The sequence below is a fragment of the Schistocerca gregaria genome, chromosome 1 (assembly GCF_023897955.1).
Source record: "Schistocerca gregaria isolate iqSchGreg1 chromosome 1, iqSchGreg1.2, whole genome shotgun sequence".
NCBI lineage: Eukaryota > Metazoa > Arthropoda > Insecta > Orthoptera > Acrididae > Schistocerca > Schistocerca gregaria.
Window position 1 is genome coordinate 554,467,146 of NC_064920.1, and position 137,718 is coordinate 554,604,863.

At 40.9% G+C, this 137,718-nt stretch overlaps 1 protein-coding gene and 1 non-coding gene across 3 annotated transcripts; both read right to left on the reverse strand.

The window, feature by feature from the left end:
• Window positions 1–8,659: 8,659 nt before the first annotated feature.
• LOC126356254 (DNA replication licensing factor mcm5) lies at window positions 8,660–88,627 on the reverse strand. Of its 2 annotated transcripts, none has more exons than XM_050007091.1 (17): window positions 88,327–88,627; window positions 76,157–76,283; window positions 75,947–76,075; window positions 53,361–53,533; window positions 51,931–52,086; window positions 50,426–50,507; window positions 43,606–43,849; window positions 22,607–22,800; window positions 18,847–18,987; window positions 18,574–18,750; window positions 18,360–18,475; window positions 13,011–13,139; window positions 12,491–12,633; window positions 12,287–12,414; window positions 12,068–12,173; window positions 8,900–8,953; window positions 8,660–8,808 (listed from the first exon to the last, which is right to left on the reverse strand). In XM_050007091.1, the coding sequence occupies exons 1-15, from the start codon at window positions 88,479–88,481 to the stop codon at window positions 12,072–12,074; spliced, it is 2,196 nt and encodes a 731-aa protein (XP_049863048.1). In that variant the 5' UTR covers window positions 88,482–88,627; the 3' UTR covers window positions 8,660–8,808; window positions 8,900–8,953; window positions 12,068–12,071. The 2 variants fall into 2 exon arrangements, with proteins under 2 accessions (XP_049863048.1, XP_049863058.1); XM_050007101.1 differs by lacking the exon at window positions 88,327–88,627 and adding an exon at window positions 87,912–88,026.
• A 13,097-nt stretch (window positions 88,628–101,724) lies between these two features.
• Window positions 101,725–101,799, reverse strand: Trnas-cga (transfer RNA serine (anticodon CGA)). The gene has a single exon. It is a non-coding gene; the product is annotated as a tRNA-Ser (tRNA).
• Window positions 101,800–137,718: the final 35,919 nt, after the last annotated feature.

Genomic DNA, 137,718 nt, shown 5'->3' on the forward strand with positions numbered 1-137,718 from the left:
CAAAACGTCAAAAACCAGTGTCCTCGACGATTGAAAGCGGTTGAAAATCGTCTGTTATCATGGCCACTAGTGTTTCACCTACCGTTGTTGCCGTTTACTTCCCTCTATGAAGAGAAACGTAAGATTTAGATCATTGCTCCTGCAAGGGAATATGTTATGCTCGACAACTAGTCCAATAAAATTACATATTGTATCGTGCAAAAGCTAGGTTGCATGTTATCCAAACACGATTAAAAACTCAAATGTTTTTTAAGCGTGGCGGATCGCTTCGGACACTATCCAATGTTTTGCACGGAATTCACCTTTTGTACCATACGTACCTGGATGTTTTGTCTGCCTCGCACTATTGGAAGAATGAGCCTCTGTATTCACGGATGTCACTGTTTTATTGCTCAATAAATTGTTCAGTTTAAGATGTCTAATCATGCGCGTTGTATTTATCAACATTACGGAGATGTGTACAACAAATGTTGCGAGTAGTAACGTTACTCCATCCTCCGTTAAGTATTGCCAGCACCATGATGTTCGTTTTCGAGTGTCCCTATTGATTTGAATAACAACTTTATTTGAATGAAACCTGAAACATACTAGTTACGAGCACAGCGAGCGTGTTTGTCTAGCGGTGGCATTCAATTCATAAAACAGCGGTGTCGCAGCCGACTGGTGCGCAGCGGCGCACGCCGCCCAGCCATTTCTTGTGAGTTTCTCGAGAATTGCTTGAGAAGTAGAGGCCCGAGGAATTCTCGGTGCGCTGAGTCACCGCGCCTCACCATCCCATCACTGCACCAAATGTCTATGCACAGCTTACAAAATTTCCAAAAATTATAGCCAGACACGAATAAGGTGCCTGATAGCATCCGAGATGTATTCCACTGGTTCAGATCAGGCGAATTTGGTAGTCAAGTCGTAAACTCAAGTTCAATATCATGCTCAACAAACCACTGTAGCACAGATAAATCAATCCTTGAGATGGGCAGTTATTCTGCTGGAAGATGCCATCAGAGCACACCAGCTGGCCCGCTGAAATATTATGTTTGGACGATGACATGATCCAGCTGCAAACCCGTGAAGAATATCAGCAGTTACTACGCCAGGAAAGTCTACAAAATCACATTTGCATAGCTGCTTACAGCAACAGTGTACACACCATCAACCAGAATTGTTGGTTCCAAGATGCTCGTTCACAGTTGCCAGGCCATAACAAGCTGTTCTTTGTCACTTATGTTAGTGGACTTCCCATCTGCAGACCATATCACCACTAGAATGCTGCTACACTTATACTCTGTCCTTAATGCATCACCATCTCATTTATTAAAATGGGATCAAATACTAATTTGTTAATATTGAAGCCAAATTAAATAAATGCTAACTAGTGTAATTTGTCATAAATGACACCCCATCACTACGAAATAGAAACCTCGCAAACTAACATTCAAGTCATTCCACCTTGTGCTACAATATGCTAGTATGTTTTCTCGGGTTAATGTTTTTCCCGACTCTCTCTCTCTCCCCCCCCCCCCCCCCCCCCCCCCCAAATCATGTCCGTATCAGTGCCCATAACTGTAGTATTTAACTGCTCACTGATGCACATTCAAACATGTCTGCCATAGAAAACATATTGTGAAAAGGCTGCAATTCTCAGTGGCCTTATCTTGTGTTCATATTACGTTCAGATCTCATTTTCATTTGATAGTTACAACATAATGAAAAAAACTGTTGAAAAGGTATGAAATGGACTCCAAAGTATGAAGCACAACACCTACCATGCAAAAAAATTTTTTACAAACTTCAAATGTATCCTCACAGTGTAACAGGTTTACTGAATATCTATCAACTTAGTGGCAGTAGTTGAGTCATGATGATCTGTCATTTCTTTTGGATCGTGGTACTACTTTTATTTACTTAGAGTTCTTATGACATCCAGTTGTCATTTGCCATGTGTCTGCCCTTATGTTTGGCATTTTCACATGCAATTACAGTACCAATGTTTCAATAACCACAGTACAGCTGAAATTTGAAGGTCAGTAATTAACCGTGAGCACGCGTTCTACAGAAATGTGAACACTTCAACACAATGTATTACTTTGCATTTACAACACTGTCACAGTTTTCAGTACAGATACTGGTTTAAGGCAACTTTCTAAAACAGGAATTTTGTGTAATCTTTACACAGTTGCAACCTACCTGACTACTCTTTTGAAGCAGTCACCGCTCTCTAGAAGTTTTATCCCTATCCATCCCCCTACTTACGTTTCTAACCTTCAGCATTCTCATATAACACCACATATCAAAAGCTCTGATTCTAGTAGTTGCTCCAAAGTGTGGGAAGCTGACAACTCCAGGAGAGCTTGCGATAACCCCACAACCCTCCCTATCACATCTGAATGATGCCACTGACAGAGGATGAAATGGCAGCCAGTCAGTACTGAAAGTTGCCTCAGTGCCAGTCCACGTGGCTAATACTGTTTGTCATTACATTTCACTTCCACATGACTCAACTTAAAATATTTTCAGAAATGTATTCCTAATACTTAAATTTATATTTCACGTTAACACGTTTCTCTTTACCTGAAAGGCTTCTACCACTATTCCTAGTCTGCATTCTCTCTCTCCTTTATGTTTGTTGCCATCAGCTGTACTGAGCCCATCACTCTTTCCTGTTCACTTGTTCATGGACTGCAGGAAATACCACTACTAGTTATCCTCGTTGAGAGCCTGAATGCCAATAATTTTACCTGCATGGTCCTTTTGTGAGATATACGTGAGAGCATGTTATATATTGGTCAAATCTTTAGTCAACATTATTATACTGGTGAAATGAAACAAAGAAAAATCCAGGATGGAATGCAACAATATTATGGAAAGGAAAGTTGCCACACGCCATATAGCGGAGACGCTGAGTTGGATAGGCCAATAAAAAGAGTCACTAATACAGTTTTTTGTTGTGTCTATCTGCAACTCAGTATCTCCAATATATGGTGAGTAGCAACTTTCCTTTTGATATTATTATTATTATTATTATTATTATACTGGTGAGTTTTTTATGAATCTACAATTATGGATATGTCTTTCTTCAACATATTTTCTAATCTAATATAATCTTGTAGTCAAGTGCTGCCTCATGCTTGAATTCATCTCTCTGGAACAAAAACTGATCTTCCTTAGATAATACACATATTTTGCAACCGTAACTTAATACAAGAAATGTATTCGCAACAGCGAATATGATCAGACTCCAGCTGCGCAATGTATTGGTGACGAAAATTAGTACCATATTGAGACTCAAAACCTGGATTTCCTGCTTTACACAAGTGGTCATCTTAACTGCCTCAGCCAACTGAGCATGTCTCCAGGACAAACTCCTGTGTGTCACCGTGTTCTGTGTCTCGTACTCACACAATTGCTATTCGTACAGGGAGAGAGGACAGTGCAGAGTACATTATAAAAACACAGGCACTGCAGTATAGTATTTCATGCCATGACAATAAACGTGTCTTCCTGTGCAGGAATCACAGCAATTTTGCAAAGTAGAGAACATAGACACTGGGGAATCTAGGGAAGCTTGGGTTGGCCATAAAGCTGTGCTCTTATGGTCGAGGCAGTTAAGATTATTGCTTGCGTAAATTGAGACACACATCACTGTCACCAATACATTGTGCAGCTGGAGTCTTATCATATTCACAATTGTGAATGCATTTCTTGTATTTCATGAAACTGTTGATCACAACAGCATCACATGTCTGAAGGATATTGCAGTCATTTTCCTGTTTTGTCATTCATCGTAATACTGTTTCCCTCCTACTTTTTACTTTTTATCCCCTGTCCATTTGTTAAGTACTTTAAGTTACAAATTTACATCATAATACACTATTATAAATAATCTTTTAACTACTTCTGAACATTATTTTATCATTACAGCAGCACACAGTTTCATTTTTCCAGGTTCTTTTTACAGATTTTTCACAGTACTCTGACAAAAAAAGTAAGCTTTGTTACTACACTATTTCAATGATAATAGTTCTGATTAAAAGGTCCACATACAAAAGTGTAAAAACTGGTTCTGTGACAATGATTTCAAGATATAAGGCTCATTTTTATAACCTATTGATACCATCTAATGTACTCTTTGCACAGTTACTGGACATTCATTTAATTTACTCTCCTTCGACCTTGCCATAAAATGTCATAAGATTTTTTGTCATTTCTACCTCTTTCAGTTGTGGAAGAAGAGAATATGATCAGAGGTTACTAACGTTGCACTTTGTTTTTATAAAAGCATCAAACAACAGAGCCACCATATGGCCAAGTGCGTTAATTCGTTGCTCCCGGGAGGCAAGCCTGCCGAAGATCAAATCTGCCTCAAGGACAACAATGAGCGCCGCTGAGCCAACCAGATTGGAGGTGGTTTTTAGGATTTTTTTCACATCCAACTAGTTGAATACCAGTCTGATACCCACATCCCACCCATATACACCCCACACAAACATTCACAAACTGATCTACCACTTGCACATGATGTTTCCTATCGATGAAGTACACAAATTCAGTCCTGGGGGAACTGGTGGGATCACAAAGGGCATCTGTTCACAAACCATCACTAACACTTCTCAGAACCCATGTAACTATGGCAACCCCATTATTACCATCCATTCACAGACTACATGTCCCATCTACCTCCATTTCCTTTGTGAAAACTGTATATTCCACTCCTGTTTGTTCCCCGATCCATTTGTTAATTTCACTGTCCATCCCGCATCTAGCCAATACCCATTGAGCAAACTTTAGTTTGTGAATAATTAGAATAAATCTATCATGTTCCTGTTATTGTTTGCTCTAAAATCACCTTTTCTGATCTTTCTTAAATAATTGCCCTTTTTGACTATGTCTTTGTAATCACTTTCAAAGATAGCAAATGTTTCTTTATATAGTACACCTTCCTGTTCTTAAATAATAATCATAATTGTCATGTTTCTTTGTAACTCTGCATCTATTTTTTTTCTGCTCTTCCTAATCTATGACCTTTTGTTATTCTGAAGTGGCTCGCGACTGCCACATCATGAACAACTGATAAAATATGGCCAAGTCTCATTGGTTCTTGCTAGGCCCATGCACCTCATAGTGTATAGATTTATTTTAAAAATCAGACTGTGTCTACAACTTAAACACAATATTTATGTTTGGTCCCTGATGGGCTGGTACACTCTACATTCTTTTTCTTAGCATGTTATGCAGTAGAAAAATTTTTGTTTGTAGCTCCCCATGAAAGGGATGTCGTATGCTATTTATTATTGAATATGCAAGTCCATAATATACAATTGAAAGGTTTTATTATGTGACTGCTTGGATTTTTAAGCAATTTTTCTTGTGGTGGTGCCATTAAATTGTACTATACATCTAGCTTTTGAGAAATTATTTGTTCAACTTCTTTGCCATCAATACTTATGGGTTCCATGTAGACATGGTGATTTCTGGACCATATAAGCTACTTTGCTCGTGCTGACCAACAATTTATTCTTGTGCAGCCAAATCAGATCCCTGTCACCTGCATCATTAACACTGTACCACAGAAGCAGAGCTGATTTAGATTTGAAGAGCAAATCTGTGTCACCTGCTAATAATGCAGGTACATATTTGGAAAGCCATTGGTAAAAATTAGGGAAAAGGGAGGGCCCAGTACTCAGCCCTGTAAGACCCAACAGCTTATCAGAGCTTTGCCAGAATAATTTTTGTCAGATTCTGGACTTGTGACATCAATTGCTTACAGCTGATAACATATGATTGTAACCAATAATTTGCAGTATCTCTAATTTCAGAATCAACAGTGAGTGATTAACGGGTTTGAAAGCCATATCTAGACCAATGAGAAGCCCATAATAAAAATTTAAAAAAATTAGATTAAGAAATTGGCCAGTGGAACTTAAATTGCGACATTAACTGTTTTGTATGTCCTATATTCAAACAGGTGTTTGGTCAGTGATTACCTTTCATTGAGAAATTCTCTTACTCATTTGTAAAGAACTTTTTCAGTTCTTAACATATATCTGAAAGTATGGAAATGCAACATTAATTATTTACATCAAGAATGTTCCCCTTCTCGGTGTCCAGAAATATCAGTGAGGCCTTAAATACTTCTGGGAAATACCCTCTTCTTATTGAACCAAACAGATGTGACCATATCTACAAAAATATTCTTTTATACCTTGAGCTTCAAGAGTGAATTGATTTTGTGACTATGCAATTTTTAACTCTTATTTGGATATTGAGCCAGGAAAATTGACCTATAATGATGAGAAAGATAATTGTTCTTAAAAATCTGTTACATATTTAATATTGAGCTGCCACCCAGCAGAATGCACCAGGTGGTTGATTACCCACATGAATGGAATAACTAAACAATTGGCCAGACAGAACAGAGTATACAAATGATGCCGTGCTAGATCTGTTGAAACTGTCTTAAACTGCAGAAACTGCATTGTATATATTCTGGACTGACTTAACTCTCTTAGATGTGTTACACCAGAACAGTAGATACTGAATTTTATGTTTAAGTTAAATGAATTTTATTGAAAGAAAAATAGGTCAGAAGGCACATATATGTTTCCACAAGATATTAGTTTCAGCGATTCCCGGTTTTTCTTTGACCTCTTATGAGGATTTGAGGGACTGTGTGAACTTTTATTTCCACTGGAATGCAGTATAAATTTATTTTTAATTAATGAATATTACATGAAGAGGGGGGAGGGAGAGGGAGAATGAATTAGTCAGACTTTGCATTAATTACACATTCAGAATGGCTGAACTTCTATCATAGTCAGTGGTTAAAGTACACAATTTGACTGAGAATTAGGCTACCAATAGAACTGTACTGATTCTGCTATAAAAATCAGATGTTCATGCTAGGCCATTGTTATGGATGTTCACCACGACCACATTATCAGAACTGATGAAATTAAACCCAACCCTTCAAGCTTAAACAACCAGAGCTGCTGCAGTGATTCCTGGCAGCAGATTGTCAGCAACCTTTTCTTAGAACTTCACTCCCTGTTATGCATTTTTTCCCCCCCATTTTCATCAGATGGAGGTATTTAGGTGGGTCCCACTTTATTTTGGTTGCTTACAGAACAAAAGGGCTTTACTCATATTACTCGAGTTTACGTCTCCCCCCACCACCAAAGAATTTCATGACCGCACAATCTATAATACCAATATTTTTAACCATCTGCAGCATTCGTGTTCTTCACTTCTTGATTAACAAAGATTTATTTCACACAGTCTTAAAAATGTGATATGAAAAAATGTTACGTTTTTACCTGTGAATTTACTTAGAAAAAGGACGTACTGTGAATTGAAACCATGTCAGCCATTTAAAGACTTCACTTTGGTCCACTTGACTGTGTTCCCTAGTTCAGGCAGACAGCGCTTTTCACAAAGCCACGTGCTTTCATACCTATTTCCAAGCTCAGGTTTGAAGTGCAGCCATGGTTGTCACCTAGCACAATCACTTTTCTATTAACAGTGTGCCATTCTCAAATAATGTTATAACAACTATTCTAAAACAGTTTTACAATCTTGTGATGTATTAGCTTGTATATTATGCTGATAAGTTGGACATGTATTAAAGCACTCTAAATGGATAATAAAAAATCTGCTTTACAACAACAGATCGCAATCTTCTCCCAGGACATTGTCAATTTTTGAAAATATTGTTCTCTGTATTGTACAATAAATACTCATTCTTTGATTCTTTTTCCCCATTTTTGCATTAAAATATCCACTGTCAACATACAGTGCGATCAACTGTCGTCTTAATTTCTGCATCTCTTTGTGGAGCTCTTTTACCTCTTCATCAGCACACTGGTGCATGGATTTGAATTATTTCAGTGGGTTATCATCGATTTATTTTTGTTACAAGTAATATTGTTTCGTATTCTTTTAATCTACATGTGATATATACTGGATTATTAATGTATTTTGTATGTGGCTAACATTACATGAAACTGATTCATGGCAGTCTAGTGCTTTGCTGCAATCAGAATCAACCCCACATGAAACTTTTACTCTTAAACAATGGAATTTCACTAGCTGATGACAGACATTGTAACCTGCTATTTGTAACTTACTGCAACAATATACATGGAAGGAGACTGACATTTGCATACAGGTAACCAAAAAGTGCAAAGTAAGTTAATGTATCTAAAAACAAAGATGATATGACTTATCCAACGAAAGCGTTGGCAGGTCGATAGACACACAAACACAAAATTCAAGCTTTCGCAACCAACGGTTGCTTTGTCAGGAAAGAGGGAAGGAGAGGGAATTCACTCTCCTTCCCTCTTTCCTAACGAAGCAACTGTTGGTTACAAAAGCTTGAATTTTGTGTGTGTGTTGGTGTGTGTGTCTATCGACCTGCAAGCGCTTTCGTTGGGTAAGTCACATCACCTTTGTTTTTAGATATATTTTTCCAACATGGAATGTTTCCCTCTATTATATTCAAAGTAAGTAAATGGTTAGATATTACCATGGATGTCAAACCTGAGCATGTGACTGTGGCAACAATGCAATAACACTTGTAAAGGCATTTTACAGATATGTTACACCAGGCCATAAAATATTTAGACTTATTAAAACAGTGTAATTAATTTATTTAATAAAACACATCTTTCTTTAAAACTGTTATTTGCAACAATTTATATTTATGTGCAGGGCCAAAAGTGACCTCTTTCCCAGAATTTTTAAAATTGTGTTTCTTGTGATAGAGGAGTTTAATATGTTGCAACATTACTCTTGGATCTACAAAGTCTTTCACACCTGCAACAGAAGAAAAAACAGAATGAGTATTGGGAACCAGGTAGTTACTGCAATTTGATGCTGCTCATTTCTGCTTTACATGTGTTCTTACCTCCAGAGGCATACACCATTAAGTAGGATTAGTCGCAGATGTTAAAACTCTCACCTGTAAAACAGAATATATGTGAAATATTCAATATAACAAAATACATTTAACATGTTGAATCCACTTGCATGGGAGAGAAAACAAGTCAAATGGTATGAAAGGAAGGGAGTAAACCAGGGATAAAGCCTATCCCTGATATAAACTTCTGCACTGAGCTCACGATAACGAAAACCAAAGAGAAACTTGGAAAAGTAATTAAAGTTCATGAAGAAGTGTTTGCCAATGACACTAATTCTATAAGAGACAGTAAAGGGTGTGAAAGACCAGTTTCTAACAAAGAGATAGAGGGGCTGGCCAGTACTTACCTCAGCTCAGTACAGCCGATAGAAACACAAAAAACAACCGAAAATTTAAGCTCCTAGCTTTCGGAATAAATGTTCCTTCATCAGGGAGGAGAGAGGGGAAAGAAAGGGAAGAAGGGAAAGTGGATTTAGTTACTCACAACCCAGGTTATGAAGCAACAGGGAAAGGAAAACAGGGAAGGTAGCAAGGATGGAGGCATGGTTGTCAGAGGGAAGCCAAATAAGAATGTAGTCAAATTAAAAATCAGAAAATAAAACAATGATGTAAATAAAATAGAAAGAAACATTCCACACGGGAAAAATATATTAAAAACAAAGATTCCATGACTTACCAAACGGGAAAGTGCCGGTAGATAGGCACAATAAAAAAAACACAAACACACACACAAAATTTCGAGCTTTCGCAACCGGCGGTTGCTTCGTCAGGAAAGAGGAAAGCCGAGAGAAAAATGAAAGGATGTGGGTTTTAAGGGAGAGGGTAAGGAGTCATTCCAATCCCGGGAGCAGAAAGACTTACCTTAAGGGGAAAAAAGGATAGGTATACACCTGCGCGCGCACAAACACACACACACACACACACACACACACACACACACACACACACACACACCGTGTGCGTGCATGCGCGAGTGTATACCTACCCTTTTCCCCCCCTAAGGTAAGTCTTTCCACTCCCGAGATTGGAATGACTCCTTACCCTCTCCCTTAAAACCCACATCCTTTCATCTTTCCCTCACCTTCCCTCTTTCCTGACGAAGCAACTGCCGGTTGCGAAAGCTCGAAATTTTGTGTGTGTGTCTGTGCTTTTTTTATTGTGACTATCTACAAGCGCTTTCCCGCTTGGTAAGTCATGGAATCTTTGTTTTTAATAGAAAATAAAACAAGTTGTAGATGATAGGTAGCCATATGACTGAGGGGGCTGAAAGAATAGTAGATATAAAAGGCTGGTTAAGCAATTCTCCAAAGGGCAAATTTATTGATGTTGAATGCAAGTTTAAGTGTTAGGAAGTTTGGCAGGTAAAACTTTTGGAGGGAGACCAATATTTTATTACAGAAAACAGGCTTGACTGAAGTACACAGTTTCAAACGCCTGTAATTGCAGTAGCTATGCAGAGATTAAGAGATTTGCAAAGGACAGACTAGTTTGAAGAAATGCATCAAACTAGTCTTGAGACTAAAGAGTACACCTGTACCAATGTGTTGTGTGTACCCAGGGCTTCATTTGTAAAAAAAAGAGAGAGAGAGAGAGAGAGAGAGAGAGAGAGAGAGAGAGAGAGAGAGAGAGAGAGAGAGAGAGACATGTCTAGAACTGTGACCTTTCAGGAAGTGTGTTTCAATTTAGATGTCTTGAAACATTATTTAAACTTGTTTCGTCAGAAGTACTGGCACGGTGTACAGTCACAAATTGAGCACCAAAAGTCTTTGACAATAGAGCTTTTGGGTAACAAAACAATCTGCCAGGGCAATTGCCACACTTTGTAGGCAACTTGGAAAGCTCTTATCCAAAAAATCTTATTTTACTTTAGCACAAAACTGTGTTCTTTAAGCACCCCAATGTGTTATTGTGATCATACTGTCCACACACACACACACACACACACACAGCAGTTAACTCTTTGGGTACTGCCTGCCACTGAGAATGACATACAATGGGAACATGGCAACAAGTCTTGTGCGCATTGTGACTTGCTATAGAACAGAACAGCATGTGCTGTTTTAAAAATATTTTTCTGTATTCCAACTATGACTAACTTGGTGAGTTTGACAGAAGCAAATATATTTAATCATCTAAACTCCTCAGTGTACTAGTACTTCTGGAATATTATTGGTCAAATTCTACATATATGTGTACATGCTATCAGTAAGTTTTGAATAATAAGTAATATTGCTACTGTGTACTACACATTTCGTTTTATTCGGTATAAACTGCACCAATGACAGATTCTTTTTATCAGTTTCATTCTTAGAATGGAGATGTAACACCTGCATCCATTTCTGACAATTTTCCACTTTGGCACCCATGCTGCTTGTAAAAAATAAAATAAAATTGGTATTCATAAATAGTGAATACTGGAACAGAAGGCAGACAAACATAGTAGCAAGGCCATACTTTCTGGACCATTGGCAGTCATGAGGCAGAAGGATGCGAGGGGAAAGACACCCCACCCTCCTCCACTTACAGGGATTCTTCTGGGGTGTCTACTATACCCAACTAGGCATATATTTTTCTTCAGCTGCAGACCCTTGGGAACTTAAGTGCAAACCAGCCTTCACCATATCCACTGCCTATCATCCCAACACATCATCAAAAGTAACTTTTTTCAAAATTACACATGTACTGATGTACTTAGTTGCCCTCCCATTTTGCTCAGTGGTGGGTGTCCAGAATGAATTCAAATATCTTGAGGCATCATAAAACTTCCAATTTCGAAGAAAGGCACTTATCTCCCAAGGCCTGCTGCCACATAGGATCTGACTCAATTGTTGATCTGCATAGTTGTGAAAAACATTTGGTGACAGCAATTTCACGAAGATGCTATCTTCCAAACTTTTACCACGCACTATGAAAGGGGTCTAGTTTGTCATCGACCTTTTGCAAATGGGAGCTTAGAAACAATCCACCATGGGTGCATTTTGCAGCTGCAATCCTTCAACAATCCAATGTAAAGCAAGCACACTGGCCACCAGGAGTGCAGAGAGGTTTCATTACTTTCCATTCAGATCTTTTAGATGACTAGGTCATTATGCAAATTAAAAGTCTCATGGTTCTATATTCAGAGGGATAATCAGTAATTTTGTCAAAAATTAATACCTTTTCACATTAATCTGTAAAGCATTTTCCTTTGCATCCTGTGCTGCAATTCTCCTCTGCGAATCATAGTGTGAATGACCTTGAACACTGCTCTCTCTGGGTACTTCTGTAAATTGAGAACAAGAACCTGTGTAATGGAATTGGAACTGCTGAAGCGGAGAAAGAAACACGCCGTTTTAAATCATTTAGAAACAAATTTGTCTGATGCCTTAAACATACCTGCCTGAGAAAATCCTGAACAATTGTGTGTTCTGAAACTTGTGAACCAATTGCAAATCTCTTCTTCAGTTGCTTCTCAATTCGCCCCAACATCTCATAATCCTCTTCAGTGGTGAAACCTTCAGCACCTGCAAAAAACAACTCTCTTTCTGATGTTGGCATTCAGTACACACAAATGTGAAATTGTATTCAGGTTATACAAACCTGCCAAACTTCCTGACATTGCTGCATCCAGTGTTGATACTTGAAAAAGCCTTAATGCTTCATCAACATGTGCTTCTGTTGCAAATGGCTGTAACTGCATTTTTGCTAGAGACTCAGAAATTCTTATAACTGCCTCAAGCTGCCTGCAACATTATATTATCAAAATTATTCTAATATCTGTGGGCTCAATTCAAATCATTTTCAGACTGAGGATCATACAACACAAACTGTACAGGGACCCTTAAAATGTATGTGATAAATTTAACAAATTACATTTTAAACCACATTTCAAGGACACACAGAGCTAAGCACACCATAAATAATCTCTTAGGAATAGGCAGGCAGAGAGAGAGAGAGAGAGAGAGAGAGAGAGAGAGAGAGATAAATACACTTACATTCACATGTAGACAATTTGGCGAATTAATATTTACCAAGACACTGTCAATGTAGTGAATGATTTCCTGATGATCAAAAGTGAAGCAAGGTGTCTATATTAAATTACAGTACTGATTTATTTTACCTTACAGTAATAGGAATGGACAGTCTCTTCTCTGTTTCAATCTCATGTTCACGAGTTCCACTTCGCATCAGTACGTAACGATTTCTTAATTTCTCACCAGCAGCTTCTGAAAGACGAGGTCCACAGTGCCTGCCAACAGAAAAGCAGGCAGATTTTACACAGAATTCTGCAGGTGTGGACAATATCTTTAGAAATTTGAGTTGTTCAGGACTTGTGCCAAATGACATTTTTCATTTGTCTTGATGTAAACCAGCTAAAAGATCAACTATTTTGACCCAGGCACACACGACCGCCAACTCCAGCATCTCAGCCCAAGATGCTCGAGATGGTGGTTTGTTGTGCCTGTGCGTGTGTGTTTGTAGTGATGAAGACTGTGGCCACAAGCTATATATGACGGCCTTTTGATCATACCTGTCAGCAACTTGATGCATCTTTCTTCAAGTAAGTAGCGATTATCTTTTCCTACATTGTTTATATTCCTACCTGGAGTTTCCATTGTTTGAAACTGTTTCGACCCCTTTTTCAATTTCATAGTTACACACAATTCTGTTTTTAGAACATAATGCAAAGGGAGAATGGCAGTGCATTGAATATATCAAACAAATATACACAACGATGTAGCAATACAGTTTATTGTAGAACCAATGAACTAATCTGCAATATGTAAATTTATAAATACAAAAGAGGGATGTTTTACATTGTTTCTACAAAGACATTACTTAATAACCAAAGTACGACACCATTCAGATCCATTGCTTTCTAAACGGTTTTGTTTTTACAAGTACATACAGAAAAGTTCAATGATTCTGTATCTGAGAAAAACTAATCTGTAACATAGTAAAGGGAAGATAAGCTGCCACTAATGTAAAGGTCATCACAGATATGATATCTCTGGTTTATGTGTTTCACAACTTGAATGCCAGTTTTCTAGGCTCAATTTTACAAACATTTCCTTAGACTGTATCATTAAAACATCATGAACATAGCCAGTTGTCTCCAATTTCTTTATCACTTGCCAAAAGGACTGAAGCACTATCTTTGAGAACTGACAGGCATTGGATACTCTGGTGTAAGCCATGATCTGCAACTCTTTGCACCCTGTAACCCCAACTGCAGCTTATATGATGTCTTTAACATAATATGAATTCTTGAAACTTAGCACTGAGTGCACTTTGCAGCCGTTCTTCATCCATTTCCTTCATTTACCAAATGGATGTGTATTTCACAATATGGTTGAACTTCCACTGATGAAAACACTTTCCTATTCTGTACCTGCTTTCATCTGGTAAAAGATGCTGAAGCAAGAAATGTGTCATGCTTTACAATTTCAAATCTACTTTCACACAGCATTTTGTATTTGTACATAAAGTGTTTGTTCTCCAATAGCCATAGACCTTCCACTAACGTTCAATTTACAGTCAAACGAACAGGTAGTCTGCTTATATTAGTTTGTATTTCAGTATTCCCTTAAAAGTATAAAAATTGATTAATGCAACTGTTCTGAAATACGCTGAACAATTTCAACCAAACTTTGTGCATATATGACTCAGTATCCGAGGGAAAAAAAATTTTGCTTGAAATGTTGACTGTGGCTTTTGGTGAATCTACTATGACTAAGTCAAGAGTTTATGAGTGGTTTAAATGTTTCAAAGAGAGTCAAGAAGATGCTGAAGATGACAACCAACCTGGATGCCTTAGCACATCAATTACTGACGACTATGTGGAAGAAGTAAGGAAAATGGTTCTGGAAAATAACCAGATCATCATCAGAGGAGTTGCTGATGATGTCAACATAACCTTCGGTTCACACTAAGCAATTTTTTTCAGATGGTTTGGGCATGTTAACGAGTAGCAGAAAAGCTTATTCTGAAATTGTCGAATTTCGACCAAAAATGATGTTGCACAGACATCGCTCAGAAATTGGTGGAATGAAGTCAACAACAATCCAGAACTTCTGAAGAAGGTTAAACAGGTGATGAAACATGGTTACACTGGCATAATGTTGAAACCAAGGCCCAACTGTCCCAATGGCAACTGCCTGAAAAGTCAAGACTGAAAAAAATTTGACACTTTCGATCACATGTGAAGGTTGTTCTCAATGTTTTCTTCGATTACAATACAATAGTGCATCATGAGTTCCTGCCTTATGGACATATGGTCAATAAGGAATACTACCTGCGAGTTATGTGCTACTTGCACGAAGCAATCTGAAGAAAAGACCAGAATTGGGGCAAAACCACTCATTGGAAATAGCATCACCAGGATAATGCTCCTCTCACACCTCGGTGATTCTAGGTTATGTTAGGTTAACATCTTTCTATTCCCAAAGCTTGAGAGAGCCAGGTGTCATTTAGCCACTATTGATGAGATAAAAACAGAATCACTGAAGGAATTGTACACCATAAAACAAGCGATTTCCCGAAGTGCTTCTGAGAATGGAAAGGGCACAGCTAAAAGTGTATTATATCTGACGGTGATTGCATTTTAGGGGACAAAGTCCGTGTTAATGAATAAAGATTCTTTAAGAAAAACAAATATTCCCATATCTTTTTGATCACACCTCGTATAGCAAAGTTAGAGAAATCTTTGGAGAAGAGAAAAGCATTAGTGTGAATACCAAGCTTCATACTCTGTGCCAGTATTAAACAAATAAGCCATAGCTGAGAGATGAGAGGAATAAACAGAAGGGCTACACAAGGGAAATGAACTTTTAAAACAGTTCAGTAGGAGCTGATTAAGCAAATGAAGCAAGGATGGGATAAATGACACTGCAAGAAGAATAGGACAGAGAACTGACAGACCTAAATCAAAACATGACCCCTCGAGTAGATGACAATCCCTCGGAATTGAGTTTCTTGGGTAAGCCAAAAATTAAAAGTATTTCACTTGATATGCAAGATACATGCCACAGGGGAGATATCCTCAGACTTCAAGAAGACTGTAAAAAAAAGTATAATTGTTATTTGATTCTGATTTTCTTTAAAATGTATATTTAGTGTAGGCACAAATCAATCCAATTATTGTTCAAACCCGACTAAATTCCATTTTGTTGCTGCAACTGTAGTCTTAGATCAGCTGACTGCAAATATTTAAACAGTTTTGTTTAAAACCATGTGTACATAAGTCATGCCTAACTGAAAATTCTACTATAGTAAGTAATGAGAAAACATTTAGGGCTAATAGATTTGATAACAATGTCACCACTCACCTGAAAGACAAACTTACAAACATTATAATAACGTATTTTGATTTCACTTGAATTAGGTTAACAGATAATTACCGCTGAAGTTCAAACATACCCAGATTTTCCATTTCAAATTTAGCCACTGTGCTTGTTATATTCCAACTTTAATCACCATACTTTTACTGTTCTATGTAGGCCAAATGCGCCCTTCACTAAGAAATTAAACTATTAATTAAGAATTTGCTAATATCTGCACAATGGTTATAAACAAGTGTGTAACATGTAAAAGTATGCAGTAACCTATAATTATGCCCACAGTTCCGTGATAGTCTGGTATCAGATTTCAACCATGTAAAACGTGCTTGAGATAGTCCGTATTTTAACACTGTATAGAAATAGAGTTCTGTGTGTGAATCAACATGTTAACTTTGATAAAGTAGATGATTTTGTACAAACTTCTTTTAATGATTCTATTTGGGGCTATGAGATACTATGAACGAGTATTGTAACTTTTACTACAGAGATACTTATTCATTTCTGTGCCTTTACCAAATACTAGAGCATGTGCACCTTTTCTATACAACATTGCCGCAGTGTTCAAAAGGGGCTGACTTCATGGTGAGAGTAGCATGTTAATGGAACATCCACATATAGTAAGTGATGGTACCTTCTTGCATGAAATGTTTGATGTTAAACTTTATCTGCTCACTGTAATGTTATTAGTGATAAGAAATGTGGAAGAAATCCACATTACTTGAAATCTTGAGTAGTGTATTTCATTGGCCCAATTCATGGAATTCTATTTGCAGCTGTTCTACAAGACATTGTACATTGGTGGTAAGCACTGTTGGAAGCTGACATGTGTGAATGTTACAGAACTACCAGTTTTACTGGCCATGGCTGCAAAATACCTTATTCTTCACAGCAGAATGGAAGCATTGGTAGAGGCCTACCTCAGGGCAAATCATCTGTGTTCTGGAGATACTGATCCTATAATTAATCTTAGAACATAGGTTGAAGAAACTTATATCTATGTTTATAGCATTAATAGATTTAGAACTTCTGACAATACCAATTGACTAGACTCTTAAAAATTCTGAAGATAGCAGGGGAAAAATATAGGTGCAGATGTTTATTTACAACTTATATACAAAACAAACTGCTGTTTTATGAGTACAAGAACATGTAAGAGGCGCAGTAGTTGAGTTGACGAGTGATAGATAGGTTTGTATTCATTCCAAAATTTTATCAATCTGTACACTGAAAAAGCAGCAAAACTTTTGAAGTAATCTGATGACACGGAAATTCTCTCATAGACAGTAAAGCACTTGGAAGCTGGGTCAGTTTAAATCTCTCAAGTGACACAGGCCTCAGTTTGGGGCACCAAGCTGATAAGCGCACCAGAGATATCGCAATTTTAATATTTTTATAAAAGACATATCACACTTATTGAGGGGGGGGGGGGGGGGGCACTTTGAGCACCAAATTCAGGAGTTGTCAGGGGGCTCCCAAATGAACAATTTGTTTATAGTGAGTATCACTATCAGTAGTGAAAACTGTCACGGGTAAAAATAGTACTAGGAAAAAGTGAAAAAGGAGCAGAGGGCCAAATAAAAAGTCATTTCTGTGAAAAAACGTTATTGTGCCAGTCATGCTCAAAAGAGAAGATGAATGGATTGGACAAGGTCTTAATAATAAAAATATCAACAAAGTGAAGCAAGAGTAATGGAATTAAATCGAACGAGATCAAGCGATGCTGTGTGAATTAAGAGTAAGAAATGATACACAAAAAGATGCCACTATAGAAAGCTAGTTATTTTCTAAGGATGATGTACATCACTCAATGACCACATTTATGCTGACATGAGGTTAACAACTGGCAACAGAGGGCAGCAAGCAGATTAGAGGATTTAGCAGCCCTAATTGTGGATAGGGTGGGAGTGAGTAGGATAGTAATAATGGCAATTGCCAGATAGGTGACTCCACATTTTGCTGTTGAATAATCTGTACAGGTGCATGATCAGTTAGTGAATGATGAAACTGAAGTATTTTTGACAACAATGATGAGAAAAAAGTCTTTTTAGTTAACTTATCTGTGAAGCCATTGCCATAATTTATGTCAGTAAGCAGATATTACTTTGTGAATGGTGAATATCAATACTTACAGGCGACAGTAATTGATAAATTTCTTCATAAGTGCCAAAGGTATTTCTCCATCTGTGTTGTCCTCAGATGTTTGACCTGCGTTCATGTGCACATTCATTATGTGCTTAGCAACAGTCTGCAAATAAAATGTGTTATAATCACTAATATTAGAGAAATATTCCTAAAAAATTGTTTTAATCTGCAATAAAAACATATAGCCGTCTAACTACAGACCTGATCTCTTGCTTCATTGTGCTCATCTTTCACAATGAAGATCATATCGAATCTTGACAGAATAGTAGGCATGAAATCTATATTTTCTTCCCCTTTGGTTTCATCCCATCTCCCAAAAATGGAGTTCGCAGCTGCAAGTACCGAACACCTAGAATTTAATGTGGTGGTAATTCCAGCCTGAAACAATTCCATTAAACCTTTCAAATGAAATAAACTTCTAATGTGTATGAACATTACACATGTTCTCAGTTATAATTGCTCATCAGCAGCTACCTTTGCAATAGAGATGGTTTGCTGTTCCATGGCCTCGTGAATTGCCACACGATCATCTTCTCTCATTTTGTCAAATTCATCGATACAAACAACACCACCATCAGCGAGGACCATAGCACCTCCTTCCATGACAAAGTTTCTCTAGAAATTGTAAAGAAAATACAGATATACTGAATGGCAACAAGATCACTCCAACCTACAATTTAAGTTTTTCTACTCACCTATTCAATACGACTTATGTTTTAAGAACAGAAACATGATAAATAGATTATAGACAAATTGTAGACAGCATTAGTTCATTGCTTAGTTGGGTTCAGAGACCACATCCCGAGAGAATGAAAGGTATTTGATTGGGGGGGGGGGGGGGGGGGCAGGAAGGGGGGTGACAGAGAGGAAGCAGAAGTATCTACATGTATACTCTGCAACACACTTAGTAGCCTGTGGTGAAGGGTGCTTCTTGATCCACCGTTTCCACTCTTTCCTGTTCACAAATGATGCACAGGAAAAACAGTTATCATTAAACCACTAAATGAGCTCTCATATCTTTGGTTTTTACTGTTGTTATAACGTTGTGAGTTGCATGCATGAGACAGTACACTAAAAACCCTGTATTAAAGAACCTGCTTTTTAAGAAATTCCTGCCTGAAATGGATTTCCATCGGCCACGGTGAAATTGCCAGTGTTACTGGAATTTGGTTTTAAAGAACCTCACTTCAAGAAAAAAGTCAGCTTTTAAGAAAGAAATGTTAAACAGTTTGTAGACTAATGTAGGTTATAGTTGTTCGTCAATAATTTCAAGTACAGATTTTTGCATGTAGATCACATATTATGACATCACAGAAAACGTCACTATTAAGTCCTATCAAACAAACTGACTGCATCGTGTTGTTTATCAAAGTGCTGATTTCTAGGGAAGGTGGAGTGGAGGTGGATGGAGATTATAAAATTTGTTGCTATTTTGTTTGTATTTGTACACTGAAAAATAAGTGGACATTCCTGAATCACATGGCCATCTGTATAACACAGAAATTGCTTCTGAAGGTGAGCAAGTTCTTTCACATAATCTATAATGAATAGTACAGGTATTTCATCAGTTGCTTTCCCTCTGTTGCCGAATTACAGTTGATTTTCTACTGTGTGATCAATTATTTCAATAACTGCCATTTCAACATGTCTCAAGTGTCACATCCTATTTATTTCTACCTGTACACCGTGGTAGCTGGAACATGCCACTAAAATCAAATGAATTTGTGGTCTTAAAAGGGAATGTTCCAATAAGTCATATCAAAACTTACACTGATATTTTTTTACATAGGAAGAAGACAACGAACAAAATGCACTGTCAAAATTTTAACTGCTAAGAGGCACTTAAAGTATTTTTAAAAAGGCTGAAAACTGCCAAATTCATAGTGTGCCAGGCAGAAATGTACACCCTTACTGGCACTGTAGTAACTGCACATGCATAACTAGGCACACATACAGCCAAGGTTGGTGGTACATTTTTAAATAGGAAACGTGACACAACCAGATAGTAATTTGTAAAGGTTGTTTCAGGTTATCTTTCATTGATAGTTTCTCTGACACTACAGTATGTAGTTACTATTATCTCGAATTAGCCATTCAAGTAACATCTATTTCCAATTATCGGTTGCTTTTTACAGTACTGGTTAAGTACTGACATTACAGATAAAGTTGAATTAATATTGATTGTGCTTTCGTAAGGAATGCCTGCTAATAGTACCGTTTTTCTTCTTCTAGTTTTACAGTAGTGTGGAATCCAATTAACGCTCTCAATTAAGCAATGATGAAATATGAAGAATGTGGTTTACAGTCGAAATCACCTACTACTCCAGCAGACGTACAAATGAGTCATTTCTTGACATTCATTTGAATGATATAGACATTTTGTTTGAAACTGTGGATACGTTAGAAGAAATAGGTAATAACTGTGATGATTCGAAGAATTGTGGTTTGGATGATATCAGTTCTGAAGAAGAATACCTATCAAGCTTTTTTTAAAAAAAAATTACTTCCACAGCTTTCAGCGACAAAGAAAAGGCAGTGAAATATTGGTTAAACATTGGAGGGAAAACTTAAGTTACACAGTGTGCAAAGGAGTTTTTGTTTCATAAAATCGGAGCGTGAACTGACCTGTACAAATGGAAAATGAATTACATGAAGAAAGAAATATGCGCCAAATGGAAAACCAAAACCATCTGAACGAAAAACTGTCCGCAAGATTTACAACCGCTCGTGAGAGGCTATACACTGTTACCAATGGAAATCTACAAGACTGGGCCCTCCGAATTTTATCTGACATGAACACTGCTATTTCCAGGCTTCGTTGACCTGGCTAAGCAGGTTCAAGAAATTGTGCAGAATAGGACGTCACAAATTACCAAGTTTATGTCACGTAAACGTGTGGAGCAGCTGCCAGTGATAGATAATGGCATAGAGAAATTCATAGGTGACGTAAAAATGAAACTTGCTGTTATCTCCGCAACTACTCTTTATAACACTGATCAGTCCAGTTTCATGATAGAACTGTGTGCACACCGCACATTATCATTTTGGGGTGCAAAAAAGTTGAAGTCAGCTCCCCATCAGTGAATACAGTAACACATCCATATATGAAAATTCCAGTAAAAAGTACGATTGGTTTACTGTTTCCACAACTGTATATCTAAGAACCACAAGGCAAATTAGGACCAAAATTAACTTACAGTGTGTGTTCAAAAACCAACAGGGATGAGCATCAAAATCATATCAGTAATTAATAGACCAACGTGCGCTGGAAGCTAGGCGCTTTGTGAAACAATGTTTATTCTCCTCAAGAATATAAATTTGCCCCCCCCCCCCCTTTTCCCTCGTAGATTCGGGCCCCATGGAAATGTGTGAATCTGGCAGCTTGGGTTGCATCCAGCTGCTTGCTGTGGCTGCCTACACAGCCAACAGCCACATTTCTGTAGTCAGAAACGCGAAAAAGTACTACTCATATGCCATTCAACTGCGCATGCGCATGAGCCCGCTTGTAACTGCTAAAATGAATCTAATGTAAACAGTTGTGACGTCACGCTCATCAGAGGCAATTTGTTGTTATGAAGCATCTTCCTAAAGCCTTTGACAGATTTTGCTGTTGGCAAACACTTCTACGAGCACTGTGTTTTGTTGTAGTATATGGCACATTTCCTTGCAATTTATGTTTTTTTTCTTGTTTTTTTTTTTTATTTTTTTTCTTCTCTCATTCACACTTTATTGTTGCAGTATTATTCTGCAGTAGAGGAATACAGTAATATCCTTTGTTAGAGTATTGAGTCTTACCAGTCAAAATTACAAAAATTTAACTGAAAACTAAAACAACGAAAAATTCCTCGGAATTTTAAAAAATTCCCATGTTTTTCCCGGATCTCCCAGTTGTCCTGGGTCGTGTACACCCTGCCAGCTCAAAGTCGACACTAATTTGCACTTGCTCTGTGCAGGCGCATGTAGCGTCAAATAAGTGACTGTATCTCAGTCTGTAAAGTGAGTGAGTGTATCTCAGTCTGTAAAGTGAGTGAGTGTATCTCAGCCAGTATTGCTTCAATGAACATTACCCTTTATCAATGTTCACCGGAGAATGTGCAAATGTTCACATTAAAGGTCTTCAAAATCCATGATTGTCAAGCAGGAAAATGTTCTGAAATTGAACAATTTGATATGGTATCTTCAGTGTTCAATATTTAACTATCAGAACTGAAACAAAATATTTGACTGCACTCACTGAGGAAGGATCCCTGATTACAGATGCTGTGAGCCCAGCAGCAGAGGACCCTTTTCCTGATGTGTAAACAGCAATAGGAGAGACACGTTCCACAAACTTCAGCAACTGAGATTTAGCAGTACCAGGATCACCCAACAATAGTATATTGATATCTCCACGCCGGGTCAAACCATCAGGCATCCGCTTTCTTGAACCTGTTGAGAAGAAAGGTAATTTTTTGCAAGAATACGAAAAATCAGTTGAAACTATATTTTCAAAAATCAAAGAGGAAGAGAAGTTACATAAATAGGCCAACTTGAGATGCATGAAATGTTATTTAATCCTTCACTGCTAACCACTAAACATTTACATCTGTATCTATCACGTGAAGCTTCTGTACACCCTTCACTAACTGGTTTGAAGCTTTTGCCTATAATTACTTCTTACTTTCCAAATTATTTTTGGAACTATCACATATGGGAAACATGATCTGATGAAAAATTTCTTAGTCACTGTCTATTACACGTTTCACAAAAACAAAGTACCACAGTATAATCTGAAATGAATGTTTCCAACAATTTATAATTATCTTCATCCATCAAAATGCTATACACCAGAACTGTAACTTTCTTTGAAACTTTGCAGAGTGCACAGATTTTGCTGTTATTTATGCTCATCAGCATACTTTAAAAGGCACAGGCACGCACGCACACAAAAGGTCTGCAACTTTGCTTCCGCCGTTTTTTTCTCGAAGTCTGGGGCTTTATTGCGCCAAACATACAAAAAAAAAAATTATGATTCACAGTATTGCCCATCGCTGGCCACTATGTTCTCCCATCTTTTGGATAGCATACGAATCCCGTGGCGGAAGAACTGGGAGTCTTTTGTGGAGATCCATGGATCGAATCAATTTTGCACTTGTTCATATGATTGGAAGTGCTGGCCAGGCAGACTGTACGCCACTTATCGAAGAAGTTGGTAGTCAGAGAAAGCAATGTATGGAGAACATGGGGGGGGGGGGGGGGGGGGTTGGGCCTCCCCTTTCAATGTATTTTGAGGGGTTTTGCAACATAGAGTCGAGCACTGACCTGCTGCAAAATTACCTTCTACATCTACATCCATGCTCCGCAAAGCCACCTGATGGTGTGTGGCAGAGGGTACCTTAAGTACCTCTATCTGTTCTCCCTTCTATTCCAGTCTCGTATTGTTCGTGGAAAGAAGGATTTTCGGTATGCCTCTGTGTGGGCTCTAACCTCTCTGATTTTATCCTCATGATCTCTTTGCGAGACATACGTAGGAGGGAGCAAATTACTGCTTGACTCCTCGGTGAAGGTATGTTCACGAAACTTCAACAAAAACCTGTACCAAGCTACTGAGCGTCTCTCCTGCAGAGTCTTACACTGGAGTTTATCTATCATCTCTGTAACACTTTTGCGATTACTAAATGATCCTGTAACGAAGCACGCTGCACTCCGTTGGATCTTCTTTATCTCTTCTACCAACCCCATCTGGCACGGATCCCACACTGCTGAGCAGTATTCAAGCAGTGGGCGAACAAGCATACTGTAACCTACTTCCTTTGTTTTCAGATTTTTTTTCCTTAGAACTCTTCCAATGAATCTCAGTCTGGTATCTGCTTTACCGACAATCAACTTTATATGATCATTCCATTTTAAATCACTCCTAATGCGTACTCCCAGATAATTTATGGAATTAACTGCTTCCAGTTGCTGCCCTGCTATATTGTAGCTAAATGATATGGGATCTTTCTTTCTATGTATTCGCAGCACATTATACTTCTCTACATTGAGATTCAATTGCCATTTCCTGCACCATGCGTCAATTCGCTGCAGATCCTCCTGCATTTCAGTACAATTTTCCATTGTTACAACCCCTCGATATACCACAGTATCATCCGCAAAAAGCCTCAGTGTACTTCCAATGTCATCCACAAGGTCATTTATGTATATTGTGAATAGCAAAGGTCCTACGACACACCTGAAATCACACTTACTTCGAAAGACTTCTCTCCATTGAGAATGACATGCTGCGTTCTGTTATCTAGGAACTCTTCAATCCAATCACACAATTAGTCCGATAGTCGATTTGCTCTTACTTTGTTCATTAAACGACTGTGGGGAACTGTATCAATGCCTTGCGTAAGTCAAGAAACAGGGCATCTACCTGGGAACCCGTGTCTATGGCCCTCTGAGTCTCGTGGATGAATAGCGCGAGTTCGGTTTCACACGATCGCCTTTTTCGAAACCCATGCTGATTCCTACTGAGTAGTCTCCAGAAAAGTCATTATACGCGAACATAATACGTGTTCCAAAATTCTACAACTGATCGACTTTAGAGATATAGGTCTATAGTTCTGCACATCTGTTTGACATCCCTTCTTGAAAACGGGGATGACCTGTGCCCTTTTCCAATCCTTTGGAACGCTTCGCTCTTCTAGACCTACGGTACACCGCTGCAAGAAGGGGGCAAGTTCCTTCGCATACTCTGTGTAAAACTGAACTGGTATCCCAGCAAGTCCAGCGGCCCTTCCTCTTTTGAGTAATTTTAATTGTTTCTCTATACCTCTGTCGTATTTTCGATATCTACCATTTTGTCACCTGTGCAACAATCTAGGGAAGGAACTACAGTGCAGTCTTCCCCTGTGAAACAGCTTTGGAAAAAGACATTTAGTATTTCGGCCTTTAGTCTGTCATCCTCTTTTCAGTACCATTTTGGTCACAGACTGTCTGGACATTTTGTTTTGATCCACCTACTGCTTTGACATAGGACCAAAATTTCTTAGGATTTTCTGCCAAGTCAGTACATAGAACTTTACTTTCGAATTCATTGAAAGCCTCTTGCATAGCCCTCCTCACACTACATTTCGCTTCGCGTAATTTTTGTTTGTCTGCAAGGCTTTGGCTATGTTTATGTTTACTGTGAAGTTCCCTTTGCTTCCGCAGCAGTTTTCTAACTCTGTTGTACCACGGTGGCTCTTTTCCATCTCTTACGATCCTGCTTGGCACATACTCATCTAACGCATATTGTACGGTCGTTTTTAACTTTATCCACTGATCCTCAACACTATCTGTACTTGAGACAAAACTTTTGTGTTGACCCATCAAGTACTCTGAAATTTGCTTTTTGTCACTTTTGCTAAACAGAAAAATCTTCCTACCTTTTTTAACATTTCGATTTACGGCTGAAATCATTGATCCAATAACCGCTTTATGATCGCTGATTCCCTGTTCTGCGTTAACTGTTTTAAATAGTTCAGGTCTGTTTGTCACCAGAAGGTCTAATATGTTATCGCCACGATTCGGTTCTCTGTTTAACTGCTCAAAATACACTCCTGGAAATTGAAATAAGAACACCGTGAATTCATTGTCCCAGGAAGGGGAAACTATTGACACATTCCTGGGGTCAGATACATCACATGATCACACTGACAGAACCACAGGCACATAGACACAGGCAACAGAGCATGCACAATGTCGGCACTAGCACAGTGTATATCCACCTTTTGCAGCAATGCAGGCTACTATTCTCCCATGGAAACGATCGTAGAGATGCTGGATGTAGTCCTGTGGAACGGCATGCCATGCCATTTCCACCTGGCACCTCAGTTGGACCAGCGTTCGTGCTGGACGTGCAGACCGCGTGAGACGACGCTTCATCCAGTCCCAAACATGCTCAATGGGGGACAGATCCGGAGATCTTGTTGGCCAGGGTAGTTGACTTACACCTTCTAGAGCACGTTGGGTGGCACGGGATACATGCGGACGTGCCTTGTCCTGTTGGAACAGCAAGTTCCCTTGCTGGTCTAGGAATGGTAGAACGATGGGTTCGATGACGGTTTGGATGTACCGTGCACTATTCAGTGTCCCCTCGACGATCACCAGAGGTGTACGGCCAGTGTAGGAGATCTCTCCCCACACCATGATGCCGGGTGTTGGCCCTGTGTGCCTCTGTCGTATGCAGTCCTGATTGTGGCGCTCACCTGCACGGCGCCAAACACGCATACGACCATCATTGGCACCAAGGCAGAAGCGACTCTCATCGCTGAAGACGACACGTCTCCATTCGTCCCTCCATTCACGCCTGTCGCGACACCACTGGAGGCGGGCTGCACGATGTTGGGGCGTGAGTGGAAGACGGCCTAACGGTGTGCGGGACCGTAGCCCAGCTTCATGGAGACGGTTGCGAATGGTCCTCGCTGATACCCCAGGAGCAACAATGTCCCTAATTTGCTGGGAAGTGGCGGTGCGGTCCCCTACGGCACTGCGTAGGATCCTACGGTCTTGGCGTGCATCCGTGAGTCGCTGCGGTCCGGTTCCAGGTCGACGGGCACGTGCACCTTCCGCCGACCACTGGCGACAACATCTATGTACTGTTGAGACCTCACGCCCCACATGTTGAGCAATTCGAGGGTACGTCCACCCGGCCTCCCGCATGTCCACTATATGCCCTCGCTCAAAGTCCGTCAACTGCACATATGGTTCACGTCCACGCTGTCGCGGCATGCTACCAGTGTTAAAGACTGCGATGGAGCTCCGTATGCCACGGCAAACTGGCTGACACTGACGGCGGCGGTGCAGAAATGCTGCGCAGCTAGAGCCATTCGACGGCCAACACCACGGTTCCTGGTGTGTCCGCTGTGCCGTGCGTGTGATCATTGCTTGTACAGCCCTCTCGCAGTGTCCGGAGCAAGTATGGTGGGTCTGACACACCGGTGTCAATGTGTTCTTTTTTCCATTTCTAGGAGTGTAGTTTCAGATAAAGCACTTTAAAAAATTTCACTAGATTCTTTGTACCTGCCACCCATTATGAATGTTTGAGTCTCCCAGTCTATATCCGGCAAATTAAAATCTCCACCCAGAACTATAACATGGTAGGGAAATCTACTCTAAATATTTTCCAAATTATCCTTCAGGTGGTCAGCCACAACAGCTGCTGAGCCAGGGGGCCTATAGAGGCATCCAATTACCATGTCTAAGCCTGCTTTAACCATGACCTTCACCCAAATTATTTCACAAAATTCGAATCTCCGTCAATTTCCTTCGATACTATTGCACTTCTTATCGCTATAAACACAGCTCCCCCTTCACTGTCCAGCCTCTCTCTGCGGTATACATCCCCATCTGAGTTTAGAATTTCATTACTGTTTACATCTGGTTTCAGTCAACATTCTGTCCCTTGTACTATGTGGGCATTGTGACCGTTTATTAATGAGAGCAGTACTGGGACCTTTCTATAGACACTCCTGCAGTTTACTATTAGCACATTAATATTGTTATTCCCTGTTGCATTTTGCCTCCTCCTACCTTGCTGCGTCTCAGGAGGCGTCTCGTCGGGCCTAGGGAGAGAATTCTCTAACCTAAAAAACCCACATGTGCACTCCACACGTACTCCGCTACCCTTGCAGCCGCTTCCTGTGTGTAGTGCACGCCTGACCTATTCAAGGGGACCCTACATTTCTCCACCCGATAGCTGATGTCGAGAAATATACACCCCAGATCTCCGCAGAATCATGTGAGCCTCTGGTTTAAGCCTTCTACTCGGCTCCAAACCAGAGGACCGCGATCGGTTCTGGGAACGATACTACAAATAGTTAGCTCAGATTCCACCCCGCAAGCGAGGCTTTCTGCCTTCAACTCCGCCAAGCACCTGTACGAACTGAGGATGAGCTCTGTACCCAGACGGCAGGAGTCATTGGTGCCGACATGAGCAACAATTTGCACCTTTACGTGTGTATCACTGTATTGTGGCCGTTTGTATTTTCTTCCACTAATACTTCCCTCAGAATGGTCTTACCCAGCATTTTAAGAGGCACAGCCACAGATTGCTTCATGTTAAAGCTGAAACATAAATCTTTCCGCAAATGGTGAGAAATGGGTACGTAAGTTGACATACTTAATCGAGAATAATCTTATGATGCAATCACAAATCGACTAATATTTTTATGGCATTATGTTTACAGATGCCTAAGCTTGTATTACACCTATGACCAACCACCCGATCCCCACTTGCCACTACTGCCGTCTATTGCAGAATGACAGAAGCGAAGTTGTAAACCTAATATATAATTCACCAAAATGTAAAGATACTGAGGGAATAAAGAATGTATGACCAATCTGATATAAATGATGCACTTCTTTTCCGGGTTTCCCCATAGTCCCGACGTAATTTCTTGGAAATTTCATTCTCAAATTAAGATCCATTTTGAGACTAAGCAACTACTTTTGGTGAGGAAATGCTCTCTTTGCTTGTGCTAGTCTGCACCTTGTATTTTCCCTTTGTCATGTTATTTTGCTTCCATGTAGCAGAATTCATTCACTTAGCCTACAAATGTGATACCAGTTTTCATGGCAAGTTTGTTGCTCATCACATTTCTACTACTTCTCTATATTTTTGTGCTTCTTTGCTTCATTCTCAATATGTATTCTGCACTCAGTAGATTGTTCACTCCATTCAACAGGTCCTGCAGTCTATTCTCACTTTCACGTTCACAATATCACCAGCAAGTATTATTGTTGATACCCTTTCACACTAAATTTTTATATCACTACTGAATCTTTCTTTCATTTTCTTCACTGCTTCTTCAGTATAAGGAGAATGTCAGCATCCCTACCTTACACCCTTTGTTGTTGTTGTTGTTGTTGTTGTTGTTGTTGTTTTCAGTCCTGAGACTGGTTTGATGCAGCTCTCCATGCTACTCTATCCTGTGCAAGCTTCTTCATCTCCCAGTACCTACTGCAACCTACATCCTTCTGAATCTGCTTAGTGTAGTTATCTCTAGGTCTCCCTCTACGATTTTTACCCTCCACGCTGCCCTCCAATACTAAATTGGTGATCCCTTGATGCCTCAGAACATGTCCTACCAACCGATCCCTTCTTCTGGTCAAGTTGTGCCACAAACTTCTCTTGCCCCCAATCCTGTCGAATACTTCCTCATTAGTTATGTGATCTACCCATCTAATCTTCAGCATTCTTCTGTAGCACCACATTTCGAAAGCTTCTATTCTCTTCTTGTCCAAACTATTTATCATCCATGTTTCACTTCCATACATGGCTACACTCCATACAAATACTTTCATAAATGACTTCCTGACACTTAAATCTATACTCGATGTTAACAAATTTCTCTTCTTCAGAAACGCTTTCCTCGCCATTGCCAGTCTACATTTTATATCCTCTCTACTTCAACCATCATCAGTTATTTTTCTCCCCAAGTAGCAAAACTCCTTTACTACTTTAAGTGTCTCATTTCCTAATCTAATCCCCTCAGCTTCACCCAACTTAATTCGACTACATTCCATTATCCTTGTTTTGCTTTTGTTGATGTTCATCTTATATCCTCCTTTCAAGACACTGTCCATTCCGTTCAATTGCTCTTCCAAGTCCTTTGCTGTCTCTGACAGAATTACAGTGTCATCGGCGAACCTCAACGTTTTTACTTCTTCTCCATGAATTTTAATACCTACTTCGAATTTTTCTTTTGTTTGCTTTATTGCTTGCTCAATATACAGATTGAATAACATCGGGGAGAGGCTACAACCCTGTCTCACTCCTTCCCCAACTACTGCTTCCCTTTCATGCCCCTCGACTCTTATGACTGCCATCTGGTTTCTGTACAAATTGTAAATAGCCTTTCGCTCCCTGTATTTTACCCCTGCCACCTCCAGAATTTGAAAGAGAGTATTCCAGTCAACATTGTCAAAAGCTTTCTCCAAGTCTACAAATGCTAGAAACGTAGGTTTGCCCTTCCTTAATCTAGCTTCTAAGGTAAGTCGTAGGGACAGTATTGCCTCACGTGTTCCAACATTTCTACGGAATCCAAACTGATCTTCCCCGAGGTCAACTTCTACTAGTTTTTCCATTTGTCTGTAAAGAATTCGTATTAGTATTTTGCAGCTGTGACTTATTAAACTGATAGTTCGGTAATTTTCACATCTGTCAACACCTGCTTTCTTTGGGATTGGAATTATTATATTCTTCTTGAAGTCTGAGGGTATTTCGCCTGTTTTATACATTTTGCTCACCAGATGGTTGAGTTTAGGCAGGACTGGCTCTCCCAAGGCCGTCAGTAGTTCCAATGGAATGTTGTCTACTCCTGGGGCCTTGTTTCGGCTCAAGTCTTTCAGTGCTCTGTCAAACTCTTCACGCAGTATCGTATCTCACATTTCATCTTCATCTACACCCTCTTCCACTTCCATAATATTGCCCTCAAGTACATCAGCCTTGTAATAGACCCTCTATATGCTCCCTCCACCTTTCTGCTTTCCCTTCTTTGCTTAGAACTGGGTTTCCATCTGAGCTCTTTATGTTCATACAAGTGGTTCTCTCATCTCCAAAGGTCTCTAATTTTCCTGTAGCCAGTATGTATCTTACCCCTAGTGAGATAAGCCTCTACATCCTTACATTTGTCCTCTAGCCATATCTGCTTAGCCACTTTGTACTTCCTGTCGATTTCATTTTTGAGATGTCTGTGTTCCTTTTTGCCTGCTTCATTTACTGCATTTTTATATTTTCTCCTTTCATCAATTAAATTCAATATTTGTTCTGTTACCCAAGGACTTCTACTAGCCCTCATCTTTTTACCTACTTGACCCTCTGCTGCCTTCATTACTTCATCCCTCAAAGCTACCCATTCTTCTTCTACTGTATTTGTTTCCCCCATTCCTGTCAATTGCTCCCTTATGCTCTCCCTGAAACTCTGTACAACCTCTGGTTCTTTCAGTTTATCCAGGTCCCATCTCCTTAAATTCCCACCTTTTTGCAGTTTCTTCAGTTTTAATCTACAGGTCATAACCAATAGATTGTGGTCAGAGTCCACATCTGCCCCTGGAAATGTCTTACAATTTAAAACCTGGTTCCTAAATCTCTGTCTTACCATTATATAATCTATCTGAAACCTGTCAGTATCTCCAGGCTTCTTCCATGTATACAGCCTTCATTTACGATTCTTGAACGAAGTGTTAGCTATGATTAAGTTGTGCTCTGTGCAAAATTCTACCAGACGGCTTCCTCTTTCATTTCTTACCCCCAATCCATATTCACCTACTACATTTCCTTCTCTCCTTTGTCCTACTACTGAATTCCAGTCACCCATGACTATTAAATTTTCGTCACCCTTTGTAATTCGAGTAAATCCTTTGTCTTCCATTTGTATTGTTCCTTCCTAGTTTTTGTGTGTATTGTATATTTCGTATCTTCCTCTATGATGTTCAATTAATATACTGAGAATTTCAAATGTCTTGCCCATTTACGATGCTGAAAGCTTTTTGTGGGTTGACAATGTGTCTTCACAAGTCGTGCACAACTGTCTTTTTGTGGTGCTTTACTTTCCCTAAAGCCAAACTGATCATCATCATCATCATCATCATCATCATCATCATCATCGTATGTTCTGCCCTAGAGCAAGTCTTCACATGTAGCTCTCCAAGCAGTCTTGTCATTTGCAACCCTCTTTGTTTTCTTATCATTGTTTTCTATCCTTAAGCTATCCACCATCTAGTATCTTACTCCTCCTCCTCCATTCACCATTCCTTCCATAGCATCTATCAGTAAACAATCACTTATCAAATGTTCAAGCCAATCCTATTTCCTCCTCCCGACTACCTTTAAAATTTCTCTCTCTTCCTCCACTCTTCTTGACACCTCATTTATCACTCTGTCGCATCATCTTATCCCTTCCATCCTCCTCCAAATCAAATGCTTCCATTCTCCTTTCTTTCTTTTTCTTCACTGTGCAAACCTGTGATACATATAATACCATGCTCCATGTAAAGCACTTTGCCAGTCTCTTCCTCAAGTCCCTGTTCATGCACCCACATAGAAGCCACAGGCAGTGAAGTGTGGCGGAACTAACATCAGATTGTAGTGTTGGGCAGAGTAACGGTGTGTCTGGACACAAAGTGCACAACACTCCTGACAATGGGCCTCCGCAACTGTTCACACATGCGTGTTCCAATGTTAGTACCATGAAATGGGCAAGTGATCAATGGCTTTGGACATTTCAGTGCAGTGGCAGTGTGTTGCATTATCTGACGAATCTCCTCATATTAAATGCCTCCTTGGCAGTTTCTGTACATGTTTGCACTTCCTTATTGCATCTTATGCCTTCCATAATTATGCTTCCCAGAAATTTGAAAGCATTAATTGTTTTCTATATCTTTTTAGTTGTTCTTACTTTTGTTTAACTTTTTCCCACATTTTATTGAACAGAGAGCGGTCTTACCTCACTCCCCTCTCAACTGTGCTTTCCTCTATCATCTCATCCTCAATTTGTGCTCTTATGTTCTGTTGTGGGTATTGACTCTTAATGAGCCTTTTATCTCCATAGTCAACTCCATTCTTCCTTAGAATGTCTATTAATTTACTCCACTGTTCTGTATCAAAGACTTACGTACCCCACAGCATAATGGAGCAGCCAACAGTACCGGTGTACTGGAAGATGACAGATTCACACCTTCCCATTGGCATGATGAAGAAGGTATCGTGATTCGTCAGATAATGCAACACACTGCCACTGCACTGAAATGTCCAAAGCCATTGATCACTTGCCCATTTCATGGTACTAACATTGGAACACGCATGTGTGAACAGTTGCGGAGGCCCATTGTCAGGAGTGTTGTGCACTTTGTGTCCAGACACACCGTTACTCTGCCCAACACTACAATCTGATGTTAGTTCCGCCACACTTCACTGCCTGTTTTCTGTATGTCCAGCTTACGACGCCAGACATCTGCAATGAGGGGTGGCCGCACTACCCCACCATGTCTGGACATGGTTTCTGTTTCTCCAAGTGTTGAAGAGGCTCTCCATAGCACTGCTCAAACACCCTACAAGTCGCCCAATTGTCTAAATAATTGTGCCAAGCCTCTAGGCCATCACAATCTGTCCTCGGTCAAAATCTCATAAATCACTCACCTTTTCCATTCTACACTCAGACAGCACACTCACTGATACTAAATGCACTGTGCATGCATCTGACTAGCAGTTGTTCCTTGTCAGGTGTCGTTGCTAGTACCTGATAGGGTTTATATCGATAGTAGGTTGAGAGTCATAATATTCTGGCTGATTAGTGTATAAACACTGGAATAATGTTATATATCCATTCTGCTTTATTTCACTGGTAGTCTATGAACATTTTGTCAGTCTACGACTTAAGCACTTACTTCCTTCCTTCCTTCTGTACTCCAAATCGACTCCTGTTCTTCTATTGTGTTAGCAGCCAGGTCCTCCCTATCAGAAAAAGTTGTCAATTCTCTTGCCACCTACCTGCTCCCCTTCTTTTTGGTTGCCTCTGCAGTCCTTGAAGAAACTTGGCCTCATGTATTACCTGCCTCCATTCTTCTCTGTCCATCACCTTCCTTCTCCAATTTCTTATTCCCATCGCCTTTAGATCCTCTTCCACATCGACCAGCCACCTTTTCCTGGGTCTACCTCTTCGCCTTCTCCCGTCAGGTTTTCCATGAAAACTTTCTTGACACTCCAAGATTCTGGCATTCTCTGTACATGCCCTGCCCATCTTATTCTTCCCTGCTTAATTTTAACAATATCCAACTGTCCAACAAGTGTTTGTAGTTCTACATTTGTCATTCTCCAGCCATCTTCCTCTCTCACTTCTCAAAAATCTTTCTCAGTATCTTTCTTTCTCCTCCTTTAATGTCAATACCCAGCCTTCTGATCCATATATTACTATAGGTCTTAATATGGTCATGTTTATTTTGATTTTTGTATTCCTACTAACATCATTGGAATTAAATACATTCTACTAGGCAAAATATTAACGATTTCAACTCACTATCCTTTCTTGAATTCCTACTGCTACTTTATTGTCCTCCGTTATAACAGAACCAAAATACTTAAATGTTTTCACTCTTTCATATTCTTTCCCTTTCATTACTATTGAATTCTTTTGCCCTTTTATATTGGGCTCCCCATCACCATATACTTTGCTTTGTTTATGTTTACTTCTAAACCTACTTCTCTTGCTGCTTCCTCAAACGCATCGTGCTTCTCCTTTAATTCCCTTACATTCCTTGCCATTAATGCTATGTCATGCTCATATGCTAGCACTTGAACTTGTAGATGAAGTATTGCTCCTCTTGGGTTTATCGGCATTTTCCGCATCACCTTTTCAAAAACTAAATTAAATAGCATTGTAAAGATCACATCTCCCTGTTGTAGCCCCCTCTGTACTTGGAATTCACCAGACAGTTCTTGCTCTGTTCTTACTTTACACAGTGTTGCTTTCATTGTCATTTCTCTTAAATTGACCAATTTTAATAGGATTCTAAATTCTTTCATGATCTGTATACTTTTCTTCCTGTGTAGGCTGTCGTACACTTGCTTAAAATCAATGTACAACTGACGACGTTGCTTGTCATACTCACAAAACTTCTCTAGGACTTGTCTCAATAAAAATATCTGATCCATCGTGGATCTGTTCCTCCTAAATCCAGCCTGATGGTCCCCCATTTGACACTGTAATTCTGTCTGAGACAGCAAAGGACTTGGAAGAGCAGTTGAATGGAATGGACAGTGTCTTGAAAGGAGGATATAAGATGAACATCAACAAAAGCAAAACAAGGATAATGGAATACTGAAGATAAGGTGGATAGATCACGTAACTAATGAGGAGGTATTGAATAGGATTGGGGAGAAGAGGAGTTTGTGGCACAACTTGACCAGAAGAAGTGATCGGCTGGTAGGACATGTCCTGAGGCATCAAGGGATCACAAATTTAGCATTGGAGGGCAGAGTGGAGGGTCAAAATCGTAGAGGGAGACCAAGAGATGAATATACTTTGCAGATTCAGAAGGATGTAGGTTGTAGTAGGTACTGGGAGATGAAGCAGCTAGCAAAGCATTGAGTAGCATGGAGAGCTACATCAAACCAGCCTCAGGACTGAAGAGCACAACAATAACAGTGACTATGTCATGAAAAGCATAGATTGCTACTTACCATATAGTGCTGATGTTGCATCACAGACAGGCATAACGGAAAGGCCAAACAAATAAGCTTTTGGCCAAACGGCCGTCTGATCATAAGCACACATTCATGCAAACACAACTCGCACTCACAGTAACTATCCCTAGTCTCAGCAGCCAGAGACATTGGTCATGTGTGCGAGTAGTGTGTGTGTGTGTGTGTATGTGAATGAATGCATGTGTTGTCTACTTCAGGAGGAGGCCTTTTAACCGAAAGCTTACTTGTTTAGCAGTCTTTTTGATGTTCTTGTCTGTGACTCAACATACACACTATATGGTTTGTAGCAATCTATGCTTTGAATAGTATCATAATATTGTCATTATTACATCCTAGATCTTCTATTGTTTGATATCAAGCATTGGTATCGCAGGGCAAGATTCAGAAGGATGTAGGCTGCAGTAGGTACTGGGAGATGAAGAGGCTTGCACAGGATAGAGTAGCATGGAGAGCTGCATCAAACCAGTCTCATGACTGAAGACAACAACAACAGCAACAACAACAACAACAACAACAACAACAACAAGTCCCCCAATATCCCTTCAAGTCTGGAGGCTAAAATTTTACTAAACATCTTATATGATACTTCCAAGAGAGAGATTCTACAATAACTGCTACATTCTGACTTGTCACCTTTTTTATGTAACAGGCAGATAATTCTCATGTTGCAATCCTTAGGCATTACCTACTTTATCCATATTTCCTTTATCAATTCATGGACTGCCTCCTCCATTTTCTTTCCCCCATATTTTAATAATTTGGCCTCTATGTCTCCTCCTGCTGCTGCTTTATTGTTTTTCGGGCTCTTGATAGCATTCTTCACTTCCTCTAGCTCTGGTACTACTTCCTCTTCCCGATCCTCTACATCTAACTCTGATTCCAATTCTGAGTCCTGTTCCCTTTCATTCTCAATCATGGTTCCTTCTCCTTTATCCCCTTGTTTACCATCAAGCAGTTCAGTAAAACACTTGCCGTATTTCTAGGACTTTGCTTTTATCTACAATTAGATTTCTGTCCTTATCCTTATAGAAAACTGCTCGAGGTTGGAAACCTTTCTTCAAATATCTTTTTCTTTCATACAACCTTCTGATCTCTGTTGTCCCCTATTTCATCCACTTGCTCTATCTTTCTCCTTTCATGCTGCCTTTTCTTTACCCTACTAAGCTAATCCACTCTTTTCCTCTTTCTCTGTATTATTCTGCCGCTAACCTCATGTTTCTTTGCAACATTCCCCGTCTCGCTTCATTTCTCTAGTGTATTACCATTAAGCATTCCTCATCAAATCACTTAACCACCCTTTTGCGTTGTTCTCTCCCCAGTATCTTTTCTGCAGCTACGCTAATGACATTTTTCAACAACTCCCATTAAGTTTCTACATTATCTCCATTCCCAGTGTTTCTCTCTGCTTCCAATATCTCTTCAGGTTTCTACCTATATTCTACCTGTGTTTCCTTTGTTTGGGCCTTTGTATATTATGTTTCATTCTTATCTTATTCCTTTGGTTTCTTACCAAATCTATCTTAAGCCTATATCTAATTCATACTAAGTAGTGGTCTGTGTCTCCATTTGCCCCTCTGCATCTTCTAACTTCCATAATATTTGGTGCATGCCTTTTGTCCGAGTACGTGTTCTATTTGGTTTCTTGTGTTTCCATCTGGTGATACCCATGTACATTTCTTAATATCTTTTCTTGGGTGCTTTTTATTATCATTTTCTTCCCACTGGCGAAGTCTATCAATCTGAGCCCCATTATGTCATTGTGTTGGCCTTCCTTTTCTATTATGGTTCTACATACCCCTTCTTTCCCTATTTTTGCACTTAGGTCTCCAAGTATTATTTTCACATCGTTCCTTTGAATTTTACCTATTTCTTCTTCCAATTTGTCATAAAATATATCATTTGCATTTTCATTTGCCTCCTTCGTATGAGCATAGACATTCACTATTGTGACATTAAAACATTTTGCCCTTATCCTCAGAGAACACATTCTGTCACTTATTGCCATAAACCAATTACATTAGCCTTCATAGACCTATGTAGAAGGAAACTAGTGCCATAAAGACCTGTATCTCCACCGCTGTACCTCATTAAATGTTCCCCTGATGCTATCATTTCTTGCCCTTTCCATCTAGTTTCTTGTGTTGCTGCTATTTTCACTTTATACTTATATAATCCATTCCCAATTTCTTGTAGCTTGCCAGGCCTCTTCAGTGTCCTCACATTCCAGTTCGCTATCTGAATATCAATCTCTTAAACTGTTTTTCTCGCTGGGTCGTCAACAGGCAATCCTTGCCATTCCGAGGCATGTGTATAGTATCCGCAACAGCACTTTTTTCCGGCGTGGGGTTGTTAGCCTCACGCCCAACCCTCGACTTGGAGGACCTGGATTTTTTTTAGAGTTTACTCCCCTAGGATGGTTGGCTTCCCTATGCCTAAAAAACCCCCCTTCCCTGTTTTGGGACAAACTTGGTCTGACTCCTCCATCGATACCAATCCAGCTTACCTGCTCCCCATTGTGTTCAATAGTAGAATCCCTTCTGCATTTACAATGACGACAACTTTGCTTTTGTATTCTCAGAAAGTTAATTTGACTTTTCAGGGTGCTGAAACCTGCCTTTCAATGATCATTTCCTTTTTTTATTTTTTCATATTACACCTGCGCAAATTTTCACTTCAGCTTCTTCTCATTTTCTAAGCGACATACATTGCTGTTTTTCCTCCTTTCCTTGAACAGTTTCATATTTCCTTCTTTCACCATTTACCTGAAGTGTTCCTTCTGTCACAAGTAATTTCTTCACAATTACCTTTCTTATAAATATAGGTCCACCCAGTATCTATGACCAGTGCTTTTAAAAACGTCTGTTCCTTAACATAGTATCCTAAGCCTTCAAATGTGCACCACAATTGCTCAATAATTCACTATGCCACTTCCTTGTACCTTGGTTCTTTCTGGTGAGTTTTTTAAACTTCTATTCTTGTTCAACACTAAATTACAACCAGCATCACCATATCTGCTCCTCGTTATATCAACCAATCCAACAACAGATTTCAGAATTTCTGTCTCACCATGATGTAATCCAGTTGGTATTTTCCTATGTGCCCTGGACTTTGTGAAGTATACCATCTCCTCTGATTTTTTTGAACCGTGTATTTGTTATTGACTGAAGTTTTTGTAGAACTAAGATCTCTTCCCTCTAATTTCTACTGTCAGATCTGTATTCTCCTGTAACTGTGTCATCTATTCCTTCAACCACAATACTGCCCCCCCCCCCCCCCCATTAATTGTTGGTCATCTTCCTTTAAAATCTGAATTATCTACTCAGGTGTCTCATATAATAATCAGTCTCATTATCTGTATACCTGAACTATAGTCTCTGGCACTGGTTTGGTGTTGATTATGATAAGAATAATCTTATCACTGAAATGTTCACAGTAAACTCACTCTTTGCTCTACTTTCCTATTCATAACCATTTTCTGCTGCTGTTGGTTATCACCATACATTTGCCTTAACAGAAATCTTTATCTTCTTGCCATTTTCCCTAACTGATTCCTACTACATCAAGATTGAGCCTTTGATTTACCTTTACAGATTTTCTAGCTTTCCTAATACATTCAGATTTCTGACAATCCAGGTTCTGACTCCTACAGCGTTATCCTTTAATTTGTTTCTCCATATTTTGCTCAAGGTCACCTCTACACCAGCAGTTCCCATCCAGAGGTCACTATGGTGGTAATCTGGAATCTTTCAGCAATGTAGAGATAATAATGATGTTAATCAGATAAGAACAAATCTACATGTTCTGAAAGATTAGGTGGGTCCAGTTAAAAACTGACCTGTCAACGGAAGGAATTGTGACTCAAGATACAATACAGCCAACAACATTTAATTTCACCAGTAACGCCATCAAGTCATTTAGGACAGTAAAATACTGTGTATTGGGATATACAAATACTTCATGTCATTCCTTTTGGGCAGAATGGAAATGTGACATTTCCGAAGCTTATAACAAAATCAGTCAGAAGACTGAACTGCAAGTCCAGAAAGAATAAACTTAAAAATTCAGCAAAAAAGCGAACCTTTGTGTTTCTTTTAAAGGTAAAGACATTGATAAAATTTTAAGTTTAGCATGTGAACGAAAGGCATTAACAAAGCTTAAAGAATTATTCTATGCATTACACAAATAAAAAGGCCAAAAGGAAAAACCATAAACGAGTAGTGACGATAGTCTGAGGTGGGTCAATATGCAGAAAAAAAATCAGAAGATAGTAAAACATGGTGGATGTTTGCAGGGCATGATGTGTCACCTTGGTTACAGTTTCATAATGAACAACTGCCATGGCACATTACGCAAATCCAATTAAAATGAAAATTGGTTTTTGGAGAAAAAGACCTAAGTTCATTAATAATTAGAAGGGGCTGATTATGATTACAGAAGACAACAGGTGTGAGGCAACCCACCCCTCCCACACTGACACACATTTCCAATCTTAAATGTTAACTTCTGGTTGGTTTAAAAGAGGTCATCAGTCCCTCATTCCCAATTAAAATAATGCCAGAAGGGTGGGGGTAAAGTAATCGAGACATACAAAACACAGCTGGAAGAAAGGAGAAAACGACAACAATGACAGAAGGGCAACAAACACTAAAAATGGACAAAATCGGACAACAAAACCACAGAGACATGCAAGAAACATTCAGAAGAGATCAAAACAAGAGAGCACATTACCATGGCTGACTGACCATGAGAATAAAATGGAGAAGCCAGCCACTCTGTAACACATTAAAACCTCCACCCTAAGAGCACTAGGGTGGAGGACACAGAGGGACAAAGGACATGCACTAAAACTTACATCAAATGATAAAACCCACCCTCATGAATAAAACGTAAAACTAAAGCTCCTGTTGAGGAACTCTGTCGCCAAACATCGAAGGTAGGGTGCTGGGAAAGTTAAAATTCTACCGCAAGAGCGGTTAAAAGTGGACAGTCCAGCAAAAGGTGGACAACCGTCATTTGTGAGCCACAGCAACACTAAGGTGGGTCCTTGTGACAAAGGAAGTAATCTTGCGTTAGCCACATATGGCCAATGCGGAGCCAGCAGAGGACAACTGATTCCCTGCAAGAGGACCACAAAGAAGACTTCTACACAATCATACTCTTCTTAATGACACGCAGTTTGTTGTGCGTACTGTTATGTCATTCCGTCTCCCACAGCCGAAAACCCTGCAGCGTAAGACAGAACGTAGATCAGTTTCAGAAATGCCACTCCAGAAGCAGTTTCTGCGTAGCCTATCTGACCAGCCTGTTGGCGAGTTCGTTACCTAGTATTCCGATGCGTCCTGGAGTCCACACAAACATCACTGAACGACGGGACCATCCCAGGTCATAGATGGACTCGTGAATAGACGCTACCAAAGGATGAAAAGTGTAGCACTGGTCAATAACTTGTAGGCAGCTCAAGGAGTCAGTACACAGGAGAAATGACTTACCAGGGCATGAGCAGATGTGCTAAAGAGCAAAGGATGTGGCCGCCAGCTCTGCAGTGAAAACACTGCAGCCATCTGGCAAGGAGTGCTGTTCAATATGTCCTCCATGAACATATGCAAAGCCTACGTGAACATCAGCCATCGACCAGTCGGTGTAAACCACTTCCTGGCTCCGGCACATGCCAAGAATTGGGAGAAGGTGATAGAGGGCTGCATCATAACCGGAATCCAGAAGGCAATGTGAAAGGTCCAGAAGACTCTGCAGCCTAGGTGTACACCATTGAAGTATACGTGAATGGATCTCGAGGAGAGGTGGTAACGGAAAGGACTCCAGTTCAGACAGAAGGGACCATACGTTTACCGCAATTGTAAACCCTGACCTGGGCCACTGATGCAGTTAACTTCTGCACATTGTTTCTGGTAAGCTAAAATATGTCATATAAACCATCCTTAGGGAAGTTTCACAGGTTATCGTTATGAATGAAGCCCTACCCGTCTATTTGGTTTACAACAGGCAGTTGATCAAGCAGCACTTGTATTTTGTCTTATACAATTCTGGGCAATAAGATCATAGACACGTGGCAGAATTTCAGAGGGAAAAATTAAATATTTGGAATGTCTTTTATACTGAGTTTTACAATATCTGTAAACATTTATGACACTTTCATAAATGTATGCTATTTGGATCTGCTAACTATATTTCATTTCTTCACACTTACTTGAAACTTAAAATCATCATCACACGACTACCACATTAACGCTAAACTATACTGTGCTTATAACCTGAATTACAAGCTTTTAATAATATTTGGCATTCCACAAGCTGATGTTTACTACATACCACCACCTAAAACCTGCAGGAAGTCACAGTACTGGGTTCTTGAAAATGTTAGTTTAAGCATAGTATTAGCATATACTCATTCTGAATGATTATCTGACATTGTTAAAAATGTGCAGTAACTAACTGAACATTACAATAAAAAAGCAAACAGTGTATATTTAAACCTTGCTTCACAGTTGGTGCCAGCAATATAAAAGAAACATTTGCTATTATACCACTATGGACTATCAATTGACAGGCTAACAGATTTATTTATGAATAACTAGAAGTAATGTAGGTTGATTCTTACAAAGAAGGAGACAACAACCAGCCACTATTAATAATGCTATTTAAGTAAATAGCATTGTAACTGTTTTCGGACTTATAAGTTGATCATCAAACAGCTGCCACAAGATTCACAAGATGCACTTTACATAATGGTCAGTTTCCTACTTTTATACTCCCACTGTAGCAAAATATTCTTGGTGTACTGGTGCCCTACAGTAGAAAACAATGTTAGAAGCGCCATATGTGAACATAACCAACCTCCAAACGATGTAATACAGAGTAAACAAATATGTGAGGTTAAGTGGTTATAGTACTTACACCGAAAATTCCATGAAACTTTGTTGCAGAGTTGCAGGATTGTAGTTTTGAAATATTGCTAAGTATATGCAGCACTTATATGATTTGCATATCACCATATTATGCAAAGCACCACGCACACATGCACGTGGACGTACAATTGCGCGCGCGCGCTCGTACACACACACACACACACACACACACACACACACACACACACACACACACACACACACACACACACACCAAGAAGTGTGTCACATGTGAAGTTGACAACGATGGCAGTTTCACAATATTGTTCTATATCCAGGCACAGTGTTATAGTATACCTAGTAAGTAGCATTGACACAAACTGATTACTGCATCGGTCAACTTCGTCTGCAATATTATATGCTCATAATGTAAGGTTTATCTGTGTGTTGCAATTGTTCATGATGTTACATTTATTCTTTATAAACATTCATACTGTGAAATCAAAGTAATCTATATATTGTAATATCCGAGAGAGAAAATCTCTGGCACTGTTGAGTTTGTGAAACTGCCACCTTTGTGTCAACTTCACGTGTGGCAAATACTTTGTGTGTGTGTGTGTGTGTGTGTGTGTGTGTGTGTGTGTGTGTGTGGTGGTATGCAAATCATATAAGTGCTGCATATACTTTGCAATATTTCAAAAATACAATCCTGCAACTCTGTAACAAAATTTTGCAGAATTTTTTATGCAAGTACTATAACCACTTAACCCCACACATTTGTTTACTCTGTATTACATCATTTAAAGGTTAGTGGGAGGAAAAATTAATTAAAAAAATAAAAATCGAAAAGTGATGACTAGTGCCTCTTGTGAATAGCCATCTGATGATCAATTTGTCAATTCGAAACCTGTTATGGAGCTATTTACTTGAATAAATAGCATTATTAATAGTGACTAGTTGCTGTCTTCTTCTTTGTAAGAATCAACCTACATTAATTTTACACAACCATGGTCTCACCATGTCAGTTTAGACAAAATAGCAACTAGAAGCTTCTTAATACAGGAAATTCAACTACTGTGGAACTAAAAGCAAGCACAAATATACAGTAAACATGAAAATAAATCTTGAAGTTTTACAACATTACATAGTTTTTACACTCACCTCCAAACAGTAAACAAGCTATTGCCTTCTTGATGTCTGCAAACCCAAAGATACTGGGAGCAACACTTCTGGCAATACGCTCATATATATTTGGACTAGCTGCTAAACGGCGGAAGGAGTCTTCTTCCTCTGCTGTCACTGGTTGTGGACTGCTAAAACCAGAACCAGCAGCATCAATCCTGATGCCTACAACACGCAAGTATGGTGTTCTAACACCAACAAGCGCACGTTCCCTTCCACGACTCTGTCAAAATAAACATACCTACATTTGCACATCATTCATTATCACTTCATTATTGACATAACATCATTGGAAGATTCAATTATTCTGTATAAGCAAAAATCAAAAATACTGTTGTCAATGAAATAGTTTTTACTACTAATAAATCTCTCTCTCTCGTGCGTGCACATGTACACACAGAGAGAGAGAGAGAGAGAGAGAGAGAGAGAGAGAGAGAGAGAGAGAGAGAGAGAGAGAGAGAGAGTGAATCTAAATTAAACTATAAACAAACGTCTATTATGAGACAGTAACAAACTGATGTACCAACTTCATCAACACAAAGTTGCCTTAATTAAGAGGAGAAAGGAAGGAACTTTACATGGACCAGGGCAGTGAATATAGAATTAAGAACACACAAAGCAGATTTGCGTTGTTTTACTCCTCATCCTACACATACTGCACAACTGTGTTTCATTAACACCATCAATTATTAAAATTAGAAACAAGTATCAACTAAGTGGCTAGGACAACCTGGGAAACAAAAATTGATAATAATGGAAACTCCAGGTAGCAATATCAACAATGTAGGAAAAGACAGATTGCTACTTACCGCAAAGAAGACACGTTAAATTGCACACAGGGATAACTAAAAAACTTTCGGCCACAGCCTTCATCAGTAAAAGAGACACTGGGGCTGGGCCTGTTGGCAGTCTAGTTCCTCCATATTCCACCAGACAGCATTCATGTCTCTTCTTACCCATACACTACTATCCCTTTCCCTTCCCCACCTCCTCCAGACTGCTGCTTGCCTCACAAGTGATACTTGCATTCTAGCTCGAGATGCTGGAGTTTGCAGTCATATGTGCATGAGGTGTGTTTACTTGTTGGCCGAAAGCTTTACATAAGTCTCTTAATTGTGCCTGTCTGCAACTTGACGTGTCTTCTTTATAGTAAGTAGACATCTGTATTTTCCTACATTGTTAAAAATAGATAATACTGATTTTTGTCAGTCTTACAGTCACTAAAGCACACATAAAACGTATTAAGACAGTGGTGTGTTGTAGAACAAAAAGAAAGTGTCATCATTAAGTGCAAATTAAGAATTATGAAACTGATACAGTTCAGTACAAACAATGCAAGCTCAGAAGTCACCTTCAACATATAATTTCTTTGAGTACAACAATCCAAGAGTATTTTCCCAAATACATGACCATTTGTCATGAGTAAAACCCTCAAGAAATAGTCTGCAACACGCCACGGTGGAACAAAAGTAAGTTATTAAAATGGTATGCACCTAGGCCAGACAGCATCCTCTTGGGTGACTGGACATGTAAGTGTCACTCAATGCTCAGGCAGAGCAGCCATATGAATTGGAAATGTATAACAAAATGCCACACTGCACTGCTGACATCGCAGGATGTGATGGCGTAGAACTCTTTGAAGTTGCCAAAGTTTTAAAATGGATCTTATACAACTACATTTTTAATGAAAAAAGACTTCAAGCAGAGAAAAGACCTAGCTATGGTCTGTAGCTTGATGCTAAAAACTAACATTCTTCTTTATTATTTTGAAAAAGTTTCTTCCAGAAAATAAAGTTCTGACTAGTCATGAAGTAAAGTATCACACTTCACAGATGATTACTTGATGCTACGTATTCAGTATCCAACTTGATGGAGTTAAGTGATGGGCACTTACCACAGTATTGCATAAGAAATGTGAAGTATTTCAAAATGTGGCCACACTGAAGGATATTAATGATATCACAGGCAGCTAAAGTGATAAATGTGGCATTGTTTCACTGTATGAACAAAGACTTACAAATTCTCAAAACCATTGCGAGAAGAAAACTCTACTTTGGGCATATAACACACGACAAAAACCACTTATCATAACCAGTACTTTAAATACTACTGGGAAACATGGTCCCGGACATAGAAGATTATCCTGACTAAAAGACTCACACTGGTGGTATGGACTGAGTGCAAAAGTGCTGTCCAGAGAAGGCATGGAAAAAGAGCAGATCACAGTACTTGTCACCAGTGCTCTTGGAGGACCAAGTACTTCAAGAAAAATATGGAAAATAAGCTTTTTATACGGCAATCAATTCTTGTTGACAAGACAGTTATTACTGGTGTTATGTAGATGACATGATTATTTTGTTTAATGTAACCAAAGAGGAGACGTATGCCCTTCATGGGAAACTCACTGAACAGCATAAAAACATGTAATTCACTACTGAATATGAAAAAGAGTGCGAACTTTATCTGAAATGACAATATGACTCATTCATTTAATGTTTTCCAAAAACGACGGCAGTCGATTTTAAGCTTGTTTTGCGCGTCTACCTCACGCATTCTCCGACAGGCAATGAGCATTCAGAATTGTTCTGAGCACTCTGCTGTGAATGCCATAGATATGTGAGCATTAAACATGATCGTAGCAAGTTGTTTAGTGAATTTCTCTTCCATTTGTTGTGAGCTGTCACCACTGATTGTGGTGGTAAGTGATAAATTCTGCATAAGCAAGCGAGGAACACAATTTGCAGGATACGCATTTTCTTCAAGCGGAAAGAACACACATGCACATACTGCAAATGTCGCTTGGAATTGCCAACAATTGCAACTCCTGTCTGTGCCTCGATGTGTGTGAACCGCCATCATTCATTCACAGATTGGACTACAGTGTAGTGTTGACAGGCTTGGGGGGGACTCCACCAGATATTATGTGTTAATGGTCTAAGACCACTGTACTCTGCAGCAGAGTGAAAATCTCATTCTACGCAGAGTATAGTTGAGTGGTCGAAAGACACTACCAGGATGGACACCTTCAGATGAGCTTGTTAACTTCAGTCACTTTCCGCAAAGGATTTTCCATTTCCACGCCATCAGCCATTAGCATTTTTACCCCGTTTATTTTTAAAATTGCTCCAACAGGATATCAGAATATGAAGAAAACTTATTATTTCCCAGATATCTTACTCAGATAGAGTTAAAGACTTACTACATACTCCACATTCATGAAAATGCATTTACAAAAGCCAAACAACTGCCCTTTGTAGTGTAACATTGGATACTTTGGCATAACACGTACCACTCTTACTCTCTTAGGCTGATGAAAGGTACTTGTTTACGTAGTTGGTAAGGATAAGATGTCCCACTCTGGATGTTCTCGTTTTACCTCTGTGCAGATAAAACGTAAATCACATAAGCTCTGGAAATCAACAAGGCATGACAGCAAATAAGCCTCCACCTGCTGTATCAGAGTGCTTGTTCTTTGGATGCCAAAGCTTGGTGGTGCCTTGGAGGTCACAGAACAATGACAGATACTCAAGAATGTAAACCAGCAGAAACAATGAATCATCTTTTTCAAAACTGTCACTCTATCACTAATGTCATGGTAAGACAAGTGTCTGTCCTCAGCTGCAAGATCTGTTCATCCATTATTGTAACTGAAGCTGTGTATAAAAACCAATGGGCGCAAAATACAGAAGAACTGCTGCTAAGCTGTTTACATCATTTAGTAGAGCTCTCTTCCATCAACAATACATCACAAGAGAGAGAAGACATCCAAGTAAACTGTCATGTGGCAGTGCACAGCACAACCATACAGGTAATTAACTTCGAGAATGGTGACCAGAAATTACTTACTAAACTGACATACACATATGTTGGGTGACAGATCGTGCTTGAAGAGTATGACAACATGAGATAACACCACGAAACACCTCCCGAAGTACTGTAAGTGTGAATGTTTGCTCTACTAACAATATTTCCTAACTTACCAACAAGCAACCATGAAATTCAGATAAAATAAGTTACAAATGAATCACACAAATTTTCTTGGGTTTTTCAAATCATGTCTCATGATGCAGATGGACATTTACATTGAAACATAAAACTATTCTCTGAATACTAAAATGAAAAGTGTTTACGTTAGCAGTAAATTACAGCATAACCCCACTTTTACATTCCCAGAATTAATGTTCTCCCACTATTTACAACATTTATCATGGCTTCCATCAAATTTCCTGTGTTCACATTGTTAATTTGCTCCTGATTTTGCATTAATGTATTGATAATTTTCCTGTCCTTTACACTTTATGAAACGATTTTTGTCAGAAAAAACTGATTTATTAAACAAGAATACTGCTGGCTTGGTTTTAGCCTTCAACAGTGTTTACAAATGTTATGCAGTTAACTTTCTTGACACAATGGCAGCCACTCAACAGATCTGAATGGTAAAAACTAGAACAACTAGGTTCATTCAAATAACGAGCGATCACAAGTTTTGAAACTGTCTCTACTGCCATTGTACAACTTCGTAATTGTCACGGCACCCTGAACGCGTATTTCGTGTGTTTTGTTGTTTGCCCACTTTACACAGAGAATACACATGCACATATGAAAACCATCACTCATGTAGTACGTGTAGAAAACTTCATAAAAAATGTTTAACATCAATATTTGCACTTGACAACAAGATAAATTCTCAAAACACTTTTGCTAAGCTTTGAGTTTTTGCATTGCTAAAATGCTTCTGGTTTAAATAATGAAACACACAACAAGTCATATATTTTGTTTAAATAATAAAACACAGCACCAGTTACGTAGTTTTTCACGCGTAAAAATACACGTTTTGAGAATTTAACTTGTTGTCAAGTGCAAAAATATTTGCATTAGGCATTTTTTGAGAAATTTCCCTCACAAACTATGCGAATGATGGTTTGCGTGTGTGCATATACATTTTTGTTTTATGAATAATGGAGGTGGTGACATACCTTATAACCCCAAAAACACTATTACAGAGTGAGAGAGACAGAACAGCACATATGCACACATCTCACAAAATACGTGAATATTTGCACTTGACAATGAGAATAAATTCTCAAAAAGCATTGTGCTAAGCATCAAAAAATAAGTAATTCTTGCAGCGTTTCATTCTTAAATAATGAATAACAACTCCATGCTTCCCAAAAACATCGATGACGACGAATGAAATTAGATCAAACATTTCTACTTCCCACACAATTACCAGTTCCAGTTTTTTTTTTTCAGCAGCAAAGGATTGTGTACAAAATTCAGATACCCTATATTGCCTAATAAACAAGTCCCTAGTGGGTATTTTGATATCTGTTATCTACATATACTACACATACACTATAAAAATGCAAGGAGGGACCATAAATAACTTTTACCACTTAAAAAGTTATTTCTCATATTTTACACCATTTTGAAGTATCTTGAAAAATGTAAAAGTGGTGTTTCCAAGCACTTTTAAAATAATATCCGAAGATTATTTTTGTCTATGTTAGATATTATCATACTCAACTTCTTATCAGTAACTTACACCTGAATTTTACATTCCAATTTCTTCCATAACTCAGCAAAGAAGCAAGGAATTTAGTACAGACAAAACAAAACATCAACTTTATATAAAATAAGGGAAAGACAACCATTCACCTCTATACCAGACTGAAACGTGGTGCCCAAACACATGTAACAAACAATATTCACACTAGCTTCCGAGGTCTCCTCTTCTATCAAAAGTAAACACATCTAGGCAGACACCAAAATGCAAACTCCTGGGGTGACATGAGTGTGTGTTTGGGTGTCTGCGACCTTGAGTATATGAATATGTGTACTTTTGCTAGAAAAAGAGTAAAAGCTAAAAAGCTAAAGTATCATTTACTTTTACACCTATCAATGCGCCACACATCAGTCTGCTGTAGACGAGTGGCTGTTTTTCCCAAGAATTTACATTATGTTAAAACATCAACTTTCAAACTTAAACTTACACCAGCTTTTGTACATGTACTTGCAACTGTGCAGACACAAATGCAAATATTGCAGCTTTCTAATTGAGATAATTTCAATTTTTTAAATGTTAATGTATACATTTTCAATGAGAAGAAAGCATGTGGAGTTCAAAGCTGGATGTGATCTTCCACAAATCAATAAATGTGTGTCCTTTTTGTGACATGATAATTGATAGTCCATTATGTGTATATCTGAACAACAGTTCTAAAAGGCAAGCATTAATAAACATTAGTTAAACAATAACAAAAAGTTTTTCACAGCAGCCTCAAATCACACTCAGTAGTTTTTACTGACAAACTTTGCTCTGTAATATTGAAAAGCATCACCAGAAACTCTCAAATTTATAGTCTGAACTACGAAGGTTGGCTAATTACATTGCCAACAATGCAATCAGTCAACCACTGCACTTGAAACTGTAAATCCCAAAGACTATGATGATGCTCTTGTAATATTATAAAGCGAAACCAATCAAACCTACTGAGTAAAACTTGAGCCTGTCCTGAAAAAAATTATTTCAACTGTTGCTGTTTCCCATGCATGCAATGCCTGCTCTCAATAAATAATAATGAACATCTCCTGTATTTTCAACAGCAGAGCTAAGAAGGACAGCGGATGCACTTTGTTATCTATGTTATACTGATACATTTAAAAAGCTTGTGGATGTTCCACTACCACAACAGTGATTTGTGCCCTATCAACAAAGCATTTGACAACATTATTTTGTTCAACAGCAATTTAATTTTCTTCTATGGTATTGTAATGATTATACTTAAAGTAATTTTACCTTGGGTTTTGAAACTTTTTTGATTGAGAAGATTCCCAGTACTACAACTCTATTGCCGGGCACAACTCGCTCACAGAGGTACCTGTATGTGAATTTAGGACAGATTCATTAGTTACAAATACTAACATTGTGTATATTCTATCATTTTAAATTCCCTACACTGCAACATCAGGAAATTAACATCAAATTGTAAAAGCAAACACAACCTTCCTCTGCAAACAACTGAAGTGAATGGCAGGGGGTACTTGCCACTGTATCAAATGGAGTCATTAAATATGCATCCTGTTTTCTATTATTTCCTATGCCCTTCTGTGACTCAGCAAGGCTGTGTCACTAATGTGCACAATATTATTTGGATAGCAAAGTTTTGTTCTGTTCTCTTGTAATAAAATGAGAAGCAAAAACTGCAAATGGCTCTGAGCACTATGGGACTTAACATTTGTGGTCATCAGTCCCCTGGAACTTAGAACTACTTAAACCTAACTAACCTAAGGACATCACACACATCCATGCCCGAGGCAGGATTCGAACCTGCGACCGTAGCAGTCGCGCGGTTCCGGACTGAGCGCCTTAACCGCGAGACCACTGCGGCTGGCCAAAAACTGCAAAATAAAAATCTATTCACTCGGAGTTGCGCATGAAGAGAGAATGATGGAATGGCTGTTTATGCAACATAAATTTGTAAATTCATGCTTTGTTTACATTCTCATGGTAAGTATGAACAAAAGGTAAATGGCTGAAAACACATACCACACTAGAACCTACAATCTGAAGTAAATGTTCACGTCTCATGGTGCTTGTCACTGTAAAACTTTTGAAAACTATAAAGAGACATTGCATGCATCACTTTGTATATGAATGGTGTGTGTATGCATTGTATCAATCTGCTTCCTATCCCGGACCCAATAACAGACATTACCATGAAGTTCTTAAATCAAAATTCCAATAATTTCCAGGACTATTATGCTGGTCCTCACTTTGGCTTTCACTTCTTCCACGATATCCACATGAAGTATGTGTTAATGGTGTTATGATTCCAAACTTATATAAAAATGAGTCATCACATTCACACTATGATTACTTCTAGTTAACTATTATGATATTCAAAACAAGTTCAAAGTTGATGGCTAATCTGCTGTGTGTTCCATACTGAGGCAAGCAAAAGTTGACAAATTCAGCTTCCTAACTTAGTGAAACATGTGCATGTCAAAAAATAAGAAACAATGCAAATATTCATCTCTGTAGTACACACTAACACCAGAAATATAAACAAAGTTAATAAATGGAAGCAGCTATGTCCTAAGGTAATAATTCCTCCTTGCGGTCAATCAGATGGCCCCTCGCTCAATTGTCATCAAGATGACAGAATAACAATGGCGATCATCATTTGACCAGGGCAATAATGACATTTCTTTATTGCGGTCAATGCTGTCTTCATGAATTAACTCATCAGCTTGAGAGAAAAGACTGCTATGCATTTAAACTAACATAGCTGCAATGCATACCTGTCACAGTAAAGTTCAAGGTGACGTGGCATCTCTCCTTGTGGAATATAATCAGGCAACTCTTGTAATTTCAGAACTTGAAAGTCTACACAGGTGCACTTGTCAGGGACAATGAAGAAAGGGTCCAAAGGACACTTTGGACGACCTGCCTGCTCCCTGAAAAAAATAATTAGCAACAGATAAGACATATGGCTTAACCCCATAAATGTACAACTTCGGTAGTATTCAACATAAAAGCCTGTCAACAGCAGAAATTTAAAAGGTGTATGAATGAACGCAACAAGAAGAGCACTGAAAAGCTTAAAATCACGTTGAACAAGCAAATGACATTCTAGAAAACCACACATTAACAGCTAACTTGGTCCCAATATCCCCGAGTTTCACAGAGTAAAATCGCACCAAATTAATTGAAAAAGCTAATTTATCAAAAATTAGAAGGATACTCTCCAGAAGGGTTGACATATATTCACAGAATACGGACAATAACATAACATTCTTGGGCCGAAACTGAATGGATGCAATGGGATTTTCTCACCTCATCTTCCGGCCAATTACAACATACATCTTACATCAATGCACAATGCAAATAGTCAGTCTATGCCTGCTGGTGTCACTCAGATTTACTGAAACTATCCACACAAATTTTGCAAAGAAAATTGTGGCATCTGTGCTTAAAAAATATATGAAAAATGTCTCTTTCACGTGTGTAAATTTACATCCACATTGTTCAGTAAGTTGGAATTGCATTCTATGCAGAGAATTCTAAAAATGCTAGCCCATGGTACATAGGTAATTGGTTGGACAATAATGGCGAGAATGTAGAAAAACTGGCAAAACATATACGTGTATATCTACTGATAATGTTCTGATATGCATCTAATGTCATCTTTTCTAGCTAATTTGCCTTTACATGTGACACAATGTCTCCAGTATCACACACAATACAAATGCTTCATGATTTGCAAAGGGCAACTAACAATAATAATGAATTATAGTGCCAACAGCAAAATTTTAAGACACTCTTAAGCTTTTACCCTACCTATGGTCAGAAGTTTTTAAGCATTCACCGTCAATAGTTTTAGACAGTTCAAATCTGGGGAGAAAATCACCAGGGGCCTGACTGACCTGCCCCTCCTTCCCAAGGCTATCAATCTTCCATGCTATCAATCTTCCATCTTCCAAACCCCTGCCCTTTCCAACTACCAGGAAGAAGTAAAACTTTTAATGTGTCTACATAACATCAAAATTTTCAACTCCTGAAGCTAACTACTGGCCAGTCGTTCTGGTTGTTTGCAATTTTACAGGTATATACAAACCAGCAAGTCAGCCAAACAACTACATATGTACAAATATATTAAACTTCAAGACCTAAATATTATCACATAAATCAAAATGTCATTTGTGAAAATAAAATAGTTGCATAAACTCACGTATTGCACCGCCGAGGCAATGCATAACCCTCAAGACCTGGCTTAACAGCCAAATGAGTTGTAATACTCTTGCAGGAACGGCACTGTATAGCTATTTGTGTTGCTTTTGCACGAACACCAGATGCCGACACAACAATTCCTGGAATTTTCACCAGCCGTGACACTGTTTCAGACTACAAAAAACAGAAAACATAACATAAAAAGTTATTCACAGCATAACATAAGCTTAAAGTTCTCTTCTCAATCACAACAATCAAAAAGTGCTGGAAAAGGAAACTGTAGATTACAGCAAATAATAAGGATAGCGTGTGTACCGCATATCGATCATTTTTTATGGCAGAACCCATGGACTACAATGTTTATTGTTTTTATCTTGGAAGTGATAGATACATTCAAGAAAGATTGTTGCGAGTATTAAATAACTCAATACTTTAGTTATTTACATATTTATTTATTTATTTGTAATGATAATGGGTACTATAAGCACTCTTAAACAGTTAGTGACAAATGTTCAGTGCGGTATTCAAACAACAACAACAACAGGCATAAATATACAAAGAACAAAGTCCTACACTATAATCCGTAAGACGTGATTGGTACTGACGGTTCACGGAGGCAGACTGCAATGTTGCTGAATGTGGCTTACAGGACTCGCACCCAGTTAGTTACAACTTACACACTTTCTCTAGCACAAGAAACGAAAGCACTAACAACATGCAGGTCATATTTGTAAACACGAATGTATTCACAATTGCTACCTGTAATATATGATCTCAAAAAATGTATAACTACTTAGCATATAATATGCTGAAATATCAAAAGTTATTTTTAAATTTATCCCTGTTATATGGATGTTCTTTGAGGTCTGAGACTATATTTAAAAGATTATGTGGAATAATTTGAACATAACCTGAACATAACAGCTGATGTATAAATAGCTGTATAATGCACCTGATGATGGCAGCATGCTGCCGAAATACGTCATACTAATAAAATAAGAGTAAAAAGTTACTGCAGCACATAGTTAATTGTCAAACTATACAATTGAAATGAAAACCAATTTTGCAAATCATTTAATATTTGCAGTTGTTTCTGTTGTTAAATATTAGCCATATTAATCTGATCTACAACACCTGACAGAATAATTTACCAATATATTAACAGTTATAATCTGAAGATGGTACTCTCAATATGATAATAGGTTGATGGCATGCTCCCTCCTAAAATTCTTGTGTGGTGTTGTTATGCTAATAAAAAAACACAATCCACATTACTGTCAGAATAGCATTCAAAATTGTCTTCTTCAGTACAGCTCAGACTATCACTGCACCCTCCCATATGTATGATTCAATTTTCTAAGCATTCTTCCACTATGCCTTCATTTTTGGCTGTCTCTCAGAATAGTTGCAGTACTGTTTATAATTTTTGTCCAGGTCTCGCTTACTTGACTGACTACTGCTAAATGATTTTAAACTTTGAAGACCATGAATTTATTGTTTGCACCAATGTAATTTTTTATTCGCACCCATAACCCTTTAATGGCACTTAAGTGACAACAGTATGGAGGAAGCTCAACAACTTCATGCCTGTGCCTTTTACCAATTTCACCAATTACTAACATTGGAAATTATGGTTTCTTTTGTGCCACAATTTCGGGAAATTTTGCCTTTTTCAAACCTTTGAAATCCACTTTTCATCATTTTAGCCACTGAATACTATCGCCTTTTTTCATTGCCAAAGTTGATGTCATCATGAACAATGGAATGATAAGGTAATCTGTCCATGATTATCACTGATGGACTTGTCAGATTCATCATAAGCGGCAACTCAATCCGCTTCTGAAAACCACACTGTTCATCTCTCTGTCGTAATCACCTGAAATTTTTAGAATGAAACCTTAATGGGCACTTCGGCACAAAATTGCCCACTATATCTGCATGTAAAACAATTATTTGGCTCTTTTCCAACAGGCACTTCCATGGTCCCCACAGGTGTTTCATCACTCCAGCCTCCAAGTAATGAATGCTAGAGGTTTATCTCTCCACAGTATATTTTTGAATCTCACATCATGATACTGCACAGAAATCTGAACCACACAACTAAATCTATCCTTTACATCAATATTTTACGTCTGTTAAACACAGAATAGCTAAAGCTTATGTCTTTCGGCACTGTACATCATGAAAATTTGTTTCCTTTAGAAAGACCATCTTTCTGAAGTGACACGAGCAATTTCGGTAGAGTAGCATGTTCCCTTCTCTTACAATAGTTATGTATATGACACTGAATAGTGTCACTCTCATAACTGGCCAAAGCTGCCAGTTGCTTCTTTCTCTGCCGCTTCTTTCCTGGCATGCTGAACCTTGTTGTGCCACTCTCACTGCTATCTATAATGTATTGTTCTTTCCCTATTTTTACGAAATGGATTTTTCTTATTTTCAATGTCACTGCAATCATCTTAACAACTCGAGTAACAAGAAATAAGGGCTAACCTTTTTCCCTTTTCTTCTTTAAAGTAGTCCCTTAGTGAACACATGAATTCAGGGGCCTAGCTGTGTAGCACACTTTTCCTCATCATTTCACTTCACATGTCGGACTGGCACTACTCATTGCAGTGGAAATCGTTTAAAATGAAACAGAAGCATAGAAACACTTATAAAAATGAAGTACTACAAACTGAATGATTAACACAAACTACAGCACCAGTTTCGTACGAGACACTCACTGGTACGTTTCAGAATGCGCATGTCAGGCTTGCAGAACATGTGGCTCCTGCTACAATGGAATGACGCTAATGAGCTGTAAGTACCAGTAACTCATCTCCAAGACTATAGCAACACGGGGGGAAATCAAACTTTTTGGACTAGTACTTTTGAACTGTCAGCAAAAGCTGTTTTAAAAAAAAGGAGAGCAAGTAAAAGATACAAGGAAAGTTCACTGAAAAAGAACTTTAAATCCAATATTATCACTACTACCGATATAGTTATCATCATTCAACCACTATCACTACTTTGTAAAAAGAGAGGGTGGCAGTGGGTGGGGGCAAATAGGAGAGGGAGGGGGAAAAGATAGGGGCGGTGGGAGGGGGGGAAAAGAGAGGGTGGCGGTGGGAGGGGACAAATAGGAGAGGGAGGGGGAAAAGAGAGGGGCGGTGGGAGGGGGGAAAAGAGAGGGGCGGTGGGAGGGGGGAAAAGAGAGGGGCGGTGGGAGGGGGAAAAGAGAGGGGCGGTGGGAGGGGGAAAAGAGAGGGGCGGTGGGAGGGGGAAAAGAGAGGGGCGGTGGGAGGGGGAAAAGAGAGGGGCGGTGGGAGGGGGAAAAGAGAGGGGCGGTGGGAGGGGGAAAAGAGAGGGGCGGTGGGAGGGGGAAAAGAGAGGGGCGGTGGGAGGGGGGAAAAGAGAGGGGCGGTGGGAGGGGGGAAAAGAGAGGGGCGGTGGGAGGGGGGAAAAGAGAGGGGCGGTGGGAGGGGGGAAAAGAGAGGGGCGGTGGGAGGGGGGAAAAGAGAGGGGCGGTGGGAGGGGGGAAAAGAGAGGGGCGGTGGGAGGGGGGAAAAGAGAGGGGCGGTGGGAGGGGGGAAAAGAGAGGGGCGGTGGGAGAAGGACATGCATGATGTGGATGGGGGACGAGTGGTGTGGACAGAAGAGGGGAGATGGGAAAAGGCAAGGTGATTCAGTGGGAAAAGGTTAGTAAGTCAGAATGTGTTGAAAGAATTTCCATCTGTGTAGTTCTTAAGTTCAAAGATACTTGTGCTGGGAGGGAGTATCCAAATGGCTCACACAGTGAAGCACCTGTTGAACTCATTTGTGTTATGGTGAGCATCATGTTTGGCAAATGGATGTCAAATTTTAGTTTGCCACAGTTTGGCAGTGGCCACTCATGCAGACGGTTGATTAGATGTCTTGCCCAGTAGAATGGTGTACATTAAATGCAGTGTAGTTGGTATTCATTAAGGTTGCATACACACTTGGTCCTGCCTGTGATTGGACTGCAGAAAGTGGTGGCTATGGGTGTATGGGTTTTGCACCTGGGATGACAACAAGGATATGACGTATTAGATGCAGGATTGGGAGTAGGATTGGAATATGGATGGCCAAAGGCAACGGAACTCTACTTTGGGGGATGTGGATAGGATATCCCTCATCTTCTCAGGGCACAAGAGGTAATCGAAGCCCTTGTAAACGATGTAGTTGAGCTTTTAGTGCAGAAGCATTTTACTGCACGAGCTACACAGCCTCCAGCATATTCCATTAAATTCATTGTTGGCTTTTACCACTTGTTTAAAAGAAACAGCAGCGTCCAGTTAACACAAGACAGAGAAACTGACTCTGACCTGCACGCCATTTCATAAAAGAAGTGCATTCCTTAGCAATATATAGAGCACATGAGAATTCTACAGCAGATTGTTTGTCCATGCCACTGAGTCAGAGTTAATTCAACTCAGCATAACATGGTTGAAAAACAAGCACTATGGAGCTCCACCTACATTCGGCTTAATGATGACTTTACCTTTCTAAATAACATTTTATTCATAAATACCTGAAGTTCATTTAACTCCAATTGTCAGACATGTCAAACTGAAAGGAATGCAGGATAGAATGTTCTTGAGTTTGGAGACAGGATTGTGTCCTGAGTCAGCCGATTCACAGGTTTTCTATAGTTTCGCTGTTCCTACATAGTATTTTGTTAAGAGTTTTCTTCTCACATGCTTCTGTTAAGAAGTGAATAGTATCTGTGTATAACAGTGTGACAAGAGCCTATTAAGTCATTGAAAGTGTGTGTTATTTATGGAGCATTAGTGACAATGTGGGAAACAGATAGGTTAAAGTTAGTTAGAGAGGGAATTAGTGAAGTTCGGTGGCAGGAGGAACAAGACTTTGGTCAGGTGAATACAGGGTTATAAATACAAAATCAAACAGGTGTAATGCAGGAGTAGGTTTAACAATGAATAAAAAAATAGGAATTTGGGTGAGCTACTACAAACAGCATAGCGAATGCATTACTGTGGCCAAGATAGACACGAAGCTCACGCCTACTACAGTAGTACAAGTTTATATGCCAACTAGCTCAGCAGATGAAGAAAAAATGTATGATGAGATAAAAAAAAAATTATTCTGATAGTGAAGGGAAAATTTCATAGTCATGGGTGACTGGAATTCGACAGTAGGAAAAGGAAGAGAAGGAAACATAGTAGGTGTATATGAATTCGGGGTAAGAAATTAAAGAGGAAGCCGCCTGGTAGAATTTTACACAGAGCATAAATTAATCATAGCTAACACTTCGTTCAAGAATCATGAAAGGAGGTTGTATACATTGAAGAACCCTGGAGATACTGACAGGTTTCAGATAGATTATACAATGGTAAGACAGAGATTTAGGAACCAAGTTTTAAATTTTAAGACATTTCCAGGGCCAGATGTGGACTGACCACATCTATTGGTTATGAACTGCAGATTAAAACTGAAAAAACTGCAAAAAGGTGGGAATTAAAGGAGATGGGACCTTGATAATCTTTCTAAACCAGAGGTTGTACAGAGTTTCAGGAAGAGCATAAGGGAACAATTGACAGGAATGGGGGAAAGAAATAGAGTAGAAGAAGAATGGGGAGCTTTGAGGGATGAAGTAGTGAAGGCAGCAGAGGATAAAGTAGGTAAAAAGACGAGGGCTGCTAGAAATCCTTGGGTAACAGAAGAAATACTGAATTTAATTGATGAAAGGAGAAAATATAAAAATGCAGTAAATGAAGCAGGCAAAAAGGAATACTAACGTCTCAAAAATGAGATCGACAGGAAGTGCATAATGGCTAAGCAAGCATGGCTGGAGGACAAATTTAAGGATGTAGAGGCTTATCTCACTAGGGGTAAGGTAGGTACTGCCTACAGGAAAGAAAGATACCTTTGGAGAAAAGAGAACCGCTTGTATGAATATCAAAAGCTCAGATGGAAACCCAGTTCTAAGCAAAGAAGGGAAAGCAGAAAGGTGGAAGGAGTATATACAGGGTCTATACAAGGGCGATGTACTTTAGGACAATATTATGGAAACAGAAGAGGATGTAGATGAAGATGAAATGGGAGATATGATACTGCGTGAAGAGTTTGACATAACACTGAAAGACCTGAGTCGAAACAAGGCCCCAGGAGTAGACAACATTCCATTAGAACTACTGACGGCCTTGGGAGAGCCAGTCATGACAAAACTCTACCATCCGGTGAGCAAGATGTATGAGACAGGCGAAATACCCTCAGACTTCAAGAAGAATCTAATAACTACAATCCCAAATAAAGCAAGTGTTGACAGATGTGAAAATTACCGAACTATCAGTTTAATAACTCACAACTGCAAAATACTAACGCGAATTCTTTAGAGCTGAATGGAAAAACTGGTAGAAGCTGACCTCAGGCAAGATCAGTTTGGATTTCGTAGAAATGTTGGAACACATGAGGAAATACTGACCGTACGCCTTATATGAGAAGAAAGATTAAGGAAAGGCAAACCTACGTTTCCAGCATTTGTATACTTGGAAAAAGCTTTTGACAATGTTGACTGGAATACTCTCTTTCAAACTCTGATGGTGGCAGGGCTAAAATACAGGAAGTCAAGGGCTATTTACAATTTCTACAGAAACCAGATGGCAGTTATAAGAGTCGAGGGACATGAAAGGGAAGCAGTGGTCGGGAAGGGAGTGAGACAGGGTTGTAGCCTCTCCCCCATGTTATTCAATCTGTATATTGAGCAAGCAGTGAAAGAAACAAAAGATAAATTTGGAGTAGGTATTAAAATCCATTGAGAAGAAATAAAAACTTTGAGGTTCGCCAATAACATTGTATTCTGTCAGAGACAGCAAAGGACTTTGAAGAGCAGTTGAATGCAATGGACAGTGTCTTGAAAGGAGGATATAAGATGAAAATCAACAAAAGCAAAACGAGGATCATAGAATGTAGTCGAATTAAATCAGGTGATGCTGAGGGAATTAGATTAGGAAATGAGACACTTAAAGCAGTAAAAGAGTTTTGCTACTTGGGGAGCAAAGTAACTGATGATGGTCGAAGTAGAGAGGATATAAAATGTAGACTGGCAATGGCAAGGAAAGTGTTTCCGAAGAAGAAAAATTTGTTAACATCGAATATAGATTTATGTATCAGGAAGTCGTTTCTGAAAGTATTTGTATGGAGTGTAGCCATGTATGGAAGTGAAACATGGATGATAAATAGTTTCGACAAGAAGAGAATAGAAGCTTTCGAAATGTGGTGCTACAGAAGAATGCTGAAGATAAGATGGGTAGATCACGCAACTAATGAGGAGGTATTGAATAGAATTGGGGAGAAGAATGAACAAAGTGAGAGCATACGGACTATCAGATCAATTGTGTGACTGGATTGAGGAGTTCCTAGATAACAGAACACAGCATGTCATTCTCAATGGAGAAGTCTTCCGAAGTAAGAGTGATTTCAGGTGTGCCGCAGGGGAGTGTCATAGGACCGTTGCTATTCACAATATACATAAATGACTTGGTGGATGACATCGGAAGTTCACTGAGGCTTTTTGCAGATGATGCTGTGGTGTATCGAGAGGTCGCAACAATGGAAAATTGTACTGAAATGCAGGAGGATCTGCAGCGAATTGACGCATGGTGCACGGAATGGCAATTGAATCTCAATGTAGACAAGTGTAATGTGATGTGAATACATAGAAAGATAGGTCCCTTATCATTTAGCTACAAAATAGCAGGTCAGTAACTGGAAGCAGTTAATTCCATAAATTATCTGGGAGTACGCATTAGGAGTGATTTAAAATGGAATGATCATATAAAGTTGATCGGTAAAGCAGATGCCAGACAGAGATTCATTGGAAGAATGCTAAGGAAATGCAATCCGACAACGAAGGAAGTAGGTTACAGTACGTTTGTGCGCCCAATGCTTGAATACTGCTCAGCAGTGTGGGATCCGCACCAGGTAGGGTTGACAGAAGAGATAGAGAAGATCAAACGGAGAGCAGCGCGCTTCGTTACAGGATCATTTAGTAATTGCGAAAGCGTTACGGAGATGATAGATAAACTCCAGTGGAAGACTCTGCAGGAGAGACGCTCAGTAGCTCGGTACGGGCTTTTGTTAAAGTTTCGAGAACATACCTTCACCGAAGAGTCAAGCAGTATATTGCTCCCTCCTACGTATATCTCGCGAAGAGACCATGAGGATAAAATCAGAGAGATTAGAGCCCACACAGAAGCATACCGACAATCCTTCTTTCCACGTACAATACGAGACTGGAATAGAAGGGAGAACCGATAGAGGTACTCAGCGTACCCTCTGCCACACACCGTCAGATGGCTTGCGGAGTATGGATGTAGATGTAGATGTAGAAGAGGAGTTTGTGGCACAACTTGACTAGAAGAAGGGATCGGCTGGTAGGACATGTCCTGAGGCATCAAGGGATCACAAATTTAGCATTGGAGGGCAGCGTGGAGGGTCAAAATCGTAGAGGGAGACCAAGAGATGAATATACTTTGCAGATTCAGAAGGATGTAGGTTGTAGTGGGTACTGGGAGATGAAGCAGCTAGCAAAGCATTGAGTAGCATGGAGAGCTGCATCAAACCAGCCTCAGGACTGAAGAGCACAACAATAACAGTGACTATGTCATGAAAAGCATAGATTGCTACTTACCATATTGTGCTGATGTTGCATCACAGACAGGCATAACGGAAAGGCCAAACAAATAAGCTTTTGGCCAAACAGCCGTCTGATCATAAGCACACATTCATGCAAACACAACTCGCACTCACAGTAACTATCCCTAGTCTCAGCAGCCAGAGACATTGGTCATGTGTGCGAGTAGTGTGTGTGTGAATGAATGCATGTGTTGTCTACTTCAGGAGGAGGCCTTTTAACCGAAAGCTTACTTGTTTAGCAGTCTTTTTGATGTGCTTGTCTGTGACTCAACATATGCACTATATGGTTTGTAGCAATCTATGCTTTGAATAATGTAATATTGTCATTATTACATCCCAGATCTTCTATTGTTTGATATCAAGCATTGGTATCGCAGGGCCTGAGTTTGTACTGTAGTGATAACCAGAGGCAGTGTAGCAGGAATACTCAATGTTTCATCTAACAATTCCTTGACTGACAGTTATATTATTACAAAATTATTTTAAAACAGATTAAAGACTGGTAGGTACTGTGCATTTGTGTATGGATGCAGGGAGAATTAGCCACTGTCTGAAATCAGATGGAAGCTATGTTGGCCATGGGTTGTCAGACTTCAGGCTGCTGCCCTTGGCTGCAGTGGCCTTAGGTGCCCAAGACAGATGCTTTCACACTTTTGATGCCTTTAGCATTGTCTTGGATCCGTGATTTTGCAGAGACTTTGGATACCAATTTGGTCACCTCACACTGACAGACAATGGTGAACAGAAGCCAGGCAACAAATCTCCGGGCTGAAGGCTGAACTGAGTACTGGCCGCACAGTTGTCACCTCAGACCTTAAATTCTTTTTAAGGTATTGCCCACTGCTGAAAGAACATATGAGCCAGTACAGAATGCCTTGTCTATTGGGATTGGGTCACACCTTCCCATAAGCTCTGGACAAGCACAGAGGGTGGATTTACTGGCCATTAGGAGTTCCAATGTTAGGCAGGAAAATAGTGTGCAGTTTGTGTTACAAGGCCTGTGTCCACTCTGCTTGCTCAGAGTCTTGTCTGAGATGTGGAAGAGGCTCCGCTGGTGGCAAATGAAGGCACTGGTTGCGTCCAGCTGCAAATAGTGGCTCATGTCATCATGAATGATGCCTGCATCCTTGGTTCAGAGATAATCCTTGGTTCCAACTGGCAGTGAACTACCTTGGAGAAGACAGCTAGCCTCATGTATTGGCAACAGAGCTAGTGTTTTACAGCATAATTCACAGAATCAATCACAATTCTCTGCTTTGAATTCAAGTGGAAGGTATAAATGAAAGGCTTAGTTGATTCTGTGACAGGTGTAGGAGTGGACTTCTCAACCTTTGTTACTGAGTGGAATTGTTGGATCCTCCTCAATATGTCACATGCCACTACACAGGAAGTGGCTACTTCGGTAGCAGAGTACGTATGATGTGCATATGTGTGGTTTTTAGGATAGGGAAATCTATTCAAAGGCCCAATAAGATAAGTTCTGATTTCAGACAGGGAAGCATATCTGCCCCATTCATGAAAAAAGCAGCATTCAACATGACAGATCGCAGAAAGAAATGTTAATACATTATTAGTTAACTGCAGGCATATCCACTAAAAGGTTCCACAAATAGTCTCACGTAACGGTAATAACGTCCAAACAGTACAAGGGACAGAAATCTGGCTGAAACAGGATGTTATCAGCACTGAAATTCATAATTCCAACTGGAATACATATCACAAAGACAAGACTGAAAGCCACCCATGGAAACGTGTTTATAGCTATTAATAATATGATAATATTTAGTGAGTTTGGTACAGTACCAAAATGCACAATAGTATGGTTTCAGATAAGTATTAAAGATGGGGAAAACATGGTGACTGGATGCTTTTGTGTAATTCAGGGCTTGGGAGTAATAGTAGCAGAACACTTGAGGTAAAACTTGGAGAAGGTCGCATATATACTTCCAGGTCACATTATTGTACTAAGTGATGCATCATTTTGCTTGCTACAGAATGGGAGACAAAGTGATTACACTGGGTGGTAGGGACAGGGAATTATATGAAATTATTCTAAACACCTTATTCAAAATGTATCTTGAGCTGTTAATCAGAGAACCAATTCATAAAAGGTCACACCTTACAACTTTTGGTTACAAACAGGCATGTGTGTTTTGAGTCAATTAGTATAAAGCAGGGAACGTGTGTTCATAAATTCATTACAGCATCACTGAACAAGGCTATAAATAGGAATGTAAAAAAGGTAAGACGATATTTTGCTTATTAAGTGCAGCAAGAATCAGTTTACCTGAGCTGACAATATGAAACAGTCAACTCTGATGAAAAAGTTGTGTAATTCAGGAAGATTCAAGGGTATCATTCAATGTGCCTTAAAAAGCTCTGCCAAGCAAATTGCGTGGAAAGGGAAAGACCATTGTGGTTCGAAAGCAGTGTTAGAAAACTGCTCCAAGAGCAAAGATGCTTCTGTCCAGATTTAAAAGTAGCCAAAACCTCATGGACAAATAAATTGAACAAATAAAAAATTAGTATGAGGAGCACCGTTCATACAGCGTTCCATGAATTCAATAGTAAAATTATATCCACCAATCAGACAGAAAATCCTAAGAAGTTTTTGTCTTATTGTTAGTGGTGTAATGTTAGCCCTGTTTTAAGGTGACACCAACACTTGTTTTGGTTTATGTTAATGTCCGTTTTCAGACCCTTTTTAAGCTCTGCGATTTGTCATTGTCATCCAAGTTGAGTTTTATGAAACAAAGTGTTTAAATAAAATCTGTACACAGACTTATTATCAAGCTTCATTTACTGTCCCTGATTATAAGTTGCATACTGTATTTTATGGACTGTAAGATGCACTTTTTTCTTTGAAAAATTGCTTCCAAAATTCAGGTGCATTTAAATGTCTTATACTTGAAATTAATAAAAAAAATCAAGTGTCAAATTTAAAATTCTTGCCAGTCTTAGAAATAGGCTTCCCGCAGCATCGAATATATGTCCATTTTTATCTGGCAGCACTGGATTCAACTGGCAGCAGTAGTGCACCGATGTAATTAACATTAGTTGCAGAGATTCACAAGCTTACTATCACTATCTCCCTTCTACTCCGCCATCACAAACCCAGAACACTGTGTATCCTATGATGCGTCTTTGCAGTCTATGTTGCCACTGAACTTAAAAGACTAAACATGCAAATAGAGGACTGAATGTAAAATGGACAAAACTAGAAGATTACAATTTTCAGGAATTTTATAGGTCAGTCTGGTTTTATATACTAAGAATTTCATGTTAGTCTGGCTTTGCAATCTAATAATAAAACAGGTAAAATTGTTTTTTTTAAAAAAATGGATTAAAATTAAGGTGCACATTGTAGTCCATAGTGTCTTACAGTCTGTAGCGTCTGTTTTTCAGATAGTGGCAGAGTTCTTTTATGGTATCGCGAGCAGCAGCAAATCTGACATTACTTCACAATTGCTTTTCGAGGAAGAGAGAAACCATCAATGCTTTTCGAGGAAGAGAGGAAACTATCGGCCCGATCAGCTGGAGGTAGCTTTGGCCAGTGTAAGTAGGCAGCAAAAAATTACCTGTTACACATGTGGAAAGAGGGCCATTTTGCAAAGATTGTAAAAATAAAGCAAAGGGAGAAATGAATGCTTAAAAAAAAAAGGTGTAATTTGAAGTCAGGCTGCACATTATTGAAGTCCAAAGAGGCAAAAAAGCTCTGGATGTAAATGCCTTTATGAATATGAGTCTACGAGTTGACCTAAAAGATTCTTGGTTCATGAGTACAGGTGATAATGAGTGTTTATGCAATTAGAATTGTTTGAGAAACTGGACAGCATGCGAAGCTGAATGAAAGCTTCTGTGGGTGATATTCATACGAGCAGTTCTCTTTTCTCCAAAGGTCTCTTTAACTTTCCTGTAGGCAGTATCTATCTTACCCCTACTGAGATCAGCCTCTACATCCTTACATTTGTCCTCTAGCCATTCCTGCTTAGCAGTTTTGCACTTCCTGTCAATCTCATTTTTGAGATGTTAGTATTCCTTTTTGCCTGTTTCATTTACTGCATTTTTATATTTTCACCTTTCATCAATTAAATTCAATATATCTTCTGTTACCCATGGATTTCTACTAGACCTCATCTTTTTACCTACTTTATCGTCTGCTGCTTTCACTACTTCATCCCTCAGAGCTACCCATTCTTTTTCTATTTTATTTCTTTGCCCCATTCCTGTCAAATGTTCCCTTATGCTCTCCCTGCAACTCTCTACAACCTCTTGCTTAGTCAGTTTATCAACGTCCCATCTCCTTAAATTCCCACCTTTTTGCAGTTTCTTCAGTTTTAAACTACAGTTCATAACCAATAGATTGTGGTCAAGAGTCCATATCTGCCCCTGGAAATGTGTTACAATTTCAAACCTGGTTCGTCTGTCTTACCATTATATAATCTATCTAATACCTTTTAGTATCGCCAGGGTTCTTCCATGTATATAACCTTCTTTCATGATTCTTGAACCAAGTTTTAGCTGTGATTAATTTATGCTCTGTGCAAAATTCTACCAGACGGCTTCCTCTTTCAATTCTTATCCCCAATCTATATTCACCTACTATGTTTCCTTCTCTCCCTTTTCTACTCTCGAATTCCAGTCACCCATGACATTTTCGTCTCCCTTCACTATCTTAATAATTTCTTTTATCTCATCATACATTACTGCAATTTCTTCGTCATCTGCAGAGCTAGTTGGCATATAAACTTGTACTACTATAGTAGGTGTGGGCTTCATGTCTATCTTGGCCATAATAATGCGTTCACTATGCTGTTTGTAGTAGCTTACCCGCACTCCTATTTTTTTTTTTATTCATTATTAAACCTACTCCTGCATTACCCCTATTTGATTTTGTATTTATAACCCTGTATTCACCTGACCAAAAGTCTTGTTCCTCCTGCCACCGAACTTCACTAATTCCCACTATATCTAACTTTAACCTATCCATTTCCCTTTTTAAATATTCTAGCCTGCCTGCCCGATTAAGGGATCTGACATTCCATGCTCAGATCCGTAGAACACCAGTTTTCTTTCACCTGATAATGTCGTCCTCCTGAGAAGTCCATGCCCTGAGATCCGTATGGGGGACTATTTTACCTCCAGAATATTTTACCCAAGAGGACGCCATCATCACTTAACCATACAGTAAAGCAGTGGTTTCCCCTTGCTTTCAGCCGTTCGCAGTACTAGCATAGCAAGGCCGTTTTGGTTTGTGTTACAAGGCCAGATCAGTCGGTCATCCAGACTGTTGCCCCTGAACTACTGAAAAGACTGCTACCCATCTTCAGTAACCACACATTTGTCTGGCCTCTCAACAGATACCCCTCTGTTGTGGGTGTATCTACAGTACAGCCGTTCTGTATCGCTGAGGCACACAAGCCTCCCCACCAATGGCAAGGTCCATGGTTCATGGGGGGACTTTGCTACTAGGATGTGTAAATGCTCTGAGACTGCTATTGATAGTATCTTTGTAGACAAATCTAGGTAAAAAAGTCATATCACAAAACCAATAGTAAATGGGCTATCTGATCATGTTTGCAACACTGCGCCAACGTGGACTCTTCGAGTATTTGCTGCAATAAATAATTACAAAAAACGTTGTCATTAAGCTGTTTTTAAACATTTACACTTGTTATAAATATAATCTAAATGATGTTAAATTAGTGGAAGTGTTAGTGAAGTATAAAATAAGATTAAACAGGGAAGAAGCGTATTTTTCTTCTTGCGCCTGTGGCACGAATCCTAGGCCAAATTTCACGCACACGAATCTTAAGTAAGCAGTGAATTAAACTTGTAGGTAAACATTTCCAGTTGGTATAAATATAAGTGTTGTTAAATTAGTGGAAGTGTTAGTGACGTGTTGAAGATTAATCGGGTAAGAAGTTTATTTTTTTTCTCGTGCCTATAGCACGGATTTTAGGCTTAATTTCACGCGCGCGTATCATAAGTAAACAGTGACTTAAACTTATATGTAATCACCAGTTCTTTTATTCAGTACTCTTTCAATTTATTTATCTGCCTGAAAAGTTTCTAGGATCCTTTGTTTACGTTTTTGTCAGTACTTAAATCAGTTTATATGATTTCTGTTTTTACCATGAGTGAGAAGTGTGTGACATGCCATAGGATCATCAGTTCCAGGGTGTGGTGTGATGGGTGCTGTAGTTTCTTTCCTTGGGGCGAATTTAGTGGCATGGGAAATGGGGACATAACAGAGGCTCACCAGTGGTATTGTAGGATCTGCAGTAGAGATAGGAAAATACTGGAACAGGAAGGGAAAATTGCAGCTTTTCAAGCTGACTTAGACAAGGTAAGGGAGGAACTGGACACAAAGAGGGAGAAGGGTGAACAGAGGTGGGAAGTGGCAACAGGTAATAGGGGGAACAGTGTCAAGAGTCCATAAAATACACTAAATCATCAACTGGATAATGTCTTAAGTTCCATGAGGTTTCTGGAAATGATTATGTATTCACAGAAGTCTCAACACTAGAAAGTTTCAGTGAAATTCAGAACAACCTGCGGAGGATTGATGCTTTGTTTGGGGATTGGCAGCTGATCCTAAACACAAATAAGTGTAACATGTTGGACATAAATGGGTAGAAACACCCATTATTGCATATTATGTGATTGCAGAACAGTCAATGGAAGCAGTCACACTCAATATCAGGAAGTGTGCATATAGAGTGATTGAAAATGAAACAACCACCATAAAGGCCAGGCAGTCTCATTGGAAGAATTGTAGTCGACTCCACTTAGGTGACTTGTTAACTGATGAGAATGAAACCCTTGTTCATGAAATCTTTCATATTGCTCGGCAGTATGAGATCCGTAATACATAGTATTGACAGAGGAAACAGGAGAGCAGTGTGTTTCATTACACGTTAATATTGTGTAAGTGCAAATGCATCAGAGATGTTCATTAAATTCAAGTAGTAGAGACTACAAGACAGGCATTGTGCATCATAGTGTAATTTACTGTTGAAAAATGTACATATCCAGAAGATTCCAGCAATATACTGTTTCATCCTACGTATGTCTTGCATCACAACTATGAAGATGAAAAAGCTCATACAGAGGCTTACCAACAATTGTTCTCATGGACCATTTACATGTGGCACAGGCAAATGGAGAAGTGACAGCGGTACATAGAATACCTTCTGCTACACACCAACAAGTAGCCTGCAGAGCATGTACACTGATGAGCCTGAACATTATAACCACCTGCTTAACAGCTTGTTTGCCCGTCTTTAGAACGAAATACATCGCTGATTCTGCATATCAGGGATCCGACTGTTTGTTGCTAGGTTTGTGGAGGTACGTGTCATTAGATGTCTATGCACAAGTCATGTAATTGGTGTAAATAACAGGCCACTGATTTGTGTATGCGGTGATGGTGTTCAATAATGACCCATAGGATTTACATCAGGCAAATTTGGTCACCGAGACATCAAAATGAGTTCATTATAATGCTCCTCAAACCACTTTAGCATGACTGTGTGTCTGAGACATGGACAATTATACTGTTGAAAGATGACATCACTGTTGGGGAAGATATCAAGCATGAAGGTATGCAAGTCATTCGCAGCTGTCAGCATGTCTTCGATTACTACCACCCCTATGCAAACACAGGAATGTCTCCCGTATCTTAATACTGCACCCACCAGCCTGCTCCCGTGGTGAGCTGCATGTTTTGAGAAGCCATTTGCCTCAATAATGGCATTTGTGCAGATGGCCAATGACCTAGTGAGGGAAAATGAGATCCGCACGAAAAGCCAACAAGTTTTCATTGCTCAGTCGGTAGAGCACTTGCCCACAAAAGGCAAAGGTCCCGGGTTCAAGTTTCGGTCGAGATAACCCATGCAGCATCGTGCACAAGAGGGTCTAAAAGCGCAACAAGGTGGGGAGGGGGAGGTGGGGGCTGGGGGGGGGGGGAGTAAGGAATGTAAGGAATTCATATGAGGCATGAGGCTCAGTCAGCGTTCAGATGAAGGTAGTCAGTTTTGAGAGCTGCAGTGGTCAACCAGTAGGTCATGGATGTTGGTGACCAAACGATTTTTGGGGTAACACATGGATATGCCTTTCAAGCAGCTCAGGGAATTGCTACAGGTTAGAAAGTTCATTACGACCAGGGATTTGACATACCACAGAGCCTGAGATATGGCAACCAACACACTGTAGACATTTGGCAGAGAGTGCTTCTAATGCCCCCTTGCATGTGCAAAAGCGTAATCAACCCTGTCATTGACTTTTGACCCACCCGTGTACATGTATAGTGAATTAGATTAATTGTGGAGGATTTAACGATACAGGAGTCAAAAGTGTAGGATCAGTGTCATCCTTGTGGCCACAAAAGGGGCCCATCCATATCACAGGACATGCACAGATCATGGGAGGTGTGATGAGGGAGCCCCAGGAAAACAGACTAAAGGAGGCTGCAGGTGGTCCTTCAGTAGAGTATTGAGTCGGATCCCTGTAATCTACCCAGTTTTGGGCAATGCACAAACTGTCTGAACTGTTGGTTATGGAATAGAATTGAGTAATATGGATGAGTAGACATCTGACAGATTGTGCCTGCATAATTAGCCAGAAGGATGTAGGTTGCAGTAGCTACTGGGAGATGAAGGAGCTTGCACAGGACAGATTAACATGGAGAGCTGCATCAAACCAGTCTCAGGACTGAAGACCACCACCACCACCACCACCACCACCACCACCACCACCACCACCACCACCACAACAACAACAACAACAACAACAACAACAACAAAAACTAGCCAGAAACTGCTGTGGTTAATCCACTGCGGTGGGATACCAGCTTCTGCCAGAAGGATGTCAACAGGGCTTGTACGGAAGGCCCTCTTTGCCACTCACAAGCCAGTGTAGTGAACAGGATCCAGCAAGGTCATTATGGACAGTGGTGCCAACTCATATGGAACACATCCATAGTCCAAGTGGGATAAAATAAGCTTTCAGATTTTACAAAAATCTAAGAACAATGCAGTGTGTGCCCCATGAGACATTAATAAAGAAAACTGTGTGCACTTAGCTTCTTCATGCAAGCTGCCTTGAGCCGACAGACATGTGGTAGCTAAGTTAGCTTGTTGTCAAATAAAATAATTACGACTGAAAAGTTTCAACGACTTCAAGTAACTGATCACCAAGATAAATTTCTGGGGGAAGATTCACAGTCCACAATCGGCAAAAATAGCATGACTCGTGATTTTGCAGGAGAAAACCGATAATCTTGATTCATGGCCTAATCATGTATTCTCCAGACAGCGCCCCCCCTCCCCTCTCGAAGTTGGCAGTAAGCGGTGCAGTGACGCAGAGCCATGGTAGAAAGGTAATCCACATACAGTGACGCAGAGACTGCAGAGCCCACTGTATTTCTGAAGAAATTGAGGGTGACAGCAAACAGTGTAATGCTCAGAATCCATCCCTGAGGAGCTCCAATTTTCTGTATATGTTCGTTGCTGACAGTCTAACCTATCCGGGCACAAAGAAGTTAGAGAGATACGAAATTCTGGATAAAAATGGGTAAACTGCCCCAAAAACCCCACTCATGCGTTTAGACAGTATCTGATGTCACCAAGTGCTATTGTATGACTTCTGTATGCCAAAGAACACAGCAATCAGATGTTAGCAATGCATAAAAGTATTGCACACTGGATACCAGACAAACCAAATGATATGTGGTGAACCAGAAAACCCGAAACCACTTTGGAGTCATGATATATGTATGCCCTCTGTCTTCAAGGCACCAGCAAATATGGTGGCTGACCATACGGTCGAACAGCTTACACAGCCCATATGTCAGGGAGATTGGCCAGTAGATAATTAACGTATGTGGATCCTTTTCCCAGTTTCAGGGCACAAATAATACCATCCCACCATTGAGAGGGAAATTCTCCTTCCCACGAAATATCATTAGAAAGCCTGAGGATAAATTTCATGCTGTCAGTATGAAGATGTTTCAGCATTTGGTTGTGAATTTTGTTGGATCCAGGGGGCATATGTCGATACTCTGCCAAAGTGCTTGGAAATTTCCGTTCACTAGAATGGATGTTGTACGACAGAATCGTGTCCATGGATGGAGTGATGTGAGATGTTTCTGGATCCGGCATTGAGGATGGTAATTACTGCAAATGGACATTTCGGTGAAGTGTGCTGTAAAACATTCGGCAAGTGTCATTGGATCACTGACAATGATGCCAGGAACCACCATGGGTGGAGGATAGCCACAAATACGACGAAGTTCAGTCCATACTTGCGATGATGGGGAGTAGGGTCACAAAGATAATACATATTGCTTCCAAAACTCCTGCTTCCTTTTCTTCATTAAAAAAAGGCACTTTCGTCCAAAGTCTCTTGAATGCCATTACAATTATATGTTCCACTGAAGTGCCCAAGCACTGAAGCTTTCCGAAGCGACCAATGTGGACCACATTCCAAATGTCCAAGTGGAGAGTGAGAGAATAACAGGAAAATGGTCACTGTCATACAGATTACCTTGAACGTGCCACTAAATCAAGGTAAGATACTTGGGCTGCAAACTGTGAGATCAATAGTTCAGTATGTTCCATGGGACACTCCGAAATGTGCTGCAGCACCAGTGTTGAGCAGGCAGATGTCCAATACTCCTAACGGAGATGTTCTAGCACCCAGCCTGGGGGGAGGTAGCTGTACCACTAGCAGCTCATGATAATGGAAGGATCCATCTGGGGTAGATAAACATTACAGATCATCATCTGAACTGAGAGGTAGACACCAACGGCCATGGTCCCTAGTTCAGTGGTAAGAGATACCTGTTCAGTGAAAATATCAGAGCATACAAGGGTACAAACACCATCGGATACTCTCTCAACATTAACACAACTGATACAGTACAGTTTGTAGTTTTTATGAGCAGGGAGATGTGTTGCGGTCAACAGTTTCCTGAAGTGCTATGCCAATTACAGCCCGTAAATGAATGAGTTCGGGCAGATGGCAATAGTAGCCATTACAATTCCACTGAAGGAGCACTGGATTAAAGTCTGAGAATAAAGTGGTGAATAAAAAAGCTAGATGTGACTGCTTTGTTACCAGGTTGCAGTGCGCCTGATTGTGTAACACATTGTCAAGGTGCACAGGTTCAACCTCTTCAGCAATGAAGCGGAAGATCTGAAGCCTCAAGATATAGTTTATCTTTCTGTTCACCCTTCTTAGCCTTGTAAGACTTTGATTTCTGTGAAGATTTCCCCATTTTATATTCCGGGAGTGAAGAGGACTGTCTTTCTTGGGCCCATGGCCTGTGGCTGCTGGTCCTTCTCTTTAGAGGGGGTCATCTTGACAGGCCCTGACAATGCTAGATGATGACTAGGACCTCTGGCTACACCGATGGTGTGAGAACCACAGGTGCTACAGGAGCAGGGGGTGTGAGAGCTGACATTCCCTCCCCCAACTGTGGTGCCCTGGAACACAACAAGGGCCAGGAGGTGTCGTGTGGTACCTTGTTACTGCATGAGGTATGGACTGTGACACAACAGTCTCATGATTTGAGACTGTATTATTTGGATGAAGTCTTTCAAACTTTTTCTTTGCATCTCGATAAGACAGGTGGTCAAGTGTTTGATACTCTTGAATTTTCTTCTCCCTCTTAAACAATGAGTATTACAGTTAATAATGAGTGGGCAGTTCTGGACAGTTGACACAATGAAGGGCTGGTCACAAGGGCTACGTTCGCAGAATGCCTGTCCCCATGCCGAACAGCTATCTAGACAGCACGAGGACATATGTCTGTACCTCTGGCACCTAAAACATATCATCGGAGAAAGAAAATAAGGGCTGACATTATACCTATAAACCATACCTCAACCTTCTCAGCCAAAATGTTGCCATCAAAGGCCAAGATAAAAGCTCCAATGTCCAAGCCATTATCTTTTGGTCCCTTCTGGATGAGGCGAAAAAAATGTACCCGACTCTGCACCAAATTAATATGAAGCTCTTCATCAGTTTGTAGTGTAGATCCTGATGGAAGACAAAAATCTTGAATTCTACTGAGCTTGTTAAGAAAAGAAATGGCGACAGGTCTATCTCCTTTCTTTACAAAGGTCTAAAGTGCCCAAGATTGGTAGACATGCAACATGTAGATCAACAAACATCTATTTCTCATCTTTTCTATTGCTCCCCAAACTGATCTTCAATATGTAAAAAAAAAAACAGTGGCTTCCTTGTAGTGAAAGATCCACTGTCAGTTTGAGTACAAACCAAAAACTCGACAAACTGTCCACTTCCATTTCTCCTTACCAGGCACTTGTCTAAAAGCATGGTCAAAGATTGAAATTATATAGGATTGTAGATCCCTGCATTAAAAGCACCATTCCTGATTGCTGAGAGAGACATGTTTGTTGGCTACCGTCACGTCTGATCCATATAATTGTGGATCAACCACCCTGATATCACTCACTCCAACTGGAATCTCTCCCTGTGGGTGCCACCTCGCCAAGGCAAAGACTACCTCACACACTACCCAATGCCCAGTCTCACATACACTGAAGTTGATAGACGCCTACTCCTCAATTGACATGGGGAGTTTACAACCCAGGCACTGGCACTATAGTGATCCCTGCACTGTCAGGAGGCTGCCAACAAGAGGGTACACAATAACCCCACTGTGCTGGATTTCAGGTGCAAAAATAGATCTACTCCATTGGTATGGTCAAAATACCAGGTAAAAATGTGACCAATTAAAGAGACTCCTATTGGTCTCCTCTTAAGACAGGCAAGGAAGGACCACTGGTGTATTCCAGCCCCAGACACTGCAGGAGGAAATGTCTTTGAAGCTGCCAGATAATTCATAAAGGTAGTTCCCTTCTTTTACAGTCCTAACTCTGCCCAGGACATACTCACCTTTTTGTGCTGTGACAGGAGCATCTTTCATTCTGGTTACCAACTGTCACTCTACCATAATTCTGACAAGATTGCCATAGCTTGGCAGCCAACGTAGATTTTTGTTGACTTGGGCATGACTGGTCCAGTGTAGGTTTTATATTGTCTTTCGAACCATGTTACTTACACCGTGGCAATGGATAAAGCTTTCACAAAACTACACGATGAGCTTTAATTATACGTATTTGTCTGCCTTCTTACAAAATTTGAATCACCCAATTTCGAAACATATAGTGGTGCACATAAAAAGTGTTTTTTAGTATTTAAAATGTAAAAGATGGTAGATTTTTGAAAAAGTTTTCAGTTTTAAAATGCAAATAATACTAGATTTTTTAAAGCAAGTTTTTTATTTTATCATAAGTATGCAATTTTTATTTATTTCAATCACTTAACTGTTTCTGCATATTCAGTTCACGTAAGAATGAATTTTACGTGTTACATTTACCTAGAATTTCAGCTATCACATCTGAACAATAGATAGAGATTCTTAGATAAAAAAATAAAAACATTTCTGATAATCCTACCTCACTGCAAAGTTTACACCGATTCATACATGTTTTAATTATAGAAGTGGCAAACTTCAGAAACCTTCCAGAAAAAAGGTTTTTCACATAAAAACCAAACAGTGCACATCAGACTTTGCCATTAGAGGAGCATTAATTTCAGACTAATTAACATATTTTGCAGAGGAATTTGCACAATTTGCCTGGGCACCAGTTCTGGTCCACTGCTCAAATCTTGCTTAATATACTGTAACAAGGCTACAGCAATCCGGAGCTATGATAATTATTACTATCATTTTTTTTTTTTTAGCAGTAGCAGCAGCAGTAGTAGTAGTAGTAGTAGTAGTAGTAGTAGTAGCAGCAGCAGCCACCAATATGTCTAAGTAATCTATGGAACAAAAAATTCATATTCAATAACCAACAGTCTACTAAGATCAGAACATTTATTTCCTAGTACCTTCATGTCACGCATGCTAGCAGGATTTGCATCAGAGGACAGTAGTATCTGAATATCTTGCACTGCTTCTTCTCCAAGGGGTCTTGGAGCCGTTACTTCATCTGCAATTTCTTTCGCCGCTTCCTCGAACTAAAAATCAAAATACATCTAATACACAGTTTTATGAAGAAAAGAATCACATAAATGAAAGGTAATCAACAGTGTACATACAATGGGAAGATGTTCTGTTGGCTGCTTGTACATTTTCTCCGCCAGGGTTTCATCGAAACTTGCTAGATCTTCCAAATTAACCTGGAGCCAGTACTGCCCCAAGTTGTATTGTCTTTTCAAGGTGTCTCTGTAGGAAACAAATTTTACTGTACAGCAGGATACAAACAATTATTTTTATTTGAGTAAAAACAACTTTTAAATTAATATTTGGTTTCTTCTCTTTGATCCGAATGAACCCAACTGGTTTTATGGGAGGGAGTGAAGGAAGAGTGTGTGTGTGTGTGTGTGTGTGTGTGTGTGTGTGTGTGAGAGAGAGAGAGAGAGAGAGAGAGAGAGAGAGAGAGAGAGAGAGAGAGAGAGAGAGAGAGAAGGTGTGCCATATTTAGCAAACTTAAGTTATTCTTCTACATACTGATAGTCTCACAAGGGGTCTCTAACATAAACTGACATCACCGACAGTAGTTGCTCAAAAACAAGTTGTCCATAGCTGTTGCACAACAGCCTTCAATCCTTGTTGGAAATTTTACTGTACCTAATAAACCAAACTCGAACAATTCTGCAATTATGGTTGTCCCTGGTCACAACTATCTGAGACAGAAGTATCAACAATGATTCTCAGTCGAGCCTGCATGAATGTATTCAAACTATTTCAAACCGCTTTATGAAACTTAGGATATTTACTGCCAGTGGCAAGTCAGTGGGGTTAACTGTTATCTTCTGTGTTTCCTCTGGAACACTATTATTGTGAATGAGTAAAACAGCTATTCAATATAATATTAACTACATGAAAAGGCCAAAACTTTATTATTTGTGTAAACAGCAAGCCTGTCTTTCCTCTAACTGGTTTTGCATTAGACTCATATTAGGCGATGTTCATTAAGGCCACTGCAGGCTACTTCTGCAAAGTGTCCTTACAACAAATTATGACCAATGTTAATCTACTCACACTGAAGATAAATTATAAGCATTATGTCTACATTATTTTCTAATGAATTAAAAACAAAGATTCCAAGACTTACCAAGCGGGAAAGTGCCGGCAGACAGGCACATGAACAAAACACACACACAGAATTACTAGCTTTCGCAACCGATGGTTGCTTCTTCAGGAAGGAGAGGGAAAGACTAAAGGATGTGGGTTTTAAGGGAGAGGGTAAGGAGTCATTCCAATTCGCGCGCGCGCGCCCACACACACACACACACACACACACACACACACACACACACACACACACACACAGACACAAGCAGACATATTTAAAGGCAAAGAGTAAGGGCAGAGATGTCAGTCGAGGCGGAAGTACAGAGGCAAAGAAGTTGTTGAAGACAGGTGAGGTATGAGCGGCGGCAACTTGCAATTAGCGGAGGTTGAGGCCTGGCGGATATCGAGAATAAAGGATATACTGAAGGGCGAGTTCCCATCTCCGGAGTTCGGATAGGTTGGTGTTGGTGGGAAGTACCCAGATAACTCGGACGGTGTAACACTGTGCCAAGATGTGCTGGCCGTGCATCAAGGCATGTTTAGCCACAGGGTGATCCTCATTACCAACAAACACTGTCTGCCTGTGTCCATTCATGCGAATGGACAGTTTGTTGCTGGTCATTCCCACATAGAAAGCGTCACAGTGCAGGCAGGTCAGTTGGTAAATCACGTGGATGCTTTCACATGTGGCTCTCCCTTTGATTGTGTACACCTTCCGGGTTACAGGAGTGGAGTAGGTGGTGCATAGGACAGGTTTTACACCGGGGGCGGTTACAAGGGTACGAGCCAGAGGGTAGGGAAGGTGGTTTGGGGATTTCATAGGGATGAACCAAAAGGTTACGAAGGTTAGATGGACGGCGGAAAGACACTCTTGGTGGAGTGGGGAGGATTTCATGAAGGATGGATCTCATTTCGGGGCAGGATTTTAGGAAGTCGTATCCCTGCTGGAGAGCCACATTCAAGGTCTGATCCAGTCCCGGGAAGAATTCTGTCACAAATGGGGCACTTTTGGGGTTCTTCTGTGAGAGGTTCTGGGTTTGAGGGGATGAGGAAGTGGCTCTGGTTATCTGCTTTTGTACCAGGTTGGGAGGGTAGTTGCGGGATGCGAAAGCTGTTTTCAGGTTGTAGGTGTAATGGTCGAGGGATTCAGGACTGGAGCAGATTCATTTGCCACGAAGGCCTAGGCTGTAGGGAAGGGACCGTTTGATATGGAATGGGTGGCAGCTGTCATAATGGAGGTATTGTTGCTTGTTGGTGGGTTTGATGTGGACGGATGTGTGAAGCTGGCCATTGGACAGATGGAGGTCAACGTCTAGGAAAGTGGCATGGGATTTGGAGTAGGACCAGGTGAATCTGATGGAACCAAAGGAGTTGAGGTTGGAGAGGAAATTCTGGAGTTGTTCTTCACTGTGAGTCCAGATCATGAAGATGTCATCAATAAGTCTGTACCAAACTTTGGGTTGGCAGGCTTGGGTAACCAAGAAGCGACCCATAAATAGGTTGGCATACGAGGGGCCATCCTGGTACCCATGGCTGTTCCCTTTAATTGTTGGTATGTCTGGCCTTCAAAAGTGAAGAAGTTGTGGGTCAGGATGAAGCTGGCTAAGGTGACTAGGAAAGAGGTTTTAAGTAGGGTGGCAGGTGATCGGCGTGAAAGGAAGTGCTCCATTGCAGCAAGGCCCTGGACGTGCGGGATATTCGTGTACAGGGAAGTGGCATCAATGGTTACAAGGATGATTTCCGGGGGTAACAGACTGGGTACGGATTCCAAGCGTTCGAGAAAGTGGTTGGTGTCTTTGATGAAGGATGGGAGACTGCATGTAATGGGTTGAAGGTGTTGATCTACGTAGGCAGAGATACGTTCTGTGGGGGCTTGGTAACCAGCTACAATGGGGCGGCCAGGATGTTTGGGTTTGTGAATTTTAGGAAGTAGGTAGAAGGTAGGAGTGCGAGGTGTCGGTGGGGTCAGGAGTTTGATGGAGTCAGGTGAAAGGTTTTGTAGGGGGCCTAAGATTCTGAGGATTCCTTGAAGCTCCGCCTGGACATCAGGAATGGGATTACCTTGGCAAACTTTGTATGTAGAGTTGTTTGAAAGCTGACGCAGTCCCTCAGCCACATACTCCCGACGATCAAGTACCACGGTCGCGGAACCCTTGTCAGCCGGAAGAATGATGATGGATCGGTCAGCTTTCATATCAGAAAGATTGAGAGGCAAGGCTGGAAGTGAGAAATTCCTGGAAGGTTTGGAGAGGGTGATTTTGAGGAAGAGGAGGTGGGTCCCGCTGTGATGGAGGACGGAACTGTTGCAGGCAGGGTTCAATTTGGATAGTGTCTTGGGGAGTTGGATCATTAGGAGTGGGATCAGGATTATTTTTCTTCGTGGCAAAGTGATATTTACAGCAGAGACTACGAGTGTAGGACAGTAAATCTTTGACAAGGGCAGTTTGGTTGAACCTGGGTATTTTCTAATGAGTATGTTTTAGTGCTTACAGGCTCTCAACAGTGAGGTTATCAGAGGGTCCTCTTCCCAGAACAAAAAACTATGCATCATACGACAGTGGCCTATGTGAAGGCGAGTGAGGAGGATCTCATCCCGTCAACGTGGTTGGAAGGAGGTATGCCATGGCCAAGTTGTGGGCTTTACGACATGGAGCTTATTGTCAGTTACTTCCAGTCATTCATCCTCCCACTGATGCAAGACAATGGAGCTCAACAGCAACATCATAGCACACAGGGGGATGGCACCCTGAATGACCTGAGGATCCAGACACGCCTCCTTGGCAGCTAGATCCACCCTTTCATTTCCCACAATTCCCTGGTACCCAGCAGAAAGACATCTCCCTCCCCAGTCATTGCGCGTGTGCACACTCACTTATCCACAGAAAACTGAAAATCTGTCTGCAGCCCACTACTCTAACCACTGCACTATTAGTTGCAACTGACGGAATAAGGATCACTGAACAGGACTCCTTATTGTAGATGTGACACTGTTTATGACTATGACTAAGAGGGTAACACTTAACAACACTGCCCTGAGGAACACCATTCTCCTGTTCAAATCAATCTGACAGCAAAGCACCAATGCGGGTCCTAAAAACTCAGTGAGACAGGAATGATCCTTTGCACACATAGCGAATGCCATCCTACAACACCAAAACTTTCCTGACTTTTGGAAGGTGGCCAAGGTCCTGATGTTCAGAAAGCCAGTGAAAGACAAATACCTCCCACAAAATTACTGACCAATCAGTCTGCTGTACTCATTCAGCAAGTTTGTTGCGTAGGTAATATTAAAATGCATCACTAGGCACTGCATCGCCAATGACACCCTAAGACTGGAGCAATTTGGCTTTAGGAATCACCACTAAACACTGCTACAACACGAACAAAGCCACAGGGGCTATGTTCCTGGACATTGAAAAAGTTTTCCCCGTCTTTGGCACACCGGCCTTATACACAAACTAAGCATAGCTTGTTTCTGGGACGGACTCGTACATCTCATATCTCAAGAACAGATGTTTCAACACTGACATGCAGGGCAAACATGGTATCCAAGGTGGAGTACCCCAGGGAAGCAGCCTAGGGCCCATCTGGTTCAACCTGTACATTAACGAATTCCCAACAACATAAACCACAACGTTAGCCATCTACGCAGATGACACAGCCATCCTTGCGCAAGATTGGAAACCGTCGAACATTAATTCACAAATACAGACAGCACTCAGAACTGCCGAGCCTTGGGTGGAATGACGGCATATTAAAGTAAACGTCAAAAATTGCGAAGCAGTACTGTTTACACGCAGACCGAAACTACTGTGCAAACGTCAACAAAGGTGGAGGACCCGCTGCCAGAAAGGCAGATCAGACTAAGAGTATCCCATAACGTCCCATCTTCACTAACCACTCCTAGTCCTACACAACTCCCTGACCCAACCCAAGGTGTGATGCAATCCGTGCCAAGGGGTGGGTGGCACATGGGAAGATGTGTCACAAACAGAGCCTCAGGGATATCAGGCGACCTCCTTGAGTAAGTAGCCTTACACCGCGCGGGGTATTCGTGGTGTGGACCTTGCAGTTCCCCAAATCATGTGGGACCAATATGGACATAAGAAAAACAAACTGAAGGGCAAATTGAGACTTCAAATATTCAAGGGCAAATTGAGACTACAGATATCCAAACAACGGGGTCAGTACTGATGGAAGGCATTCCCACAACTGAACAGGGTCTAGACCTGAGCCAGAAGTGGGAACTGTAACTGCAAAGCTACACCAGATTAAGATCAAAGGCTTGTCTGGGGCCCTGAGGAGGAAACTACTCAGGGGAAAGAGGAAGGGACAGAATGGTTTCCTAAAGACAAGTGGAGGGAATTAAAGGGACTTGAACTTAAGACCCGAGGAAGAAACTGTCTCAGGTTGAAGGGGATATGCAGCAAGGATAGCACTAGAGGTGAGTATCTTCTTTAATTTCTTTTAACAGACACCCTCTACTTCAAAGACAGGTAGCAAGCGAATAAGGGAGGAATCAAAGAGTCCCTCCTCCCTGGATAAGCGAGTCCAGAAGAAACCAAGGCAAGAAATAGGGAAACAGACCTACAATACTGCAGTCTTGATTTTTAGGATGGCAGTTATCCAGGAAGGCTGTCCACTGATGACCATCAACTCTTAGCAAGAACAACATGTGGCCCCCTTTGAAAAAAATTGGCAGGGGTAGAGGGGGGGGGGGGGGGGGTTCTGGCCCAGGACCCAACTTCAGGAGGGTCTATCTAGATCATGGTGCCTCATTTTTGTCTGTGAGGGGGTGCACATGGGGGAATGGTTCAAGGACAAGGTGCCCATAATATCCCCGTGGGAAGTTGTGAAGCTGCTGGTTAAGACGGCAGCAGAGCTTCTTCAGAGAGCAAAGATATCAATATGGGTACCAAAGATCCTTAAAGAAGTCTCTCCTACGACTCTGTTCAGGAAAATAGGGGCCCCGAACCCAAAAGTCTCGACAGAAGATTGGAGAGTGATCAACCAGAAGGTTGCAGCGGGAGGATGAACCCTGGTACTGGAGGTCGGAGAATCCCTGAAGGTGATACGGGAGCAGGATCTGAAATTGTTTTTAGGGTTCTTGCAGGTCACCATCACGGTTCTTACAGACCTCAAAGACGGCAGCCACACAGACTGGGGATGCTGCAGATTAATCTGCAGCATAGTAAAGGGATCTCTGCTGCCCCGAGTCACTGCCTGGGCAGGCAGTAAGTGGACGTGGCCCTGATACAAGAACCTTATTTACATAAAGTGGGTGTATCAGGCTTCGGTGGCACTGGAGGTAAGCTGCTTTATGCTAGAAATATAACTGAAAACTAAAACAATGAAAAATGCCCGGAATTCTTAACAATTCCCGGGTTTTTCCCGGATGGAAAAATTCCCGGGTTTTTCCCAGATCTCCCGGTTGCCTGGGGTCGTATACACCCTGAATATACAAAGACAGCACATGAAACACTGGAACTGCTCCTCAAGACTCACTTTCCTCAATATGCTCTGCCGGGCAACACAGACCAGAATGTGATCCCGGAGAGACAACGGTTCTCAGGCACTAAAAGAGAGGATTGGGAATCGGCCAAGGAGTGTGTGAACTTTAATAAAATCCAATGGGTGGTGGGAACATTCCAACCATTCAAGTCACCTGGCTCAAATGGAATTTTTCCAGGTCTCCTCCAACAGGCAGGAGAGAAGCTCATAAGAGTCCTATTCAGGCTGTTCAGGGTTAGCCTAGCAGTAGGAATCATTCCCAATGCTTGGAGGGCAGTGAAGGTTGCTTTCATTGCAAAGTCAGGGAGAAATGATCATACCAAGGCTAAGGCTATGAGACCAATCAGTCTGTCCTCAACCATTCTCAAAACATTGGAAAAACTGTTTAATGTATATGCTGGGGAGAGGAGGCTAAGTAGCGCCCCTCTACATTCAAACGAACAAGCATATCAACCAGGTAAATCATGTGAGACAGCTCTCCACCAACTCGGGAAGGTGGAGAAAGCAATTCACTTCCAAGAAATAGACCTCTGCATCTTCCTGGATATCGAGGGAGTCTTCAGTAACACGACCTTCGATTCCATGGTAAGAGCAGCAGAGTTGCATGACCTGGAGACCACTATATGCAGGTGGACCAGGGCCATGCTTAGTGGAAGGAAGGTAGAGGCTACCATGATGAATGAAAATACGGTAATTAACACCACTAGAGGCTGCCCACAAGGAGGAGTTTTGTCCCCTCTATTGTGTATTGTGGAATCCAGTGGTGAACGAACTCACTGAGAAATTAAATTCCACACAATGCTTCTGCCAAGGATACGCAGATGCCCTTGTCATAGTTATACTTGGCAAATTTATTGATACAGTTAGAAATATAGCACAAAGAGGTTTGGACAATGTGCAAAATTGGTGCATTAAACAGGATCTGAGGGTTAATGGTAAGAAGACTGTTGTGGTGCTATTTACGAAGAGAGATATTCAACACTCAAGTTGGAATCTAAAGCTTTTCGATGAAACTACCTGTGAAGGGGATAGTTAAATATCTAGGGGTAACCTTAAATGAGAAGTTAACGTGGACCCCTCACATTAAGAGTAGCTACTCCAAGGCAAAAGTACTCTAGTGAGTACTAGAAGGGCTTGTGGCAAAAACTAGGGCCTAATCCCCTGGGGTATGCACTGGATGTACTCCACAGTGGTCAGACCTAGGATTTCCTACTGGGCCGTAGTGTGGTGGAAGAAGGTAGAACAGCGAGTTGCAGCTAAGGAGCTTGCTAAGGTGCAGAGATTGGCCTGCTTAGCCATAACAAGCAGAATTAGCAGCACACCAACTGCTAGAATGGAAGCCATGCTGAACTTGCCTCCACTACACCTTTGGGTCAAGGTGGGGGCAGCAGCTGGGGCACACAGACTTAAAACAGGCAAAAACTGGGTTTCATTCGGATATCCAGAATCTCTCACTAAGATAGTGAGTGAGGTAAATACAGGAATGGCTGGGGAAATGCCTGCTAACTATATAGTAACTTCCAACTGCTTTGACAAGCCTTACAATATAATAACTGGAAGCAGGGAGCAATGGGAAAAACAGTTCGACACCATACGGGGGACATCATTTGGTTCAGTGACGGGTCGAAAATAGACCAAGGCGTTGGGGTAGGGGTGTACAGGGTTCAGCCAAGACCAGAGGGCATTGTGTGTGTGTGTGTGTGTGTGTGTGTGTGTGTGTGTTCTGTTGATGGAAGTCCTTAATGGTCGAAAGCTTTATTTGTGATAAGCTTTTTGTTGTGCCTACCTGCGACTAAACATTTCCACTATATGGTAGGAACCAACTTTCCTTTTCATAATGTGGTTCGGTTACATCTCATGTATTATGCAGAAACACCTACCAGCAGTGACAGTACTAGACAGCAGCAGGGTTGTGGCCTATCAAGACCCTGTTTATCATTCTGTAACATTTTGATCATGTTGAATGGGATTCCATGAACACCATGTGAATACAAAATGTGTCAGTTAAAGAGGACCACATTCACTGCTGTGCAGCACCTTTACAACCCAATGCAACCATCATCCGAGGAAAAATTATATTGTTCCCTCAGTTGTGCACTCCCATGCAGCCACATCATTTATCTTTAGTCAAACAATGACACTGTTCAAGTATCCACACAGACAGCATGATGATGCCTCGATTACTATATACTTGGTACAAGTATTGTTGTGACTCCCTTTTTTGTAGTGGCTAGAAGAGGAGAGCCAATTCTCCCACACCCAACAATAACATTGGGCTTAAGCTTGGAGTTACATCTTTTCCAACATGTACCAGCTCTATGTACAGCGTCACAATAGATGTGTGAGGAGGATCTGAGAATGAACATTCCCAGTTTGCATTTGTCACTGTCATATGGAATAGCAACTTGTGTGGCAGCATGATGTGCCATCAGGCACCCATTACATTTCTGAGATATTAAGGCTGGCACCCATATTTTATCTTTAAAGTCTTTCAACAAGATAACATCTACACCTACGTTCTGCAAACCACCATGAGGTGCATAGCAGAGGGGTACGTCCCACTGTATCAGTTTCTTACAGTTGCATTCATGTATGGAGCGCAGGAAGAACGACTGATTGAATGTCTCTATGCATGCAATAATTATTCTAAACTTATCCTCAAGATCCCTATGCGAGTAATACATAGGAAGCTGTAGCATATGCCTAGAGTAATCATTTAAAGCCGATTCTTGAAACTTTGTTCAATAGACTTAACAAGGGATAGTTTACATCTATATTCACAAGTCTTCCAGTTCAGTTCGTTCAGTATCGCTGTGAAACTCTCCAATGGATTAAATAAATCTGTGACCATTCGTGCTGCCCTTCTCTGTAAACGTTCAATATCCCGCTACTCCTATCTGGTACGCGTCCCACCCAATTAAGCAATATTCTAGAACTGGTTGAACGACTGATTTGTAAGCAATCTCCTTAGTTAACTGATTGCACTTCCCCAATATTCTACCAACAAACCAAAGTCTACCACCTGCTTTACCCACAACTGAACCTACGTTATCATTCCATTTCATTAAAGTGTTACATAAAAAGTATTTGTACGAGTTGGTGATTCCAATAGTGACTCACTGATGTTATAGTCATAGGACACTACATTTTTTTCATTTTGTGACATGTACAATTTTACATTTCTGAACATTTGGAGCAAGCTGCCAATCTCTGCACCACATTAAAATCTGATCAAGACCTGACTGAATTATTATGCAGCTTCTTTCACATAGTACTTTGTTATAGATAACTGCAGCATCTGCAAAAAGCCTGAGGTTACTTATAATATTGCCTCCAAGATCATTAATATAAAATATGAGCAGCAAGGGTTCCAACACACTTCCCTGGGGCACACCTGAAGTTACTGCTACATCTGATGACTTTCCACCCAAGATAACATTCTGTGTTCTTCCTACCAAAAAGTCCTCAATCTAGACACAAATTTCACTTGATACCCCATATAATCATACTTTTGACAATAAGTGTAGGCTTGGTATTGAGTCAAATGCTTTTCGGAAATCAAGAAATACAGCATCTACCTGATCCAAGGGTTTCAGTATATCATGTGACAAAAGTGAAAGTTGGGTTTCACATGATTGATGTATTCAAAATCAATGCTGGCTGGCACAGAGGAGGTTGTTCTGTTCAAGATACTTCACATTATGTTTGATCTCATAATATGTTCTAAGATTCTGCAACAAATCAATATCAAGGATATTTAACATTAGTTTTTTGGATCACATCTACTACTATTCTTGTAGACGGGTGTAACCTGTGCCTTTATCCACAAATTGTGCATGGTTGTTTGTTCAAGGGATCTATGATAAGTTATAGTTAGAAGAGGGGCTGTGTCAGCCACAAATTCAGTATAGAATCTGCCAGGGTTTCCACTGGGGCATGGAGCTTTGTTCAGTTTTAACGATTTCAGCTATTTCTCAACACCACTGACACTATTACTTATTTCCTTCACATTTTCAGTGGTACGAGGATTAAAACTGGGCAATTCTCCTCAGTTTTCCAATGTAAGGACCATTTCAAAGCAGAGTCAAGCATTTCAGCTTTTGATTTCCTACCCTAAATTTCAGTTCCTGCCTCATTTGCTAGGGACTGGACACTAACTTTGCTGCCACTAACAGTCTTTCTATATGCCATAATTCCTCTGAGTACTTTGGACGATTACTTGACAGTGATCTGCTGCTAATAAGCCCAATTTGTCCAAGACATCCTAAATTATCTCAATAGTGTGTTCAAGGTTTAACAGTATTAATTGGAAGCCTAATCCATTACTCTCCTGCTGTGTCTAGTATGGATTAATTGGGGCATTTTACACAAGAATCAAGAAACAGTTTTGGGCAAGAGTCCTGCAATGTAACAGATAAATCATTTCTCATGGATTTCATAAAATTTCCACTGACAATCTATAAGAATAAAACATCTGCTGACATTCTATATACTCTTCCTTTAATTTCCTGTGGCAACAGTAGTTCATTCCAATTTACTAATGAGGCTTAAAGTAAAAAAAAAGCTACAGATTTGCGACCAAAGGCCAATTCCCTACTATACGAGGTTAACAAGTCCTAGACATGGGGGGGGGGGGGGCAGTGACCTAAATCAGCATACTATGAGAGAGAGGTGAGCTGGTAATATTAATTTCATAGATACAATCATGAAGCAGAACAGTATCAGATGTACAGTAAGTCAAGTCTTATATTTTAAAAAAAAATTGTGTTCGTACAGAAGAACGGAGCAAAATCTTATATGCCCAACAAATACTATTCAGAGTGTGAAAGACAAGATAAGGATTTCAACAATGGCTTCACATATCTGACATTCCATTTCTCACCAAAGATTTTGCAATTACCACAAGGTTAAATTTATATACTGGTTTCCCCTTAATCCTCTTTAATTTTCAGAGTAGCAAAACGTTAAAAATACGTAATATGCACAAAAATCATGGCGCCTCGTGCACGAGACATGCACATAAAGTGCAGCCTAGAAATTGGTAACATCAATCACAAGCTACTTCACGTTGCACTTAGGAGAAGAAAACAAAACGAAAAGTGTAGCTAGCTAGTACTCAAATTTTACCATATTCACAACAAATCAGTCAACTTTTTATGGTATTCATAATTCCTACGCATTTTCTGTTAGTTTACAGTACAACAAAGTTCTTTTTGAAACGTTTGTATTTTTATATACATATGTTACGATCAAACCGCACAGTACCTGCCGTCTAATGGTTTTCGTTATACAGTCGTCTGTTAGCATAATTTGATAAACGAAATTCTCCTTCGACACTTAAAATATTATAGTTTCTATGAGGTATGGTAACTTCCTTTGTACATCTACGCCATTCACTCTACAACGAAGAACTATCGCTCTCGCGTCAATGATAATAAAACCGCGAATTTCGAGGAACAAACTGCGAACACGAATATATAACTAAGATCCAAACAATATTTTTTATTGCACGCAAATTATCAAAATGATTCCGTTCACAACGTATACCATGCTGTCTTTGGTTTCAATCCCAATAGCAGTATATGAGTAAAAACGTCGGCACAAAATTTATCTTATTTCATCAACACGTATTTATAACATTCATCATCAATTACAAAAGCACACGAAACTGAAAACATACCTGTATTTATAATTAAAATTTCCTTCATGAAACTGCTTCAAAAATTGTTTAAATTTCTTCTTAGTACTTTGCAGCGTGAGACGCGATTCACTAGCCTGATCATCACCGCCAAAATTATCCGAAAAAAATATACCGGGATCATCAAATCCTTCCATTTTCCAGTTTTCACACAACTCACGCTGTTCTGACTACGACTCTCACACTACGGCAGCTTTGGCGGCAAAGTTTTCCCGCCCAATCTACGCTCAAAGGTACATATCTTTGGCAACCAACATTTATTCCCGTACAAAAATAAAGATCTGTCTGCGCGGGAATGCATACAAAACGTCTGCGCAGACAGACCGTTGCGTGCTACAGGAGATTTGTTGAGATATTACATATGTGTAAACCTGGAAGTTGGAGTTTGACGTAGAGTACTTATCAGATCTATGGCTTCAAATCACATCAACCATTGTCCTTGGCTAAGCATTGGGCAGACAAGGTGGAGCGAATGGACAGGTGTCTGCCGCACATCTGGCACTAAAACGTGTTTTAGTCAGCTGTTTGTTCAATAAGGTGTCTCTCGTCTGTGTGCGCACTGTGAATTTATAAATGGCAGATACATGCCAGTGTTCTAGATAGTTCATTCCCGAATTTTCAAAATTTATAAGAGTCATACATTTTTGTGGAAAATTAAAAGCACCGAATACGGCGATATGGACAAGAAGGCACCTGCTTACAATTCTTTAACAAAGAAAGTAAGAGCGGGTGACCCTACAGCGAACACGGAAACAGTACATAATAATAAAAATATTCGTTATGGACTGTTTACTGAAAAAAGCAAAGCAGCGAAATCTATTCGATCTGGTGCCAGGGGATTCACTCAGTACTGCCCTATACCATAATCTAACATCAGTTGTGACAGGATAGCAACAAAAAGTAGGCTTAATTTGTTCTAAACAACAGCAAACTCAAAGTATTACGTTACTGGTAAGCTAATAATAGAAGACTTTGGAACAAGTACATACTTGTTATTACACTTCCACTTATTATTATACATCGCTTACTTCCTAATATAATTTTCGGTTCACAACAAGAGCGACGTAGCAGTAACTGTAGGATTCACTACCACAAGTAAAAATTTCCAGATGTACAATGATCCCTGACTAAAGTTCAAGAATGGAATTTTCTATTCGTGTGCAAAAGTTCCTGGTAGACTTTAGGCAGGGAATCGAAAATCTCGACTTAGAAACAAACTGAACTATACCTCATTGTCCACATATACAACTTCTAAGAATATACTGTGTCTGAAACACATACAAAACTGTAAAAATATGATCTATAACTTGCAGAACTGAAGCAAAGTACTTTAATTGTCTTCATCGAATCATCCTTCAGAATACCATAAATAGCTCATATGTGTCAGGTATGATTTCAGTCAATGCTTGTTTCGAATTTTCAGTAGCTAATTCTAGATCCTTGTAGCTCCTGTTGCCAGGAATCTTAACATCACCTCAACCATTCATGTGAAGAAATTGCTCTCCTCATACAAGGTTCCTGTCGTATCATACTAGGAGTTATGGGCACCAAAAGATAATTATGTGTTTCTAAATCCATCCTCAAATAATTAAGCCACTCTTCGAATCCACCCTGCCATTCCCGAAGTAAATGTATGTGCGAAAACTTCATTTGCTTAATCAACCAATATGTACATCATTTTGATCTGTCTTTCTGTTTCTAGAATTTTGTTTTTTCCTTTTTTTAACACAAGTTGAGAATTTTCTCCATTTTTAAACAAATGAAGTAAACTTTGATGTTTCAGTGTGAGGAGAGGTCGCTTGCCATTGAAATTTCTTTTCTACACCGACAGAAGGAGGGCGAGCACTAGATTCGAACATGCATCATGTGAACATACCACATTTGCAGTGATCTGCATGCATAGATATCTGCACACACAGATCTTTGAGTGAGGACATGCCATACAAACTTCCAGCGGGAACACGAAAACTACAAATCCATAGAAAATAGAAATCATGTGGGAATCATAGGGTATTTACAAACATAAGACAAAAATCATCATAATGGGCATTGATCCAGTTTGTAATTAATCATTGTGCAGGAATAGCTCACTAATGACTATGTTGCAGTCAATTAGCTCTTTATCCTCGTTCTGTGTTTGTTGGATATAAAAAAAGGACGAATAAATACCTTTTTTGTCTTAAGAATAAATACTAATTTTTATGAAAGTCATTGTGTCACCAAGTTGTCACTGATAAAACGTGTACCAGCAGGCCATTTTTTAAAATTTATATATACATTCCATACCATTGCGAATTTCCAAAAATATTAACTACCAGATGTGAAAAACACCTAAATTAAACTATTAATATGTAAACCAAATCACCTTTTTGGAGTATGCAAAGATTAATGTTGTGTACTGCTGTTGTTCTCGAATTTTATTAATTGTGGCTCAAAGGTAACACCAAACACATGAAGAAGAATCTCAATTCTTCATAAGACTCACTGCAATGACTTTTCATTTGTTTGCACTTAATATTGAATGTACTTGATATTTTACCCACCGTATTATTTGTCTGAATTTTTGCAAGTAGAGTACAAATACTCGCTATCATGTCAAAATCCCTGTTTACATGAACTGAGTGAGTTAGGCTTATCTTGGTGATTGTGGCACCTAATAGGAAAAATAACATTTACCTTTTCTGAATACCAGTTCACACTGGCTGTCATGGCACGATCACTCACATAACAGTACCGTCATGACATCACTTTGAGCCAGAAGTATCAGTGTAAGACCCAAAGAAATGCCCTCCAGAGATGAGAGTATAACAACTCAAGTGTTTGAGTGCTGAAGCATTCGTAACAAAATGCCAGAGTTTTAAGCACTCCTAAGGCCCACTGTAGCTGACATAATATTAGGCTAAGAACACTGGCTATGACCTGATTTTGACAGAAATGCAAGCTTTGAACAAGATTAGGCATACACCAACAGAATAGGGAAATGTATATGCCATAGTAGACAAGAAACTTAGGTCCACCAGAATGCACATTGAAGCTGCATGTGAGATGAAATGATTGAATGGCATTGATGGCTGTAAGTCCTCTCCTGGGGTAGTTCAGTTGCCGAGTGCAAGTCGCTTTAGGTGATGCCACACTGGACGAGTTGCATGTAGATGATGATGAAGACAAGACAACAAAGCACCTAGGCCCTGAGTGGAGAAAATCTCCAACTCCTCTGGGAATAAAAGCCGGGCCTGTTGTATGATAGTCAGATGCGCTGCCCAGTCAGCCAAGGGGGTGGAGTGTTTGGACATGACGAAGTACAAAGGATGAGCGTAAAATTATAGTAGCATCCTTCTATCAGCCATGAGATGCACCTTCTGCTGTAACTGAAAACTTTAAATTTCCCTAATCATACTGTAATCATTGGAGGAGACTTTAATGACCCAACAGTCAAGTGGAATAATTATAGTTTTGTTAGTGTGGGTGTGACAAGGCATCTTGTAAAACATTATGAAATGCCTTCTCTGCAAAATACCTAGAACAGATATTTTAGAACCTCACCCACAACAGAAATAAATTAGGTGTAATGGTAACAAACAGACCTGACCAATTTGAGGAAGTCCACATTTTGACCATTTGTATTGCCCTTCACTGTATATGTTCACTTGTTGAGCTAAGTTCTTCCGGATGTTTCTGCCCACAGGTAAATATTTCCAGTCCCTCCCCACCCCTTGCAAGATATGTTCTGACCGTCTGTTTATCTATATTTCTGAACACAGAAGAATTTTTGAAATCATTTTTACTTTAATTGTATTAACTTTATAACCTTTTCAAAATGTATTAGTTTTTTTTACAAATGAAACATAGTTTAGAGAAATAAATACTCACTTATTTTCACTTTTATATCCTGGTTTAACATAGTATGGTACAGAAACAAGCATAAATATGCACATAATTATACAGCAATGTCAGGTAATGAAGAGCAGTTACTTTGTATATGCCACATACAAAAACACAGTCTGAACTGAAATTCATACCATAGGCTTCCTTTCAAAAGTGTATAAGCTCTTCAAGTGCATGCCAGGCATTTTCAAAAAATTCATGTACATATGGGCACTATTCGCCATGGTCATACACTGCACTCTAGATGGCCGAACTAGTGCACATCAAGTTTCTGAATTTTGGACCCCCGCAGTGAATGCATTGTGTGGTATTCTCGTTGTATATTTTCAGTGTTCTTGGATAGTCCCCCTCACATATTGTATGACAAACCAGTAACACCGTAGTTTTTGAACGTTGAACATAGCTGCTATTTGCCTTGAAATCTGACATAATTCATACCTTGCATAGTCTGAAAGCACTATTTTCATGTCAGTAAGCCGTGGATTTCCAAAAATTACCATTAAGTTTAATGGTAATGATCTGAGAAGGTGCCTACAAGTGTGTGTTTATTGTCACTCTCATTCAACTTGTATGTTGCAGCTAATAGTATCACTTCCATAGCTGCATTAAACCGTGATAGTGGATTGAGAAATGGTTCATGTGATACTGTAAACTGGAAGTCTGGAAGCTATTTATTTTTTCATGCTGACTTAACTTCCAGTCCAGCATGACAGGAGCTGTCCGTTCCCAGTAGCTGAGTGGTCAGTGCGACAGAATGTCAATCCTAAGGGCTCGGGTTCGACTCCAATCTGGGTCGGAGATTTTCTCTGCTCAGGGACTGTGTGTTGTGTTGCCCTAATCATCATCATTTCATCCCCATCGGCGTGTAAGTTGCTGAAGTGGCATCAAATCGAAAGACTTGCACCCAGCGAATGGTCTACCTGACGGGAGGCCCTAGTCACATGACACTTACACTTTTTATGCCAGGAGCTATATCAGAGAGCTTGTGTCCAGGCTGACTTCTTTCTACTTCTGTGTCTGCTTAAACATATTGATTTCCACCCCAATGTGTTGGGAGCTGCAAGCTGGCTTGATATCTCCTGTTGCTGCTGCTCCTCACATGTAGTAGGCACTGCATCCTCCCTCCCTCCACCCTCTCTCTTACTCTCTCTCTCTCTCTCTCTATCTCTCTCTCTCTCTCTCTCTCTCTCTCTCTCTCTCTCTCTGTGTGTGTGTGTGTGTGTGTGTGTGTGTGTGTGTGTGTGTCACTCTCTGGAGGTGGTAGATCTATGATGACATTTCATCATGATGATGACTAGCCTTTCACTGTGGGGTGTATAGCACAAGTGGTGGGTTCGCTTGATGACAAGTAACCCTGTACTGAGGATGAGTGGTGGGGGTAGACAACAACAGTGCCACCAGAATTGGAACAACTATTTGGTATTTGGGACTGCATTCATACCCCATGTCAGCCATCTTGGGGATACTGAAATCATCATAGACATAATGGTTTCTAAACTTAGAACCATGCAGGGTGATGTCACAGAGATAATGTTACCCTGCTCAGCGGTTTACAGCACTGCAATGTCAGATGTGCACAACATGCTAGAAATTCATACACAAGACTTTATTCTTGATGGATAGTAAGCCTGGATACTACATATGAGTAGTGCATAAAAAATCTGCTGGAAATCTTAGATGTCCTATGTACCATGCAAAACACTCATATTTTATGTGAGGAATAACTTAAAAATTAAGTGCCAAGGTGGGCATTCACAATGTAAAACACTCATATTTTTTTGTGAGAAATCACGTAAAATGCAATGCCAGTCAGGGCATTAGATCACATTCTTACTGTAGGAAGGAGGGTTGGAGTTTAACGTTTTGCTTCCATCTACATCAAATTTCCATCTCATCAAGCCATGTCTACAACGAAAATCGGCGTTAGTTTAAAAGTTATAGTGCTGCCACCTGTAAAAAAGATGTGGAGTTATAGCATAGCCTCCGGAAAAAAAGTAATGTAAATTAATTTATCAATAGTCATCTACAATGGAAGCGCTCTCTGCACCCTTGAATGTGCAATAATTACGGTCTGTAAATCATTAATATAAATATCTGTAGCGTTATTAGCAATTTTGTCAAATATATATACAGTAATCTATGGTGAATGTGTTTTTTGTTTGTGGGAAAAAGTACCTCCTCTGGCCCATGATTCATTTACATAATAATTAAATGTTGCCCTGGCTATTTTGTATAAGTTAATAGTTGTAGCGACGCCATTAATAATAAAATAATAAAAATGCTTTTAATAGTCATTTATTGCAAGAAATATTAAAGATAATACTCTTAATAAATACAGAACGTCGTCTTGTAATATTTTCCATTTCATTTTTTAGACCAGAGGTACAGTTTTAAGAATAATAATTTTTATTAGTGTATACGCTGCCATTGCACATAGGCAGGTATACTGGAGCATAGGGCCTCACAGAAAAAAATAATTAAGCAGTTTATTTAACTGGTTTAGCGTGTAACATAAAAGAATTTTTTTTTCTAAATCCATCGTGTGTAAGACTGATGTCTTCACGCTGGAAAACATATTATACACTCCTGGAAATTGAAATAAGAACAAAGTGAATTCATTGTCCCAGGAAGGGGAAACTTTATTGACACATTCCTGGGGTCAGATACATCACATGATCACACTGACAGAACCACAGGCACATAGACACAGGCAACAGAGCATGCACAATGTCGGCACTAGTACAGTGTATATCCACCTTTCGCAGCAATGCAGGCTGCTATTCTCCCATGGAGACGATCGTAGAGATGCTGGATGTAGTCCTGTGGAACGGCTTGCCATGCCATTTCCACCTGGCGCCTCAGTTGGACCAGCGTTCGTGCTGGACGTCCAAACCGCGTGAGACGACGCTTCATCCAGTCCCAAATATGCTCAATGGGGGACAGATCCGGAGATCTTGCTGGCCAGGGTAGTTGACGTACACCTTCTAGAGCACGTTGGGTGGCACAGGATACATGTGGACGTGCATTGTCCTGTTGGAACAGCAAGTTCCCTTGCCGGTCTAGTAATGGTAGAACGATGGGTTCAATGACGGTTCGGATGTACCGTGCACTATTCAGTGTCCCCTCGACGATCACCAGAGGTATACGGCCAGTGTAGGAGATCGCTCCCCGCACCATGATGCCGGGTGTTGGCCCTGTGTGCCTCGGTCGTATGCAGTCCTGATTGTGGCGCTCACCTGCTCGGCGCCAAACACGCATACGACCATCATTGGCACCAAGGCAGAAGCGACTCTCATCGCTGAAGACGATACGTCTCCATTCGTCCCTCCATTCACGCCTGTCGCGACACCACTGGAGGCGGGCTGGACGATGTTGGGGCGTGAGCGGAAGACGGCCTAACGGTGTGCGGGACCGTAGCCCAGGTTCATGGAGACGGTTGCGAATGGTCCTCGCCGATACCCCAGGAGCAACAGTGTCCCTAATTTGCTGGGAAGTGGCGGTGCGGTCCCCTATGGCACTGCGTAGGATCCTACGGTCTTGGCGTGCATCCGTGCGTCGCTGCGGTCCGGTCCCAGGTCGACGGGCACGTGCACCTTCCGCCGACCACTGGCGACAACATCGATGTACTGTGGAGACCTCACGCCCCACATGTTGAGCAATTCGGCGGTACGTCCACCCGGCCTCCCGCATGCCCACTATACGCCCTCGCTCAAAGTCCGTCAACTGCACATACGGTTCACGTCCACGCTGTCGCGGCATGCTACCAGTGTTAAAGACTGCGATGGAGCTCCGTATGCCACGGCAAACTGGCTGACACTGACGGCGGCAGTGCAGAAATGCTGCGCAGCTAGCGCCATTTGACGGCCAACACCGAGGTTCCTGGTGTGTCCGCTGTGCCGTGCGTGTGATCATTGCTTGTACAGCCCTCTCGCAGTGTCCAGAGCAAGTATGGTGGGTCTGACACACCGGTGTCAATGTGTTCTTTTTCCATTTCCAGGAGTGTACATCTGGCGATAGCGCCCTGAGAAAAATTAGCTGTGGCTTTTAATCAACATAAAAGAGAATTTTTAACAAAACATTTTCATTTCCAATTATCAGAATAATTTATTTTATTCACTTTTGAAAAAAGGTTATGCGATAACTGACGCCCGACGTGGAGCTCAATGTTCCAGAAAATTTATGTATATGTAAAGAATGTATTTTTAAGATAAGAAAATAAATGCTGGTACATGTAATCTTTTTCATGTGTATGAGGATTATTAATTTCGATGTAATGAGAAAACCGAAGACCTGGAACCTAGCTACATACCAGAGCTGAATAATAAGAATAAAGCCGACAGTAAGAAGGCTTCTGAAAATATCTCTAGCTTTCGTGTGTCGTGTTGTATGCCAGTATACATGGTTCGTACCGAGTTGTAGTGTTTGGCCAATAGTAATTCCAGTAAGCAAGGAAATTTATATTTGTTGTAGATTTTGTGTATTAGAAATTGTAGATTGTATTATTATTATTTTTGTGGTGATTACCGTGCGAAGAAAGTTGTCCCGTTGAGAATCCATGAGATTACGTAGCAAGACTAGGAGAGAGATCGATATAGTAGCAGATTCACGAAAGAATAGTGATAACAAATTAGAGGAAATTCCCATGGGATCTACTTCGCATAGAAATATGCAATACAGTATTACTAATTATGAAACCGAGACTGCACATCAGCGCGCAGAGATCGAGCGTAGCTCTGATGACAGTGTGTTGTCAACTGTTGCAGGTGAAACTGCCGCGCCGACGACTAAACAAAAAGTTACGTGCGCCGCACAGGGTAACGACGCCGTAACTGCTATTTTGATGAAATTAGATCAGTTCCAAAATCAACCGGAGGAGAGAGAAAGAGAGAGAGAAGAAAGGGAAAACAGAATATGCAAAAAACTGAAAAGTTTCGAAGTCATGAAAGCAGACATAGCCAGCTTAAAACAAGCGTACCAAGAATTACCAGATTTGGTAGCCAGTCTAACGACAGATGTACAAAATCTGCAGATAGAACAAAACAGCATTAAGGAAGATACATGACCGAAAAGGTAGAAAACATAGAATTAGGAAAGGAAGAGAAGATACAGAATTGCTTAGCGGAACGCACAAAAAAAGGTCGTACAAAAAGTAGAACAATGGATAGATGACAAAGAGAAACAAATAGACGAAAAAATACATACAGAAGTGGCACGCACTATTCCCGCAGTTCACTCAACTGTTCCAATTAATCAGACGCAACAGGAAATGGTAAACAACATGAGAATGGAGAGCAATTATATACCTACTTCTCATGTTTCATACGATAATCAGCTGTTCGCTGCCACCTATAATAACCCACTTTATGGGGTACAGGCAGGAATGTATAGTCCTAGCAGTGAATTATTGAATCGTGCAGAGGCTACGCCGACTGTATCTTCGATAATGATGGAGGACAGTTTAATCAAACACCGCCAGTTTCAAACCTTCGCCACCGATAAAAAAACATTCACCCTCTAGTATTCATAATGAGTTTTCGAAATATACTGTCCAGAGCATTGATTGTGAAACAAAAGATACAGTTTATTGTTTCGCACATAGTAGGAGATGCTGCACTATGGGCAACAGATGCAGCTGTAACTGGCTACTCTTGTGAACAGTTTGAGAAAACATTTCTAAACAAATACTGGTCACCCTGTACTCAGGAAAGATTTAGAAAACACAGTCTAGAGGCATATAAACAAGGAAGCTTAAGGAAGAATTTCAAAAAAATATATTAGCAAAACGCGATATTGGTACGAACCGATCTCAAATTGTGCTGTGATCATAGTATGAAAATCCAGACTTCCACCCAATATTAGAGAAAAACTAATCCATGTACCAGACAACGATATGGATAACTTCTTGCCTGTCTCGGATTCAATAGATCTAATCCAGGTAGACTTAAAGTTGCAAAGTAGCAAGTTACGAGTATGAAGAAAAAACAACAATAGGCAAAATAGTTGGAATAATTGTGGCAATTGTTCTAATGGTCGAAACCGCAATGGTAAACCTATGAATGGAAATCAGTCATTTAAAAGCCACACGAATGATGACAAAGCTAATAACAATAGACAGGCTTGGGGAAACAGTTCACCTCAATATAGACGAAAACGATGATATAAGGAAAGATTTGGCCCAGGAGGTGGCAATCAACAGCAAATGCGAGACGCAGGGCCACAGGGAAAGAATAGGTTTGGAATGCCATGGTATCCAAGACAGGATAATCAGAATAACAACGAATCAGAATAACAACGAAAGATACTCAAACTATAGTAACAATAGGAACGAACATAGTCAAGCAGATACTTCAAAAAACTTTGCTTGGCAGAACCAGAATCAAAGTGTGAGAATCGTTGATGTGATGAATGACAATCGTCCTACATCAACTAATTCGACAAACTAAAGACGGCCCCAAATAGCTCTCAATTGTTGGCCATGGGACAGGGGGGAGAGCTCACAAAAGAGTAAGGAGAAACAGGATATAGCCAATATGTTAAAATATAACGAATATAACGATGGTGTTGCAATGAAGGAGGAACTTTTAGCTGAGAATAAGAGATGTAACCAAGTAGATAGTGAGTTGATACAGTCTGTGGTTCAAGCTAAAGTTTTTAGTATACCTGTCAATATCATAATACACTCCTGGAAATTGAAATAAGAACACCGTGAATTCATTGTCCCAGGAAGGGGAAACTTTATTGACACATTCCTGGGGTCAGATACATCACACGATCACACTGACAGAACCACAGGCACATAGACACAGGCAACAGAGCATGCACAATGTCGGCACTAGTACAGTGTATATCCACCTTTCGCAGCAATGCAGGCTGCTATTCTCCCAAGGAGACGATCGTAGAGATGCTGGATGTAGTCCTGTGGAACGGCTTGCCATGCCATTTCCACCTGGCGCCTCAGTTGGACCAGCGTTCGTGCTGGACGTGCAGACCGCGTGAGACGACGCTTCATCCAGTCCCAAACATGCTCAATGGGGGACAGATCCGGAGATCTTGCTGGCCAGGGTAGTTGACTTACACCTTCTAGAGCACATTGGGTGGCACGGGATACATCGGACGTGCATTGTCTTGTTGGAACAGCAAGTTCCCTTGCCGGTCTAGGAATGGTAGAACGATGGGTTCGATGACGGTTTGGATGTACCGTGCACTATTCAGTGTCCCCTTGACAATAACCAGAGGTGTAGGGCCAGTATAGGAGATCGCTCCCCACACCATGATGCCGGGTGTTGTCCCTGTGTGCCTCGGTCGTATGCAGTCCTGATTGTGGCGCTCACCTGCACGGCGCCAAACACGCATACGACCGTCACTGGCACCAAGGCAGAAGAGACTCTCATCGCTGAAGACGACACGTCTCCATTCGTCCCTCCATTCACGCCTGTCGTGACACCACTGGAGGCGGGTTGCACGATGTTGGGGCGTGAGCGGAAGACGGCCTAACGGTGTGCGGGACCGTAGCCCATGGAGACGGTTGCGAATGGTCCTCGCCGATACCCCAGGAGCAACAGTGTCCCTAATTTGCTGGGAAGTGGCGGTGCGGTCCCCTACGGCACTGCGTAGGATCCTACGGTCTTGGCGTGCATCCGTGCGTCGCTGCGATCCGGTCCCAGGTCGACGGGCACGTGCACCTTCCGCCGACCACTGGCGACAACATCGATGTACTGTGGAGACCTCAAGCCCCACATGTTGAGCAATTCGGCGGTACGTCCACCCGGCCTCCCACATGCCACTATACGCCCTCGCTCAAAGTCCGTCAACTGCACATACGGTTCACGTCCACGCTGTAGCGGCATGCTACCAGTGTTAAAGACTGCGATGGAGCTCCGTATGCTACGGCAAACTGGCTGACACTGACGGCGGCGGTGCACAAATGCTGCGCAGCTAGCGCCATTTGACGGCCAACACCGTGGTTCCTGGTGTGTCCGCTGTGCCGTGCGTATGATCATTGCTTGTACAGCCCCGCCGCAGTTTCCGGAGCAAGTATGGTGGGTCTGACACACCAGTGTCAATGTGTTCTTTTTTCCGTTTCCAGGAGTGTAGATACAGGAGCCACTGTTAATGTGATGAGTTATGATTTCTACAAGAAGTTGTGCCAATTTCATAAAGTGCCAGAGTTGCCAGCACAGGTAGTTAAGAGCCAGGTACAGGTGGACATATTTATGGGAAATGTAGGGTGACCAGACGTCCGGATTAATCCGGACATGTCCTCCTTTTTAACTCTTTGTCCAGAGTCCGGGCGGATTTTTACTTTTCCCCGCTTTTTCGCAAAGTTGAGCGTAATACAGTTAAATTTACAATTCGTCCCGTTCTACTGCTCTTTTCTTAAATACTTTAACTATTGGTACAGCCTTCGTCATAAACACGCGCGAAGGCGGTGTTAGTAGGTGGCACCAGAATCGTCGATGTTATCGTTGATCGACCTATAAGCGAATGCAAATATCGATTATTTAAAATTATCGTTTCGTATTTTCGCTTTGTATTGGCTTGGCTTCCTGTAGTGCATGTGTGATTTGTGACCGTAATTAAGTAAACCTAAACTCCTACAAAAACTTGGTTCTTCCGAGAAGTATCAATAACTGTTAAGGAACGTATGTATGTTATGTTTATAAATAATAAACTCATTTATTAAAATTGAACTTATGTTTGATGGGGAATACTGCAGATGAGGATACCAACCATCAGCTTTGGACAAGTCACCTGAAAGTTGCCAATCAGGAGTGGCGTTTAGGCAGCTATCTCTGCTAAATCTCAAAACTATGCGTAAATATAAAGACAATTGATGCCACACTCTCACCACTATCAATGTTATTAATTTAAAAAAATATTGCTCTGGGAATCACCACCGGACCACCAGTAACAATTAACTACTAGTTATCTCTGGTAATACCCGGTAGTCACGTGACTTTTCCAAAGCTGATCGCTGGTATCCACATCTGCAATTGACCCATTTGATGTGTCCTCTTTTTTTCCTTTGTCCTCCTTTATGAAGCTGTTTGTCCTCCTTTTTAAACAACTGCATCTGGTCACCCTAGGGAAATGGAGCATTTCATTTCATGTTACTAGTAGTAAAGGGATTGAGAGTCGTCTGTATTCTGGGTTGGGAATTTTTCAGAGAAAGGAATGCCTATGTGGACCTCTCTCAAGGTATTTGCAGTCTAGAGTATGGAGAAGTAAGAGTGCAACTGGAACTGCTACGCACAAAAGCTATACATGGCAAATATTGTCACAATGTCAAAGTAAAGTGTAACTTGCCAAAAATACTGCATATGCAGCAGTGCTTTGGGGGGGGGGGGCGAGATTATAACTATTACAGTGGAGAGAATGTTGGTACCACAGAATCCTGTCAATCAACAAAAAGATAAAGTAGAGGAGTCTACATGAGATTATCACTCTGCACTGGAGTGTGCGCTGATATGAAACATCCTGGCAGATCAAAACTGTGTGCTGGACCGAGGCTCGAACTCGGGACCTTTGCCTTTCGCAGGCAAGTGCTCTACCAACTGAGCTATCCAAGCACGACTCACGCCCCGTCCTCACAGCTTTACTTCTGCCAGTACCTCGTCTCCCACCTTCCAAACTTTCTTTCAGGAGTGCTAGTTCTGAAAGTTTCGCAGGAGAGCTTCTGTAAAATTTGGAAGGTGGAAGACGAGGTACTGGCAGAAGTAAAGCTCTGAGGACGGGGCGTGAGTCGTGCTTGGGTAGACAGTTGGTAGAGTACTTGCCCACGAAAGGCATAGGCCCCGAGTTCGAGTCTCGGTCCAGTACACAGTTTTGATCTGCCAGGAAGTTTCAGGAATCCGCATATCTGACACCAGAGCAACAATTACAGTTATCTCAGATATTAACAGAACAAATAAAAATATTTTCTGAGAGGCCAGGGGTCATCAGAGGTAATATGTACAACACTGATGTGATACCACATAAAACATTTTGTAATGCTACTTACTCTGTTCTGTGGTCGAAAAAGGAGACAGTAAAATTATAAATACATAAGATGCTAGAATGGGGAATAATTGAGCCATCAATGTCATCCTACAACAGCCCGTTACTAGCAGTTACAAAGGATAGTGGAAAAATACGTCTGGTGTTAGATGCTCGTGACATCAATAAAATTAATGAGCCAGTGAGGACTAGGCCAGATAACTTGGAGGAACAATTTCAAAAGTTCTTTGGAGTAATGTATCTTTCCTCCATTGATTTGCGGTTTTCAATACCTTATAGATTTAGTTATTTTCTGATTAATTCTGAGAACAAGAAACTAATATGTTTATACCCATATAAAAAGTTGAAAAAATTTATTAATATGTGTATGAATATCTAATAGATGTAATCTTAAGTTTAATAATGTTTCATTCCATTAATGAATTTTTACTTTATTTGTAGTCAAAATGGAAGTTTTTTCTAGTATGTAGTCAAAGTCTTATGCACTGAATATCATAATAGAATTTCTTGGAAATATATTATGACTAGTGGAACGGCATATCTAGAATTTTTGAAAAGACTAAATAATTTATTAAGTGGCCATGAGCATAGTTCACCTAATGGTACAAGGCATGAGTCAACAAAAAGGATCAAAGGATAAGGAAAAAGAATAAAAGGAGCCTACATAGTTTTACCTACCTAATTTATAAAGATATCACATCACTAAGATCAGTTCACGATTTCAGTCAACTGAAGTGTCAAGTACAATGATTTTAAAGAATAATGCGGGAGCAGAGACATATTCAGAAGTCCTGTATTCAGATAATACATCTATGTATTTGTATATATCCTAGTATGTGACAACCTGAATTACTGTAAAAACCAGACCAGTGTCTTAATGTCCAAAAAATTGTCTAATTGACGCAGAAAATGTAACATGGAGGTACTGTTGCTACCGATACCTAATGTACATTGTAATAAGTTATAATGTGCATCCAAATAAATTTTGTGTTTATTTCTTCATGTAAACAAAATGTTGAAATTTTCATGGACAGTAAATATACCACAAAAGACTGTAAAGATAAGTGACTGTGTGTGCATAGACCTGAATCAACATTGCGTCAATAAACTGTATTCAGTGTGACCAAAAGTAACTTCATCTATAGGAATTATAGTGATGAATAGTGTTCATGAAACACTATGAACACTACACCGCCAGAGACATTGGTTTTATTATAGGGTATAAAGTTTAAATAATGGGAATAGCTTACATTCCGTGGTGAACTAAAAAGTAGGTTTCAGAAAAGGACATTATTTAACACAGTTGAGACACAGCTGATTTAAACGGACATAATCAAATCAGTGAGTGGACTGGAGGAAGTCAACAATGCGAACTTGTCTGCACAAGCACACAGAACAGCTGAACTGTGCAAACATGTCTAAAAAGACCTTTTTGTGACATGAGAAACAGTGTGGTGTATGACGGAAATAGTATAAACTGCCTACTCTGGGGCAGAATAACTGTGTGAATCGAAGGCTAACATGTGACAAACAGATGCATTTGAACAGTGTCATATAGCAATACGAGACTGAAATGTAAACTTCAACAAAAGTGTGATGAACTGTGCATTTAAAAAATGTCTTACAGTGTACTTCGTATGTATAAATAATTAAACGATTAATTCATATGCTCACTGACACAAACGGTTGCTGGATGACATAATAAAACAGGACGAATAATTATGTGTTTTCCTCATCCACAGGAATAAACATCTATTGATCTGTAATGAACTGATGCTGCTGCTGCTGTTCTTGAATTTCATGAAATTTTGCTGTGGAGCGATGGAGGTGAACACCTCCAAGGAGGGTAGAAGACAACGCACGTCCGGTACGCGGTTGGGTGCAGCTCGTCGCTGTTGCGTGTCAGCTGATCTCTCGCCTCAGTGACGTCATGACCTACAGTACGCAGTGATAGCGAGCGCAATCCAGCGCCCACGTCCTCACCACCTCACCAGCTCACCACAGACAGAGATTAACGATGAATATTCTGATTTTGTTAACCCAGTAATGAATATCCTGATTTTTTGTAAAACCAATGATGAACATGATTTTCTAATCCCATTAATGAATGTTCTGATTTTTGTAAAATCATTAATGAATATTTGGATTTTTTGTAAAAACATTAATGAACAGAAATGGACCATATATATAATCATGTCTTTAAATGTTTGATAAGAGCACAGTCTTATAGTTCTGTTCTGGTTTTCCCTCAGTTTCCCAGTGGGGAAATGGGGAGCATAAAACGCATCATTCTGAAGAAAGATAGTAAAAAGACTGCACTCAACTTCAAAGTACAATCTTTTACAAAAAGAATTTCAACTGTAAGAAAGTACTGGTATTACCATAACTATTGAAATCTCATAAACCTATAGTCACCTCTTTGGTTGTAGGCAAACTTCAAAATTATTAATATAATAATAAATCTGTCGTCATCTGTTGGACACAGACGAATTCAATCACTCAATACTAATAAAAAATAAATCATTTAAATCTGCCATCACCTGTTTGGATGTAGACCTTTATAAACGTAATACGCTATCGTGGAATGCAATTTATAAGACTGTATGTAACTATGCAAATAGCATTCCAGGGGGCTTTTATAGCATAGCCTCCAGAAAAAAGTAATGTAAATTAATTTATTGATATTCATCAATAATGGAAGCCCTCCCTGCGCCCTTAGATGTGCAATAATTACTCTCTCTGTATCGTAGAATTTAAGAAAAGTACATTTTGATTCTTGATCTTCTTCTTTGTCTTCCTGGTCTTGTTGGTTTTGATGTCCTACCTGATGGTCGCATAGAGATCACGGTTTGTAAATAATTAATATTATCATTTGACACATTATTATCAATTTTGTCAAATATATATGCAATTATTTATGGTAGAATGTGGTTTTTGTTGGTAGCAAAAAGTACCTTCTCTGACCCATGATTCATTTATATAATAATTAAATGTTGCCCTGGCTATGTTGTATAAGTTAATTGTTGTAGAGACACCATTAATGATACATTGATAAAAACGCTTTTAACAGTCATTTCCTGCGATAAATATTAAAGATAATACTCTCAATAAATACAGAATGGCGTCTTGTAATATTTTCCATTTCATTTTTTAGGTCAGAGGTAATTTTATGAATAATAATTTTTATTAGTGTATACGCTGCCATTGCACATAGGCAGCTATACTGGAGCATCAAGCCTCACAGAAAAAATAATTAAGCAATTTATTTAACTGGTTTATCGTGTAAAATACAAGAAAGAATTTTTAAAATCCATCGTAAGATGGATGTCTTCACATTGAAATATGTATGATATTTCTGGCGATAGCGCCCTGAGAAACAATTAGCCATGACTTTTAACCAACATGAAAGAGAATTTTTAACAAAACATTTTCATTTCCAATTATCAGAATAATCTACTTCATTCTCTTTTGAAAAAAGGTTATGCGATAGGGTCGCTGTGGTTCAGGTGGCTGAGAATCCTACAGTTAGTTGTGAAACCATTGCAATCTGTATTCGTCTTGGGGCCTACTGTTTGAATCTATTGAATCTTCTTCTATAAAGCTAGTATGGTACTATACCAACTGAGCCAAGGCGACACACGTCTCTATAAGCTATCATAGCACATTTTGCTGTCCAAGTATGCTTCCAATTTATCAGAAATGAGAGGTATGTGTTGTGTGTAATACTTCAAAGCCCATGTACAATTAAGTTTCTTCTCTCTGGTGGCGCTACGCCTCAAATTTTAGACTGGCGATGTATTTATACTCTGGGTGCCTGCATACAACACATTTCAGAGAATATGTTATATCACTGCTAGTCGATCCCTTTTACTATACCACGTGCATATGGAGCAATGGAAGAATGAATACACGCCTCTGCCATGTAACTTTTAGTGTTACAGTGTGGTGAATCTGTGTAACTTGTACTCTGCAACACAAATTGCTGTGGAGAGATTACCTACGGCTCTTCAGTTAGATTGTCAAGTCTTTGTTGGAACACAAAGCTAGTGTTATTGACTTCTGGTCAGTGTTAGATACATAAAGCGCTGTGGTCGATTATCTGGTGTTGGTGACCGTTTTTCATGCTGAAATGCCGTGTATACAAAAAGGACGACCATTAGGAGGATAAATGTGCATCTCATAATTTTCTCAACATGGACATGAACGAGGGCAGGTATGGGGGAGTTTTTGGGCACCGTCTGATATTCCAACTGCATATGGAGCAAAGGGAGAACGGATATGTGTAATGCCAAAGTTTTATGATTTCGTAAAATACACCTCTTATTGTAAAATAATACACATTGCAGGATGGGTTCTACATTTTGCATGACATATTAGAAATGTTTCAATGCTATCAATAACACTCTGTTCCTGTGTGACGCTGAATCAACACTATAGTGTTTAACGATGTATAAAGATCAATCTGGTGTGGTCAGGTATGTGACAGAACACATAGTGACGTGGAGTATGCCAGTACATATTCGTTGTAACAAGCATAAAATTACTTATTTTGGTACAAGTTTAATTGATTTCAATACTTTATTCGCTATTTTTGACGTAAAATTCTGTGTTGTTGGTACAATTTTTGTTTCAAAAGCATCCAGAGAAAGGTGGTGTTTTACACTTACTGTAAGTACAAATTTTCATTGATTTCAGTACTACATTTGGTGCTTTCACATAGTTCCGATATCTTCCTGTCTGAGGTGGAGAGCTGTTGTATACTGCAAAGGGAGTTACACAGAAGACGCTGCTGGAGCCTGCTGTGGAGGGCGATGTTATACATTGAAGCGCCAGAGAAACTGGTATAGGAATGCGTATACAAATACAGAGATATGTAAACAGGCAGAATACGGCGCTGCTGTCGGCAACGCCTATTTAAGACAAGTGTCTGGCGCAGTCGTTAGACCAGTTACTGCTCCAACAATGGCTGGTTACCAAGATTTAAGTGAGCTTAAACGTGGTGTTATAGTCGGCTCACGAGCGATGGGACACAGCATCTCCAAGGCAGCGATGAAGTGGGGATTTTCCCATAGGACCATGTCATGAGTGTACTGTGAATATCAGGAATCCTGTAAAACATTAAATCTCCGAAGTCGCTGCAGGCAGAAAGAGATCCTGCAAGAATGAGACCAATGACAACTGAAGAGAATCCTACAGCGTGACAGAAGTCGAACCCTTCCGCAAATTGCTGCAGATTTCAATGCTGAGTCATCAACAAGTGTCAGCGTGCAAAACCGTTCAATGAAACTTAATTGGTATGGTCTTCTAGAGCCGAAGGCCCTCTCATGTACCCTCGATGACTGCACAATACAAAGCTTTACACCTCGCCTGGGCCTGTCAAAACTGGCATCGGACTGGTAACATGTTGCCTGGTCAGACGAGTCTCGCTTCAAATTGTATCGAGCAGATGGATTTGTACAGGTATGCAGGCAACCTCACAAACCATGAACACTGCATGTCAGAAGGGGACTGTTTAAGCTGGTGGAGCATGTACAGTTGGATTGATATGGGACTCCTGATATGTCTAGATATGGCTCTGACAGGTGACACATACATAAGCATCCTGTCTGCTCACCTCCATCCTTTCATGTCCTTTGTTTATTCTGACGGACTTGGGCAATTATAGCACGACCATGCAATACTCTAAATGTTCAGAATTGCTACAGAGTGGCTCCAGGAACACTCTTCTGAGTTTAACCACTTCCTCTGGCCACCAAATTCCGAGACATGAACATTATTGAGAATATCTGGAATGCCTTGCAACGTGCTGTTCAGAAATGATCTCCATCCCTTCTAAAAGCCTGTATCAATGATATTTCGTTGAATGGTTCCCATGCTGACACTTGTTGATATCCCAGAATTGAAATCTGCTGTAGTTTGCGGAAGGGTTCCACTTCTGTCACGTTGAACGATTCTCTTCAGTCGTTGTTGGTCCCATTCTTGCAGGATCTTTTTCTGGCCGCAACGACGACGGAGATTTGATGTTTTACCGGATTCCTGATATTCACAGTACACTCGTGAAATGATCGTATATGAAAATCCCCAATTCATTGCTACCTCGGGGATGCTGTGTTCCATCACTCGTGTGCCGACTATAACAGCATGTTCGAACTCAGTTAAATCTTTATAACCTACCATTGTAGGAGCAGTATACGATCTAACAACTGCGCCAGACACTTGCCTTATATAGGCTTTGCCGACCGCAGTGCTGTATTCTGCCTGTTTACATAGCTCTGTATTTGAGTACACATGCCTATACCAGCTTCGATGGTGCTTCAGTTTACATGTGTTTTGGTTTTGTTCATTCTTTGATGTATGCTTTTTGTGTTTTGTATCTTCCACGCCTAGTTGCTAGTGCATAGTTTCAGGATAACTCGTATGTGCTGTTCTCAGTGGATTAATGTCGAGTTGTGAGTCACAACCTCAGAAGATATTTTTGTTTGCTGTTTGTCCTATGATTGCATTTGATAAAAATTGTCACTGGTTGCATGAACGCGTTTTTTTGTACAGTACAGTTTCATGTATTGATATATACACAGAATCAAATCGACGAACGCCAGCCTACCCATCTTGCACTGACAAACTGGTGACCCCGATGTGATCACCTGTCCAGTATAACTGAAATAACTAGTGCTCACGAAATAGATTTACTAAAAGACTGACATACCGGCTATTACTAATGCCATTATGTGGCGACTGGTTGTACGACTACAACTTTTCTGACTATACAATCTGGTCTTGTGTTTTATAAAGTTGGAGGCGAGATTTTCTATTCCAGAATTTTGGCTGATGCTACTAAGTTTGCGCTGGTAGTAAGCCAACTAGATTTCCAGTACACTGCAGAGGTATTAGATGTAATTAAATCACTGCCAGAGGCTAACTCCTACTACAGGCTTAAAGCAGGACTGATACAGCGAGTGTCAGCTTTGCAAGGGGAGCGAATTTGATAGGTTCTTACCAAAGTTCATATCAGAGACAGAACGAAGCAAAGAAGATGTAGCAACAGTATGAGACAATTTACTGCGCACAGTACGGAGCAGACGTTTACCATTGCCAATCAGAGCAATCGTAGCATCCCAGACTGTTACATCTTTGGACAAGGTAGTAGATTTGACAGATAAAAGCCAGTACACAATTATGGCTGCTCATGTCAGCACAATTACTACGCTGTGCGCTAGCGTGACGCAATTTTTTTGTGAGTAGAATAGATCCATTAACACAGCATATCAGCAAACTTATCTCGTCGCGACTCAATCAATGACAGACATCAGTATCAATATAACTGAATCTCTGGAAGCAGATCATCAATGACCTCTTCTGCACTTGAGCCTGAACAGCAAGGTATCTGTAGGTAGCTCCGAAAATTCGACGAGCAAGTATGGAGATACACAAACCCCTACCCTTACCCAAATGCCAGGGGCAGTTGGAAGTAGGCGCCTCCTTCGATTGCTGGTCAGTGTCTCTGCACATGTTTGTTAGTGATCGGCAATCTCGCTGGAAGAATTTAATAGACACCGGATTCGATTTGTATAGTTATCCACAAACTTCATTGCTCAAATGAAGACTGCCTACATCATTCTGCCTGATTGCCATGAAAAGCCCGATCATAACGATGTACAGCACTCTGCAGCTGGAACTAGATTTGTGTATGCGTCGGGCTTTCACATAGGATTTCATTGTAGTGGACAGCACTGAACCAATTATCAGAGCAGACTTTCTCACCTTTTGTGACCTACTGCTGAACATGTAGAACTTGCACCTGGTTGATAACACCACTGACCTGATGGCGTCTGGGTTTTGGCCAGATACAACCATACATACTATCAAACACCATCAAGTCGTAGACGGAGAGTACGCTGATCTGCTGCATGGATTTCCAGGTTTGACACGAGCAACTGGCACGCCTAAGGAGGTAATGCATGACACTGTTCATTATACCAAGACAGCCTGTGCCGCCCCCCCTCGCCCCCCCCCCCCCCCCCCCCATATTTTGTAGATCACGACGTTTGGCTCCAGACTGGCTGTCGTTTGCAAAGGTATAATTTGACAGTGCGACCTGTGAGGGAATTATGCGCCAGTCCAACAGTCTGGTCCTCATTGTTACATCTAGTTATTCAGAAAAGTGGTGCTTGGGATCCATGTGGGGTCTACAAAGCTCCTAATGCCAGAAAAATACAAGACAGATACCCTGTGCCATTGTTAAGTGGTTACAAATATGAATTGAGCGGTGCTAATGTCTTCAGTGTATTAGACTGAGGTAAAGCATACCTTCAGATACCCATGACAGAGCAGGATATCCCAAAGACAACTATAACTATGCCTTTTGGCCTGTTTCAGAGCACGTTTATGACGTTTGGTGTCAAGGATGCGGCACAAACCTGACCAAGGTTTATTGACTTGGTGCTACAAGATCTATCCCTTTGCTTCGCCTATCTTGACAAAATTCTAATGCTTTGGCTTTGTTCGAGCAGCATCGTCAACACTTAGTAGATAGCCGGAATGACACAACACTATCCTCAGCACAGCCAAATGTATGTTTGCCCATAAACAAGTGGATATCCTTGCACACAAATATCATTATAGGGATCACCACCACTACCTGACAAGGTGGAAGCTGTCTTTTAGATCGCATGGCCAAGCACTGCCAAGGAATTGCGCCGATTTCTGTGTATGTTAAGTTCTATCATCACCATCTGCCACACTTGGCTGAACTACAAGAGCCATCAAGTACAGCGCACTCTGACTCGAAGAGTAAGGGCAGCTCGCCTGTAACGTGGGCTGACATGGTTACCTTGGCATTTAAAGCAGGAATAAAGAGCATTGTGGACATTGGATTGCTCATGTAGCTTCAGCCTACTGTGCCCTTGGCACTGACAGTTGCTACTTCGCTCGACAGTTAGTGCAGTGGTGCAATAGAGGTGCAATGACGTGTGGCAGCCAGCATTATTCTAACAAGCTGTCACTCTCGCAATGGAAATGGTGTACAGACGATCAGAAACTTATAACTGTGTGTGAGGACATTAAATACTTCAGACCTCATTTGGAAGCCAGGGACTTTTTTCACAAAATGTTGACTTACACCTTGGTACCTCAAATATTAATAACGTGGTGGCTGATTCTCTCTCTCAGGTCGGCTGCATCTCCAGCACATTAGATTACACAAAGCTAGCTGGAGCACAACAAAGAGACTAGGAACTACTGACAGTAACATCTTCAGTGTTACTCCTTCTGCTAATCGAGATTCCCGGAACCGACAATGAAGTGAGTTATGATGTGTCCACCTCAAAACTTCGTCTTTTCCTACCAACCACATTCAGAAGAGACGTATTTGCGACTGTACACGAACTGAGCCATCCTGACATACGATCAGTGACGTGTCTGGTGACAAATTGTTGTGTATAATTGGAAATACTAAAAGACTGTAGCAAATTGTTGAGGAGTTGCATTAAATGTCAGCACAACACGATTTCGTCAACATGTGTACACATATGTAGGGAACTTTCTTACATGACTGCCTGCTTCGCCCATGTCCACATCGACGTCGTTGGGCCGTTACCAGGATACAATGGCCAATGCCATTTATTCACGATAATAGACCGTTTCACCCTCTGGTCAGAAGCTGCACTTATAGACAATATTTAAGCAGAAACATTAGAATACAGCTTCTGTTTTGTATTGGTTATCGCTCCTGCTGCCATCATGATGGACCATGGGCGGCAATTTGAATCCGATCTCTTCGCCCACCTCGCTAAATTTTGCAGCACAGAACCATGAGCTACCACCTGGCTAGTATCAGGATAGCTGATCGATGGGATTGCTCACTTAAAGCAGGACGCTACACTGATTGGACTAAGGCCCTCCCTATGGTGCTACAGGGTCTGAGGAACTGTTATAAGCGGGAATAGATGCTTTATTAGCTGAAGTAGTGTACATCGAGACATTGCGTATACCAAATGGATTTGTGGACTCGAACCCTCTGCCGCCACCAGACCAAAATCAGCCTGACTTTGAACTTCGACTCAGAAACAGTGTAACTCGGATCTGTCCTCAGCAGCCTTCCAAGCACATAACAACCTCTACCTTTGAGCAACATGACGTCAGTACCGACACCTATGTTATGTTGTGCACTGAGAGCATCAAACCATCTCTACAGCCACTGTACACCCACCCATATCGTATAATCACAAGGGGGGGTGGAATACTTAACATTTCAGTTAATGTGAAATTGCCCAAGGTTTCCATAACAGGGTTAATCCCGCAAACATATTCCAAGAAGCACTCCCATCAGAAGTTCCAAGGGTCCAGCCCATCCAACAGCCGCCCCTTCAACAACACTAACAGCACCACCATCACCAGAACTGACTCAGGCACCAGCAAACCCACCGGCAGAATGAACCAGAAGACTAGCCTATATATCCATTTGGTCTGCTTTTGGATAGTGCTCTGCTTCCTCTGAGGGGGCTGATGTAGGGACCGTCTGCTGTTACACAGTGTTGTGTCACACGTGTGGTGCCCATGTTCTTACAAACACTGCATTGTCAAACATTTTGCACCAGCCACCCGAGGTACTGTGTGTGTGTGTGTGTGTGTGTGTGTGTGTGTGTGTGTGAAGATTCCAAGACTTACCAAGCGGGAAAACGCCGGCAGACAGGCACAAGAACAAAACACACAAACACACACACAGAATTACTAGCTTTCGCAACCGATGGTTGCTTTTTCAGGAAGGAGAGGGAAAGACGAAAGAATGTGGGTTTTAAGGGAGAGGGTAAGGAGTCATTCCAATCCCGGGAGCGGAAAGACTTCCCTTAGGGGGGAAAAAAAGGACAGGTGTACACTCGCGCGCACACACACACACACACACACACACACACACACATATCCATCCGCACATACACAGGTGTGTACAACAATGAAGAATAATGGTGTCCATCTATGGTTCTGCCTTTTCCCATGCACTCTATGAGTATTATTCCATGGGGAAAAAACAGTGGCCATGACTTCAGCAAATGACAAGATGCTCTTTGCCTTCTTCCCTGCACATTCACCAGCCTTTGTCCATGGTTTTGACTGCCGTTTTGATTATGGTGTGTAATGACTGATCCACATTTCATCACCAGTATCAAATCGGCGCAAATGCAAAAAGTCTATCATACTTCATCTTCAGTGTTTGTCTGACCATGTTTAAATTCATTAATTAAAAAGTAAATGGTCTTCAATAACAGCATGTAACTCGGTACTCTCCATGTTAGCTGCAGTTGACACACTGGTCTATTCAGACAGTTGTTACAAATTAAGTGTACATTGTATTGCACATTTTTTAAACTCTTTAACTGCTTCACGAAATAATGAAACTTACCAACCATTAAGATGTCACAAAAATGATTCAGTCTTTCACAGACATTTACCAGAGGTATCACACAGCCCTCACAAATGTGAGAAATTCACTTAGAGCAGCTAATAAACCAGTTTCTAAAGGATGATACAGAGCCTTTTTCAAGTTCAACGAGAGAGATGAATCACAGTGTTAGACTGTGTGTGAGTAAATTATGAATTGATTACATTTGCCATGCTTGTCGATGTGTGTAACAAAATTAATTCAACTATGGAAATGTGGTAGCAGTGAGCTGAAGTTCACATTAATTATTTTTAGGTTTAATAATGGCAACATGCAAGTACAAAATATGTTGTTGTTGTTGTTGTCTTCAGTCCTGAGACTAGTTTGATGCAGCCCTCCATGCTACTCTATCTTGCACTAGCTGCTTCATTTCCAAGTGACTATTGCAACCTACATCCTACTGAATCTGCTTAGTGTAGTCATCTCTTGGTCTCCCTCTACGGTTTTTACCCTTCACGCTGCCCTCGAATATTAAATTGGTGATCCCTTGATGCCACAGGAAATGTCCTACTAACCGAGCCCTTCGTCAAGTCAAGTTCTGCCAGAAATTTCTATTCTCCCCAATTCTACTCAGTACTTCTCATTAGTTACATGATCTACCCATCTAATCTTCAGCATTCTTCTGTAGCATCACATTTCGAAGACTTCTGTTCTCTTCTTGTCTAAACTAGTTATCATCTATGTTTCGCTTACAGACATGGCTACACTCCATACAAATACTTTCGGAAAAGACTTCTGGACACATAAATTATACTCGATGTTAACAAATTTCTCTTCTTCACAAATGCTTTCCTTGCCATTGCCAGTCTACATTTTATATCCTCTCTACTTCGACCTTCAACAGTTATTTTGCTCCCCAAATAGCAAAATTCATCTGATACTTTAAGTATCTCATTGCCTAATGTAATTCCCTCACCATCACCTGATTTAATTAGACTACATTGCATTATCCTCGTTTTACTTTTGTTGACATTCATCTTATATCCTCCTTCCAAGACACTGTCCATTCCATTCAACTGCTCTTCCAGATTCTCTGCTGTCTCTGACAGAATTACAATGTCATCAGCAAACCTCAAAGTTTTTATTTATTCTATGTGGATTTGAATTCCTACTCCACATTTTTCTCTCGTTTCCTTTAATGCTTGATCAATATATAGATTGACTAACATCGAGGGGAGGCTACAAACCTGTCTCACTCCCTGCCCAACCACTGCTTCCCTTTCATGCCCCTCAACCCTTATAACTGCCATCTGGGTACGATATATAGAGAACAGAATATTATTGCAGTATTGGACAACACTTTCTCAGACTTGATGAACTGTAGTATTTGACGTTTCACGCATGATGCACTATAATTGCAAATCCTTTGCTCTCTGTTTGGTCGATTCTTGTTGAATGGTTCATGAAACTTCTACTTGATGAGAGAGTCTCATATGCAACATATATGTTTGGTGTAGGGTAGTGTATATACATTCACAGCAGATGGAGGAGATAGTCAAAATAAAAAATGCCATTCACATTAGAATCGATTATTCTTCATTGCACTACCATCAGATACACGTCCATTTATGCTGTCATTAGAGTACCAGTAAATGAATTCATAGTCAGCATACGACTGTGAAACTGTTTGTCATTGAAAAAATTAGATTCTACATCAAGTGTAGGAATAATTGTCACATATTTTCCATCAACTGTTCCACACAGGAGAACTCAATCTGTTTTCAAACACTTATGCAATTTATTTCTACTCCTGTTCTGTGGAAGCGACTGCAACAAATACAGTTTAGTGCCATTATTACATGTTCCACGTAATGCAACCATACAGCAAAAAACAACAGAGTTCTCAACTGGATCTGGAACAAGAAGAAATTTGTGAAGTTATTAAAACCCAGGTATGTAGTAGACGATTCAATAGGAAGAGGAAAGCTGCATCAGAGAAAACCCTCCAGGAAAATATGGAATTCTGAGAGAAATAGGAAAAGAAGATTCTGTCAATGTGTTTGATAAAAACGTTGCTTAAAAGCTAAAGGCTATAGGGCCGATTGTACAATCTTGGGAAAAATCCAGAGATAACTAATAGAGAAATAGGCTAATAATGGGTTAACTTGGAGTGTTGTTAGCAGTCCGAGCATACCATGTGGAAAACCAGACGACTTTGTGAATGAGGTAAAACATGGAATATTTAAGCAGCAGTTAAGTAAAAGATCATATGCGAAAGTGCTCACAAAAAATCTTCCACCGTTAAGCTGTTCTACTGAGACAATATCGACATGTGTTTACAAAAAACACATAATAGTTACGACTTGATAGAATGGTCCTGTGTAAATAAAGAAATTGAAACTGCAAATAATGAGATGCAAAATGTTTGCCAGCTGTTTGAAAATGTAACATTTGTGAACATCAGCGATTTAGGAAAAGATTTCACACAACACACGATTCTCATCTAAATGTACTTGGAAACAAATTTTAGAACTAGTAAATAAAATCTCAGATGTGCAGTGTGATGATAGGAAAGTCATACCTCTCATGGACAGGAAGTGTGTGTTACCTGGAGACTCGAATGTGGAATTTGCTGTCAGTGAAGCTACACCTCTCCAAGACAATTGTGAAATTTTATTAATGCAAGTGAATACCCCAAATGTTAACAATTCACAGAAAGGCACGGCAGTTGTGGAACAACCACTCACTTTTGCTCTCTAAACTTGAGTACTATGGGATATTTGATAAAAGTTTAAAACTCATCAAATCATACCTCAATAAAAGGAAACAGGTGGTGAGTACAGGAAGTCATCTGTCAAACACACTTGAGGGTCAACATGGAGTTCCACAGGGATCTAAATTGGGACCATTTCTCTTCCTTGTACACATAAATGACTTACCAGGACAGATAAATGTAAAGACATATACGTGTGCAGATGATACAACTTTTCTATCTGTAAACCATGTATTTGATAACCTTGTAAGTGGTATGAAATCGGCAAAAGAAAATGCAACATCATGGTTTAATACAAATGGTATACTATTAAATGAGGAAAAGAGCAAGAATATGTGGTTGAGTCTATCAACACTACAAAAATGGAAAAACAAAAGGCAAAGTTTTTAGGTATCATACTTGACAACAGTCTAACATGGAATTCTCATGTTGATCACTTAGTGGTTAGGTTGTCAAGAGTTATATATTTGTAGAAAAGACTGATGTGTTGTGTGACATTTGAGTACATAAGGACAGCATACGTTGCCTTTTTTCAATCTGTTTTATGGTGTGGGTTAATACTATGGGAAAACAGTGGAAAAATAAATGAAATTATGGTGATCCAGGAGAAAGCAATCAGAGTAATGTGTAAGGTAGATAATAGGACTCATTGTAAACCAATGTTCATTAAATATAGAAATTTAACAGTTATTAATTTGTATATTCTTGACAGTGTTAACATACTTGCTGAACTACCTAATTTAAGTGTAACAAATCAAAAGCATGTCTACTATACAAGAACCTGTAGTTCTCTGCTGTTGCCACAAAATAGATTAGCTAAAACTAACAAGTCATAAGTATATGGCAATTAAAATATATAACAAGTTGCCTAAGAGTACGTCAGTCAAGCCTGATATATTATTTAAAGAAAATGTACATAACTTCTTGTTAACTAATCCACTCTATTCATGAGAAGAATATGCAACAATTAATTTTATAAAATTAATAGGTTAAGTGAGCTGACGGAGTCTATTGCATGTAATAATGCTGAATGACCAATAAAGAATCTGAATCTGTGCATTCTACGACGCCAGATTGCCAGATTTTCTTATTTCAGGAATACTTCTTATTTCGTACATCATTTGCATTTGCATATTTGAACCCGATGTCTTTCAGTAGTCTTCGCATTGAGGTAAGGCTGCCTTTCAAATTTATAGTCTCATGCATTTTCTATATAGTTTTTTAAAAAGTAGGAAATTCTGTCTTGTATATGTTTAGCACAAGTCGTCTTAGAACATCATTGAAGAAATCGTCTAAATTCCTGACAGACTTTTCACAACTGTGATGTTTCCATGGCGATCTGAAAATTGGGCTTCCACAGGCCTGGACAGATGAATTACCTTAACTGACAACCCACTGAATACTTCTGAAGCTGACACCACTCGCTTCTGTTCATCTGCTGTGCGTTCCTGAAATCTGGCAACATCTGTGATCGGTCCATTTTATGCTTCGCACTTGAAGAAAGCATGTATCGTGTAAATTGTATCTCTCAATTGTCCAGGGAAAATTTGTGGGTGGTCACGTTGTTAGCATTCGAGCTACGTAAACCGAACATGTCACTCACCACCATCACCACCCACGACAAATTGCACCAAACTGAATACAAATTCACCAAATAACTGCTACAACCACGATTAACACTCACACTGCCCAAGACGTTCCCAGCAGAGTGCCGAGAAAACTGCTGAAAGTTAATTGGCTATCGGAGGATGAAGTCACATTAGATGTGCAGTATGAGATCAAACTCGAAGGCCATCATTCATAGTGCGAGTATGAATACTGACGTGAACGGGGCTTCGGTAGCACACGGAGATGACTCAGTCCGTAACTCAGAGTACGTGGTGGGTGTGGGGCTTGCTCCCAAACACCATAGTATGCGCTTTAGATGTACGGGGAGGGGGAGGGGGGGCACTGAAGTACCCTGGCTGTTATCCAGTGGTACCTGCCCTCTGCACTGCCAGTGCGAGTGAAAGCGGCGTCGCGTAGAAGACACCTGTCTCGCACATGAATGGCGCAATTGCTAGCTGCACTATGTCTCTGAGGCTTCTGCGGCCACAGCTGTGGTCAGTGAAAGTCTATCGTTCCTGAAGGGGTTAATCCTGGATGAGGACCAGGCAGAGATGGAGGTGGATGTCACCGTGAGGTGACAACACGAATTGGACGCATCCACGAGGAAGTGCCCAGCGGCGTCTTCTGAGATCTCCGCAAAGAAGCCTGCCGACTCTAAAAGCAAGGCACCTAAAGTCCACACAAAGTAGTAGTATTCTGCAGTGGGCACAAAGGCCACCAAGGACAACCTCCCCACTGAGGACGGTTTCCAAGTACGGAAAAGGAAGCACACTACCAGGGTAGCTGCACTCACACGGGCACAGCAGTTACCGACTGTTCATGGGTATTTCATGTTCACTGATGTGCCAACCGACGACAACAATGAACAATTGTGTAGACGAAAGAGGGACGCACCTCCTCCCATTGTTATGAAATGGTCGAGCGATTTTAAGAGCTTGCAACAGCTCTTAAAGAGTGCGGCCCAGTCTAAGTCGTCTGTCGTGATCAAAACAGTAGGCCGTGACACTTTCAAAGTCATCATAAAATTGCTTGAGGATTATGATGTGGTTATGGGTGTAGCCGAGTCCCAAGTTCTCCACTCGTTTGAGCCATTCAAGCTGCTCAAGGTAGTTTTTCACAAGCTACATTTCCAAATAGACCCAGCTCACCTCAAAGACAAGCTGCAAGAATTATGTTTCGGTGTCAGAGTGGTCTCCGGTGTCAGAGTGGTCTCCTGAATGAAGATGCCATACACAAATAAACAGACCATGCTGTTTACAGTTGTCCTGATTGACAATGTAGAAAATAGGAAAGTACTCCAGGTGAAAAACATCACACATGTCACTGGAAAACAGATTTAAAAGTTTCGCGGCAAGGGTCAGACGCACAATGTTTTTCGTGTCGAGGCCTAAATCATGTAGCTATGTTCTGCAGTATGCTGCCCAAATGCGTAAAATGTGCTGGGCCGCATGAAAGTCGTGAGTGCAATGCACAGCCAGAGCAAATACCTCAGTGCTGCAACTAAACCCAAAAGCAGGTGTGACATCTTTCAAAGGCAGACAGTAGGCAGTGTGCCAATAAACACCCCTACCACACGAGTTACTCCTGGCCTTAGTTTTAGTAAGGTCACAAGGTGAAAGGGTACTGCACTTCCCCCCCTCCCACTGATCACACTAAGGCTATGGCGGCACACCCTCATGTGGAAAAGCATGCAAATGGTCACTGCTTCCGTGCCGACGTAAATTACGCCGCCAGCGGGCTGGAACGATTACTGCAGACTCCTCCACTAACAAAGTCATTAGTGGGTGTGGAACAAATAGGGAACACTCAGCTGGCTGCACCACTACTGTAGTCACTAGCAGGTGCAGATGCCTGGCTGCCCAGCAAGCTGTGGTAGACATTCATGGGAATGAACCAGAGAGGAAACACCCACGAAATGTAAATGCCTCAACAAATGAGGACACTGGTGCAAACTACGACAACTTAAGAGACGAGCTCCACTCTCTCATTAAAACAGTCAGAGTGTTGCTCCAGACTCTTCCCACTGTCACTGTGATGGTAGTGCAGACGGCCCTTGCAGCTGGCCACCAACAGACAACACAGGTACACCATGCGTAATACGGTTTATGGCCTTACCATATGCACATGGAACGTATGCAGCATACGTCCCCAGGTAGGAGAGTTCCAGCAGTTTCTTTGTGACAAGTCAGTTGGCATCTGCCTCATCCAGGAGACCTTACAACCTGGTATTCATGCACGGATGGCAAATTTAATTTGTTGCTGCACTGATGGTTCTACAGTGGGAGTTGGCACTGCCATCTACATTAAGACCTCGCTGAGACACCATGTTGTACAGTTCCCACAACTAGCAACACTTGAGGCCACTGCTGTTGTGGTAGAGAAAATGTCAAGTCAGATTACATATATCTCAGTTTATCGGACACTACAAACCAGAGATGTTGAAGCATTACTGTCTCTCCACAGTAAACTTTTTATTGTGGGGGGACTTTAATGCAAAACACACTGAGCGGCATTCCTGAGTAACAAACAATGACAGTCACCGTCTACTTTGCATAGTTCGGCAGCGCAATGTGGTAGTCTTAGGGCCATATGGCCTGACACTCTACCCAAACAACGCACACGGCCGCCCTGACGAGCTTGACATTGTAGTGAGGGGAGTCTGACACCTCACTACTACTACTACTACTACTACTACTACTACTACTACACACACACACACACACACACACACACACACACACACACACACACACCGAGCGAGGTGGCGCAGTGGTTAGCACACTGGACTCGCATTCAGGAGGACGACGGTTCAGTCCCGTCTCTGGCCATGCTGATTTAGGTTATCCGTGATTTCCCTAAATCGTTTCAGGCAAATGCCGGGATGGTTCCTTTGAAAGGGCACGGCCGATTTCCTTCCCAATCCTTCCTTAACCCGAGCTTGCGCTCCGTCTCTAATGACCTCATTGTCGACGGGACGTTAAACACTAACCACCACCACCACCACTGCTACCACAAGTTGGACAATCTGGCGGTCACTTTTGACAGACACTGACAGCATGGAGCCACGACAACGACTTCGACAGCTAGAGAGGGTAAATTGGGAACAGTTTATAGAGGAGCTACAAGACAATCTGCATCTTGTTTTTGTTACAAAAAAATACCCTTATTCACATCATTACGACTTATTCAAAACTGATCCATTGAACATGAAAACTAACTAACTTATTTATTTGTTTAAAATAATGTCACCTAAAGCTTGCTCCTGTTTCTTCCAGACCACCTTAGCTGTAGTTGCACCTTGTATGTGACCGTAACTGATTGGATCAAATAATAAAATGAACTTTGACTTTTCCTGAACTTCTTTCTTTGGGTTAGTGTTGCCACTATACACACAGGGCCATAGTTTGTCACATTCAACATATTTTTGTATTGAGAACTCCCTAATTGCGCAATTAGTATCAAGAATGTCCAAATTGGATAATTATTACATCTGGTGATTTTCTCAATGTGGAATTGATTTTGTTTGGAACACGACATCATCTAGTGTTAAAATGCAGGAACAAAATGGAGAATAACAGTAAATATACACAATACCTGAAGTTACATTGTTCACACAAACTCAAAATACAACAAATCATACATTTTTAAATGACTTTTTACTCAATTATGCACTGGTAACCTCAAAGACACGAGCAAGCACTCATCTGCAACCATGAAGAAAATTTCATGCAGTTACATGCAACAAAAGAAAAACCTCCTTTAACTGTTAATTATAAAAACAGAAAAATTTAACTTTACTAGCACCAAAGCTCATATATAACACAGGGTGTTACCTCGCAGATACCCTTATTTTGTAAGACTACAACAGAGTATGATTTGCGTTCTAATGCCCGACATAACATTCCAAATATTTTTCACTTGACCTCATGATAAACTTTTAGCACCAGGTCACATTTGCTTTGAAGAGGGTTTGCAGAGATGATGTATAAAGAAATGTAATTTGTGTCAATAAAATCATCACCCATTTCACCTCTGCCTGTCACTTTGTGAAGAACATGTTATGAACAAATATTTCACTTACAACATCTACATAAATGATGGTATTTACAATGTCCTCATTAATCCAAAATTCCTACTAAATCAATATCTGACACAGTAGTTAATGTCAGTCTTACATTTGCCCAATGTTTATTGAAATGCTTCTAGATTCTCAACAAGAATTTCATTCATCAACAGCAGTTTTCTTTCCATACCTATAATATTTGAATCAATCACAAAAACATTTGCTTCTCCCAGTTCCTATGATTTACATTTAAACCAATATCACATGCATGCTCATGACATGATTATCAGATTTTAAAATTAAATCTGGGAGGGGTACCATGTTACCCTGTTGTACTACAAGTTCTTTAAAATTTTTATGTTACATTTATCCCACATTCACATCTTCTTTAGCTTAGTACGTTTAACACAATACGGTATTTCATTGCATGTTCCCTTGCTCCTCACCAACAAGGAGGTAATCAGAGACGTGGTTCTTGGTTGTTTGTGAAGCCATGTTACACCTCATATAAGGGGGATTAACATCTAGCAGCAAGTATTGGATTCAACATGGCAGGCTGGAGACCTATCACGACTGTGGTTCATCATTTCACAATATTGCTGCTCATGATGGTGAGGATACTGCGACTGTCATGTAAATATGAAATTGGCTGATTCTGGCGGGTCATACGAAACATGATGCAGGCTCTCAATGTCCCTACGTGACTAGCACTCGTTGATCAATATACTGCTTGCTCGCGCATGTCCCATACCTGAAGTTCATGAACAGGCTTGTTTGCAGTAAGACAAGTATCTACAGACAGTACTATGATGTTTGTCGTACCATGAAAAAATGTCAGCATGGAAAACATTACTGCATCTTCCCTTGATGCTGCAGCAGAGAAAAGTGTGCCGACAGTGGGCACATGAGTTGTATCATGTCATCTCAGTTTGGTGTTCAGTATCACAATGCACATATCTGTGTTACTAAGCTCCAAGAGGAACAAACATTGTCAGATTTTATTTATCATGGTCATATAGACCTAGCCATAGATAAGGGGATATGACATGCCACTGAGAACACAACACCATCACCTCTGGTTCATATACCCTGTAGTTTGGACAGCACCCATTATATTTCTGACATGTTAAGCCCCACAGATGTGTCACCTCTCAGCCAATTAAAATATATGGACACTGGTTTCTGAGAGACTGGCAAACCACCACTCGCCAACCACTATGACTGATGAACTCTGCCTCACAGCTGAAGCAGCATACGATGAATGTACTCATATCTGTCATCAAATCTCACTTTGACTTGGATCCCAGCCAGGTTAGTGTCCTGGTTGCTGCTAGAGGTGGCAGCCCATGTAATAAATTTTGCATCACATGGAGCCCCAAAGCCCCAATAAATTATATAAGAGTAGAGCTGAAAGTAACACAATATCATTTTATTACCAAAAAATTTAACAGGTAACCCATTTTTCTACGCGGTCTCCAACATTCTCAACACATTTCTCCCATCGTGGTACCAGTTTCAATATGCCCTGTTCATCTAAGCCTGTTTAGTTCGAGTACAGCCATATATAGACTGCTGACTTCACTTCCAAATTTGTTGAACAATGTTAGCCAGCCAGGAATTTGTTCATGGCACCAAACAGATGAAAGTCCAGTAATGCAAGGTCAGGATTGGTTGGATTTAAAGAGGGGGGAAAGGGACCAAACTATGAGGTCATCAGTCCCTTCTTCCGAATAAAACAATGCCACAAGCACGAGAATAAAACAAACGAGACTGACTACTCAGAAAGGAATGAAAGGAAAAATCACAAGTATGATGAAGGGCAACAAACATGTAAATGGACAAAAGGGGACAAGAAAACCACATAAATGCAAGAAACAGTATGAAGAGATTAAAACAACAAATCAGATTAGCATGGCTGGCTGACCATGAGAATAAACAAGGAGAATCCAGCCACTCTGCAACACATTGAAACCTCCACCCTAGAAGCACTAGGGTGGAGAACACAGAGAGACAAAGAACATGCGCTAAAACTTAGATCAAATGATAAAACCCACCCTCACGAATAAAACTAAATCAGCCAATGAGGCGTTGTCAGATAAAATTAGCAGCAACAAGTCCGGTAACCCAAGACTTCATCGCTGGGCAGTCAAAGTGGGACAGTGCACCAGAATATGGGCCACTGTCAACCAGGTACCGCATATGTGTCTTCACGGCACAGGAGGTAACTGAGTCGGCCAAGCATGGCCAATGCGGAGCTGGCAGAGGACAACTGATTCCCTGCGAGAGGCCTGCATGGAAGACTTCCACACATTCATAGCCTCCTTAATGACACGCAGTTTGTTGTGTGTACTGTTATGCCAATCCATCTCCCAAAGCCAAAAAAACCTACGGCGTAAGTCAGAACGCAGGTCTGTTTCAGAGATGCCCATCTCCAGAAGCAGTTTCCACGTAGCCTGTTTGGCCAGCCTGTTGGCAACTTCATTACCTGGGATGCCAATGTGTCCTGGAGTCCACACAAACACCACTGAACGACGGGACCAGTCCAGGGAATAGATGGACTCCTGGATGGACACTACCAAAAGATGGCGAGGGTAGCACTGGTCCATAGCTTTTGGGCTGCTCAAGGAGTCAGTACACAGAAGAAAGGATCCTCTGGGGCATGAACGGATATACTGAAGGGCACGAGAGATGGCCACCAGCTCTGCAGTGAATACACTGCAGCCATCAGGCAAGGAATGCTGTTCAAAATGTGGCCTCTGTGGACGTAGGCGAAGCCAAAATGGTCATCATCCATCAAGCCATGGTGTAAACCACTTCAGAGCCCCGGAACATGTCAAGAATTGAGAGGAAGTGACAACGGAGAGCAACAGAAGTAACTGAGTCCTTAGGGTCATGTGAAAGCTCCAGACAAATATGTAACCTAGCTGTACACCATGAAGGTGTATGCGGATGGACCTGGATGAGGGGTGGTAAAGGGAAGGACTCCAGCTCAGACAGAAGGGATTGCACGCAAACTGCAATCGTTAGCCCTGACCTAGGCCGCTGATGCACGAGATGAACTGCTGTGGGAGGAAAAAGGAGATGGTAATTTGGATGCTCAGGAAAACTACAAATGTGTGCAAATGTAACTGGCGAGCAGTTGTGCACGTCCGATCTGCAATTAAAAGCTCCCGTCACTAGGAAAACTCCACAGTGGTGCACTGGGTCAAGTACACGCAATGCTGAGCACACTGCTGAACCATACATCAGACTCCCATAGTCAAGGCGGGATTGAACAAGGGCTTTGTAGAGCTGCAGGAGAGTAGAGCGATCTGCAACCTGTTGGTGTTGCTCAGGCAGCGGAGAGCATTGAGGTGCTGCCAGCACTGTGGAAGTGCTTAAGCTGACGAAGGTGAGGTAGCCAAGTCAATTGGGCATCAAAAACCAGTCATAAGAATCGATATGTCTCCACTACAATGAATGGATTGTCATGAAGGTAATGTTCTGGTTTCGTATGAATGATACAACGCCAACAGAAGTGCACAACACACGACTTAGCGGTCGAAAACTGGAAGCTGTGGGTGAGAACCCATGACTGCACCTTGTGGATGGCTCCCTGTAGGTGCTCCTCAGCAACACCAGTGCTGGTCAAGCAGTACAAAATGCAGAAGTCATCTGCATACAAAGAGGGTGAGACAGACAGCCCTACAGCTGTTGCTGGACTGTTAATGGCCACTAAAAATGGAGATACACTCAATGTAGAGCCCTGCGGGACCCCATTCTCCTGGATATGGGGGAACTACGGGAGGCACCAACTTGGACACGGAAAGTATGGAGCTTCTGGATAACAAATGGGAGTGGGCCTCAGAGACCCCACCCGTATAATGTGGCAAGGACGTGATGTCGCCAGGTGGGGTCATACGCTTTGCATAGAGCAAAAAAGATGGCAACAACATGTTGGCGTCTGGAAAAGGCTGTTCGGATGGCAGACTCGAGGCACACAAGATCTACTTCTACATGGTTGCTCTGCAGTTCACACTTAAGTGCCTGGCAGAGGGTTCATCAAACCATTTTCATACTACTTCCTCACCATTCCACTCTCAAATGGCACATGGGAAAAAGGAACATCTAAATCTTTCCGTTCAAGCTCTGATTTCTATTATTTTATTATGGTGATCATTTCTCCCTATGTAGGTGGGTGTCAACAAAATATTTATGCATTCGGAAGAGAAACTTGGTGACTGAAATTTTGTAAATAGATCTCGCCTCAAAGAAAACCGCCTTTGTTTCAGTGACTGCCACCCCAACTCACATATCATATCAGTGACACACTAACCCCTATTGCGCGATAACACGAAACAAGCTGCCCTTCTTTGCACTTTTTCAGTGTCCTCCATCAATCATGCATGGTAAGGATCCCTTACCATGCAGCAATATTCCAGCAGAGGACGGACAAGTGTAATGTAGGCTGTCTCTTTAATGGGTTTGTCACATCTTCTAAGTGTTCTGCCAACAAAGCGCAATCTTTGTTCTGCCTTCCCCACAATATTATCTATGTGGTCTTTCCGATTTAAGTAACTCGTAATTGTAATTCCTAGGTATTTAGTTGAATTGACAGCACTTAGATTTGTGCGATTCATCATATACCCAAAATTTATCAGATTTCTTTTAGTATCCATGTGGATGACCTCACACTTTTCTTTGTTTAGTGCCAATTGCCACTTTTTGCACCATACAGAAGATTGTCAGTGGTAGAGTGGCCCTGGAGGAAGCCACCCTGACATGGAGCCAGTAGGCCATGTGACTCCAGGACCCAACCCAACTGCCTACACAACATACATTCTAGCAGCTTACAAACATTGTTGGTGAGGCTGATAGGCTGATAGCTATCCATATCAATTGGGGTTTTGCCGGGTTAGAGCACTGGAACGATGGTACTCTCCCACCATTGCGATGGAAAGACACCATCACACCAGATATGGTTGAGGATGACGAGGAGATGGCACTTGTAGTCAGATGAGAGATGTTTAATCGTCTGACTTTGGATCTGATCCAGGCCAGGAGCTGTGTCAGGGCAATGTGCAAGTGTGCTGATGAGCTCCCACTCCGTAAATGGAGCGTTTTAGGGTTCACTGTGGTGGGTAGTGAACGAGAGGACTTTCCTTTCCATCCGCCGTTTGTGGATGTGAAAGGCCAGGGGGTAGTTCTCTGAAACAGAGGCTCGAGCACAGTGCTCGGCAATTGCGTTTGCGTCGCTACATAGCACGCTGTTGATTGTAACGCCGGGGACACCTGTTGGGGTCTAGTACCCAAAAAGATGTCTGATCTTCGACCAGACTTGGGAAGGTGACGTATGGCACCCAATGGTTGACACGTACCTCTCCCAACACTCCTCTTTCGGTCATTTTATAAGCTGGCATACACGGGCACGGAGACGCTTAAAGACTCTAGGGAGGGGTGTCACATATGTCTTTTGCTGAGGGCACCCTAAAGTGCGAGGGATTGCGTTTTCTGACACAGAAACGAATGTGGTAGTCATCTGCTCAACCATCACATTGATGTTACCATGTGGAGCAGAGTCAACCTTGATCTCAGAGGTGAAAGTTTCCCAGTCCGCCTTGTTTAAAGCCCGCCTGGGCAGCCATCCATGGGCCTGATGCTGGGGCAGTGACAGGAAGATGGGGAAGTGGTCACTACCACACAGGTTGTCATGTTCTCCCCAGTGGATAGATGGGAGAAGTCCTGAGCTGCAAATTGATAAATCAATGACCGAGTAACTACCTCGAGCCACACTGAAATGTGTGGCAGCCCCAGTATTTAAGAGGCAGAGGTTGATCTGATACAGTAAAGTTTCGACATCTTCAGCTCGGCCAGTAAGCACAGTGTCTCCCCACAAGGGGTTATGGGCGTTAAAATCTCCCAAAAGTGGGAAAGGTTTAGGGATATATATATATAGTTAAGGCTCACCGGCCATTTGACCATCTTCTTACAGGAATCGGCAAAAAGCTGCAAGTAATGAGTGTAATAGGCAGGGGCACTACGACTATAGTGCAGGACAATAAGTTGGGAATGTGGGTCTCATGGGAGACGAGCCAGAGATAAGTCCCTATAGTCTCACTATCCTGTGTGTCTTCGGTGGCTCAGTTGGATAGTGTGTCTGCCATGTAAGCAGGAGATCCCGGGTTCGACTCCCAGTCGGGGCACAAATTTTCAACTGTCCCTGTTGACTTATGTCAACACCTGTAAGCAGCTAGGGGTAAGGTTTAGGGAGTTGATCAATCAGTGCAACTAATACAATCAGGGGTACTGCACCATCTGGAGGAAGATATATACTGCAGACAGTTATTTCCTGTGTTGTCCGTATTCTGACAGCCACAGCTTCAAGAGGGGTTTGAAGGGGGCACAGGTTCACTACAGAATGAGTTTAGGACATAAATGCAAACTCCACCTGACACTCTATTATAGTCGCTACGGTTCCTGTAATATCCCTTATAGCCATGGAGGGCAGGGCTCATCATTGCCGGGAAGAAGGTTTCCTGGAGGACAATGCAGAAAGCAGGTGTAAAGCTTAACAGTTGCTGTAGCTCAGCCAGGCAGTGGAAAAAAGTGCTGCAATTTCACTGGAGGATGACATCATCGTGAAACTGGGAAGGCATGGAACATTCAATGAGGCAGTTTTCACCTTAGGGTCACCTGCTGCCACCGATTTTTTGCCTGAGCAGTCTATATCCATTGTGTCTGAAGGTCTGGTAAGATCCTGGTCCTCAGCAGATGCCAGAATCTCCACCCTATCCTCAGCCGCAGAGCTTGTAGGTAGCATTGGTGTTGGTGCCACTGCAAGTTCCTTGTTCTTAGGGGTCTTCTTTTTTGATTTCTTGTGCTGTTCCTTGGGTTTCCCTGGCTGGGAGGACTTCATTGAATCAGTCTCCGGGACCGAGAACGAGGGTGAAGCCCTATGACCAGCTGCTTTTGGGCTCTTCAGCCACTGGCGGCTGTCATCTTTCGCACTAGCAAAATCCTGGGAATGGAGTGACTCAAGGGACCCCTTCTTAGCGAGAGGAGCCGAAGAAGCACTACACTTCTCTGGCTCAGCAGTGGGAACTGAAATCCCCGATGGTTGGAGAAGAGGGGGGGGGGGGGGGGGTGTTGCTCCCGAAGTAGGTGGTGCAGGAGCAACAGGGAGGGAAGTGCCCCCAACCACCAAGGTGGCAGGTGTAGTATCCCGGTTCTGAGAGGTGACAGGAATTCAAGGAACTGATGGGGCGAGAACTGTTCTTGTAGCGGCGGCCTATGAGGAGGTCATAGCCACAGAATGTAGGCTCTCAAATTTCCTCTTAGTCTCAGTGTAGGTCAGTTGGCCCAGGGTGTTGTATTCCATGATTTTCCTCTCATTCTGTAAAATCCTGCAGTTTGGCGAGAAAGGTGAATGATGCTGTCCGCAGTTGACACAGTTGGGAGGTGGGGCGCATGGAGTATTGAAATACGATGGATGTCCTTAATCTTGACAGGTGGAGCTGGAATTACAGCGGGAAGACATATGGCCGAACTTACAGCACTTAAAACACTGCATTGGGGGAGTGATATATGGCTTGACATCACAATGGTAGACCATCACCTTGACCTTCTTGGGCCATGTGTCACACTCGAAGGCCAAGATGAAGGCACTGGTGGCAACTTGTTATCCCTCGGACCACGATGGACGCGCCCGGCGAAATGAACACCTCGCTGCTCTAAATTGGCGTGCAGCTCATCGTCAGACAGCAAAAGAAGGTCCCTGTGGAATATAATACCCTGGACCATATTTAAGCTCTTATGAGGCTTGATGGTAACAGAAACATCCCCCACCTTGCCACAAAGGAGTAACGCATGTGACTGGGCAGAAGATGCTGTTTTTATCTAAACTGACCCAGAACGCAGTTTGGACAAGCACTCCACCTCCTCCAAACTTGTCCTCCAAATGCTCCACAAAAAACTAGGCTTTGTGAACATGACAGATTACCCATCAACTCTTGTACATATGAGTTACCAAGGTGAATAAGCTTCACTGCCATCATTAGTCTGGCATTCCTCCCATGGTGTGGCCAGGGAGGAGAACGACTTGGGGTCATATTTCTTAGCATTTAAGTTAGACTTTGCCCGCTTAGAAACTGCTGGTGGCAGACCACCAGCAACAGATGACGTACAACACTTCATGGCATGTCATCTGGCCACCCACTCCGACCAGCGACCTCCCCACGGGCACCACCCAGCCGCAGCAAAGGCCACCTGGCAGGATGGCCATTGCCGGGAGTCCCGATACCCCAGGGTGACAGGCATCTACTCCTTGGCATACATGGGGAGTTAATGGCGCAAACATCAGCAGAGTGATCTCTGTTTTGTCAGGGGGCTACAGCCAACAGGGTACATGGCAGCCCCACGACAATGGACTGGTTACTGTCCTGGATATGAGGTACAAAGAAGTCCATGGTCATCGTCGGCACCGAAAGTGACACTGCATAGTGCATGGTGGAAAACACACCCAGGAAGGTGTCCTCACCCAAGAGATGGAGAATGGGCAGGACTGCAATGTGACGAGAAGAAATTTGGCTAGAGATCTCAATGCACGACGGACACTATACACCATATAAGGCGCGCTTCCCCAGTTGGCTGGCTCTTCAGGAAAATTTTGAAAAATGGAGTAAAACCCTACAGGGGACCATCACATAAAGACCGAAACATGTGCAAGTCCTTTTAGTCGCCTCTTTCGACAGGCAGGAATACCTTGGGCCTGTTCTTAACCCTGGACCCACATGGGGGCTGCAAGGTTCAGGTTGTGTGTCGGATGCTGGAGCACCTCTCACCTATATTTGGTGATTTTCTGATGTACAGGAGTAGCAACTTGGGGGGGGGGGGGGAGGGGGGGGGGCGAGCATTTCATGAAGAAATTTCACACTGTTAGCATTAACAGTGTGGCATTTGACACAAAGGACATAGTGCAACTTAACATTCAAAGTGGTCCACTGTTCAACGAGGTCCACCAATAACACACCATGCATATCGCAGAACACTGTCACAAATAGTTTCCTAGCAGATAGATCCACTTTGAATTTCTTTTTGCAGTGGGTACCGCCATGTTTCTACTCCATATAGATCTGCTCAGTTTTGGGCATGTGATGGTACAGCCACAACTCATTACGAGTGACAATCATTTTCAGAAAGTCACATTGCTCTGTGGAGTGATCCAAGCTTATCACCATTTGCTGGGCCTTGGGGATATTTGTCAGGTTCTTAGGCACCCAGAAAGCACTAACATTACACAATTTCAACATGTCATCAACAATATCGTGCACTACATCAAAAGAATCATTGCACTGTGGCAATAAGGTTTGTAGTTTCACACACTGGTCATTCAAAATTGGTGCCTAAATGGCTCCGACATTCTGTGGGGTTGCAGCTTTTACCGATCACCCAAAGTGTGGCAAATTACTAAGGTTCACACGAATTACTAAGGTTCACACAGCCCTCTTGGAAGAATTCACATCACCTGGAGACACTGCTACAGTCCATACAGTCATCCTGCCATGCAAATCCCTCTGAATTTCACTCCGTTTATGCCCTTTGGTCCACAAGTAATTAACACCACTTAACTTCTCTTCACAAGTTGACGACAGTAACATGTGCATCATGTTTATTTCATAGTTCAGACTTCTCTCATTAGAGATGCAAAGGAAAACAAAATACCCTCTGTAGTGGAAACTTCAAACTACATAATCATGAAATTTCAAAATTCCAGCTGCAAATCTTGCAGGTTACCTTCCGAGCTTCCCTTGTACATGTAATTTTCCTACTCACTGTAAGCATAATTTTGTTATTTGCTACCTTTCCTGCCCAGGAGTGCATATTTGATCCTTCTCTTATGCTATGCAAATGCTGTTTTATCTGAAACTTCCAACAATGCAATTATCTAACTTCATGCACACCACTATCAGCTGTCAAGATTCACATAAAGTCTGAGTTGTGTGGACTTTACATGCCGAGTCCACACACACACACACACACACACACACACACATGCTCACAAATTAAGGATAATTGCAGAATGTGGTGCCACAAAACGTGGCACTACACGAAATTGGTACTAATAGTATAGGCACATAGGGAACACACACGACACAGATCTGTAAGTCCATGGTATTGAGCAAGCCGTCTCGAAACACATGTGCTACAAAATGCCACTGTTTCCTACGCATGTACCCCGACATCAGTACAGGATATGATCACCATGCACACACACACAGGCCACACATGTTGGCATACTCTGGATCAGGTGGTCAAGCAGCTGCTGGGGTATAGCCTCCCATTCTTGCACCAGTGCCTGTCGGAGCTCCTTAAGTGTCCTAGGGGTTTGTTGAAGACTTGCAGCGATACGTCGACAGAGCATCCCACACGTGCTCGATGGGGTTTAGGTCTGGAGAACAGGCAGGCCACTCCATTCGCCTGATATCTTCTGTTGCAAGGTACTCCTCCACAATGGCAGCTCAGTGGGGCCGTGCGTTATCATCCATTAGAAGGAAGGGGAGACCCACTGCACCCCTGGAAAGCTGGACATACTGGTGCAAAATGATGTCCCGATACACCTGACCTGTTACAGTTCCTCTGTCAAAGACATGCAGGAGTGTACGTGCACCAATCATAATTCCATACCACACCATCAAACCACGACCTCCATACAGGTCCCCTTCAAGGACATTAATGGGTTGGTATCTGGTTCCTGGTTCACTCCAGATGAAAACCCGGTGAAAATCACTGTTCAGACTATACCTGGACTCGTCCGTGAACATAGCCTGTGACCACTGTTCCAATGACCATGTACTGTGTTCTTGATGCCAAGCTTTACGGGCTCTCCTGTGACCAGGGGTCAGTGAAATGCACCATGCAGGTCTCCGGGCGAATAAACCATGTCTGTTCAGTCGTCTGTAGACTGTGTGTCTGGATACAACTGTTCCAGTGGTTGCAGTAAGGTTCTGAGAAAGGCTACCTGCAGTACTCCGTGGCTGTGTGCGGGCACTGATGGTGAGATATTGGTCTTCTTGTGGTTTTATACACTGTGGATGTCCCGTTCTGTAGTGCCTGGACACGTTTCCTGTCTGCTGGAATCGTTGCCATAATCTTGAGATCACATTTATGACACACAGAGGGCCCGTGCTATGACCCCTCGTAACGTCATCAATATGTGTTCTTTGAGCCATTTGCAACACACAATCACCATTAGCACATCTGAAAACATCTGTACTGAACTCTGACATGCACCAACATACCTCTGTGTATCTGGACTACTGCGAGAGCTACCGCGCAACGACCACAGGTCAAATGCACTGCATGGTCGTACCCCGAGGCGATTTAAACCCGCAAACTGCCCACCAGAGTGTTGTTTCACTATTTATCAGCATTATCCTTAATTTATGAGCATGGGTGTATTTCGCCAAGGGACCGTAGACCATAGTATATGACATGAGTTTCAACTTGATACCGCACATTCTAACAGTCGCAGACCCACAACTGTTTGCAAGATAAACATTCGTTAATTTCAGTGGTCTTCTTAGAAAGAAGTGCTCGCCAAAGTATTCCATACAGAGCAAGAAATATGCCACACTGAATTGTTACTACGACCAGAAAGTTCACAACTCATAACTTTCTAACTGTTTAATTTAGAAACAATGAACTTTCATTAAAATATTTGTAACTCCAGTTGCTTCAGTTACAAGGTATTGGAACCACATTTAACTCACTATTTCTTCATTTTTCAGAGTATTTTTACAGAGCTATCTAACATGGTGTTATCCGTAGGCCGGTTAGCAAGGAACTATCTCGCACTACTCTACTCACTGCCCACTCTACTATATATTTGCGCAGAAACAGCTTAATTCTGATTTGCTTTTTATCTAAACGACCAATTAGAAATGTTCCTTCCAAATCAACCCTGCAGCAAAACTTCACTTATCCAACCAATAATGTGATAGTAATTAACAGCATTAAAACTCCAGTTTCTAGTATATTGTTTAATCAAAATAAGCGTAGTACGAATTATTCTCCAAATTGATAAATAAATTTATTCTGTCTCTAACTTTCATTCTGGCAACTTTTATACAAAAGCAACCACGCACTGACATGTGTCACCTGAATCGTGGTTGCACCATAACTTTCTCACAGTCTATTTGTAAAAGGTTTTATGAAAAATGACATATTAAGTGTTAATGTCTATCCCACATACACTCTCTCAATCATTTTCATGAACTCACACAACAAAATATAATACAATAATAATTTTGACTGATTTTTGTATTACCTAATGCACAGTGACTACAGTGTTAAAAAAGAAAATTCTAATTAATTTATTTTTATGCATTGGTAATTTTGTAATGGCTTCAAATGGTAATGAATCTGTATTTGTTCCTAACATGGTTTTCAAAAACAAGCATTGGTTTTAAGCCTTTTAGGTAATTTTCTTAATTTCCGGTACTATAATAAATAAAAATTTCGACAGCATCATTCCATTAATAACAAAAGGCTGTGTACCAAATTTGAACAAAATTGGATAATAACTAAAATGGATTATTTAGATTCGTACAGGGTTTGAACTTCGTATTAACTGACTGTTCGCTATGCAGTTCTTACAGCAGGCAGTGGCAGCTGCGCTGTGAGTTAAAAAAAAAAAACATAGCCATCCTGCAGCCACTGTAACAAACAGCTGTGTGCCGTGCCTTGCTGCAATGAATGTCATCTAGTAATAACTTGCTATGTTACAACCTGCTTAGTAAGGTGATCTACCTTCGGAATGCAATACAGCAGCAGTTCTGCGTGGTATAGATTCGACATGTCCTAGGAAAGTTTCTGGAGGAATGTGGAACCAGACATCCATGCACAGGTCAAACAATTTTTTTAAAATTGTGGTCCAGTAATTTGTGAGCATGGAACCTGTGCTGAATAGGGCCACACATGTTTTGTTGGATTTAATGTATGTGAATTTGGTTGCCAAGACATCAACATGTGTTCACTATCATGCTCCTCAAACCACTGTATCAAAATTCTGGCCTTGCGATACACAGTTATTCTGGTGGAAGGCACCTTGGCCATTAGCAAAGACATCAAGCTTGAAGTGATGTACGGTTCACAACAATTTTTATGTTGTCCATAGCTGTCATGGAGCTTTCGATTACTACCAAAATCTCGTGGAAGCCCAGGTGAATGTCCACCATAGTATAATACTGTCCCCACTGTCCTGTGCCAATAGCCTGATGCACGTTTCGAGCAGCTATCCATTTGAGCAGCCATTCGCCTGGATGATGGCGTATCCAAATATGGTTATCGACCTAATGTATTAAGAGATGTAATTCATCTGACCTGGTGACACCAATTTATTCACTGTCAAATCTTGATGATCCTCTGCCTTTGTTATCATAATGTTCGGTCAACATGGGAAGCCCTATTTTAAACAATGTGTGCTGAACAGTATGCTCTGAAACACTTGTGGCTGCACCAGCAATGCACTCTGTTGTCAGATCTGCCACAAATCACTGTCTTTCCTGCTTTGCTCCCATGTTTTGTGATGAACTGTGTACATCCAATACTTTGCTGCCTACTCGTGGTGGTGTCACCACCCTTCAACCACATTCTAAACATGCTCACAACAGCAGCACACGAACAGCTGACCAGCTTTGTCATTTCCAAGATACTTGTACTCAAGTCCATCTCTAAATCACACAAGCTTACTGGCAGATGACACCTGGAATAATAGACAATGATTCCTTGAACTACTCTTATGGACTTCAAGTATTTACCTGGGTTGACTTTCAGCCATAAGCAATGAGCAAATAAATTAGGATTACAATTTTCACGATATTTTTTCATTTACTGCTTTTACATACCACAGGTAAATTGTTTATTAAACGAATGGTTGTGATGAGCTACTTGCCACATACTGGAATCTATAGTTTTTCTTGGTCTTTGAAATGGTCAATAAAGATAATTTATTTCAAAAAATAAAGATAATTTATTTCAAAATAAAATTTATTCTCTTGTGTACAATAATTAAAATTACTTACTGACTCGAAGTTTTCAGTGGCAGGTAGTACTGTTGCCGGAGTGCAGCCAATCACACTTCACAAGATGCTGTTTTTACCAACAAAATGACCAACACAGAGATCTTATGGCACTCAAGATAGAATTGCAATTGCATGGCAGTTGGTCCCTACCACTTGACTTGACAAAGCATCAATTACAAAGTAATTTTAACTGGAGTATAGACTGTTTTTGAAAGCAAATTAATATTTCTAGACAAAATGTCAAGCAATAGCCACACAATGAATAAAAGGTGGATAAATTTTTCTTAATAAAATCTTACAAAAATGCTTACTTTCTTGGCATTGATTAAATCTTCTCCCATAACCAACTAAGTAACCAAGCATTGAAGCAACATTTCAGGAAGTTTAACAACAATAATGGAATGAATATATTTGTTCTCAGAAAGTAGGGATATACTTCTTGTGACTCGCCGATCTTTCAAAGTGCCGCCGCACAGTTACGCACGTCCTCTACATGTGGCACTGTCTGCCAGCCATGCAGCAGCAGCGCCACCTAAGCGGCCAGCCAGCCAGCGGCTGCTAGACTCGGACTCAGTTCTGATTTGACTGTTAAAGTGTACATACATCTTACTCTGTTTACTTGATCTGTGACTTACATGTATTGTGTCGTCCTGGAAATATATTTGTTCAACTTGAAGTTATAACAATACTCTTTCCATTATGGCTGTTATTGCATCCTGGACTTTCTGCTGTGTGATTTCAAAAAGTTTCTACTCATTATCTTCAGCTAAAGATGTATCAATACTGCATTTGAAAATTATGAGTAGGTAACATGTGGGAACAATACTTGAAGATGACACCCACTTGGTTGACAATGTAAGAGTCGTCAATAAAATATTCACTGTATTAACAGGTGAGCATATGCCTGAGGCAGTACTGACCCTATCACTTGTGGGATAGACTGAAGGACGGCAAACCTACATTTCTAGCATTTATACATTTAGAGAAAGCTTTTGACAATGGTGACTGGAATATACTGTTTGAAATAAATTACTGGCAGCTAAACACTGTTAATATGACTTGACAGACATGAAAGGGAATCAATAGTTGAGAAGAAAGTGAGATGGTGTTTTAGGCTATTGCCAATGTTATACAATCTATACACTGAATGAACTATGAAGAAAACCAATGAAAAATTTGGAAAGTGAATTAAAGTTAAGGAGAATATGAAGCCTGAGGTTTGCAAATGATGCAATTCTGTCAGACAGAGCAAGTGACTTGGAAGTAAAGCTGAATGGAATAGAAGGTGTACTGAAAAGAAGTTATAATATAAAAACTGCAACAGAAGTAAAACATGGGTAATGGAATGTAATCTAATTACATCAGACAATGCTGAGCCAACTGGAGTAGGAAATGAGACACTAAAAATGGTACAGGAATTTTGTTGTTCGGTCAGGAAAATCAAGGTAAAGAGGACGTAAAATGCACATTGGCAATAACAAGAAAATCATTTTTGAAAAAAGGGAAGTTTGTAAACATCACATATAAATTTAAATGGGAAGAAGCCTCCCTGAATGTATTTGTCTAGATTATGCTCTTGTACGGAAGTGAAATGTAGACAGTAAGTCATTTAGAT

Bases quoted from the DNA above. Each gene is read 5' to 3' on its own strand.
- LOC126356254 (XM_050007091.1), bottom strand. From the start codon at position 88,481: ATGGAAGGATTTGATGATCCCGGTATATTTTTTTCGGATAATTTTGGC. The intron at 52,087-53,360 runs GTGAGTTTATGC...TATTTTTTTCAG, and splicing joins TTGCCTCGGCGGTGCAATAC to GGAGCAGGCAGGTCGTCCAA. The intron at 50,508-51,930 runs GTATGCATTGCA...ATTCACATACAG, and splicing joins CTTGAACTTTACTGTGACAG to GTACCTCTGTGAGCGAGTTG.